This window comes from Plecotus auritus, assembly GCF_963455305.1.
Source record: "Plecotus auritus genome assembly, chromosome: 1".
NCBI classification, from domain to species: Eukaryota; Metazoa; Chordata; class Mammalia; order Chiroptera; family Vespertilionidae; genus Plecotus; species Plecotus auritus.
Window position 1 is genome coordinate 34,965,560 of NC_137770.1, and position 128,932 is coordinate 35,094,491.

Here is a 128,932-nt window from a genome sequence, read left to right on the forward strand (position 1 = left end):
GACTCTGAAACCCCAGTTTATAACACAAATAAATCCTTAACCACTTCCTAGAAAACTCCTTCTTTGTCAACTAAACTTGGTTTAGGGTTGTGGCAGTGGGTATAAAGAAGAATGGTTGAGCTCTGGTTAGTGGTTCAGTGGTTAGAGCATTGGCCTGTGCACTGAAGGGTTTTGGGTGTGATTCTCAGTCAAGGGCACGTACCTGGGTTGCAGCTTCAATCTCCAGCCCTGATCAGGGCTCGTGCAGGAGGAAACCAAACGATGTCTTTCCCTCTCTCTTCCACTCTCTCTAAAAATCAATGGGAAAATATCCTCAGGTGAGGATTAAAAAAAAGAAGAAGATGAAGAATGGGTGAGAGAATTCAGAGAAAGGAAACTCAAAAGACAACACCCACTCATCTAATCTAGGAGCCTAGAAGAAGGATGATAGCATTTATTAGTAATCTCAGTGATGATTTGAACATAAGCATCTTGAAAGCAGATGTCTTAATAACAATGCATTTCCAGTAATCTAGCACAATTGGTGCTTAATTTATAAATTAAATGATTCTCATAAAACTAGTTAATAAAATGGCTTCTAAACTCCTTCTAGCTCTATAATTCTATGTCCATTTCTAAATCCTGATCTTTAGTCTTTGAAGTCCTCAAATAACCACACACACACAAAGATAGGTTTTTTAAAAGGTTAAGGTGGTCGCCAAAACCGGTTTGGCTCAGTGGATAGAGCGTCGGCCTGCGGACTGAAAGGTCCCAGGTTCGATTCCAGTAGGGGGTGTGCAGGAGGCAGCTGATCGATGTTTCTCTCTCATCGATGTTTCTGGCTCTCTATCCCTCTCCCTTCCTCTCTGTGAAATATCAATAAAATATATTTTTTTTAAAAAAAAGGTTAAGGTGGTGAATTTCATGTTATGTATTTTTGACAATAAAAACTGGCCTCTAAAAGGATAGGTTGTTTAAAAATATACATTTGAAAATATTCCAAAGACATTTTATAAATCTGGCCTTTGGTCTCAGAAGGCTGGCAACTTATCTTAGATTTTCTTCCCTGTTATCTTTTTAAAGCAGTTTTGATGTTGTCTCTCCTTTGCTTAACAGCCTTGCATCACTCCCTACTGCCTACAAAATATAATCCCCAGCTTAGCATGCAAGGCCTTTACAATTTGATCCTATCTTCCCTTTCTAACTTCATTCCAACCACCTTCCTACACTGTACTCTATGAGCTGTTGTTTACTAAATACATCTTTACTCACTTCCATCCCCTCTTTATTCCTTTTTCTCTCTTCCTAAAATAGGCTCCTCTATCTATTGGTACCTTGCTCTTTAATGACAATCCATCTGAACAGCATCACCTCTTCACACCTTTCCTGCTGTCCTGGTGAACTTGTTTCTTCTTCTCAGAGCATGTTGTACCGTCTCTATTTTAGACTTTTCTCTGTTCTCTAGAGTGGGCCCAACTCTGTCTCCCCCTTATATTGTGAGCATCTTGAGGGCAGGGATAGTCACAGCTGAACAATTGCAGTGGGAGGAGAACTCTACCTGGGAAAGCAGAAAACATTTCCAATGACATAACCGCAGGGGAATTGTTTCTTGGAAGAGGTCCAAATTCTTTCATTATAGGCATTCACCTTACCCAAAATAACTTCCTGAAGTTCTGAGACTTTCTAATAAAAACTATTCTTTCTAGAAGTCAGATCTGTAACTTGTGAGACAGACACCAAATTAAAAAAAAAAAAATCTACACACTGCATTCAGCCATCAGTTTCTGTGCCAGCCCCGCAGCTATTAGAATTTATTAAAAGGAATTTCTACACGTGAGTCAAAAATTCCTGAGATCTCGGTACTTATATTACAACATTTGGTCAGTGACACAGTATTGTCTTGGGATCTACATCTAGTCTTGTCACCACTGGTCAACGGGCCCGTGGCTTGCAGGACATCTACCCCAGAGACAGCTCTGTAATTACTTGTGATGAGACTCCGGGCGCGTGGTGGTTACTTCGCCTTCATTCACCATTCACCATTTGACTCCGTGCCAGCAGGATATCCGGGTGCTCGGCCACCGGCACCGCCGAAGCGAGCCGCAGGATCGTGGCCACCCCTGCCGGCATTGGACGGAAGACCGCCGGCAGCACCAGCTTGCGAGGAAGCGGGGCTGAAGTCGGGGAGGGAGGACGCGCAGCCCTCCGCACGCCGAGCGCCGCGACGCCCGGTGGCGATTGAGGCGAACCCGAGGGCACGGCGGAACCCAGCCTCAGCACCTCGACGCCGCCGGCCGCGGTCCCTCCCGGAGAGGCGGGGGGGGGGGGGGGGAGGAGGGAGGCGGGGCCCGGCGCGCGCCGGCGCGTGGAGGCCGCGGGCGGTGGCGGAGCGCGCGCCGGCGAGGGAGGGGCGCGCGGTGGCTGCTGCGGCCTGTGGCGCCGTCACCCAGCAGAACCCAGCGGGTGGAGCGAGGCGCTGCTGCTTGCCACTGCTGCCACCGGCCCGGCGCGCGGGAACGACTCGGGGCTGCGCCGGGGGCCGGCCCGCCCTCCTGCCGTCGTCCTCCAGTTCGCGGACCGCGCGGGTCCCGTTACCATGTCGCTGAGGCAGCGCCTGGCTCGGCTGGCTGCCCGTCTGCAGGACCCGCAGAAAGTGGCCCGTTTCCAGCGGCTATGCGGGGTGGAAGCGCCGCTGAGCCGCTCCGCCGCGGCCGCCGCCGTTCCGATGGAGGGCGAGAAGGCGGAGGCGCCGCTCTCCGGAGACGCCCGGTGCCGAGAGCGACAGCCTGGGGCGTGCGGAGGCCCCCAGCCCCCCGGGAGCGACCGCAATCAGTGCTCGGCCAAGCCTAGCGGCGGCGGCGGCGCCCCCAACGGCGTGCGGAACGGGCTGGGCCCGGCCTCGCCGCGGCGAGCGGGCGCCCTGCGGCGAAACTCGCTGACGGGTGAGGAGGGCGAGCTGGCCCACGTGAGCAACTGGCCGCTCTACTACCTGTTCTGCTTCGGCACGGAGCTGGGCAACGAACTCTTTTACATCCTGTTCTTCCCCTTCTGGATCTGGAACCTGGACGCCCTGGTGGGCCGGAGGCTAGTGATCATCTGGGTGCTGGTCATGTACCTGGGCCAGTGCACCAAGGACATCATCCGCTGGCCGCGGCCCGCCTCGCCGCCCGTGGTCAAGTTGGAGGTCTTCTACAACTCCGAGTACAGCATGCCCTCCACCCATGCCATGTCCGGCACCGCCATCCCCATTTCCTTGGTCCTCCTCACCTATGGCCGCTGGCAGGTAAGGCTCCTTCTCCTCACCCCACTCAGCCTGGGGGCGTTAAAGAACAAGGAGTTCTCTTTGCTGTCCACGGTTATTTTAACTTGGCAGTTCGTTCCCCTACCAAACTTCTCTTTCTGCAGGGTTTCACAGTGCCCACAAACAGGCCCACTCCCAGGTTTAAAAAAGTAAGTGATCGGGGAAACCTGGAGACTTGGCCATCAAACCATATTTTAATAGTAATGCCTTTCTTAGAACCCAGAGGAAACGCTGTTTTTGAAGTAATACATTATCATTGGGCTTTGATTGAGTTTTTAAACGGGTTTAGTCCTTGTGATGCACAGAATATAGTTGTGATTAATTATAATGTCCTTATAAATGAATTGTCAGGTAACTAAGATTACGTTTCACCGTAGTCTACGGTGCCATCCCCCAAACTGATAGTTTCAGGCATAGGTAAAGTTTTAGCTTTACTCTGAGACAGTGTTTAAAACAGTGTAATTCCAAAACAAACATGGTCAGACCAGGCAATGAAGTAATGACTTTTAAACGAAAGAGCTACTACCCGTTAGGGAAGTTAATGGAGAACAGCCTGAGTTCTCTTTTTAAGGGGTGTGGTTGCAAATTTGCTGATGTAGCAAATTTTATCTTCTGGATCGCTAATCTGTAGTATCAGTTGTTGAGCTCCTGCATTAGGCTTGTTGCATTAGCTTTAAAAAATGTGTGGGTTTTATTCTTAAAACGAGAGTTCTTGATCTGATTAGTCACTAGTGGGTTTGTAAAAATGGCAAGCAGGGTAAGCCTGACAATTTGAGAAGAGTATTTACTGGTGAACTTTTTATATTTTGCCCACTTCTTTTGGCTGGTCCATAAGTTAAGCTTAAAAACTCTTTCTTAAAGATGCAAAAGTTATTCTTAGACTGCTGTCTTGTTTTATATGTGTTTTAAATTGTAAGACCAGTTCCTTAATTTAAGAATAAAGTTAATATTTATGGGGGATCTAAGGAGTCAGACTTTCTCCAGGTTTTTTCCGTTACAGCATAAAATCATCTTACATTGGGAAATACACATTCTGTGTAACACTCCTTTATGATAAGCTTACTTCTTCCAGATTGAGTTTCATTATAGATAAAATCTTGTTCCCACGGACACTTCTGCGCAGTGCATCTCTCTTACAGTACATGGAAAATACGCATTGTGCATACTAAGAATGACAGAACTACGAGGGAAGGGTACTAAGGACAGGCTTTTTTCCTGTTTTAACTAAAGGAGATTTACAGTAATATTCAGATTATAAAGTGGTGCTGCCTGTCTTGTGTACAGATAAGTATCTCAAGTTTTATTTAATCTAAGTATTTCACAAGTTAAGGTACTGTATTCAGTTATGTTCGGCATGATATTCACTGTTTAGCTAATGTTTTTCATATATTCATGAGACTTTAAGGAATCTATAATTATGTAACTCCTCCTCAATGAGTAGTTATGTTGCATGCTATTAATATTAACAGTCCAAGTAAGAGAAAATAGTTATTACTCATCATTCATTCAGAACATGCTAACAGGAAGTTTGAACAACCTAATATATTTAATTCAAAGTTTGAGGAATTTATATACAATTTTAGAATTTGAGCTATAGAGGATTTTAGAAATTTCCTAGTTGTAAACTGTCATTTTACACATGTGGAAATACCAATTACATTCAAATTCATCTTATATAATTAATTTAAATTTCTTATTTTACATTTTTTACTATAAATTTGAAATATACGTCTAAATTTGAATAATTGTTTATCTTTTGGTTAGTTGTTTTGAAAGAAAGGCTCTTTTTTATGAGAGTTTTATGTTTACAATTGTTTGTAATAATTCAGTACAAAAATAAAAAATGATATTTTTTTATTGATTTTTAGAAAGGAAGTGGGGGGGGGGGAGAGAGAGAGAGCGAGATTTGTTGTTCCACCGACTTACGCATTCATTGGTTGACTCCTGCATGTGCCCTGGCCAGGAATCGAACCTGCAAGCTTGGTGTATCAGGATGACACTCTGCCAACTGAGCTACCCAGCCAGGGTGACCTTTTTTTTTTTTAAGTTGGAAAAAATAAAAGTTTAATACATGTGCATGGGAGATTCACACAGACATGGTAAATCCATGAAAATTCTCAAAGACAGTGAGCCAACACTGGGTATATAAAACTATGTAAACAAAGGAATAAGGGGAAGGCGGGGGAAGGGGTATTTTAGAAGTGAGAATGAAAAAGGGCAGAACACACTGGGCAGGACCTTCCCTCAAGGCCCCTCATAAACAATGGGACACAGTGGGTATCCAGACCACAGGCAGGTGCCTGAAGCCCTCTTATTTACCATATTTAATTCAAATTAGGGCAAGGCAGCATCCTAAATACCTTCCTGGAGCGTGTTTTTCTCTATCTGTATCTCTTAGGCAGGAAAGGAGGGGGAGGGGATAGTCTAAGGTTCTGAGTTTTTTGTTTCTTAATAAGTGGCTTAAAGTCAATATCCAAAAAGCAGCTTCAGGTTGGCATAATTTTTGTCCCTTTAGTCTTGCCTTTGAAATCCTACATAATAAAAGGCTAATATGCAAATGACCGAATGGTGGAATGATCAGTCACTGTGATGCACGCTGACCACCAGGGGGCAGACACTCAATGCAGGAGCTGCCCCCTGGTGGTCAGTGTGCACCGCTCAGCCAGAAGCCAGGTTCAGGGCTGGCGAGCACAGCGGCAGTGGTGGGAGCCTCTCCCGCCTCTGTGGCAATGCTAAGGATATCTGACTGACGGCTTAGGCCCACTAAGCCATCATTCGGACATCCCCCCAGGGCTCCCGGACTGCTAGAGGGCGCAGGCCAGGCAGAGGGACACCCCCTAAGTGCACGAATTTCATGCACCAGGCCTCTAGTTTTAAATAATAAACTTTCCACATTCTAGAAGCAACTAGTAAGTTGGTAGCTTCCTCCATATTTCATTGATCCAGTCATGCAGTTTCGAGAATAATTCAGTTCAGTTAAATGTGTTGAGTTTTATTTCAGGAGGCTGTGATGCACATAGGTTCCCAAAGTGAGGCCTATATTGTGTATGCAAGCAGTCAGGTATTTAATAAGGAGTATGTCTATGAATACAGAAGAAAAAAAGGGTAATGATAAGAGCAAATTATAAACCAGTTCCTGAGTTTGTAAGGCTGTCAGTCAAGAAAATTCCTGGATGTAAGCCTCAAAGTTTCTTTTGCTGGAATGAAGGTAGGCAGTGACTGTCTGATCTTACTTGTCTGCCTTGTTTAATGTCTCTGACAATGTCATCAGGTGCTCTGGTGAATTCTGCATGGCTTACAGAGCATCAGTCACTGAGACTGTTTAAGTATGAGCTGTTGTGGCGATTTTTCTGAAGTCTTTATTATGTGCTTTAGCTGCCATTTGGAATTGCAAGACTCAGAAAAACTTCAGTTCTTAGTAATTCCATGTCAAAGGATGGTAGAAAAACGAAAAGTTTGGAGGGTTATAGCCAAATATTTAAGAAAATTAGAAAAATTCAGGAGCCAGTCCAGTATATAGGTGAAAATTAAACCTTAAATACAATTAACTGAACTAGAGTTTAATATCCATAACTGTGTATTATGCAGGGTGTGGCAAAAGTAGGAGTATGCGAAACAGAGTTTATCATGTATTATTACTTATTAATTATTGTATTATTTTCCATACGAACAACTTAAACCTACATTTGCCCAACCCTGTAGATTCTATGGAAACACAATTTCTCTCCCTAAAATCACCCTCATTTTTCTCAAAGATGGTCACTTACTGCCTAAGTCTAGTTTCAATAAATTTGGCTTGATTATTTGCAAAAATTCAACAAGAATAGTAATTGATCCTATAGACTCTCTTAAATCTGAGTCTCACAAGGAATCTCCAGATTGAACTTTCAATAGCCTCTCAGGGTGAAGAAGTCACGCCACATAGTTGCCATCCGACTTTCTCATAGATTTGGTTGAATTCCTCAAGTATCCCAAAATGCCTTGAAGTTCTTTCTTTGCCATCTCCCAGGAAAGCCACCTTCATGTTTCACCTGGAAAGACCACTATGAACCATGTAAATAAGCAGGGTACCAAACAGTTTTTCCAAGGGGCTTTTATCGGCTTCCAGAGTCAATCTTTTTTTTTTTTTTTAATTAATTAATCAGAGAGACAGGAAGGGAGAGAGAGAAACATTGATTTGTTGTTCCACGTATTTAGGCATTCATTGGATGATTCTTGTATGTGCCCTGATAGGGGGTTGAGCCTGCAACCTTGGTGTATTGGGACAACGCTCTAACCAGCTTAGCTACCTGTCCAGGACCAAAGTCAATCTTAATTCCTTAAAGCTTTCTGGTGACATCCAGAGTCGATGCAGGTGTCTCTTAAAAATGACATTCACTCAAGATCGTGTTTAATAAAACCAGTTTCCACCTGGTGGTGTGGCTTAGTGGTTGAGCGTTGACCCAAGAACCAAGAGATCAGGGCTTGATTTTTTTAAATAGAGAGCATTGTTCTTAAAACATAAAAATAAGCTATATATGCCTTGAGAAGATAATGTGTATGCACACATATATGCAATATCCACAAATATTTGTGTTCTAAACAAAATGACCTTTACTAAGATCTAATGCAGATTTGATCACCCTTTTCCTCTATATTCCTGACATAAATAAATGCAATCGACACAAGAAATTTGGAAAAGAAAAGTACATAAGAAGATATTCTATCAAAGTATAATATAGATAATAAAGGATGACATCTGTGAAATCATGAAAAGATAAAAGGAAGGAAGGCAAGAAGTAAGATGTACAAAAGTTGGTCACAAAAGACAAAGACCAGAAATTGCTTCAGGAGCCAAGGGAAGCTGATCACTGTGGTAATCCTGGCAAGAAACAGTTTATGGAAAATAAAATTGGTTTGCTACTTTTTTTTTTTTTTTTTACCTAGCATTTAAAATGCACATTTTCATGATTTTTAAAAATGCTTATTGTTAATTATTGATTTAAAATTAATTTTACTGATTTGAATGGAAAATTCAACATTTACATAAAAATACAAAGTGAAGCCGAAACCGGTTTGGCTCAGTGGATAGAGCGTCGGCCTGCGGACTGAAGGGTCCCGGGTTCGATTCCGGTCAAGGGCATGTACCTTGGTTGCGGGCACATCCCCAGTGGGGGGTGTGCAGGAGGCAGCTGATCGATGTTTCTCTCTCATCGATGTTTCTGGCTCTCTATCCCTCTCCCTTCCTCTCTGTAAAAAATCAATAAAATATATTTAAAAAAAAAAAAAAAAAATACAAAGTGAAGAGCCCAACTGGCATGGCTGAGTGGTTGAGCGCCAGCCTATGAACCAGGAGGTCACAGTTTGATTTCCTGTCAGGGCACGTGCCTGGGTTGCCGGCTCTATCCCCAGTGTGGGGCGCAGGAGGCAGTCAATCAATGATTCCCTCTCATCATTGATGTTTCTATCTCCCTCTCCCTTCCTCTCTGAAATCAATAAAAAAATTAAAAATACGAAGAGAAGAGTACATTTCTCTTTTCTGTTTCAAAGATGGCAGGATCTCTTTTCCAGAAGGATTTATTATTTTATATTTCTTGTTTAGCCTTCTAGAGATAGTCTTTACTTTTATGGACATATATTTATATAGTTTGTATTTTACACAGATGGTAACATACCATACTGTTCTGGACCTTGTTGTTTTTTCACGTGGAAATGTACTGTGGAGATTTTCCTTTTCTTTACTCAGCAATTAATAAATACTAGTATCGTGCTTGGGATTGTTGTCAATGCCTTAAGTCACTTAACTTTTCTAATTGCCATAAAACCTATGAGAATTATCACTTCTTTGTAGAAGAAACTGAGGCAGAAGGAAGTTAAGCAACTTGTGCAAGATGACTCAGCAAGTACATAACAGAGCCTGGATTCAAACCCAGGAAGTTTGGCTGCAAAATGACACTATGCTGCTGTTATACTGCCTGTCCATAGTAGTACCCTCTGTATTACAATCATGTGCCAAATAATGACATTTCCACCAAGGAAGGACCACATTTATAAAGTTGGTCCCATAAAATAATAATGGAGCTGAAAAATTCCCATTGCCTAGTGATATGGTAGCTGTTCTCATGTAGTAGTGCAAAGTATTACACAAGAACTTACTGTTATGTCACAATTGCCTTCTGTATTCAGTACAGTAACATGCTGTTTAGGATTGTAGTGGACCTAGGAGCTGTAGGGAAACAGAATATATCACCCCAAAATATGTCTTTTTGACAGAAAGCTCTTTTGGGCTGGTTAATTTTAAGAAATCGCCCAGCTGGCATGGCTCAGTGGTTGAATGTCGACCTATGAACCAGGAGGTCATGGTTCGATTCCCAGTCAGGACACATGCCTGGGTTGCTGGCTCGATCCCCAGAGTGAAGCGTGTAGGAGGCAGCCGATCAATGATTCTCTCTCATCATTGATGTTTCTGTCTCTTCATCTCCTTTCCTCTCTGAAATCAATAAAAATATTTTTAAAATAAATGGCACACATGGGAGAAGCTCGTAAAATCAAGTAGAATTTGCCCTGTGTGTGTGGAACAGGGTGCTGATCTATCTTCTCAATGCAGATGAAAAGACATAAATCTGCATAACAACCTTACCCTTGTTTACTGTTCTTTCTTGGTAACCTCTCTTCACTGAATCCTTCCACCTGAAACATCTTCTATCTTCTACTGAAGATGGTATTTTAAGGTGGTGGTCTCAGCCATTTGGTGAGATAAATCAGTTTTCCTGCGTCTCTCCCTTATACACTGAGTGGCCAGATTATTATGATCTCTGAATGCATAATAATCTGGCCACTCAGAGTGTGTGTGTGTGTGTGTGTGTGTGTGTGTGTGTGTGTGTGTATTAGAGGCCCAGTGCATGAATTCGTGCATGGGTAGGGTCCGGCCAGCCTGGCCAGGGGGAGGGTACATGGGCGGTTGGCCGGCCTGACTGCTGGTCGAACTGCTGGTAGTGGGGACAATTTGCATATTAGCCTTTTATTATATAGGATATACACTGAGTGGCCAGATTATTATGCATTCAGAGATCATAATAATCTGGCCACTCAGTGTATACAGGAGGTGTTACTAAACTTCTGTTTGTTTTTCTCCTGTTAATATGTCTTTTATTCCTGTGATGTCTCAGCCAAGAACCCAGGAGAATAGAGGGGAAATTATTCCTCCCTGGAAAGCTAGGTGTGTAGTAGGCTGTACCATCTACATTAGTGTAGGTGCATTCTGATGTTTGCACAACCAGAAATCACCTAAAGACACATTACAGCCTTAGCTGGCTTGGCTCAGTGGATAGAGTGTCAGCCTGTGAACTGAAGGGTCCCAGGTTTGATTCCAGTCAAGGGCACATGCTCAGGTTGTGGGCTTGATCCCCAGTAGGGGCCATGCAGGAGGCAGCCGATCAATGATTCCTTCTTATCATTGACTAGAGGCCTGGTGCACAAAATTCATGCACGGGTGCCATCCCTAGGCCTAGCTGGCGATCGAAGCTCAAGCATCTGGCACGGAAGGGCAGATCCCAGCTGACCTCTGGGCCCTGGGAGCACCTGGGCCCCCGCACACCCCTCTCCACCTGAGTCATGGTGCCCGAGTCCCCAGGTGGAGATGTGGTGAACGCAGCCGGATGCCGCTGGCCGGAGCGCAGTGTGGGCCTCTGGGCTGCCCAGCAGTGCCGCATGGAAGCCGGGCAGGCAGCGCACTCTCTGCCGGCTGGCCTCGCAGACCGGCTCCTGAGAGAACCCACGGGGAGCCCGACCAATACCTGAGGTCCATGCGGGTGCGGTGTGGGCTCCTCCCGGGCACCTGGCACCTGAGCGTTGGGGGCTTCCCTGCATCTCGGGGGAGGGTAGCAGGGGGAGTGAGAGCGAGCTCTGCAGACACCCCACATTCTCGCTGCACCTCTGTCCCTGTCACACCCACCCCCAGGTAGCTGGCGAGAGGTCGCAGCCCCCCGCCCGGGCACCGCAGGAGGTTGGTCACCGCCACCCACCCCGAGTTCCCCTTCCCAGCCTAGGGACCGGCCCCCAATAGGGCGATCAGGGCCTGTGGGTTGCCGTCTGCGGGGTGATCGGTTGTGGCGGGGCGGGGGAGAGGGGATGCCCAGCTCCCTCAGTGCCTGGGAGCTGGGCGACGGCCCCACCCCCTACCGCTGCTGCTGATCTGTGGGATGATCGGCAGGGCTCGATCAGGCCCCTACTTGCACCCCCCTTGGCCTGGCGCCGCCCACTCTCCTGCTTCACCATCCTGCCACGGTCCTGCTCTCGTCGGGGCTCATTGGGGCCAGCAGCTCCTCCACTGCCGCCCGCTGCCAGTGCAGCATTGCTGACACCTGCCATGTTCCGCGCCATCCCCTGGTGGTCAGTGCACATCATAGCAAGCGGTCGAACTCCCAGTCAAACAATTTGCGTATTAGACTTTCATTTTTATTTTTAATAAAAATAGAAAAAGATGCATTATGGCGCATTTCTCATTTCTCAACATATCCCCATCATTAAGTGGTGCACGACTGTATGTATAGAGCTAATTTTTTCACATTTGCATGATGTTCCACTATATTAATATAGCATAATTTATTTAATAAGTGGATTGTTCCGAGACTGCCTTTTTAGAGCCTCCTCTGTTTTTTTTCCTATTACATTGTTGGTAATTTACCTACTAATATTTTTTATCTATACTTCTGATATTTTTATTTGTCTTAGTGGTTGCTCTACCTTCAAATAATGTTATACCACTTCAAGTATAGTAGATCCTCAAATAACATTTCATTCAGTGTTGTTTTGGTACAGTGTTGATGGGCGAGAAAATCAATTTCTGGCCAGACCACTGTCATAATATGAAGTCATAATGAAAATCCACTGCATGGATTTTCTCTGGGTACTCTGGCTTTCTTTCCACTTCCCAGAAATGTCCATATTAGGCTAACTCAGTGATCAGCAAACTCATTAGTCAACAGAGCAGCAAACCGCGGCTCGTGAGCCACGCAGTTTGCCGACCACTGGACTAACTGGTGTGTCTAAATGGCCTCTGGTCTAAATGAGAGAGAGAGAGAGAGAGAGAGAGAGAGAGAAGAGGGGCCTTTGGTGATAGAAAGGCATCCTGTCCAGGGGTTCCCACCTTTACCCCTGAGCTGCCTGCAGAGGCTCTGACGAACTGCAACCTTGAACTGGAATAAGCAGGTTGGGAAGTAATTATCTTACTTTTAAAATTAATCTTAAATGTATGTATAGCTCACATTTATTTCAATGTTTAATACTAGAAGTGTTTTGAGTCTTTTATATATATAAATTATTGGTTTCAGAGAGATGAAGGGAAAGGGAGAGATAGAAACATCAATGATGAGAGAGAATCATCAGTCGACTGCCTCCTGCATGTCCCCTGCTGGGGTTTGAGCTTGCAACCCAGGCTTGTGCCCTGCCCTGGAATTGAACCATCACCTCTTGGTTCATGGGTCAACATGCAACCATTGAGCCACACTGGCTGGGCTTGAGTCTTTATTTAGAAGTTTGGTGATGTTTTTGTGACCAGAAATATGCTGTAGAAACCTAATTCTTGTTATCAATTAGCCCAGTGGTCGGCAAACTGCGGCTCGCGAGCCACCTGCGGCTCTTTGGCCCCTTGTGTGTGGCTCTTCCACAAAATACCACGGCCTGGGCGAGTCTATTTTGAAGAAGGGGTGTTAGAAGAAGTTTAAGTTTAAAAAATTTGGCTCTCAAAGAAATTTCAATCGTTGTACTGTTGATATTTGTCTCTGTTGACTAATGAGTTTGCCGACCACTGAATTAGCCTATGGTAAAGTTGCTTTTGTTATGTCTCATTTTACTTAAAGTTGCACTTTCCAAGAATTTATCTACAGTATTAACTGAGGACTTAATATATAACATATACTGCAACAGTATACTTCCATTTTTCCCTCTCCCTTCTTAGAATTAATCATCAGATGTTTTACATCTACATATGTTACAAAAATTGCATTAATTTTGTATAATGTTCAAGCATTATTTTTAGAAATATTTTTTCTCCTCTTTTCCCCGATACCCTCCCCTCCTGGAACTTTAATTTCATGTATGTTAGACTGTTTAACACTAGTAACTTACAGATCACTGATGCTCTGATTATGATGATGATGATGATGATGATGATGATGATGATGATAATTATGGCAGTGCTTTTACTCTCTGATTAATTTTTATAAATTCTATTCCTATGACTTCTAAGTTTACTCATCTTCTGCAATGTCTAATTTTCTGGTAAACATCATCAAGTAGGATGGGATATAATTTCAGATGCTTTTTTAACCTCCCATTTCTCCATTATGTTCCTGTTTTCCTTTATTTCCTTGAGTATGTTTGTAAGAGTTTTAATAGTTGTTTTAAGGCCCTTATCCATTAATCTCATCATCTGTGTCATCATTATGTGATTCTACTATTTCTCCTGGATATGGATTACATTCTCCTGCTTCTTTGCTGGTAATTTTTATAGAGTTTTAGATTTTGTTGTATTCCTTTAAATAGTGTTGGATTTTGTTCTGGTGTACAATTAAATGGCTTGTCAGTTTAATCTTTTTAGGCTTGCTAGAGTGGGTCCTGACTAACCATAGTCTAGAGCTACTTTAACCTCACTAATAAGGTGGTATTCTAAAGACCCAGTTTCCTCAGCACTCTGCCTGATGGGAAAGCAATTCCAGGGCTATGTGAGCTTTGAGAATTGTTTGGGCCACTGCTTTCTAGTGTCTTTTCCCAGCCTTGTGGATTTTTACCCCATCATGCACAGATTAGTACTCACCTAAAATTTTTCAGAGACCTTTCTATTGGGCTCACTCTCTGTGCAGATTCCTCTCTCCAGTACTCTGACCTGCAAAATATTGCTGCTTTGGGCTCGGTGAACTCCAGTCTCTCTCCTAATTCAGTGAGACTGCTGAACTTTGTTTTGGTTCCTCTTCCCATGCTACAGCCTGGAAACTGCTTATAGCAGCAGGCTCGGGCAATCATAGGGCTCATCTCATTTGTTTCCCTTTTCTCATTCATCACAGTCCTTTGCTGCTTGTTTCCCAGTATTTGAAAGCAGTTGTTTCATATAATTTGGCTAATTTTCTTATTTACAGTGGAACAGCTGTTCTTACAACAGTTAATCTTTTATGGTCAGAAACAGATCCTGTCACCTCTACTTACTGTTTTGTTTTGTTTTGTTTTTAAAATATATAACAGCTTAGCACAGTGGTCGGCAAACTGTGGCTTGCGAGCCACATGCGGCTCGTGAGCCGCGGATTGCCGTTCTGTTGACTAATGAGTTTGCCGGCCACTGGACTAGACTAAATGTTACCGTGTAGTTGGAAGCTGTGAGGATTAGACAATTGTGGCATATTGTGTGCAAAGAGGTAAAGGGTAGTATATGACAGTGGTCTGCAAACAGCGGCCGCGGTTTGCTGACCACTGGCTTAGCATGATACCCCTCCCAGGAGCCTACCCACTCATGCCCTTCTCTACCCCCTCTTCTTCCCTTTCAGGCCTTCATCTCCTAAACTCTAAGGGATCACACAAGACTTGCAACTAGGGGAGCAACGGGCAGCAACAGCTTGTCCAAGGCTAACCCCTTTGAACCTCTCCCGAAGGCCACTTTTCTTTGACTTCTTTTTTTTAAAAAATATATTTATTGATTTTTTACAGAGAGGAAGTGAGAGGGATAGAGAGTTAGAGACATCGATGAGAGAGAAACATCGATCAGCTGCCTCCTGCACGCCCCCTCCTGGGGATGTGCCCGCAACCAAGGTACATGCCCTTGACGTGAATCGAACCTGGGACCCTTCAGTCCGCAGGCCGACGCTCTATCCATGAGCCAAACCGGTTAGGGCTTCTTTGACTTCTTAGTGAGCCACAGCAGCCCTGCCTAGGCTCATCTCTTTCCTAGAACATTCCTAGAGACAAAGCAGCCCTGCCTAGGTTCTCTCCTGCTGCTGCTTCTCTCCTAAGCCCTTTCTTGTTTCACTGTCCCCAGTTTTAATAAATGTACTCTCAAAACATTTTTAAAGATTAATAGCTTATTGAAATACTAGAGGCCCGGTGCACGAAATTCGTGCACGGGGGGGGGTGCGGTATGTCCCTCAGCCCAGCCTGCACCCTCTACAAATCTGGGATCCCTCTCACAATCCAGGATTGCTGGCTCCCAACTGCTCGCCTGCCTGCCTGGCTGATTGCCTTAACGGCTTCTGCCTGCCAGCCTGATCACCCTCTAACCACACTCCCCTGCCAGCCTGATTGACGCCTAACTGTTTCCCTACTGGCCAGATTGCCCCTAACTGCCGTCCCCTGCTGGCTCAATAACCCCAAACTGCCCTCCCCTGCAGGCCTGGTCGCCCCTAACTGCCCTCCCCTGCAGGCCTGGTCACCCCTAACTGCCCTCCCCTGCAGGCCTGGTCCCTCCCAACTGCCCTCTCCTACAGGCCTGGTCGTGCCTAACTGCCCTCCATTGCAGGCCTGGTCCCTCCCAACTGCCCTCTCCTACAGGCCTGGTCGTGCCTAACTGCCCTTCATTGCAGGTCTGGTCCCTCCTAACTGCCCTCCCCTGCAAGCTTGGTCACCCCTAACTGCCCTCCATTGCAGGCCTGGTCCCTCCCAACTGCCCTCCCCTGCAGGCCTAGTCCCTCCCAACTGCCCTCCTCTGCTGGCCTAGTCCCTCCCAACTGCCCTCCTCTGCTGGCCTGGTCACCCCTAAATGCCCTCCCTCACAGGCCTGGGTCCCCCCCTGTTGTCCTCCCCTGCAGGCCAGGTTGCCCCCAACTGCCCTCCCCTGCAGGCCTAGTCCCTCCCAACTGCCCTCCCCTGCAGGCCTAGTCCCTCCCAACTGCCCTCCCCTGCAGGCCTGGTCACCCCTAACTGCCCTCCCCCACTGGCCTGATTTCCCCCATCTGCCCTCCTGTGCAGGCCTGGTCCCTCCCAACTGCCCTCCCCTGCTGGCCATCTTGTGGTGGCCATCTTGTGTCCACATGGGGCGGCCATCTTTGACCACATGGGGCAGCCATCTTTATGTGTTGGAGTGATGGTCAATCTGCATATTACTCTTTTATTAGATAGGATAATTCTTATACCATACAACTCACCCATTTAAAATATAGAACTCAATGGCTTTCAGTTTATTCATAGAATTGTGCAACCATCACCACAATCAACTTTAGGACATTTTCATCATCCCTAAAAGAAACTCCATACCTATAGTAGTCACTTCCCATTCCCCCCAGTCCGAGGCAATCACTAATTCACTTTATGTCTATATATTTGCCTACTTTAGACATTTTATGTAAATCGATGCATACAATATGAAGTCTGTTGTTACTGGCATAATGCTCTTTTTTCTTAGCATAATGTTCTAAGCCTTAGAATCTAAGGTGCATCCATATTATGGTGTGTATCAGTACTTCATTCCTTTTATTTACTGAGTACTATTCCATTGGATGGATATATCAAACTTTATTTCTCATCTGCTGATGGACATTGAGTTCACTTTTTTTTTAAATAAATATATTTTATTGACTTTTTACAGAGAGGAAGGGAGAGGGATAGAAATTTAAAAATATTGATGAGAGGGAAACATCTATCAGCTGCCTCCTGCACACCCCCCACTGGGGATGTGCCCTCAACCAAGGTGCATGCCCTTGACCAGAACCGAACCTGTGACCCTTCAGTCTGCAGGCCAACACTCTATCCACTGAGCCAAACTGGTCAGGGCTCACTTTTTTTTTATTTTGAATAATTTTGATATGGGTATTTTTGCTTGGATATATGTTTTTGTTTCTCTTGGGTTACTTATTGGTTTTTGAAGCCCTTTATGTTGTGGTAATATTTTTCTTTTAGTTGTGGTGTGATTAGGAAATGTCCTAAATTATTCTTTTCCGACTTTTTTTTTAATTCTAAATAGATACTTTTCCTTTTTATTTATTAGTCTTTTTTTAAAAAATTGATTTTAGAGAAAGAGGAAGGGAGAGGGAGTAAGAGAGAAACATCAGTGTGAGAGAGAAACATTGATCATTTGCCTCCCATTCAAACTTTGACCGAGGATTGAACCCACAATCTAGGTATGTGCCCTGACTGGGATTAGAACCCGAGACCTTCTGGTGCATGGGACAACACTTCAACCAACTGAGCCATACTGGCCAGGGCTACTTATTAGTCTTTTATTTCACGTTTTCTTAGTTTTGAGTAATGTTTAGAATGGCTTTCTATCATGGTTTCTTATGGTACTTTTATGGTGTGTGTGTGGTTTTTTTTTTATGCTTATGTCTTTGAACTTTCACTTGCTTTCAGGAAGGAATCCAACTTTCACTTTTATCATAAAATAAAACCTCGATATAATGGACTAATTTGTGTGAGGGTCTGTCCATTAAAACTGAAAGTCCATCTATCATTACTAAAAATAGCCTAGGGCTGTCACAACCGGAGGGACAACCAAAAGAGGGGGGGTGGGCGTGGGCAGAGACCTAACAACTTCGCCACTGCCTCCAGCAGGACCTGGGCCCTCCCCTCTATGGACCAGAGGCCCTTTTTCTGATACCATATTCCCAGGATCTCTCAGACCCATTTGTAGAAGTCAGGAAACACTGCATGTGGTCATCCCGCCCTGGGGACTCCCAGGGCTGACAGTAAGGGTGGTCTTCTGTGGGGTCCCCTCTGTTATGCGATCCAGGGTCACTACATCCTAATGTTGACTCTAGCAGGACTTGGGATGGTCCTCTGCGTATCTGAGTTCCGACTCCCTATACCAAAGCCCCCGAGACTCTTGAGACCCGGATGCAGAAATCGCCTGTTGTCGTCATCCCACCCTGGGGACTCCCAGGGCTTACACCAGGGGAGGGCCTTGGTGGGGTCCCCTCTGTTGTGGCGTCCAGAGTCCCTTTGGTGTTTCCTCGGGGTCCTCACCTTGACTCTGGCAGGACTTGGGCCGGTCCTCTGCGTATCTGAGGTCCCACTCCCTGTACTAAAGCCCCCGAGTCTCTGAGACCCGGATGCAGAAATTGCCTGTTGTTGTCATCCCGCCGTGGGTGGGATGATTCTGTTCTAGGGTCCAAGGTCCCTCCGTAATCCCTCATGTTCCTCACCTTGAGCCCTGGCAGGTCCTGGGATCCTCCTTCTGTTGACCCAAGGCCGGACTCCTCAGATCAAGGCCTCACTGCCCTGAGTCCTCTGCAGGAAGTCAGTGTACGTCACATCTGGTACCAAGCCCAGCAATTCCAAAGCCTGATGGCAGGGGCGGAGATGGATTCCGTAGGGTCCTTTGGCCCTGTCTCTGATCCATGCTTTGACAGGGCCTGGGCCTCCTGTCCTCGATGAACCTGAGTCTGCAATCCTCAGACCAAGGGTCTGACTACCCAAGTTCCCTGAGGAGGTGGGTGGGGGGAGGTGCAGTTTTCAACATACAAACAGGAAGCTCAACTTCGGGAATTTAAATTCCTGCCTCATTCACCTTACACTGTTAAACCCCAAATCTAGATACTATACCTACTATAATCACCCCCAAGATTTTAAAGCTAAGGTAACCAATTGAGCAACTCTATTCATTAAAGACAGCCTAAAGGCAATGATTTCAACCTTGAAAACAGAAAGCTGGGGAGAACCACATTGACAGTGGAAAAAGGGGGATGAGATGGAAAACTTATCTGGTAGTAGCCAAGAAGTGAATGGTTTTCAAGGTGCATAAGAACAACCTGTACTAGGGAAGCAGGATGATTCACATCTCCAGAGAGACAGTCACTTACCTTGAAAAGATTTTAGGTAAATCTTATGAAAACTAGCTAATGGTGAAGGATGAGAAAGAACAATGAACCACTTGAAATGGGTGGCCTGGGGAAACGTTTTGAGGAAGCATCATCTCCCTACCATGTGACCCATCAGAATTGAACATGGGGTCAATAGGTTTGAGAAGGCTTAGGAGTGCTAAAGAAATGCCCCCTTTCTCTTACCAAAGCATCTTGGCCTCCTCACCCTCCCCATGGAAGTGCCAGGATGGTGCTTTATGATGTCTAAGTTTCTCTCCCAGAGCTACCATTAGCTGGAGGAGAGGCTTCCTGATTAATTAAAGCCTACGGGGTGTGGCCCCTCATTGTCCTAGAGAAAAGCATATGTTCAGGAGACCTGGGGTAGGGCCCTGGGAAATTTTGACATGGTGAAGATGACCAGGAAACCACAAACTCCTAGCACAGTCATGTAATAACCAACCCCATTCACCAAAAGAAGGTAAAAGAGGAAGAAGCCCTGTTAACCCAGGTCCAGTGTCCAAAATGAAAGGACCACACCCAAACTTCTCCTCCTCTTCTTTAGTGGCATATGCCCCAGACCCCTGGTCTTGCCTGGCAGATTCCATCCTCAACCCATACTTTTTCTCATGAAGACTTTTTTCCCTTTCATCCCAGCCATTTCCCCACAAACCAATGTCCTTCTGCGCTCACTCTGTTGTCCTTCCAGGTACTAAAGACATCGTTGGGGGTGAAAAGATGTCTTTAAGGGAGTTCAAGGAAAGGAGCCTTTCCAAAAATTCTTACCCCTTCAAGAAAACCTACGAAAGCTATAAAGCCAACAATATGTGGCCATTATCACAGGCCAAATGAGGAACCGAATAAAAATGATCCAGAAAAAGACGAAAACAATGTAGAAAAATTCACCACCTCGAGTGATAACTTGGGCAGCCAGTAACTTCAGAGCAAGGCCAAAGACCTCAGAACTATCTATGAAGTCTCTGAAGTCTGGCCCCCAAGAAATGCTGACAGTGTGGAAGCCAAATTTTACACCTTCAGGGTACACCAATAGTGATGATTAAAATAAAATTGATAAGTGGTTCACTTCCAGTGTAAGCACAATTTGCAGACAACTTTTATTAAATTTATTGGGATAACATCCTATATAATAAAGAGGTGATATGCAAATTGACTGTTACTCCAACACACAAGCTGGCCACCCCCATGTGGTCAAAGATGGCTGTCCCCATGTGGACACAAGATGGCCGGCAGAGGAGGGCAGTTGTGGGCAATCAGGCCAGCAGGAGAGGGCAGTTGTGGGCAATCAGGCCTGCAGGGGAGGGCAGTTAGGGGTGACTGGGCTGGCAGAGGAGGGCAGTTGGGGGCAACCAGGCCTGCAGGGGAGGGTAGTTGTGGGGGGCCAGGCCTACAGGGAGGGCAGTTGGGGGGGACCAGGCCGGCAAGGGAGGGCAGTTAGGGGTAACCAGGCTGGCATGGGAGGGCAGTTAGGGGTGACCAGGCCGGCAGGGGAGGGCAGTTAGGGGCAATCTGGCTGGCAGGGGAGTAGTTAGGGGGAGATCAGGCTGGCAGGCAGAAGTGGTTAGGGGCAATGAGACAGGCAGGCAGGCAGGCGAGCAGTTGGGAGCCAGCAGTCCTGGATTGTGAGAGGGATATCCGACTGCTCGATCCCAGCAGGATCGGGCCTAAATGGGCAGTCGGATATCCCTCTAGGGGTCCCAGATTGGAGAGGATGCAGGCTGGGCTGAGGGACACCCTCCCCGCACCCCCGTGCACAAATTTCATGCACTGGGCCTCTAGTCTACATTATAAAAGACCAGGGGCTGTCACATCCTAAACAACCAGACGGATGACCAGTCACCATACGGGGTGGGGGAGCAGCGGGGGGTGCGGGGCGGGGTGAGGCGGGCATGGCTGAGGCCTAACGACCTTGCCGCTGCCTTAGCAGCTGCAGATCAGGCCTGGAGAGAGTGCTGGAGAGAGAGGCAGGGCCTAATCAGCAGCCACCATGGCTGCTGGCAAGGCCTGGAGAAAGAGAGAGGCAAGGGCTGATCAGCAGCTGCCACAGAGGCTGTGGATCATGCCCGGAGAGAGGCCCAGAGGCAGAGGCAGGCAGAGGGCTTAGGGCAGCCTTGGGCAAACTACGGCCCGCGGGTCGGATCCGGCTGTTCTATCCGGTTCTCTTGCTCTCCCCTCCGCTCCTTTACTTTGAATTTATATTAGTTCACACAAACACTCCATCCATGCTTTTGTTCCGGCCCTCCGGTCCAGTTTAAGAACCCATTGTGGCTCTCGAGTCAAAAAGTTTGCCCACCCCTGGCTTAGGGGCAATCAGGCAGGCAGGCAGAGGCAGTTAGGAGCCAGCAGTCCCAGATTGCGAGAAGGATGTCCAACTGCCGGTTTAGGCCTGAAACTGGCAGTCAGACATCCCCCAAGGGGTCCCCAATTGGAAAGGGTGCAGGCTGGGCTGAGGGGACACCCCCCCCCCCATGCATGAATTTTGTGCACCGGGCCTCTAGTTATGTAATAAAGTAGGTTTTCCAAATACATATGCTAAAAAATTGAAAAATGAGTTAATTTATCTCTCTTTACTTATGTAGACACATTTGTATAATTAAAATTAAGTATGTATGAAAAGTTTAGCCCTCGCCTGTTTGGCTCAGTGGATAGAGCGTCAGCCTGTGGACTGAAGGGTCCCAGGTTCCATTCCATGTATCTTGGTTGCAGGCTTGATCCCTGGCCATGATCGAGGCTCCTGTGAGAGGTAACCAATCAATATGTCTCATCAATGTTTCTCTCTCTGTGTCTTTCCCCCTCCCTTCCACTCTCTGTAAATCAATGGGAAAAATATTCTCAGGTAAGGATTAAAAAAAAAAAGATTCCAAACTGTTGGCAAAAGCAGTTGCTTTATAAAAATAATGTATTTTTATTGATTTTTCCCTCCCTTTATTAAGAGGGAGGGAGAAGGAGAGAGAGAGAGAAACATTAGTGAGAGAGAATCATTGATCTGCTGCCTCCTGCACACCCCCTTTTGGGGATTGAGCCCGCAACCCAGGCGTGTACTCTGACCAGGAATGGAACCATGACTTCCTGGTTCATGGGTTGACGCTCAACCACTGAGCCACACTGGTGGGCAAAAGCAGTTGCTAATGCCAACTGTTTGATTGAATCCAGCCTGGCCTGTGGATTTCTCATTCTTTAATGTTTAAAAAAAAATCTTCATTGTTGAAAGTATTACATATGTCTCCTTGTTTTCCCCCTTGACCCCTTCTAGCCCGCCCCTCACCCCTCATCCTTTAATTTTTAAAAAAGTATATTATTTAAAAATAATTTCATTGCTTTTTAGATAGAGAGGGAAAGGAAAGAGAGAGAAACTCAGATATGAGAGCGAAACATCATCAAACAGCTGCGTCCTGCACACCCCCCACCAGGGATCGAGCCTGCAACCCAGGCATGTGCCTGGGCTAAGAAGAATCGAACCAGAATTGAAATGGCAACCTCTAGGTGCATGGGACAATGCCAAATGAGTAACACCGACCAGGGCTCATTCTTTAATATTTTTAACCAATCTGGTGTCAGGTTGTCCAATGCAGTTAGTTCTCCTTGATTTGCAATTGCTTTATGGGTACTGTGAGTTACCTGTCAGCTCTTCACCAGCCACATGAATTTGCTCCGTCTTTAGTCATCTGCTTAGATTCCTGCCTGGTGATCAGCTTTTTGCAGTCTGGAATCGCCAGGTGTTTGCCCTTTTGCTGAATTTGGTATCTCCATAATGAATCTCAAAACAGCCTGGTGTCTTGCTCTGCAGAAAGCGCTGCTAGATGTGCTGTAGTTGTTTATAGCAATTATTTCTCTCTCCTCCATGAAAAGTTGCCTGCCTCACTTGTCACTCGTCTGTGATTGAAATTTCTTCCTTTCTTCCTTCCTGCCTTCCTTCCTTCCTCCCTGCCCCCTCTTTTCTTTCGTTCCTTTCTTCTTTCTTTTTTATAAGAGAAAGTTTATTTATAAAGTCACAGAGGTAGAAGAAATGAGCCGTAGAAGAAATGGGCTCAGAAAATAAGTTACAGAGGCAAAAGCAAGGTCCTTGGAGCTTAAGGGAAAGAGGGAGAGAGATGTGCCTTGAGAGATGAAAGAGGGAGGAGAGGTGCAGGTCTGCTCTAAAAGGAGAGAGAGAGCACCACCTGGGCATATTCCATAGAGAGAGAGAGCTGCCTGCAGTTTTAAAAACTATCAGTTGCTCTAGCAGCAACAGGTTTTAATTTGAGTTCTTCAATTCCTTTCTGTAATTCTGTGCGTCTTAATTTAGCTTTCTGTTTTAGCATCATCTACTGCTTCCTTGGTCAACGTTCTAACCTTCCACACTTCAGGGAGTCTGGTCAAGTATCTCTCCACTTTAGATTTCCTGGTTCCAGAGGTGGTTGGTGAAGTGCCCCACCTCTCACCCCCATCCTTCATGGCCACCCCATGGTCCACTTTTATTTTAGAAGCTCTGGCCAGATAGTTCAGTTGGTTGGGACATTCTTCTGATATGCCAATTCCTTATAATCCTATCTAATAAAGAGGGAATATGCTAATTAACCATCACTCCATCACAAAGATGGCTGCACCCACAGCTGAGGCCAAGTTCCATAAGGAGCCTTAACAAGCCATCAGCAGGGACCTGAGGCTATGCCCTCCCCTGCTCCTGTGGGGCTTGACAGGGGACCTCAGGCCATGTCCCCCACCCGGCCGGGCTTGACAGGGGACTTCGAGGTGCGCTTCCCATCCTGGTGCTGGGCTAGGGGACCTCAGGCTGCTCCCCCTGCCCCAGTGCCAGGCCAGGGGACCTCAGGCCTCGCCCCCCACCAGGTAGGGCTTGACAGGGGACTTCAGGCCACACCCCCCACCTGGTGGGGCTTGACAGGGGACCTCAAGGTGTGCTTCCCATCCTGGTGCTGGGCTAAGGGACCTCAGGCTGCTTCCCCGGTCCCAGGGTCAGGCTGGGGGACCTCAGGCCATGCCCCCCATCAGGTGGGGCTTAACAGGGGATTTCAGGCCACACCCCCCGCCCCAGCACCAGGCCAGGGGAACTGAGGCTGCGCCCCCATGCCTGGTGGGGTTTGACAGGGGACCTCAAGGTACACCCCCAGTGCTGGGTCGGGGGAACTCAGGCCGTGCCCCCTGCCCAGGGGGGACCTGAGGCTGCACCCCCCTGCCAATGGGGCTTGACAGGGGACCTGAGGCTGTTCCTCCCTCCCGGTGCTGGGCCAGGGGACCTGAGGCTGCACCCCCCCCCCGCCTGGCTGGGCTTGACGGGGGACCTCAGGCCATGCCCCCCACCCAGCGGGGCTTGACAGGGGATCTCAGGCCATGTCCCACACCTGGCAGGGCTTGACGGGGGACCTCAAGACATGCACCCCTCCACCCCGGTCTGGGCTGGGGGACCTCAGGCCATGCCCCCTGTCCTGGCGCCCGGCCAGGGGACCTGAGGCTACGTTCCCTGCCCGGCGTGGCTTGACAAGGGTGGGACTAGCCAGGTCTGGATCTATCCCAATGAGCGGGGGAGGCCAGCCGGGTCTGGGTCTCACGTGATTTTGAGGCGCATGTGGGTGAGCGGGGACTTGACTCTGGGTCCCGTGGTGTGCCCCAGACTCTGACAGGAGGAAGGTTTTCATATACATTTTACTAACTTTCTTTCACCTTTGACACTTCTATTATAGAGAAAGGGCAAATAGCAATATTAAATTATTTCCACTAATTAATCCCCTTTTAATGTGCACGAATTTCGTGTACCGGGCCACTAGTCTATATAAAAGCCTAAGCGACTGGTCACTATGATGCGCACTGACCACCAGGGGGCAGATGCTCAATGTAGGAGCTGTCTCCTGGTGGTCAGTGCACTCCCACAGCGGGAGCGCCGTTCAGTTGACCAAAGCCAGGCACTGGGCTCACAGCTGGCAAAAACAGCTGTGGCGGCGGCATGAGCCTCTCTCCTGCTTCTGTGCAGAGCTACCGAGCAGCGGCAACAGCAGGCACATTGGGTCTCGGATGAGCGGGGAGTGGCAGGGTGCCTGGCTGGGGGTCAGGCTCCTCCCCCGGCTGCCTGCCACTTCACGGGCTGCTACTGCCTGGCCTGCGGGGATTGGGCCGAAACTGGCAGTCAGACATCCCCTGAGGGGTCCCGGATTGAGAGAGGACACAGGCCAGTCTGAGGGACCCCACCGGTGCACAAATCCGTGCACCGGGCCTCTACTGTGCGTGTGTGTGTGTGTGTGTGTGTGTGTGTGTGTGTGTGTGTGTACATACATCCTATTGAAGTTAGTCAAGTTAATTGCAGGTCATTTTATTGACTTTTACTAACTTCAATGGTTCTGTTTCTCTGGAGAACTCTAATACATGTCAGAAATTTTCCAATCAGCAAAAATTTCTAGAAACATTCTTACGAATAAATTTTTTTATATTCCTACAAAACAGTTTTTACACTATTGGGTGTCCTTAGTGTAGATACTATCTCCATATAGAGATGAGGAAATTGTGATGCTACGAGATTATGAAACTGGCCCATGTTTCCACACCTGAAGAAATAGGCACCATTTGGGGAGTCTGCCTCACTGACAGCCCTCTATAAGCTCCCTCACCTATAGGGCAGCCAATACTTTCTGTATATAATCTTGTCCACCAGGATTTGAGAATAGATACTGAGTTTGGGCAGGGTTCCTCAATGAAGAAGTACATTCAGAAACCTTCATCTACCATGTGGACCGAAGATCAGAGAAACTAGTCTGCAGAAAAAGAATGAAGCAAATATATCAAAAGAAGAGATGGTCCTATGACTGTCCTATTTATAGTTCTAGTTTCTTCTTAAAGCTTAGCCTCATTTTGCCTTAGGGTTCTGTGAGATACTCTGTATCCTTATATCTTTTTTTTTTCCCCTCAAGATTTCTGTTATTTAGAGTCCCAATAAATGCATGTAAGTAAATGGCTAGAGCTAAGGTCTGTGGAGTTCCAAAAACCCATATTTTAAACTATGACATAATCAGTAAATATTGGCGTATTCATTGTTTTGTGGTATATATAGTTTTATGATAAACATTATAATGTATGAATCCTTGCCCACATTTCTGTGTAATATAGAACTAGTATACAATTCTAGGAGAGAGATTACTGGGTCATTCTATATACATTTAGAACATTTAGAGCTCTTTTATGTATAGACAAAAAGGCTTTCCAGAAAGATTGCATCTATTTGCATTAACATAACAATGTATGAGAACAAGGCAGATATATCATTAATGTGTTATTGTCAAATGTTATTTATATATACACTATCCATTCCTTAAATTCAAAATATAATTTTTTTCCTGGTGTCTGCCTTTGTCTATATTTAAATTACTCTAAAAATTTTAAATTCTATTAGATAGTTTTTGTAATTGCTTTAATTGCAAGTAATTTTATTGGCTTATTTTACTAACTTCCATGAATGTAAGTGGAAAATGCCATAACGTAAAAAATAATTCTGATTATGTGTGATAGTTAAGGAAAGCATATCAGTAAGAATACAACTGTTCAGTAGAATAACTGAAGGAAATGTTTAGATAAGTGTTCCTGTAGTAGGATGTGCAAAGAAAAGATTAGAAAGTATGTAATTAAAAGCTTTAGGAGGTCCCGTGGATTATTTTGGTTTTGGTAAATTTTTATTAATTTGAAAATAATGTGAGGACTTATACATTTTTCTTTCACCTTTTTTTTTATAAGACCTAAAGATTGAGTTTAAGTAAAAACCTTATTTGAGGAGATACATAAATTCAGCTGATAAAGGTCAACAGTCTCCAAGAAAAAGAAAATAGAAAATAGGAACTCCTGCCAAACTTAAATTATTACCTACTGTATTTGTGTGTGAAAAAATGTAGAAAATAACAAGCATAAAAAAATTGTAAAAGGCATCAGAATAGGCTACTAGAATACACTATTACATGTTATTTAGTGTGTCCTGGGTCTGTTTCTTCATTTGTAAAGTGAAGAGAGTGAAATTAATACCTTTAGCATCTCTTATACCTCTAATTAAGTGAAATTTGTACCTAGCTCCATTATAAGAAAAATATAATTAAAAATAACTGAGTGATGCCCTAGCCAGTTTTGCTCAGTGGATAGAATGTCAGCCTGGGGACTGAAGGGTCCAAGGTTTGATTCTAGCCAAGGCACATACCTCAGTTGCAGGCTCGATTCCTGATGCTGGTCTGGACACGTGTGTGTGGGAGGCAACCAATCTATGTGTCTCTCTCAGTCTCTCCCCCTCCTTTCCACTCTCTCTAAAAATCAATGGAAAAATAACCTCAAGTGAGAATTAAGAAAAAAAAAATTACTTCATCTATTAACATTTCAGTAAAAAACAAAGCCACATTCATTTCTTTTAACATCTGCCTGCAACTGAACTTCGGGTTTAAAAAAAAATGCAGCCTGTTTATTTATCAGAAATAAAGGGTTGAATTAGGTAGGAATAGAAGTAGAAAGTGAGAGTGGCCCGGCCCGCGTGGCTCAGTGGCTGAGCATTGACCTATGAACCAGGAGGTCACAGCTTGATTCCCGGTCAGGGCACATGCCTGGGTTGCAGACTCGATCCCCAGTAGGGGCATGCAGGGGGCAGCTGATCAATGATTCTCTCATCATTGAGGTTTCTGTCTCTCTCTCCCTCCCCCTTCCTCTCTGAAATCCTATCTAATAAAAGAGTAATATGCAAATTGACCATCACTCCAACACACAAGATGGCCGCCCCCATGTGGACACAAGATGGCCACCACAAGATGGCCAGCAGGGGAGGGTAGTTGTGGGCGATCAGGCCAACAGGGGAGGGCAGTTGTGGGGGACCCAGGCCAGCAGGGGAGGGCAGTTGTGGGGGACCCAGGCCTGCAGAGGAGGGCAGTTGGGGGGACCCAGGCCTGCAGAGGAGGGCAATTGGGGGGACCAGGCCTGCAGGGGCGGACAGTTGGGGTGGGACCAGGCCTGCAGGGGAGGGCAGTTGGGGGAGACCAGGCCTGTAGGAGAGGGCAGTTGGGGGGGACCAGGCCTGTAGGAGAGGGCAGTTGGGGGGACCAGGCCTGAAGGGGAGGGCAGTTGGGGGGGGACCAGGACTGCAGTGGAGCAGTTAGGCATCGATCAGGCTGTCAGGGGGGTGGTTAGGGGGTGATTAGGCAGGCAGCCAGAAGAGGTTAGGGACAATCAGGCAGGCAGGCTGGCGAGCAGTTGGGAGCCAGCAGTCCTGGATTGTGAGAGGGATGTCCGACTGCCTGTTTAGGTGGGATCAGGCCTAAACGGGCAGTCGGACATCCCTTGAGGGGTCCCAGATTGGAGAGGGTGCAGGCTGGGCTGAGGGACCCCCTTCCCGCACGAATTTCGTGCACCGAGCCTCTAGTCAATAATAAAAATATATTTTTAAAAAAAGAAAGTGAGAGTGGAAGACTGGATTTACTGTGTCTTTTGTTTCTATGCTTGGTTTTGCAGAGGCTATCAGGAATTTCTTCATCTTAATTAACTATCTGGGAAACTGTGGTCTTCCTGCAGCTCTAAAATGACATAAGCTATAACACATAGCCTTTCTCTTTCTTTCCTCACAAATCCCTTCCCTATAATAGAAATTGAGAAATGGATCCTATTTTGTTAAATAAGGCCATATTAACTAGTATGGTAACAATTAGTACTTTCCTTATTATGGTTTGTAATATAAGTATATTTATGATTATAATTAGTATTTATGTGATGAATTCTATTGTTAAACTGATACTTTGTGCTTTGTGTTCAAAAGAGAAACAGTAACTAAAATGACATCAGATATTAATAAGTCAAAACAATAGATTGAGTTGAAAATGTTTCAGTTCACATTTTTTCAAAATCCTCACCTGAGGAAGTGTGTGTTAATCCTCACCCAAGGATATTTTTCCCATTAAATTTTTTTTTTATAGAGTGGAAAAGGGTGGGAGAGAAGGAGAAAGAGAAAAAGACAGAAACATCTCCCGTGAGGTAGACACATCTATTGGTTGCCTCCCACATGCACCTGGACCTGGTTGTGGAATTGAACTCAAGAACCTTTGGTCCATGTGACACTAACCATTGAGCAAACTGCCAGGGCGATTTGTTTTTGTTTGTCTGGTTTTTTTTATTTTTTTATATATTTTACTTTTTTAATTGTTTAAAGTATTACATGCAGTAGTACATATATCTCCTTTTTTTCCATATTGACCTTCTCCCAGCCTCCTCTACCCCCTGTCGCATGCCCTCATCTCACCTCCCCAGTGTCTTATGTCCATTTGTTGTGCTTATATGCATGCATACAAGTCCTTTAGTTTATCTCTTTCCCCCCCTCCCCAACATTCCCCAGCATTCCTGCTGTAATTGGACAGTCTGTTCGGTGCTTTACTGCCTCTGTGTCTATCTTTTTATTCATCAGGCTATAATGTTCTTTATTTTCCATAAATGAGTAAGATCATGTGGTATTTTTTTCATTGCCTGGCTTATTTCACTTAACATAATGCTCTCCAGGTCCATCCATGCTGTTGCAAATGGTAAGAATTCCTTCTTTTTTATGGCAGCATAGTATTCCATTGTGTAGATGTACCATAGTTCTCTAATCCACTCTTCTGCTGACGGGCACCTAGGCTGTTTCCAAATCTTAGCTGTGGTGAATTGTGCTGCTATGAACATAGGGGGCCATATATCCTTTCTTATTGGTGTTTCTAGTTTCTTGGGATATATTCCTAGAAGTGGGATCACTGGGTCAAATGGGAGTTCCATTTTTAGTTTTTTGAGGAAACTCCATACTGTTCTCTACAGTAGCTGCACCAGTCTGCATTCCCACCAGCAGTGCTCGAGGGTTCCTTTTTCTCCACATCCTCGCCAGCACTTGTCGTTTATTGATTTGTTGATGATTGCCATTCTGACAGGTATGAGATGGTACCGCATTGTCGTTTTAATTTGCAACTCTCAGATAATTAGTGACTTTGAGCATGTTTTCATATGTCTCTTGGCCTTCCTTCTGTCTTCTTTCGAAAAGATTCTATTTAGGTCCGTTGCCCATTTTTTTTATTGGATCATTTATCTTCCTTTTATTAAGTTGTATAAGTTCACTGTAGATGTTGGAGATTAAACTTATATCAGTGATAACATTTGCAAATACGTTCTCCCATACAGTGGGCTTTCTTATTGTTTTGTTGATGGTTTCTTTTGCTGTACAAAAGCTTTTTATTTTGATGTAGTCCCATTTGTTTATTTTCTCTTTAGTTTCCATTGCCCTAGGAGCGGTTATCAGTGAAGAAATTGCTTTGGCATATGTCTGAGATTTCTCTGCCTGTAGATTCCTCTAGTATTTTTATGGTTTCCCATCTTATGTTTAAGTCCTTTATTTATTTTGAGTTTATTTTTGTGTATGGTGTAAGTTGATGGTCTAGTTTCATTTTTTTTGCATGTATCTGTCCAATTTTCCCAACACTATTTATTGAAGATACTGTATTGACTCCGTTGTATGTTCATGCCTCCTTTGTCAAATATTAATTGAGCATAATGGTTTGGGTTGATATCTGGGTTCTCTATTCTATTCCATTGATCTATATGTCTGTTCTTGTGCCAGTACCAGGCTGTTTTGAGAACAGTGGCTTTGTAATACAGCTTGAAATCTGGTATTGAGATCCCACCTACTTTGTTCCTCTTTTTCAGGATTGTTGTGGCTACTCGGGGTCTTTTTTTATTCCAGATGAATTTTTGGAGAGTTCTTTCTAGGTCTGTGAAATAAGCCGTTGGTATTTTAATGGGGAATGCATTGAATCTATAGGTTGCTTTGGGTAGTATGGACATTTTAATGATGTTGATTCTACCAATCCATGAACATGGTATGTTCTTCCATCTGTTTATGTCTTCCTCTATCTCTTTTTTCAGTGTCCTGTAGTTTTCCGTGTATAGGTCTTTTACCTCCTTAGTTAAGTTTATTCCTAGATATCTTAATTTTTTTGGTGCGATGGTAAATGGGATTGCTTTTTTAGTCACTCTTTCTGTAAGTTCACTATTGGTGTATAGAAATGCCATAAATTTCTTGGCATTAATTTTGTATCCTGCTACATTGCCAAATTCATTTATTAAGTCTAATAGTTTTTTGATGGAGTCTTTCGGGTTTTTTATGTACAATATCATATCATCTACAAATAAGGACAGCTTTACTTCTTCTTTTCCAATTTGGATGCCTTTTATTTCTTCTTCTTGTTTAATTGCAATGGCTAATACTTCCAGTGCTATGTTGAACAGGAGCGATGAGAGTGGGCATCCCTGTCTTGTTCCTGTTCTTAGTGGAAATGGTTTTAGTTTTTGCCCATTGAGTATGATGTTGGCTGTGGGTTTATCATATATGGCTTTTATTATTTTGAGGTATGTTCCTTCTATTCCCACCTTGTTGAGAGTTTTTATCAAGAAAGGATGTTGGATTTTGTCAAATGCTTTTTCTGCGTCAATTGATAAGACTATGTGATTTTTATCTCTCAGTTTGTTTATGTGATGTATCACGTTTATTGATTTGCGGATATTGTACCATCCTTGCATTCCTGGGATAAATCCTACTTGGTCATGATGTATGATCTTTCTGATGTACTGCTGTATCCGATTTGCTAGAATTTTGTTGAGGATTTTGGCATCTATGTTCATGAGGGATATTGGCCTGTAATTCTCTTTCATTGTGTTGTCTTTATCTGGTTTTGGTATTAGGGTGATGCTGGCTTCATAGAATGAGCTTAAAAGTGTTCCTTCCTCTTGAATTTTTTGGAATAGTCTGAGGAGGATAGGTTTTAGTTCTTCCTTGAATGTTTGGTAAAACTCCCCTGTGAAGCCATCTGGCCCCGGGCTTTTGTTTGCTGGAAGCTTTTTGATGACTGCTTCAATTTCTTCCATAGTTATTGTCCTATTGAGATTTTTAGATTCTTCCTGATTGAGTTTTGGAAGGTTGTATTTTTCTAGGAATATGTCTATTTCCTCTAGGTCAGGCGTCCTCAAACTACGGCCCGTGGGCCACATGCGGCCGCCGAGGACATTTATCCGGCCTGCCGGGTGCCGCTGCCTGTCCTGCTTAGCAGCCGACTCATCCCGGGCCCGCAGTGCACATAGGAATTTGTCCATAGATTTTTTTTTAAACTATAGTTCGGCCCTCCAGCGGTCTGAGGGACAGTGAACTGGCCCCCTGTTTAAAAAGTTTGAGGACTCCTGCTCTAGGTTTTTCAGTTTGTTGGAATAGAGTTGTTCATAGTATTTTTTAACAATCCTTTGTATTTCTGTGGGGTCTGTTGTTTCTCCTTTTTCATTTCTGATTTTGTTTATTTGGGTCCTCTCTTTTTGCTTCTTGGTGAGCCTGGCTAGAGGTTCATCAATCTTGTTTATCCTTTCAAAGAACCAGCTCTTGGTTTTGTTGATCTTTTGTATTGTTTTGTTGGTCTCTATGTCCTTTATCTCCACTCTGATCTTTATTATTTCCTTCCTTCTGCTTACACTGGGCTTTTCTTGTTGCTCTCTTTCTAACTCTTTGAGTTGTAGGGTTAGGTAATTTATTACCATTGTTTCTTGTGGGTTTTTTTGTAGTAGGCTTGTAGAGCTATGAACTTCCCTCTCAAGACTGCTTTCGCTGTGTCCCATAGATTTTGGATTGTTGTGTTTTCATTTTCTTTTTTTGCCATGACGTTTTTTATTATTTGATCTCCCTGGTAACCCAGTCATTGTTTAATAGCATGCTGTTTAGGCTCCATGTGTTTGATTTTTTTTTTGGATTGTTTTTATTGTAGTTAATTTCCAGTTTTATGCCACTGTGATGCTTGATATGATTTCTATCTTCTTGAATTTGAAGAGACTTTTCCTGTGACCCAATATATGGTCTGTCTTTGAAAATGACCCATTGCACTTGAGAAGAATGTATATTCTGTGGCTTTGGGGTGAAATGTTCTGAAGATGTCAATTAATTCCATCTGGTCTAGTGTGTCATTTAGGATTGATGTTTCTTTGCTGATTTTTTGTTTAGAGGATTTGTCCAATGGTGATAGTGGGGGTATTAAAGTCTCCTGCTATGATTGTATTGCTGTCAATCTCTCCCTTGATATCCTCCAGGAGTTTTTTTATGTATTTGGGTACTCCTGTATTGGGTGTGTATATGTTTACCAGAGTTTCTTGTTCTTGTTGGATTGCTCCCTTTAGTATTATGAAGTGGCCTTCCTTATCTCTTGTTATGTCCTTCACTTTGAGATCTAATTTGTCAGATATAAGTATTGCTACCCCAGCTTTGTTTTCATTTCCATTTGCCTGAAAACCTTTTTCCATCCCTTCACCCTCAGTCTGTGTGCATCTTTTTTTCTGAGGTGGGTTTCTTGTAGACAGCAGATATATGGTTCTTGTTTTCTTATCCAATCCGTTACCCTATGTCTTTTGATTGGGGCATTTAATCCATTTACATTTAAAGTTATTATTGATAGGTACTTGTTTGTTGCCATTTTTATTCTTTACCCCTGCGTTCCTTCTTCACTTCCTGTTTCTTTTTTTTACAGCAGACCCTTTAGCATTTCTTGCATTGCTGGTTTGGTGGTAATAAACTCCCTTAGTCCTTTTTTTGCCTGTGAAGTTCCCGATTTCACCTTCAATTTTGATTGATAGCCTTGCTGTGTATAGTATTCTTGGATTCAGACCCTTCCTTTGCATGACTTTGTATATTTCATTCCATTTCCTTCTGGCCTGATGTGTTTCTGTTGAGAAATCAGTCGCTAGTCTGATGGGGGATCCTTTGTAGGTAACTTTCTGTCTCTCTCTGGCCGCTTTTAAGATTCTTACTTTATCATTGGTGTTTGCCAATTTAATTATAATGTGCCTTGGTGTTGGTCTTTTGGGGTTCATTTTGCTTGGGACTCTGTGAGCTTCTTGGATTTGTGTGGGTTTTTTCTTCCCTATATCAGGGAAATTTTCTGTCATTATTTCTTCAAACAGGTTTTCTATTCCTTTCTCAGTTTCTTTTTCTTCTGGAACCCCTATTATGCGGATGTTGTTTTGTTTCATGTTGTCCCAAAGTTCCCTTTGGCTCTCCTCCTCTTTTTAATTTTTTTTTTCTAGAAGCTGCTCTACTTGGGTATTTTTTCCTACTTTGTCTTCTAGCTCACTGATGTGGTCCTCTGCTTCTTCTAGTCTACTCTTGATGCTTTCTATTGCGTTCTTTATAGCACCGATGTCCTTTTTCATTTCTTCTTGATTCTTCATTTCCTCATGGTTCTTACACACATTGTTGAATTTGTGTTCTATTCTTTTCATTCACCTTATGACAATTTCTCTGAATTCTTTCTCTGACAGGTTGCTTGCCTCCATTTCGTTTACTTCCTTTTCTGGTGATGCCTGCTTTTCTTTCATATGCAGACTGTTTCTTTGTCTCCCCATGATCTCTCTTCTCCAGGTGTCTGGTTATGTAGTTCTCTCTCTCCTGCATTGATTTAAAGGCACAAAATACAACACAACCATGTACAAGGCACAAGGCACTGAACAGAAATATATTCGCGATATTAATAACCCCAAATTAAGGTGACCACCAGAGAAAGGCTAATTAGAGGATAGGAGAGAAAAAAAAAAGGAGTGCAAAAATGAAATTGGGAAAAGGAAAAAGAAATTAAGAGAGAAAAGAAAGAGAATAAGAAAGAAGAGGGCAAAAAAACTATATATATGGGGAGAAAACTCCAATAGAACAGCCACTAATCCCAACAAATGCCAGCAACAAGTACCTGAAGATGAATGCAAACTACAAACAACAATATCAAGCGAGGCGAGGGAAAACAGAAGCAAAAAACAAACAAAAACAAAAAGAAAAAGCAAAACAATCTCACAAACAAGCATAAAAAATTGATATAATCAACAATTAAGCAAACAACAACAAAAGGACAGAGAGAAAAAATTTTTTTGGATAGTGAAGAAAGAGAAGAGAGAGGTGTGTATATGGACTTGGAGCAGGGGATTGGAAATTAGATATATAAGTAGGGTGACATTTTAACAGGGGTAAAAAGAAGGAATAGGGAAAATCTAAAGCAGGAATAGGGTAAGAGAAACAGGACAACAAAAGGGGAAAAGTGAGGTAGAGAGTGATGGCATAAAGGTAAAGTTGAGATAGAGTAAAATGATGCTAAAGAAAAGATGAAAATAGAATGTAGAACACTAATCCCAAAGTAAAATAAAATGACACTTTTTTTTAAAAAAAGGTAAAATAGTAGTAGTAATAATACTGATTGAAAATAAAATTGTAATAATTGAAAAGGTAAAATCAACTGAGGAAAAAAGAAAAAAATTAGTTTCTTAAGTAAAAGATGAAAAAAATAAAAATAAAAATGTGCAGTAGTGAAGGTCATTCACTTCCTCTACTCTTCTGTTTGGCACGCCTGTTTCCTAGTCAGGACAGTATTGGAGTTCCCTGCATTCCACTGCTCCTCAGTGTTGTAAGCCAGTCCTGATTTTTAAGCAGGCAGTGTGTCTTACTCTCTTGTATTCCTTTATTTGTGTTTACACAAGAGTCAATTAGTGATTCAACCCCTGAGTGGCAGTGTTTCTGGATTGACCTCCGGGTGTATAGGTCCTCTCTAGCCAGTGCTTACATCCTGCTTTCCCTGTGGCATTCAATACCGGTTTGTGGGAGTGGGTTGCCTCAGAGCTGGTTCTCTGATGGTTATTCCCTGCTCTGATCCCCAGGTTCCAGAAAAACAACTTTCCCCAGTAGTCTCTTAGGGTGTCCCCAATTGTGTGATCCTATGTATTGGGCTTAGTAATCAGAAGCAAGGATTTAAAGAGGAAAAAGAAAAAAAAAAGAGCCAGAGTAAGTGTGTGAACTCCGGGGCTGCACACAAGTCTGTGCAGTCTTTTTTTTCCCCCTTGGGTCTAAGCAGCTGGCACACTGTTAAAATTTTTAGGCTGTCCTTTTGCATCCAGATCAAAATGGGTTGCTTTTAGAGTTCCCTTCTGTTAGCAGCTCTGAGGACCCCCTTCCACATTCACAGATCACGCCAGCCCCAACGGCTGCGGATTTTTCTAGGCACAGACTTCCCCAGGTTCTCCAGCTCCCGCCGTGCACGCGTTTCTCTCTCCTGCCGGTACCACAAACCTCACCTTATCCCAGGAGAAATCTGACCTTTCTGTGAGGGAGTGTAGAGCTCCTCTGAATCCGCGTGCTTGCGCCATTTGGGGACCGGTGTTCTGGGGTTCGCAGCTGTTCAGTGGGTGCCGTAGTTGTAGATACCCCGGGCTTTTCAGGATGTTTTCGATAACATCCACTTTCCCCCTTCAAGATGGAGTGGTCTCCGCGTTTGAGCCGGTCGCTCCAGGAGGGAGCCCAGCAGGACTGGGCAGCCCCCGTCCAGCAGTCCCCCACAGTCTCCTGGAGTATACCTGTCCCTCAACTCACCAACAAACACTCCCCATGCGACCACACACTCTCCCTTTGTTTTCTCACTCACACACTATCTTGCAGTCTGCCTTCCTGTCGGCAGCCATCTTCCACCTCTTTCTATTGATTTTTTTAGAGAGAGAAAAGCATTTATGTGAGAGAGAAACATCTATCAGTTGGTTGTCTCTAGTTAAGGCCCAGACCGGGAGTCAAACCTGCAACCTTTTGGTATATGGACAATGCTCCAACCAACCAAGCCATTTTCATATTTTTATCATTAATATGTTAATTAAATGACTGTATGTGGGTCACTTTTTGTTTTACTTATTTGAACTCATATATTATTCTACATTAGCCTACTAGTGTGGAAAGTACCGTGAGGGAAAACATGACTTTAAGTTTTTTGGTTTGTTTTGTTTTTGCATAGAAAATATGGTATAATGTACTGTTGTATAAAGTGGTTTTTATATTTCTACTAGAGGCCCAGTGCACGAAATTCGTGCACGGGGGCGGGGGGGTCCCTCAGCTCAGCCTGCACCCTCTCCAATCTGGGATCCCTCTCAAAATCCAGGACTCCTGGTTCCCAATTGCTCGCCTGCCTGCCTTCCTGATTGCCCCTAACCACTTCTGCCTGCCAGCCTGATCACCCCCTAACCACTCCCCTGCCAGCCTGATTGATGCCTAACTACTCCCCTGCCAGCCTGTTTCCCCCTAACTGCCCTCTCCTGCAGGCCTGGTCCTCCCCAACTGCTCTCCCCTGCAGGCCTGGGTCCCTCCCAACTGCCTTTCCCTGCAGGCCTGGTCGCCCCCAACTTCCCTCCTCTGCCAGCTTGGTCACCCCTAACTGCCCTCCCCTGCACGCTTGATCGCCCCCAACTGCCCTCCCTTGCAGGCCTGGTCCCTCCCAACTGCCCTTCCTTGCTGGCCATCTTGTGGTGGCTATCTTGTGTCCACATGGGGGCAGGATCTTTGACCACATGGGGGCAGCCATCTTATGTGTTGGAGTGATGGTCAATCTGCATATTACTCTTTTATTAGATAGGATAGAGGCCTGGTGCATGGGTGGGGGCCAGCTGGTTTGCCTTGAAGGGTGTCCCAGATCAGGGTGGGGGTTCCCTTGGGGCATGGGGCAGCCTGGGTGAGGGGCCTGTGGTGGTTTGCAGGCCGGCCACACCCCCTGGCGTCCCAAGCGGAGGCCCTGGTATCTGGGGTTTATTTATCTTCTACAATTGAAACTTTGTAGCCTGGAGCGGAGCCAATCCTTCTGCTAGCTCCGTGGCGGCAGCCATTTCTGTTGGGATTTATGTATCTTCTATAATTGAAACTTTGTAGCCTTAAGCGAGGCCTTGGCTGGCCAGGGTGTGCGGAAAGCTTGGCTTCCTCCATCGCCGGGGGCAACCCTAGCCTCCTGCTCTTTCCAGCTCCGTGGCTGCCACCATTTCTTTTTGGGTTTGTGTATCTTCTATCATTGAAACTTTGTAGCCTTGAGTGGAGGCCTAGGCTGGCAAGGGCAGGTGGAAAGCTTGGCTTCCTCCATTGCCGGGGAAACCCAAACCTCCCTCCTGCTCTCTCTGGCTGTAGCCATCTTGGTTGGGTTTATTTGCATATTCGCTCCTGATTTGCTTGTGGGCGTGGCTTGTGGTCATGGCTTGTCGGTGTAGCAGAGTGATGGTTAATTTGCATATTACTCTTTTATTAGATAGGATATCTAAAAGTGTGTATTAGTTTTAAAAGCTTCAAGCTACAGAATCTGTACTTAATAAGATTATTCTAAAACAGGCATTGGAAATTCCTTGTTCTAAGTTTATTCAAAATGATTTTCAGATTACAGTTTATTATGGTGGATTGCAGAGATGCTACTAGAACTTAACGTTAACACAGCTCAGGTTTGAGGTCAGGAACTGAATACTATGGTATCATTGGTAATCCCAAGTTATGAATATGATACTCTAAGACTGATTTCCTTAGTGCTGCAGGCTTATGTTTATTTCATTGAAAAAATGTTTATTTTTTTAAATATGGTTTTATTGATTTCTGAGAGAGGAAGGGGAGAGGCAGAGAGAGATAGAAACATCAATGAGAGAGAATCATTGATCAGCTGCCTCTTGCACGCCCCCTACTGGGGATCGAGCCCTCAACCTGGGCATATGTCCTTAACCGGAATCTAACCTGGGACCCTTCAGTCTGCAGGCCGCTCTATCCACTGAGCCAAACCAGCTAGGGCAACAGTTGTTTTTTTAATTAACAAAAAAATTAAACAGGCCTTAGTGCCTGATACAAAGACAGAGGCCATGGTTATCTCTCACCTAGATTATACCAACAGCCTTCTAACTGGTGTCCCTGTTTCCCCCCTTGATCTCTTATTGTCTAATCTCAACATAGCAGCCATCATGACAATGCTCTGCTCAAAAGTCTGCAGTAGCTCCCCATTTAATTCACAATAACAGTCACATTTCTTACAGTGGCCTCTTGGCTTCTGTTTGCGCTGGCCCCATTACCTACTCTCTCACTTCTGCTTGCTTTCTCTGCTCCAGCCACACTAGCCTCCTTGCCAGTCCTATTTCCTCATTAAGTACTTTGTTGTATTTGATCCCCTTGCCTGGTATATGTTCTTCCCTTGGATATCTATCTGCTTAGCTAATTTTCTTTCCTCCAACTAGTCTTGCTTCAAGTCTCAGCTTCTCAGTAAATCCTGAATTTACTGTCTTTGCTTTTTTCCTTTTTTTATTGATTTCAGAGAGGAAGGGAGAAGGAGAGAGAGAGAGGGAAACATCAATGATGAGAGAGACTCATTGGCTGCCTTCTGCATACCCCACTGGGGATTGAGCCTGCAATCCGGGCATGTGCCCTCACAGGGAATTGAACCATGACCTCCTGGTTCATAAGTCTATGCTCAACCACTGAGCCACACATAGTAGTCTTTTATTTACTACTTTAACCTGCCCCACACATACTCCTAAATATTTGATCCTTTTTCTATTACCATTTTAATTATGATAGGCTTGATTTTGCTCTGAGATGACTTACCCCCCCAATCTTAGCTCTTCTCATTTTTGCTACATATTCATTATGGGTTAGTTTTGTTCTACTTAGAACCTCAAAAACACAGGCTGATGGAAGGTCTCCCATCTTGTGATGCATCTCCTCATTCCTAGTTGTGATGCATGTGGCTTCCAGGGTCACATCTGTAGGGAAGAGAGTTCATAGACTGATTGAAAGTGGCATAAGTCACATTTTCCCAGTTCACTGGCCAAAACCAGTCACTTGGTCCCCAATCTAGCTGCAGGTAAACCTGAAAATGTAGGAGGAACACAAGGAATATTTGCTGAATGTTTAATGTTTCTTCAATACCTGTTCTCTTATTTCTCCATAGTACTTACCACATTTGTAAAATTTATATTTTCACATATTACTCATCCTATCTAATAAAGAGGGAATATGCAAATTGACCATCACACTGTCACAAAGATGGTGGCGCCTATAGCCAGAAGATGGCAGTGCCTAGTCTCCTTAGCCCTGCTGGAGTCCCCCAGTCCTTTCAGCCCCGCTGTGTGTGTGTGGGGGGGGGGGGGAGGCGCAGGTGTGCGGTGTGGCTAGACCCGCCCTCAGCCCCCCAGCCGCCCAGGGCCAGCCCGAGGTGCAGGCAAGCCTTGGATGTTGGCTGCCCAGCCACCTAGGGCCAGCCTGAGGTGCAGGCAAGCCTCAGATTTCGGCTGCCCAGCTGCCCAGGGAGGGCTCGAGATGCAGGCAATCCTTGGATGTCAGCTGCCCAACTGCCCAAGGCTGCTCAAGGCTCAGGTAACCAGGGCCGGCCGAGGCTTGCGCTGCTGGCAGTGGCAGCAGCAGAGGTGTGATGGGGGCATCGCCTTCCCCTGATTGCTGGGTCGCCTCCTGCCTCTGAGGGCTATTGGACTGTGAGAGGGGGCAGGTCGGGCTGAGAGATCCTCCCCTCCAGTGCATGAATTTTCATGCACTGGGCCCCTAGTATATTTATATAGTACATATTTTATGTTTACTATGTAGTGCCTCTCTCCAGCAAGAATGTAAGCTTATTCTCCTAGACACTACCTACCATGCCTTGGACACGGCCTTTGCTCATGGTGTTCCTGATGTTTCTAATGCCCTCCACCTTTTTTGCCCTGTATTCACTCCTTTCTCTCTAAAGACTAAATCCTACTTATCTTTCAGGGCAACTTGAATCTTATTTAATCTGGGAGTCTTTGTTAACATCTTTAAACCAAGTTAAATGCCCATTCTGTAGAATCCCTCTGGGCTTTTAGTATATTCCTATTATAGCACTTATCTCATTATATGGTTACATTCTTTTTGCCCATTAAGCACATTCTTCATGCATATGGGAAAATGGATGGAAAAATAAATAGAGCTTGAAAAAGAAACTATGAGTATCTAAACAAGAGCAGTGTAAATAGGATGGAGAAGTGATGACAGAATCAAGAAATATTTAGAAGGTAAAGTCAGCAAGATTTGGTTATTGGTTGCAATGGAGGGATAAGGAAGAAGTAAAAGATAATTCATGTTTATCATTTAAATTATTATGTGTATTAAATGTTTCCAAATGAAATAGCGAATATGAAAGTAGGAACAAGTTTGGCTGGCAGGAGGATGATTTTGGCTTGAGGTATTGTGGGTTTAGCTCCATGGAAATCTCAAGGTAGAGTATGTGCAGGAGGTGGCTGTCTGGTTTTTAAACCCAGGGAAATGGATAGGTCTTCAGCATGCTAAGTAGAAGTTAAAAAGTAAAAGGTGAAGCTGCAAATAACTAGTAAGGGCTGAATTCTTACTAGTACTTATACCAATGTTTAAGAAACAAGAAGAAGATGTGCTCTTGTGTGGGAAACAAACAAAAGAAAATAGATGGTTAAAAGGGAACCAGGAGTATGATGCTGTATAAAGAAGTGGTTGGCCATGTCACATGCAAAGAACTATATACTAAATCTTTACCATTCTTCTTACAACCCTCCTTAACTCGCTTATTTTAAACACCACTTTTTATTGAACCACCTTGGCTTCAAATTCTTGAGAATTAGAAACTTACCCCTATCCCCCCTTTCTTTCTCCCCTCTAATGCCAGGAGAGTCAAAGCCAACTCATAAACTGGGCCATTGATACCAAGTCTTGTCTACATTTTGTTTATTCCTTTTTATAGCCTACTGCTCCCAGTAGCCCATCAAACTTTTTTTCAATAAAGTTACCACTTGAAATTTTAGTGGTGGGGCAGAAGTGGAAAACATATTACAAGGTGATGAATATTGAATACAAAACGGGGAAATGTCAATAGAAATTGTAGATAGCAGTTACTAATGGGAGTGAGAGGGAGATAATGCTTAGTCTTCGTCCCCAGAGAAGTGAAGACCCTTACATGGGCCAGATTCAGGAATTATTCCAGAGGTGCTTTTATTTGTAGCCATATTAAAAGTATGCCCCTACCTGTTTTTCTTCTTCTTAGCTTGCTGGTGATTGAATCTTTACTGTAAAAGCAAAAATGAGTCAGTTCCACAGTGAAGAGTAAGGAAACCTAAGATTTCATCACTTGTTCATTTCATGCAAAAATATTTCTTGAGTGTCTGCTGTGTGTCATGTTAAAGGTTAATGCTGGGAATACATTGGGGAATAAAAACACATAGTTCTTGTTTTCATAGAACTTACAGTATAGTGATTGTTTTTAATTTGCTTGTTTATATTTAGCCTAATTTATTTCATTTTACTTTTTTCCCCCTTTAGTATCCTCTTATATATGGACTGATTCTTATTCCCTGCTGGTGTTCCCTAGTTTGCCTAAGTAGAATTTACATGGGAATGCACTCCATTCTGGTAAGAAAAATGTTGTATTTATAGTGCTTTATTTTTTCTGAAATTGACAGGCAATTTAATAATTTTTAATCATTTGTAAACTTACGTGAAACTTCAATGAGAAAATGTTGTTATTGTAAATCTGGTTTTTGCAAAAATATCAGCATGATTTTGTGAAGTTTTAATGTAGTAATCATGTACTTCATAAAAACAATTCCCAGCAACCACAATAACCAGGTGTTATACTCAGGATAACATTTCTCCCTTCTTCCCGTCTCAGTTTTATTTATTTATTTTTCTCATTCTCTTTTATGCCTCTCCTGACTCTGAGTCAAAACCAACAGTGTGAATACAGAAACCAAGGAGAGCTCTACTTGTTAGTGACTAGAAACTTAAATGCACTTAAACTATTGTGGTGCAACTTGTATTTACATATTAAACTCTAGTGTCTTCTCTTTCCTAGCAGTACTTCAGGGCTCACAGCAGATATTTTATTGTGAGAATGCAATTCAGTTTCAAAAACAGCAACACAGAGACCATGTACTCTTTTTAGTCACATGTGCTCACTTCCTCCCTGAACCTATTGACATTCCCTTAGTCATCTCTCAACCAAATTACTGCAACAGCTTCTTAATTAGTTCTCTTTCAGGTCTGACAGGTTTCCATGCAGTGTTCAGTCTCTTGTAGTATACCTCCCAAGACAGAAATATGAGGCCATACTGAATGACTTTACATTTCCTCAAATGCAAAGGGTGTTTCTTACTTCCATACTTACAGGATTGCTATAACCTATGTATGAAATGCCCTTTATCTTTCTTAGACTAGCCTAGCTAATCTACCTATTGTTCAAGATTCACAAAAATGCTCTTATCTCCTAAAGGTCTCATTACTTTTCCCATCTTCCTTTCTTAAGACCCTTCTCTCAGAGCCTTTTGAATATAATTCTGGCATTGCACTTACCCTAAACTGCAAATGCTTTTCTCTTTATCTGTAACCCCCACCAGACAATAAGCAACAGGAAAAAATAAACTGTTTTCTCTCTCTATCCTTGCATCTAGTGTGGTGTCTCTTAGGACATTCTGTGAACCTGTTATATATTATATCATAATGAAAGATCAGAAGAAAAGGTGGAGATATATGAACTAATTCACAGAATCAAAAAATTTCTAGTGAATTATATTTAATTTTTCTTGTCCTTAACATTTACTTTTAGAATTTTCCTATTTGACTTTTTATAATTATATTAATACAGATTGTGAATTTATATACAATCCTATTTAATATCAATCAATTTTATAATGAGACTAAGTATCACAGTCTTATATCAACCATAATATTTGTCACAAGAAAATATTATTATCTATATCTGTGCCTTGTTAGAGTTATTTCCTTCTACTACCAAAATTTAGCAATATCACTCCTAAAAAACTTTGAAATGGTTATGTATCTTTGAGTGAAAAAATGAATCCTTGAGATTTCCTGAAGGAAAATGTATCCTATATAATCCTATATAATAAAAGGGTAATATGCAAATTGACAATAACGGCAGAACCACTGGTCGCTATGATGCACACTGACCACCAAGGGGCAGACGCTCAACGCAGGAGCTTCCCCCGGTGGTCAGTGCACTCCCACAGGGGGAGCTCCACTCAGCCACAAGCCGGGCTGACAGCTGAGTGCAGCGGCAGTGGGCTGGGGTCTTTCCCACCTCGTCGGCCGTGTTAAGGATGTCTGACTGCCGGCTTTAGTCCTGCTCCCCATGGGGGGCGGGCCTAAGCTGGCAGGTAGACACCCCCCAAAGGCTCTTGGGCTGCCAGAGGGATGTCTACCTGCCAGCTTAGGCTCAATCTCCCAGGGAGCAGGCCTAAGCCAGCAGGTGTACATCCCCCGAGGGTTTCCAGACTGCGAGAGGGCGTAGGCGGGGCTGAGGAACCCCTACCCAGCCCAGTGCATGAATTTTCGTGCACCGGGCCTCTATTTAGATAATATTATCTATACCTAGGTTCATTATTATCATACAATGAGTAATATGAATCTGATTATATTGAATGTGTAATCTCAAAGATGCTGCTCTTTTTTAAAAATATATATATTTTTATTGATTTCAGAAAGAAAGGGAGAGGGAGGTAGAGATAGAAACATCAATGATGAGAATCATTGATCAGCTGCCTCCTGCATGCCCCCTACTGGGGATCAAGCCCACAACCTGGGCATGTGCCCTGACTGGGAATTAAACTGTGACCTCCTAGTTCATGGGTCAATGCTTAACCACTGAGCAACACCCTAGTTCATTTTTTATATACCAGATAATGTCTATTCATGAACAGCTGAAATAAAAACAATACTGATGTATTATTTTTCAAATGATGACTACTATAATCTTAGTACTTTTAAGTATTTAAGAATTGTCTCATGTATATTACAAGTTTTTGCTTTTCCTTTAAAAGTAAAATCACAGATAACTTGTAAATATTGTGAATTATGATTGTTATAACCACAATTATTTCATTTGATAATTGGTAATTAACCCTTTTTCTTTTAGCATTTGGGCCTAATTTTCCCCACAGTTTTGTGTTTTTTTTTGGTTTTTTTTTGTGGTTTTTTTTTTGGTAGATATATATATATATATATATATATATATATATATATATATATATTTTTTTTTTTTTTTTAGCCAAATTTTTTTTTTTAATATATAGAGAGGAAAGGGGAGAGATAGAGAGCTAGAAACATCGATGAGAGAGAAACATCAATCAGCTGCCTCCTGCACACCTCCCACTGGGGATGTGCCCGCAACCAAGGTACATGCCCTTGACTGGAATCGAACCCGGGACCCTTCAGTCCGCAGGCTGACGCTCTATCCACTGAGCCAAACTGGTTTCGGCTGTTTTTTTGTATATTTTAATGTTTTGGTAATTAACTGCATTTTGAACTATTTTCTTTTTTTTTTTAATCCTCACCTGAGAATATTTTTCCATTGATTTTTTTAGAGAGAGTGGAAGAGAGAGGGAAAGATAGAGAAATATTGATGTGAGAGAAATACATCGATTGGTTACCTCCTGCACAAGGAGGTGTGTGCCCTTAACCAGAATCGAACCCAGGACCCTTTGGTCCACAGGCCGACACTCTATCCACTGAGCCAAACTGGCTATGGCTGGACTATTTTCTTAATCATAGTTTGTATCTTCACTGTTTATTGTGAAATTAGTATGGAATTATAGGCAGAGTGTGCCCTAGAGGTTGCTCATAGGTGCTTAGATACCATATTATCTAAGCTGATATCTTCATTAACATTAAGAGGAGAGTTCAGATGTGTTCTAAATAATTTATAATGAAAACTTCAGTATTTCCTATATGCTTTGTTATTGTTACAACACAAAGAACAACAGCTTCATTTATTTTTAATATCCACCTACTTCCCTAAATTGATTTTCTTTATCCCCATCTTTTCTTTATTTGTTACCAAACCTAGCTCTCAAATTTAATTTCTTAAAACACAAGCCATTTTCAAGTTACTAGACCGAGTACTTGTCAGTTACTTTTGTTATAGAGAAAGATCTGAAACAGTAAACACTAAGCGTTCTTATAGTGATGAGTTTTAATAGTAGTGGTTCCTGGATAATAACTATTTGGGTTTTTTTAATTTGGTTGGTTGATTCTGGTTTTTGGTTTTTGTTAATCCTCACTCGAGGTTATTTTTTCCATTGATTTTTTGAGAGTGGAAGGGAAGGAGGGGCGGAGAAGGAGAGAGACATCGAAGCGAGGGAGACACTTCCACATTAGCATATAACTTAACTTTCAGGGCATAAAAATTATAATTAATATCTAAATTATTCACTAAGTTTCTTTTTGGAAAATTTGCTACTTTGAGTTCTTTATGTTACATTTAACATTAACTTTCTTTATTGCGTACTTTGTGATGTAATACTTAAAAGCACTTAGTTATACATTTTAATGTTATACATTAAATATCCCAGTGATCGGCAAACTGCGGCTAGCGAGCCACATGCGGCTCTTTGGCCCCTTGAGTGCGGCTCTTCCACAAAATACCACGGCCTGGGCGAGTCTCTTTTGAAGAAGTGGCGTAAGAAGATGTTTAAGTTTAAAAAATTTGGCTCTTAAAAGAAATTTCAATCGTTGTACTGTTGATAATTGGCTCTGTTGACTAATGAGTTTGCCGACCACTGAAATATCCCAATAATAGCCACCGTGTTTATGTCCTGAACTCTATCATGCATTACTTCTGGTTTTGTTGCATGGAATTTCAGCATGCCCTTACTATCCAGGGTGATATCATGAACAATTAATAAATAAACAGAAAAGGAAGGAGCCCTAGCCAATTTGGCTCAGTGGATAGAGTGCTGGCCTGCAGACTGAAGGGTCCCAGGTTCGATTCCAGTCAAGGGCACATGCCCGGGTTGTGGGCTTGATCCCCAGTAGCAGGTGAGCAGGAGGCAGCCGATTAGTGGTTCTCTCTCAACATTGATGTTTCTATCTCTCTCTTCCTCTCGGAAATCAATAAAAATATATTTGAAAGGAAGAAAAGAAAGCAGATTTTCATAGTCTTGTAGCAATCTAAGTTTAATATTCATGGAGATACACAATCATCATTTACTTAAAACATCTAATTCTATATGAGAATTATAAAGCTCAGAACATTTCCACATTAGCATATAACTTAAAATTTTGAATCAGTCATGAAGTTTACATAAAAAATAAGCAACAGTTTCCGTCCTAGTAGTGAAAATCCTGTGGTGGTTCCCTGAGACCTGTGCCTTTAATTTCAAGTAGGGAAGGAAGGGTAAGATAGCAAAGGAACATAACCTCATAAAGTGAAATTGTTTGGCAATTGGGGGCCTGAAATGTAAGGAATAGAGTTTGACAGTCATATGATTTGAGATCTGCATATTCTAAAGTATGGTCAGAGGTAAGGTTATTTGCAGAATTTTTGAGTGATTGCAATAAAATTCAGTTAACCAGAATTCTTAATTCTTTTAGTGTGTATCAATGAGTTTTCATGGAAGACTTCATGTTTTAAAGAATGTTGAAATTTTAGTTTCTCTTACTCTCAATATTTAATCCCTAATACTGACATTATTCTTTTTTTTAAACAAACATATTGAGCACTTTCAATCTAGGAGATTAAATAACTAGCTATGTGGCCTTAGTCTATTTTTCTTTCTTTAAAAACTGGTTATTTATAGTAACCATAAATTTTCATCAAATTTGGACACTTTTGAAAGGGAAGAAAAGTACTTTTAATATTTATTTTTGGGGCAACAAAGCAATATGTGATTGTCCCAGGCAAGCTATATCAGGATGGTTGTGAGAATTAAATATAAAATATTACAATAAATGTTTTTAGTACACAAAGAATTATTATTCCCTGAAAATGTCTTTAGCCTAATTTCAAGAAATTATGTTTCATCTATTTCTCTTATAGAGTTATTGTCAGGCAAAAATGTGATGACTCTAAAGAGTTACTTTAACTGTGTTAATTTAGTTCACCAAGTATTTATTGCCTGCTTATTGTGTGCTAGACACTGGGTATCCATATATATAAAAAGCCAGGGGCTGTGATGACCAAACGACCTGTCGCCATGAGGTGGCATTGACTGGCGAGCAGGCTGAACTGCTGACCTCTCGGTCCCTCCCCCCAGCTCCCACGGGCACAGGCGGCTCCCACCCACCTCCAGCAAACTGCCCAATCGGGGTGGGGCCAGCCAACCTCCCATCCTGATCAAGAGTGGGCTGCACAGAGCCTGGACCCTTCCTGGCAGCCCTGAGTTCCTGGGGTTGAAGACTCGGATGGCCCTGCCCAGAGAGTAGAGGCACCTGACGGGCATTGACAGGGACCACAGGCCTCCAGGGAGCACCAGCAGAGTTGGCAAGGAGAGGAGAGGGCCTGTGGAGGAGGAGGAGGAGGTGAAGCCAGCGGCATCAGCCCAGAATCCAAACCTTCCCCCTGGAGGCAGCGGGCCCTCAACCCAGAACCCCAGCCAGAATTGCAAGAGCCCAAGGGAGGCTTCAGGAAGCTCTACAGAGAGCTGCACGTTGAGAACGAGAGACTTTGTGAGGCCCTGACTGAGACCACGCTGCTGGTTGGAGCAGCTCAAGGTGGAGCTGGAATGCGCCACACAGAGGCAGGAGTGCTTTGCAGAGAGGCTGGCCCTTCTGGAGCTGGAGAGATTTGAGCTCAGGGCCCTGGAGCACAAGGCTGCTGAGCTGAAAGTGGAGCTGAAGGGCCTGTCCAACCTCAAGGCTGATAACCAGCACCTCAAGGACAAGAACATGGCCCTGACCCATGTCATCAACTAACTGTCCAAGTGACCCCAGTGGATTGCCCCTGCACCCACATTTATACAGCTGTTTCTGCCACATGCACCCCTTCTCCTGTGTGAACACGAGTGACAGGGCTGCTGGGGAGTCTCTGAGAAGCCATAACCTCCAGGCTGGGAGGGGAGGACAGAGCCCCCAGGAGCCAAGGGGTCCATCTGAGGCCAGGATGGAGAGGGGAGGCTGAGCCAGGAAGGGGGACCAGGGCTGCAGGCAGGACCAGGAAGGAACCAAGGACCAGGAAGTGCCAGGACCAAAAGCCAGGACCAGAGTGGCCACCTGGAGGTCCCCTCTCACATGTGCTGCTACCAGTCACCCCTCCTGCCCCTGAGCAGGGATCCGAGAATGTGCCAAGCATCCCACCGGCCTGGGCTGGGTGGGCCAGTATATAGCATCTGTGTGCAATAGGGAGGGATGTCTTCTGTTTTTTGCTGCCCCCTCCCCGACGCAGTTGGGGACAATCAGGCCGGCAGGGAAGGGCAGTTGGGGGCAATCAGGCCTGCAGGGGAGGGCAGTTGGGAACAATCAGGCCAGCAGGGGAAGGCAGTTGTGGGAGATCAGGCCAGCAGGAGAGGACAGTTGGGGGCGATCAGGCCGGCAGGGGAGTGGTTAGGCATCAATCAGGCCTGCAGGGGAGTGGTTAGGGGACAATCAGGCTGGCAGGCAGAAGCAGTTAGGGGCAATCAGGCAGGCAGGCGAGTGGTTAGGAGCCAGCGGTCCCGGATTGTGAGAGGGATGTCCAAATTGGAGAGGGTATAGGCTGGGCTGAGGGACACACCCCCCCTTGGGCTCTTCCGAATTTTATGCACCGGGCCTCTAGTATATGTATATTAAGGGAAAGTTTTTGCCTTTGAGAGATCACAGTCTGAATACTAATGTGTAATATAAGTAGGTAATGCAGTAATTTTCAACTGAAAATTACACAATAGAACCCCTAGGAAGCTTTAAAAAAAATACTGATGCTTCACTCCCACTTCAACTCAGTTAAATCAGAATCCCTGAGGACTAGTGCAGGCACAAATATTTTTAAGTTCTCTGAGTGATTTTAATGGGCAGGCAAGAGTTGTGAGCCTTTGGTTTTCTGGGAGAAGTAAACAAGCAAAGAAATGGAGAATACCCGGCCAGTGTGGCTCAGTGTTTGATCGTCAACCTAGGAACCAGGAGGTCACAGTTCAATTCCCAGTCAGGGCACATGCCTGGGTTTCGGGCTTGATCCCCAGTGGGGGAAATTCAGAAGGCGGCCAATCAATGATTCTCTCTCATCATTGATGCTTCTATCTCTCTCTCCCTCTCCCTTCCTCTTGAAATCAATAAAATATTTTTTTAAAAAGAAAGAAATGGAGAACAATGTGGTAACTGCTGTAATAGGTATGTAGAAGAAACTTAGGAGGCAGAGAGGAGAAAGTTGTTCCTGTTATGGGGTAGGAGGAGAAAGTTTATGGAGGAGATACATGCCTGGGCAGAATTGCAAAGGATATGTAATAGTTTGTCTAAAATATACATGGTAAAGGTAATCCAAAAATGAGAGGAAATAGAGTCTATAAATTCTTTATAAGATCTGACATTGAAGCTTAATGATAGGTAGAAGCTAGATATGAAATGCTTTTTATGTCCTTCTAAGAACTTTGAATACACCAATGGTATTTATGCCTTAGTTGATACTTTTAAAAACATTTTGTTAATTGATTTTATCTTTCCTGGACTAACTATAAAAGGAGCCACTTATAGATAAATAAAAAATTTAAGTCTCACCTCATACTGTAGAATAGGAAAATATCAGTGAGAACTTGTTTTATATCGAAATATTTTTCTAATATATATAATGTAGTAATTGTTGAAAAGCAGTAAAGATATTCATTTATAAGTAATTTAGTAGATTTTGTTAAAATAGATAAAATAAATTCCTATAAAGTATTCATTCATTCATTCATTTGTCCACTCAACAAATATTTGAGTTTCTACAATATGCTAAGCTACTTGGTAGGTGGTGGTGAACAAAATTGAATCTATTTCCTAAAAACATGATAGTTGAATATTCAATTCTTAGTCTGTTTAGTAATTATCTGTATCTTCTGTAGCTGTTCTTATATTCCATAGTATTCTGATTGGAATTGAGTATCTTTTAGAACATTGGTTTCAAGTATTATACTGTTGACTGCCAATCCACCACTTCAAATTTTTTATTGAACTGCTACCATACAGTGAGCACAATGGCAGGAATTTTGGATATATTGATGTCTTCAATGTAAAAGGCAAACAAAACATTTTTTAAATATATTTTTTTATTGATTTCAGAGAGGGAGAGATAGAAACATCAATGATGAGAGAATCATTGATTGGCTGCCTCCTGCACGCCCCCTACTGGGGATCGAGCCCGCAACCCGAGCATGTGCCCTTGACTGGAATCGAACCCGGGACCCTCCAGTCTGCAGGCCAACGCTCTATCCACTGAGCCAAACCAGCTAGGACCAAACAAACTTTTTGAATAACATTCTTTTATGATCATGAAGACTATTTAAAGAAATCATGTAAATCAGCAAGAAGACAGTCCAAAAGAACAGTTGCCCAAAAGACACAAATATACATTGCATAGAAAAGGAATAGCCCAGCTGTTGTGGCTCCGTGTTTGAGTGTCAACCTATGAACCAGGAGGTCATGGTCCCATTTCTAGTCAGGATACATGCACAGGTTGCAGGCTCAATCCCCAAGTGTGTGGAGTGCAGGAGGCGGCCAATGATTCTCTCTCATTATTGATGTTCCTATCTCTCTCCTTCTCCCTTCTTCTTTCTCTGAAATCAATAAAAACATACTAGTATTAAAAAGAAAGAAAAAAGGAGCCCAGCAGTGTGGCTCAGTTGTTGAGTGCCGACTTATGAACCAGGAGGCCACAGGTCGATTTCTGATCTGAGCACATGCCTGGTTTGCATGCAGGAGGCAGCTGATCAATGATTCTCTCTCATCATTGAATAAGGGAAAGAAAAAAAAAGGACTAGCCCATAAACTTATGAAAAATAATAATAATCAGAAAAATGCAATGACTCCTAGGATATATACAACAAACACTTCGGAAAATTCTTTATTTTCTTGTAAAATTGAACATGCACTTACCTTAAGATTCTGCCATTCTATTCCTAGGCATATGTCCTGGAGAAACTCTTGCAGACCCACACCAGAGAACATCAAAAGAAAGATAGTAGTATTACTTATAATATTCCTGGTTGGCTTAAGAATACATACCAATTAAGAAAGCATTTAAGTTCAGCCATAACCAATTAACTAATCCAAAACCTGAAAACAATGTAAATGACCATTAGTGGGAAAATGGGTAAATTGTATAATCACACAGAAAAATACTACAGTTGTGAAAGTGAATGATCTACAGTTACATATAATGAATGAATCTTAATAATGTGTAGAGTAAAAAGCAAATCAAAGGACATACTATGATAACATTTTTGTAAAGCTCAGAAAGAAGCAAAACCAGATAACATTTTGTTTGAAGATATGTGGTAAAACAGTTTTTAAAAATGTTTATTCAGCCAAAACACTGATTTATAATGTTCTCCGGGGAAGATGCAGTGATGGAATTGGGAGATAGCATACCAGTATTTCAAAGAACTGGTAATATTGTATTTCTATTTTGGGGCAGTGATTTCATAGATATTAATTATATATAAGTTCATGTACGCTCTACATATCTTTTTCTATGTACCAAATATTACATAATAAAAATTATAGCCGAAACCGGTTTGGCTCAGTGGATAGAGCGTCGGCCTGCGGACTGAAAGGTCCCAGGTTCGATTCCGGTCAAGGGCATGTACCTTGGTTGCAGGCAAATCCCCAGTGGGGGTTGTGCAGGAGGCAGCTGATCGATGTTTCTCTCTCATCGATGTTTCTAACTCTCTGTCCCTCTCCCTTCCTCTCTGTAAAATATCAATAAAATATATTAAAAAAAATTATAAGAAAAACAATAAGCATCTACTCTGAAAACTAGTTGAAAAGAGTGGTTTCAGTGCAGTGATGAGTTTAGAAAAAAATAGGAAGTGAGGAAGTAGAGGCAGTGAACATAAACAACTCCTTTTTTTAAAATATATTTTTATTGATTTCAGAGAGGAAGGGAGAGGGAGAGATAGAAACATCAATGATGAGAGAGAATCATTGTTCGGCTGCCTCCTGCACACCCCCCTACTGGGGATTGAGCCCTCAACTGGGCATGTGCCCTTGACTGAAATCAAACCCGGGACCTTTTGGTCCACAGGCTGATGCTCTATCCACTGAGCCAAACCAGCTAGGGCAACATAAGCAACTCTTTTTTTTTTTAATATATTTTATTAATTTTTTACAGAGAGGAAGAGAGAGGAGAGGGATAGAGAGCTAGAAACATCGATGAGAGAGAAACATCGATCAGCTGCCTCCTGCACACCTCCTACTGGGGATGTGCCCGCAACCAAGGTACGTGCCCTTGACCGGAATCGAACCTGGGACCTTTCAGTCCGCAGGCCGACGCTCTATCCACTGAGCCAAACCCGTTTCGGCCATAAGCAACTCTTTTTAAAAATATATATATTTTATTGATTTTTTACAGAGAGGAAGGGAGAGGGATAGAGAGTTAGAAACATCGATGAGAGAGAAACATCAATCAGCTGCCTCCTGCACACCCCCCACTGGGGATGTGCCCGCAACCAAGGTACATGCCCTTGACCGGAATCAAACCTGGGACCCTTGAGTCCGCAGGCTGATGCTCTATCCACTGAGCCGAACCAGTCAGGCAACATAAGAAACTCTTAATAAAATTTTCAGTGATAGAGAGTAGATCCTAGAAATTCCTAGAAATTTAAGGAAGAAGTTCCAAAATAATTTTGTTCATGTCAAGAATGATTCAGAAACACAAGTTCTTTTAATAGTAGCTTCATTTCCTCTTTCACCTACTCAGATTGTTCATACCTAAAGCTAGGAGTCATCTTTCAGCCCTTTCTCGTTTGCTTCTCTCTCACATTCAGTCTATCACCAAGTTGAAGTTGTCAGCTCTAATGCTAAAATAGTTTACTAAGCCCAGCTGTGTACTTCTCCTCATGTAGATACGAACCATATCTAGAGTGAACCACTGCGGTAGCTTCCCACCAGTGTCTCCAGTGGTCTCCTGTCCATTCCATATTTTTCCTCTATGATTCATTCTCCGCACTGCAGTTCAGTTGTTGCACTCCTACTTGGGAATCTTTCAGTGGTTCCCTATCACTTTTGAAATAAAAATTAAAAATTAAACTTCTTACCGAGTCTGCAGTGCACTACATGATTTGGCCTCTGCTTATCTCTTTGACCTCATACCACATCTCTCTTGCCTTTGCTCACTATTTGAATCACACTGGATTTTATGTTTAAATGCATGAAAATGAAAATGGTATCTTTGAAAAATAGGTATATTCTCCTAGAAATCAAAACTACATAATTTAATCAAACAAATTGTTCAGAATTTGAGTATGAATTTCTGTGTAGTATATATGTGTTTACTTAAATTTATAAATACTTACATATATATACTTTTAAAAAATATATTATTGTTGATTTCAGAGAGGGAGAGGGAGCCAGACAGAGATAGAAAGAAACATCTGTGATGAGAGAGAATTATGCCTCCTGCATACCTTACACTGGGGATCAAGCCAGCAACCCAGGCATGTGCCCTGACTGGGAATCAAACCATGACCTGGTTTATAGGTCAGCGCTTAACCACTGAGCCACGCCGACCAGGCTATATATACTTTTACATTGTAAATTAATTTATGAAAGGGTAGAACTATGAAAACGTAATTCTTTCAATATGTCTTTTTTATTATCATTAAAATAGTTTTTAGTACCCACTATGTGCAGTTAGTAAAGTTTACTTTGACAAAGTGACATATTTTTTAAAATGTGTATATATCTTTTTAATGCCAAATTTAGTCTTATACTAAACAACTCTACTTTTCTCTTTTCCCAGGATATTATTGCTGGATTCCTATATACCATTTTAATCTTAGCTATCTTCTATCCATTTGTGGACCTGATCGACAACTTCAACCAAACTCACAAATATGCTCCATTAATCATCATTGGGCTTCATTTAGCCTTGGGGATCTTTTCTTTCACTCTTGACACCTGGAGTACATCCCGAGGAGACACAGCTGAGATTCTAGGAAGTGGTGCTGGAATTGCATGTGGCTCTCATGTTACCTATAACATGGGTCTAATGTTAGATCCTCCTCTGGATATGTTACCTTTAGTTAGGCCCCCCATTACTGTGATTCTCTTTGGAAAAGCCATGTTGCGTATCCTTGTAGGGATGGTATTTGTACTACTAGCCAGAATAATAATGAAGAAGCTCACCATTCCTTTAGCCTGTAAAATCTTCAATATACCATGTGATGATGTTCGAAAAGCAAGACAGCACATGGAAGTTGAACTCCCTTATCGGTACATTACCTATGGAATGGTTGGATTCTCTATCACATTTTTGGCTCCTTACATATTTTCCTTCATTGGTATCTCTTGATGGAGAAATATTGTTTACGATAAGAAAGAAGGGTATCAGTTACTGGTGTCTAAAAATATATTCTAGTTAAAAGCCAAATCAGAGTTAGGCTTTTGCAGGAATTTAACTTAAATAATTAAGTAAATTCATGAGTTCGTGCATTTTACATTTGCACATCCAGATATTGTTTAGGTGAGCTGAGCTATTTCAACACTGAAAAAATGTTTAGTATTCATTTAGACTGTTCATGTAATATTTGGAGAGTTTTTTGCTGTTATGGATTCAAGATATAACATATATTAAGGTACATAATATACAATTATGTATCTAATATATGATATATAAAATTACATAGCTACATTTTTAAACGGGGGGGGGGGTGTATTATAAATTCAATAATAATATGCAAACAGTTGTGCCTGTGTATTTGGACTTAATACAGGCATGTTCTTATTACAGATATATTTAATGTTTACTTACTATGGGAGCCATTTCCTAATTAATAAATAATTACTAGACCAGAATTCATATGCTACCACATACTGATTTATGCCTCATTTTATACTGCCATCATGTTACCCATGATGTTGAATATGGGAGGCATTTTATTGGACCAAATTTCAGAAAAATTTGTTTTTGGATTCCTTTCCCCCACCAGTTCTGTACTGTCTTGAATGTACTTTATTTGCAATTGTTCTGAACATCAGTTTAATAATTCAGGTACTGAATTTTATTGCTTGCTAATTGTGCCTTTCTGTTTGCCGTATAAGAAATGCCATGTATACTGTGATATAAAAATAAGATGCTAACTTAATCTTAACTTACATGTAATCAGGCAAATATTTTTAAAATATGTCAAGCTAACAGGGCTAGAAGTAAAACACACCCTCAATTCTTTAGCCTTTGTTTAGAAAGAAATGTGGAATGGGCTAAATCTTCTAATTTATTGGGAAACTAAATGGACAAATATTTCCATTTTTGTAAGTATTTTTCTGTGCACTGTAAGTTATAGGAATAAGATATATTTTTTGTACATTGTCTTGATTGTTTATACTACAGGTAGATGTTTCCAGTTAATGGAAAGGTAATTGAAATTCATAGACGGGACAATGCACAAGCTTCAGATATAAACAAACCATTTCCCTAAATTATTTGGAAAGGATTGGGTGTAGCAGTTACCTTTTAATACTGACTTATTAGTTACTTAAGGTAAATTATAAAATCAAAAAGTATCAGTATTTAGATCCTATTTTTTTTTCAAATTTTCAGAGGAAAATTTGGTATAGTATTAAACTATTCTTTATTCTGTCTGTGCCTTTATATTTTTGAAGTGTAATTATAATTAGGTTAACATTACATTTATTTGTAGTAAGTTTTTCATAAAGAAGAGAATTAACTTTCCATAAATGAGCATCAGGTATGGAATTACTTTAGTGCAATATCTGTCTGATTATCCAGAAGTATCCTTTAAGATGTTTCTATTTTGGGCTGCATAACTATTAAAGCTCATATTTTTATAATTCTGATTGAGAATTTAGAGACATGGTAATTTTTACCAATACTGAATCTGATCATTTTAAATAAAGCAACCAAATTTGGGACCTTTATTAATAGGAAACCAATGCACTTGGGAACATCTTGGTATGTTGGAAAATATGCAAAGAACTTTTCTTTCAAAATGTGTTTAATGAATCAAATTTTAGGGACTATTTCCTATAATTTGGGTCCATGCTATCTTATTAATTTTTATGTCTAGCTTTAAAGGTATTTGAAAATATTCCATTTCTTTGTGTTTTATTATTTTCTGTTCTTTGATAGTTCCATGCTAAATATATTTAAAAATAAAAGCCAAATTCAGGTTGCAGGGTGTTTTGTTCTGTTTGCCTTCCTTGCCTTTGTCTTGGGATTATCTGGTAGAAATTTATAACATATGTTTAGATTTTCAATTCTAGTAGGCTTTCCCTCTGAAGCATTTTATTCAAAATCAGCATACTGTTTTCAGTAATAGAAGACTTTGAAGTAATTCTTTAAGGTTGAAGTTGACTTTGGGCTCCATTTATGATCATTTTGACATTATACTTTTAATAAAAAGTTTCATAGTATTTCTTTGAAAAACTTACGTATAAAACATGTTTCAGTAAAATCTGTGGCTAACAGTATTATAGTTAGTTGACTGTTAATTCATTAATTCAGGAATTAATCATACTAGGTACAACTACTTTTTCAAGCAGAATAAACATGGATAGTCCATTTTTTTTTTTATCCACCCACCACAACTCATGGATATTTCATTTTGTCATTTAAAAATGCCATTATGTGTGAATTGCAAAAACTAGGTCTTCCAGAAACTTTTTGTAAGATCTAATATAAAGCAATGCCTAGTACAGACTTATAAAATTACTTACTAGTTTTCTTTACAAGTAATTTTTAATAACATGTCTTTCAAAGACAGCGTAAAAATGAATTCAATGATCTGAATATAATTTAAAGGTAAATTTTCTAAGACATTTGATAAAGATGAATATATAAATACTAAAATGTTTTTATTTTAAATATAATCACAATTTATATAGCAAAGGTATTTTTTTTATTGCCAAAGCAATTTCATTCTTTTTAACAAAGAATATTTAGATTTAAAAACAAAACTATTTATTCTGGACATCAATAGGTCCAATTTTTAAAATTCAGCTTTATGGTTGAATTTGTTTTTCTGAAAAGAGCTCTTGTCTGCTGAGGAGATACTTTGAGAAAGGGAAGAGATAACAGTTTGAGACACATAATGAAACAGCCATGGCCTGTGTGGCTCCATTGGTTGGTTGGGTTGGAGCCTCATCCCATACACCTTCCTCTGTACAACAAAAGGTGGCTGGTTTGATTCCCCTGCCTGCCTGATTGCCCCTAACCAATCGCCTGCCTGCCTGATCACCCCTAACCCCTCTGCCTGCCTGCCGGGTCACCCCTAACCCCTCTGCCTGCCTGCCGGGTCACCCCTAACTGCTCTGCCTGCCTGCCTGATCGCCCCTAACCGCCTCTGCCTCGGCCCCCGCAGCCGTGGCTTTGTCCGGAATGACATCCAGAAGATCGTTTGGCTGTCCGGTCTAATTAGCATATTATGCTTATATTATTATAGATCCCTCTTCAGATTTGAGGTTTACCAGAAGTCCTCAAAACCAAAATCCATTATAGCATATATTATCACCTGTCATTGTCTTATGTATTTTTAAATTTTTGTCTTCATTTCTATGGTGTAAGCTCCAGGAGGAAAAATAGCTTGTGCCTCTATTCTGGACCCCTGGAGACAGTAGGCATTTAACTAATACATGTAGAATGAATACTCGTGGTACCTAGACAGGCTTCAGCATGTGCAGTTTTCTGGGGGAAAATTCCACATCATTCATTAGAGGCTTAAAGATATTGATCTAAAAAAGTAAAGTCTAAAAATGCAATAGTCTACCTGTTACTTCTTGTTTTAAAAGTTATCTGGTAAGAATTTTGTCACTTTTTATGCAAATATTTAAAGGATAATAATTTAGATTCTTGAAATGTTTTTGCATGTAATTACAATTCCCTGTTGTATAGAATGTGCTTTTTATCCAAATTAGTTTCTTTAGAATTAAAATCTGAAAAGAAAGTATTCTGTATATATAGGGATATAACTTGTTTTTAATAATAAGCTATATAAATGTGTTCAGGAGAATATTACTTTGTACAGTTTATAACCTGTGATTTTTATATTTAAAATGTTATTAATAATTAAAATGTAGACAAGATATATTAAGGTTTTAAGGATCAATTTTTTTTACTTAACATTTAAAGGCTCCCTTGAGGTCTCCAGGCCCACGATTTTTTTTAAATTGAGACATATTGACATATAACTTTATATTCGTTTTAGATGTTCAACTTGATTTGATATTTGTATATATTGTGAAATGATCACCACAATAAGTCTAGTTAACATCTGCCCCATAATCTGAAACTGGCCCCCATATATGGAGGGCAGGGAGAGACCAAAGAAAGTCAGGCCACCCCAGATTTGAAGGCGGCCGGTATAAAAGCAAGGGAACTACGAGGGCTGAGTACATCTATGCACCTGTCTGCCAAATCTTAGAAATTTATATCGAGGCCCCTAACTGAAGTTGTTATGTATACCATCCACAGGGTTTCAGTGATACCTTATTCTCTCAAGGTTGTAGATATCTTGGGGCATCTGCTGGGAACAGGGAAGGCAAGAGGAATACACATTCCAGAAAAGGGAGGAGGTGGGGAGCCTCCAATGGCCCAGGTCCAGCTTTTTGGTCAACTAGCGGTCATGACTTCTTGATGACGTCCAACACCACCTTCCAAAACCTCACTAGAGCATTGTAAAGCAAACTGATGACATACCCAGAAACGTGCTAGCAGACCATGAGGAAATGTGTCTTAAGGATAAGACCAGTTTCAGGGAGCCGTTATGTGTTCTACACAGAGGACTGCCTCCCAGAGGACTTGGTGATTTCCAGGCATGCTCTAGGGATGGTGTTGGTGTTCTTCAACTTAATATTTATCCCACCATACTTGAGACAGTGAGACTTTATCTGTGGATGGAACTAAGAGCCTGTCACATATCTGACTAACCCCAACTGCTTAGAACATGAAGACTGTAGGGCGAGTGTAGGAAGAGTGTTTGCTAGTAAAATCACAGAGACACCATCAGTATATTCCATATGTGTGAGGTAATCTACAATACACCAATGACCACCTAAATTTTTCTCATTCAACATTATTGTTCCAGAAGGGTCTTTGCTTCCTTATTCGAGTTGTGTGTGTGTCTTATCTATTTAAAAGACATAATGACCATATTGTCTTAAATTTACCTTATAATTAATTACCAGCACTCAAACATATTACTAGCCATTGCAGATCTGCAAGTATAGCCATTCCATTCACCTGCAACTTGCATTTCTAAGACACCTCTGCTGACTTTTCATGGAACAGTTTCATAAGTCTTTGGGGACTTTAATGTGATCCATTGCCATAAGTTACATATTATTTTTGCCCTTGCAAGTCTATAAGAAAGCTGGTTCAGATGCTGGGCTTACAAGCTGTGGTTTCTCTGAAATCCTGACCCTGCTGCTTGTTATTTCTCTTGAAAATTTTTGAGTATGAATTCCATTCTGTGTGAAGATGCCGGTGCCAAACTGGCATTGACTTTCATATTCCCATTCTGTCTGTTTTCTCCAAGAAATTCAATGACAAAACAGGTATGTTGGATAAAAGAAATAGCCTCAAGTCAGTATGTTAAGGATGAAGAAGTCCGTAGACCAGGATTTTTGTTTTGACTTTGACTGCAATTTGCTGGATTTTATGTAAAATGAACAAACATATTTTTACTGATTTTAGAGGAAGGGAGAAGGAGAGATAGGTACATCAATGAGAGAGAATCACTGGTTGGCTGCCTCCTGCACACCCCACACTGGGGACAAGCCCACAACCGGGCATGTGCCCTGACCAGGAATTGAACCCTGACCTCCTAGTTCATAGTTAACGCTCAACCACGGAGCCACACTGGCCAGGCTCATTTGCTAGACTTCTGGCACTAGCTCCATCTTCTATGAGACAGCTTCCTCGCATATAAAATGGAGAGGTTTGACTTGATATTCTCTAAAATTTAATGAACTGTACTAGATCAAGTGTGCAAAAAAGGGAATATTTCTTTTGTTATTAGGATACTAAAATTTATCAAAAATAGAGAAAGAATTTTAATCCACTTGTACTGAGGGAGCTTATCTCTCCCTGTCTGTGAAAATTTAGTATGCACCCCTCTAAGAAAGTTACACTTATTTCCAAAGAGAAGCAATGAGTTCATTGCTTTAGAAAAGTCATAACAGGAGGTTACAAGGCTTTGTCATAACTTTTGTTTGAATTACAAGGTTTAAAGTCACCACTAGGTGATACCGAATCCAACCTACTAAAATCACCCTACACAGATAGTTCTTTGTTTAAAAAAAAAAAAAAAAAAAAAAAAAACCCAGAAGGATAGGGAAAATACCAAAGACTCCAGTAATGTTATAATTCATTCAACAAAAATTGCTAGCAATGGAAATGAATATATAAATGAAAAAAAAGAGAAGAAAATCTTTGGGAATTTCATTCGGAACTAAAGGACAAAAAAAAAAAATGCTGAATAAAAAACATTGATGTTTCCCTCTCTGAAATCAATAAAAGTATATTTTTAAAAAAGATGGACAATAACAAGTGTTAGTATATAGAGAAATTGCAACTGTCATAAGTTGTGGGTGGGAATGTAAAATGGTGCAATTATTTTGGAAAACACTTGGCAGTTCTTCAGAATATAAACCAAGTTATCCTACAACCCGCAATTTCAATCCTAGGTATTTAACCAATAAATTAAAAACATATGACCACACAAAAACTTGTACATAAGTCTTTATAGTAGCATCATTTATAATAGCCAAAAAAGTGCAAACAACCCAAATGCCCATCAATTGATGAATGAATAAATAAAATATGGGATGTCCAAAATGTTAGATGGAATATTATTCAATCATAAAAATAAATTAAGCACTGATATATGCTACAAATGGATGACCTTGAAAATATGCTAAGTTAAAGAAGTCAGATATAAAAGACTACATATTGTATGATTTCATTATATGGAATGATCAGATAAGGCAGATCTGTAGAGACAGAAAGTAGATGAATTATGCTGGGGTGGTGGGAGAGATTGGGGAAGAGCTGCTAATGGGTATGGGGTTTCTTGTAGATGGTGATAATACTCTAGAATTAGATAGTGGTGATGCTCACACAACTGTGTGAGCAAACCCCATAGAACTGTACATTTTTTTTAAAAACAAAAGCTAAAAATAAAAGGTTCTGTAAATACTCTGTGCCAATTTCCCTGTGGAATTATGCAAGAGTTTCTCTTGCGTACATATCCAAAGTGGAATTATTGGGTCATGCACATTTATAATTTTAGTAGATATCACCAAATTGCTCTCCAAAAGAAGTGTACCATTTACACTCCCAATAATAGTGCTTTTTGCTTCCTATCATAACCAACACATCCTATTTTTGGCAATCTTACGACTAAAATATGAATTAGGATCTCATTTTTATTTGTATCTCTACTCTTTAGTGCAACTGAACACTTCCCTCTCTTAGCCATTTGAGTTTCCTTTTGTGGCTTGCCTACTCATGTGTTTTGCCCATTTTGCTATTAAATTGTCTTTTAAAAATCAATTTCAGGAGTCCTTTATTCTTTTTGTTTGTTTGTTTCTTAGTTAATCCTCTCCCAAGGATATTTTTCCCACTGATTTTTAACTTTTAAAAAAATATATTTTATTCATTTTTCACAGAGAGGAAGGGAGAGGGATAGAGAGTTAGAAACATTGATGGGAGAGAAACATTGATCAGCTGCCTCCTGCACACCTCCCACTGGGAATGTGCCCACAACCAAGGTACGTGCCCTTGGCTGGAATCGAACCTGGGACCCCTCAGTTCACAGGCCGACACTCTATCCACTGAGCCAAACCAGTTAGGGCTCCACTGATTTTTAGAGAGAGTGGAAGGGAGGAGTAGAGACAGAGAGAAACATTGATGTGAGAGAGACACATCGAATGGTTGCCTTCCGCATGGACAGGACTGAGGATGAACCAGCAATCAAGTTACATACCATACCCTTGACCGGAATCGAACCCTCCATCCTTCAGTCTGCAGGTCAAATCTCTAACCACTAAGCAAACCGGTTGGGACAGGAGTTCTTTATTCTTTTTTTTTTTTTAATATATTTTATTGATATTTCACAGAGAGGAAGGGAGAGGGATAGAGAGCTAGAAACATCGATGAGAGAGAAACATCGATCAGCTGCCTCCTGCACACCTCCCACTGAGGATGTGCCCGCAACTAAGGTACATGCCCTTGACCGGAATCAAACCCGGGACCTTTCAGTCCGCAGGCCGACGCTCTATCCACTGAGCCAAACCGGTTTCGGCTCTTTATTCTTTATCAATATAAATTGCAAGTATCTTCTGCCATTCTGTAATTTGCCTTTTAACCTTGTCACATCTTTTGCAGTATGGACTTTTTTGTAATATAATAAACTTATCTTTTGCTTTCTAGCTTCTTCTTTTAAAGTTTTATATATGAAAGCCTTCCCTACCTTGTGTTCATAAAAATATGTCACCTTATTTTCTTCTAATATTTATAGAATTTGGGTTGTTTTTTCTCCCATCTGTATACAGTTACTCTATCTGAATTTTGTGAGTGTAATGTGGGACCTACTTTTTTTTATTTTTTATTCTTTATTGATTAAAGTATTACATGTCTCCTTTTTCCCCCATTGATGGGATCTACTTTTTATCTTAATACCATTTTTACTCAATTATCTTAATATCATTTATTGAAGAACCACTTACTTGTGATGTTACTTACATCACAGACTAAGTTCCTGTATTTGCATGGATCAATTTTTAGGCACTCTATTTTGTTTCATTGATATCTTTGTCTCCTCTACTTTTAACATTAGTACACTACACTTTTTACATTAATACATTACAATACTATACTCTTTACATTACTTCATTTAATTCTTGATATCTAATAAATTTTCTCCATTATTCTTCAAAATTGTCTTAGACATTTCAGTTTTATTTTCTCGTATGAATTTCAGAATCTAGTTATTAAGTTTCTTATACTACACTCTTGTTACATTAATTTCTAAAATAATTTGGGAAGAATCACAGCTTTAAAAGATTGCATTCTCTCATCTATGTGCATAGTATTTATTTAATCAGCTCTTCTTTATGCCCTCAATACAGTTACTTTTCCCAAAGACCGTAAGCCATTTTTTATCATATTTATTCTTAGTTTTTTAAATATATTTTATTAATTTTTTACAGAGAGGAAGGGAGAGGAATAGAGAGTTTGCAACATCGATGAGAGAGAAACATCGATCAGCTGCCTCCTGCACACCCCCTACTGGGGATGTGCCCGCAACTAAGGTACATGCCCTTGACCGGAATCAAACCTGGGACCCTTCAGTCCTCAGGCCAATGCTCTATCTACCGAGCCAAACCAGTCAGAGCATATTCTTAGTTTTTTTTATAGGTTTTTTTTTTTTTTTATATGTCAGTGCTACCTTTAATTTTTTTCCATTGGCTATTTATGGTGTAAAATAAAGCCACAAAATTTTATATATTGATTTAATTTTCACCACCTTTTCATAGTAATACTGCCATACTACTTCCATAGTAGTACTGATCATTGTTTTTTTCTATGTGAATGATATCAACTGCAAATAATGGCCATTTAACTCTTTTATTTATTTTTAATATATTTTTATTGATTTTAGAGAGGAAGGGAGAGGGAGAGATAAAAACATTAACAATGAGAGAGAATCATCATACCTCCTGCATGCCCCTCACTGGGGATCGAGCCTGCAATCTGGGCATATACCCTGACCGGGGATCAAACTGGTGACCTCCTCCTTCCTGTGTTGATGCTCAACTGCTGAGCCAGACCCAGCTGGGCTTGACTTTTTCTTTTAAAACTAAGTGCCTCTTATTTCTTTCTCTTGTCTTTGTGTTTTGACTAGAGCCTCTGGTAGAAGTTACAATAGTAACAGTGATAGTGGGCTCTAGGTGTAGTTATTTCTATTATTTTTGCCTAATAGGGTTGATTTCTACTTTGTTTCTCTTGGTACTGATTAGTGTTTTCAGAAGTTTTTATATTTCAGTAGTTTTTTCAAATAATTTATCATTTTTTTAAATGTGTTCTGTTTTCTATTTCATTAATTCTATTCTTTTTTAATATTTTTTAATATATTTTATTAATTTTTTACAGAGAGAGGAGAGGGATAGAGAGCTAGAAACATCGATGAGAGAGAAACATCGATCAGCTGCCTCCTGCACACCTCCTACTGGGGGTGTGCCCGCAACCAAGGTACGTGCCCTTGACCGGAATCGAACCCGGGACCTTTCAGTCCGCAGGCCGACGCTCTATCCACTGAGCCAAACCGGTTTCGGCAAATTTCTTCTATTCTTTTCTTAGGGTTTATATCTTTTAAAATTTAATTTCTAGCTAATTTGCTTTAAATCATTTTTGTTTCCTAATAAAATATGTTTAAGGTTACACCTTCTTCTCAAGGAAATTTTTGCTTCACTCCCAAGTTTCAGTATCAGTGCTTTTATTTGCATTAACTCTAAATATTTCATATTTTCTACTATAATTTTCTATTTATACAATGTATTATGTGGAAGTATTACTTTGTTTTCAAATTTATAGGGAGTTTTCAAGGTGTTTGTGCTGTTGACTTATACTTTTATTAAAGTATAAACAGAAAATTCGGCCTCTACATTACCTTTGGATTTCATTGTCATTTCTCTTGTAACTTAGTATGTGGTCAGTTTTAAAAAATATTACATGTGTTGTTGAAAAGAAAATCTTTGGAGAAAAAGGTCTCTATATAGTTATTTGATTATGCTTGTTATCTTGTTTTCAAATCAGTCTAGCTAAGTAGTCTATTTTGGTGATATTTGATCTATTCATTTCTTAGAGAAGTTTCTTAACTTCTACCATCATGATTATGAAAATATCTATTTTCTTTGTAACTTGGTCAGTTTTTCCTTCACATAATTCAAAAATATGGTGTCAGGTGCATGGACATATTATATGCATGAATGTCATATTATCTTGATGGATAATTCCTTTTATCAACATAACATATTCTTCTTTTTCTCTTAAATTTTCTGTGTGGTCTTATTTAAGACTAGAGGCCCAGTGCATGAAATTCATGCATGGGGGGAGGGGGTGTCCCTCAGCCTGGCCTGGGTCCTCTCACAATCCAGGACCCCTCGGGTAGGGTCCCTAGGCTTGGCCAGCAACCAGGGCCTATCGAGGCTTTCCTTCCCCCAGCCGCTGCCATTGCTTACCATCTGTGTGGTGCTGCCCCCCCCCCCCACCAACCCCCGCCACCGGTCGCCTCCCTCTGCAGGCGACAGGCATGGGGTATGATCGCTTGGCTGGCCTGGGCCTCCCTCTGCGGGGCAACCAATCGCATCTCACCCGCCTTGGCTGGCCTGGTGCCAGTGCGTGTCATAGCGTGGTCATCCAGAAGGTCGTCTGGACAGTCGTTCTGCTGTTTGGTCGTTTGGTTGACTTGCATATTACGCTTTTATTATTATAGATATCTCTCTTAAAGAACATACACTCAGATTTAGTGTTTTTAATAAAATCTGAAAGTTTTGGTATCTCCCTTCATCTGTGAATCTGATTTATTTACATTTATTCGAGTTACTGGTACATTGGGCTTTTTCTGCCATCTTGTTTTCTGTTTGTGATACTTTCTTCTGTCCTCTTCTTTTACTTTCTCTTCAACTCATTCTGATCTGACCTCCATCCTCACCACTTCATTGAATTCTCTTATCCAGGTAAGCAACAACCTCCATGTTATGAAATCCAGTGTCATCTTCTGTGTTATCTTCCTGAATCCTCAGCAGCATTCCTCACAGTCCACACCCTTTTCATCATGAAACACTTTCTTTTATCTTCTTTTATATCACATTTTCTTCCCAGTCTCCTTTGCTGGCTACTCTTCCTCTGCCAACTCCCTGATGTTGAAATGCCTAAAAGTTCATTCCTAAACTATTTTACCCTCTTTATCTAGATTCTTTCCCTAGATACTTTCAACCAGTTTCTGGACAACTCCACTTCAATCTTCTCCCTATCCAAGCTTCAGATTCAGATATTCCAATGTCTATTTGACCTTTCCACTTAGATTTCCACTTTGAATTTAATATGTACAAAGCAGGACTCTTTTTTTTTTTTAAATATATTTTATTGATTTTTTACAGAGAGGAAGGGAGAGGGATAGAGAGCTAGAAACATCGATGAGAGAGAAACATCGATCAGCTGCCTCCTGCACACCTCCCACTGAAGATGTGCCCGCAACCAAGGCACATGCCCTTGACCGGAATCGAACCCGGGACCCTTCAGTCCGCAGGCTGACGCTCTATCCACTGAGCCAAACCGGTTTCGGCCAAAGCAGGACTCTTGATTTTCTCCACTAAATGTGTTCCTAACCTAGTCCTACTCATCTCAGTAAGTGGTACTATCACCCCCTCAATTTTTCGATCTAAAAATCTAGTTGTCATTCTTCCACCTTTCTTACCTTTTACAAAGTAATCCATTTACCTTCAAAGAATAATTTGAACACCTCCACTTCATTCCACCCAGCCCTTAAAGCAGTAGCAGCAGCATCAATTCTTGCCTAGCCCACCAGCCTATAGCATACTGATCTTGCTTCCACACTGACTTCCTTATCCATCCAATGATTCATTCTCCACACACAGACATTTAAAAATGTAAATCAGATTATGCCACTCACTCTTTAAAAAACCCCTAGTATATTCCCATTCTAGTTGAAATTAAATCTAAACACCATCACAATGTCATCAAGGGCTTATGTAAACTGGCCTCTAGCTACTTCTTTGCCTTAAACTCCATTCCTGTCATAATGGCCTATTTCTCTAATTCAAGCATCAAAGCCTTTGCCAACTTCCTTGCCTGAAACACTTCTCTCTAGCTCTTCCTATGGATGGCTTACCCTCATTATTCAGATCTCAATGAAGCTTTCCCTGGTCATCTTATCTAATGGAACCCCTATTGCCTATATGTTTTTCTTCATCAAATTATCCGGTTGTGTTTTGTTCACAGCATTGAAATTTTCTGGTTTATTTGTTTGCTTATATATTCTTTCCCCACTAGCATGGAAGCTCCATGAGAACATGGACTTTATTTATCATGTTCTCTGCTTACTCCTAGCACCTAGAATTAGTAGGGACTCAATAAATATTTGTCCTATGAATGACTGAATGGATCTATCTTATCCTTTTATAGTGCTGCATGGTACAATACAGTTTACTTAACCATTACCCTATTAATGAACTTGCAGATTGCTGCTAACTTTTTGCTATAACAATGCTACCCTGAAGATTCTGTGTCTTTTTTTGTAATTGCTGTGATTACAAAGGGCAGGGAGTTAACAAGAGATAAATAAATAAGACTATATCCTGTTTTCTTCCCTGACGTCATTTTTATTTCCTTTCCCACAGATATTTAAAGAGCCCTTATATATAAACTAATTTTTAAACATAAAATAAGTTTGTTGTTTTTGATAGTTCAGATTGAAAGACGAAGTTGTTACTTTATCATCCAGAATGTATTCTCTGTCCCAGTCTAGTTAGATTTAAAATTCTCTTATATCTCAGAAATCACCATGGAATTATAAGAAGCTAGAACAAGATCCTTAAAATTACCTCTGCAAATAATTTTTCATTCAGTCTTTCATCTCATCATCTTATTCATCTTTGTTGGCTCCTTGCCTATACACATCCTCAGCAACCTATACTAGAATATTAAATAGTCCCATACTGAACATTTTGTAGCTATCATTTTAAATGGGTATTTATTGCTATTCATATTATTATACTTAAAATTGTTGGTATATTGAAATAAAGAAAATGTGTAACTTATTTTAAGAAAATTAGTAGCCATTTTTAAAAGAGCAGATCTGCTAATATTCTTTTTTATTGAATTTATTGGGGTGACATTGGTTAATAAAATTTTATAGGTTTCAGGTATACAATTCTATAATGCATCATGTGTATATTTTCCTGTGTGTTTACCACCCTAATTCAAGTCTCCTTCCATCATCATTTATCCCCCTTCTTCTACCTCACCCCACCACTCCCCACTCTTGCAATCACCATACTGTTGTCTGTGTCCATGAGTCAATAATTTCTTGTGTTCCTTACTCTTCCCCTTTATAACTGTTCCTCTAAGTTTTCTGCTAAAACTAGACAATGTTTTATTTCTTGTGAGTACTACATACTATACTTAAGTTAATTCAATTGCAGAATATGTTCCTCTGAATATTACAGATTTTTTAAATCCAAAATAGTAATATTGATAAGACTGTATAACTAATTCTCAAATATGAATTCCAACAAATTGTCAATGTTTTATCAGTTCAAACCCAAGAATATCTTACAAAGTAACAACTGGCTAATGAAATACAAATGAGGCATAAGGACTAATTCACATATTTTAGGCAGGTAGTCTTTGAGTTTATTATTACTAATTCCCCAAATAAAACATGTAAGCAGCAACCTCCATGTATTCAAACAAATACGTGAATACAATATAGAGCTTGAAGTACATGATGAGAACATTAGTCAAAATGTTTTTTAAAAGTAAAAAGAATGAATTCCCTCTTTGACGGAGTGTCCAGCAGTAGTAAGCTTCAGACCAGGCTTGATCCAGTGAAATCTAAAGCCATGGAAATAGTTATGATTGCTTCTGGAGAGTTTAGTCTTTACAACAAATGTTTCATCACCTATCAACTAAGAATGTTTTCCTGAAGGGCTACATTGTGAAGAATTATTCAAATTCTGTTGATAGAAGTGCTACAATCAAGTAATGACGTCTGTCCAAGGGCAAAGGGGAGAGGAGCTGGAAGATAAGAAGCCAATGGAAGGGACGCTAAAGTTTCCAAAAGAACAAAGAGTTCAACAGTGTGAAATGCTAGTGGGCAGATTCAGGAGGAGGGTAGAGAAAAGCCGTGGGTTTCATGCTAACCTTTAAAAGAGCAATTTCAATAATGTGTATAATAGGGGCAGAAGTCAGAGTACAATGAGTTTTGGCGGAAAAAGAAATTGAGGAATGAAGCAGTAAGTTCATTCCTGAGGTTTATAGATTTGTGATAATGGGAGATATTACATGTTAGAACTGATTTTATTATATACAGTTTTTAAAAATCTAGTTAAATCTAGTATTGGACTGCATCTGAATCAGGAAGAGTATAAAACCTAAAGTGAACAGTGTCCATCAAATGACGGTAGCACCTGATCTTAAGCAATGAATTTTAGTACCCTTAATCTGGCCATTTAGTACCATTTATCTCACATCTGTCAATCAAAATTAAAACATTAGGGGATCACATCGAGGGGATTACAAACTACCTGGAGCAGTGATTCTCTATATGAAGTTCCTTGACCAGTAGTATCAGCATCACCTGAGAAAGTGTTAGAAATGCAAAACCCCTGAACCCTGTCTCAGACTTAGTGAATCAAAAACTTGAGGGTGGGTCCCTGGCAATTTGTTGAACAAGCTCACCAAGTGATTTGGATGCATACTCGAGTTATTGTAGTATAATATCACTTTCTCATTAAATAAGCCACATAGTTATTAAATTACTAATCTACTTGGTCTGCATGACTTAGACTACCTAGATTCTGTACCGTCAAACCAGTTCAAGGGGTTAGAGCTAACTAAGTCTTTTAAGTGTACTGTGGTCTATTGGTCAGCTCTGTCTATTAAGAAAACTCTGACTGGAGGAAAGATGCATACTCATTTGGGAATCAGCAATCCCTGCCAGTGAGATAATCTCTCCCAAACTCCCCATGGCTTGAACTCAGAAGGCTCAGGCAACCAGAGCCAATTCCTAACACATCAAAACTGCATACAGTAATTTTTGACATATTTGTGACGATTTTTTTTGAATTTTTGGCTCACTACCCATTTGTAACATGTATCTTGCAACCCTCCCCCCATTTCCCTCCAACAAGTTTATTTATACATCTGTTACAATGCTGTTACATACATATTATACTGCATTTCAAAATAATCAGATCCCTTAAAAAGATCCCTTCATCTAGAAAGCATGCTTATCTTGTTGAGTTCTCCCTTTCAGCCTGCGATTATTTAAGGTCTTCATCTCAGTGTATTTAATAAACTGTTTCTTCCAGAGTAAGTCAAACAAATTGAAATTTGACTTGCACCTAAATTTATCCAAATTTTTAAATTAGCATTTTATTTTCTGCTATGCGGCATTCCTTAAAATCCTGAACTTGATGTACTTCACTTTGAAGACATTCCTATTGTGGGGGGTTCCCACAAATTAATACATAATTACAAAGGTATAAAACAGCTAGAAAGAAACACGTAACTCTTCTGCTACTAGAGCTTCAGACTAAAATAAAGAATGTCACCTGCTTAAGGACTGAGCAGAGGTGAGGAATGTTTTACTAGGTCTGAAATAAATCAATAATAAAAGATGAAGACTTACCAACTGTTAATAATTAACTACCGTTAAAACTTTAAAGGGCTAAAATGTATTACAACCAGATTGGAAATGAGTCTCTGTGGCCAGATGTAACACCAGCTCCCTCTGCTATGTTCAAAAGAGAGCATGACTAATGTTTTATTGGTAATTTCCAATATTGTGTACCTACCGGTGTGTCATTAGTAATACTGGTAGGACCTTAAACTACATATGCCACCTTTTTCAAGGTTTTCAATATTAATCTTTCAAATAAGTGTTCGATATAAATTCTGGTGACACAGGTTGACATTTCTTAAAAAGATTCTGTCCTATTTCTGCATATAGTATTTCTAGAATAGTAATCTCAATATTTTTATCTAATGAAGAACGCTCTCACTAGAATAAAAATTACATTTATATTTCAAAATTGAGTAATACATGTAACCACAGAAATGTGGAACAGTAGTAGTTTTTTTCCAGAGAAAGCACTTCTCTATTTCTATTCAACAATATGTTGGAGTTTTGCAAACTCAGGAAATAACATTAACAACTTCCTTTCACTGTCCTTAATAGAGAAGTCCTAAAACTAATCAGCAGTAAGTTGTAAATTTAAAAATAAAATGAAATCAACTTTATTGATGTATTTTATGTACAATAAACTGGAGATCAGTGAGTTAACTTGTAAATTTTAATATTATCTATACTTTAAAGTGTATTGATTTATAGCTACATGTAAGTTAATAGAAATTAACCAGAATACTTTGAGATGAACTATTTGATTAACTTTTTAAAATTAGATGAGTATTAAAAGAACACCTTTTTTAAATTTACAAATAGAATTTGCCATGACTTTTTAATTACACTTTATTTTTTTTTAATATATTTTATTGATATTTTACAGAGAGGAAGGGAGAGGGATAGAGAGTTAGAAACATCGATGAGAGAGAAACATCGATCAGCTGCCTCCTGCACACCTCCTACCGGGGATGTGCCCGCAACCAAGGTACGTGCCCTTGACCGGAATCGAACCCGGGACCTTCCAGTCCGCAGGCCGACACTCTATCCACTGAGCCAAACCGGTTTCGGCTTTAATTACACTTTAAACAAAACAAAAACAATGGAAAGTCTAATCTCCCCTTACAGTCAAAATCTGGAACAGCAAATTTTCATGTGGCAGTGCCATCTGTACAGAGACCCTGTTCCCCGAGCTTAGAGACTGCTTTTTCCTAAAAGGGGATTGTAGCAAAGACTTCTGATTGGGTACATATTTTAATGTAGCCATTTTATGTGGCCATTTCAGTGCATTCATGTTTTTAAAATTTTATCATAAATTAATAAAACTTGCTTATAGTTACATAAAAATTAAAATATAAATATGAAAATAGTCTCCTTTCTTCAGTTAAATAATTCTCAGAGGTAACCTGTTGATTAATTCTTGTGTAGACTTTTTTAAATGTATACATTAGCATATATATTTTTTTAACTTAAATAAAATGAGCTATATATATGGTTCTGTACATTTCATTTTTTATTTAAAAATATATATGAGCCCTGGCCAGAGTGGCTTGCTGGTTGGAGCATCAGCCCGAGCAACAAAGGGTCTCAGGTTCAATTCCCAGTCAAGGGCAAGTCCTGGGTTGCAGGTTCAATCCCAAGCCCTGTCAGGGCTCCTGAGGGAGGCAGCCAATCAATTGCCTCCACACTCTCTCACATAAATGTTTCTCTCTCCCTCTCTCCCTTCCACTCTCTCTAAAAATCAATGAAAAGAAATAACCATGGGAAGGAATTAACAACAAAAGTGAATGAAAGATCTATCTAATTTTAATGCCTGAATATTATTATATTCTTGTAGTATCATTTAACTATCGTGTTTCCCCGAAAATAAGACAGTGTCTTATATTAATTTTTGCCCCCAAAGACACGCTAGGTCTTATTTTCAGGGGATGTCTTATTTTTCCATGAAGAAGAATACGGTACACATTTATTGTTAAATGAAAATAAAGGAAATTTATTACCTGTATACGGTACGGTAGTACGGTAGTTGTCAACACAAACCAGACAAACTGTGAATCCTACAGTATCAAGAATTTACTCATTTATTCAATGACAATCATGTCATCATCTTCTGGAACATCATCATAACAATCCAATTCCTAAATTTCCTGGTGAATTTCTTGTGACTCCATTTCTTTCAGAATCAGTGGACCAAATCTCTCATGTTTAGCAATAGCACTGTCTTTAAATGAGTACTTCTTGTCAAGGTAGCCTGCTCGCAGTGCATTTGCAATGCAACTGTCAGTGATTTTCTCCCATGAATTCTTCACCCAAGTCACAACTTCTTGCAGTTTAGGTTTCACAAAGTTTCCACACTGATTTCTCTCCACTCTATTTTCAATGTAGTCATTAATTTCCATGCGCAAATTGTCTTTGAATGGCTTGTTTATTGCAATATCAAGAGTCTGGAGATAGGCCGTCATTCCTGCGGGAATCATTATCTGATCTATTTTTCTTTCGTGAAGAAATGTCTTCATGTCTTTAGCGCGGTGAGTGCTGGCTGCATCCCAGACTAGCAGACCTCTTTGGCTCCCTTGCATAACAAGCGGCAGCATTAAATCGACTCACTTCCTTATAACTGCTTGTGTGGCCCAGGCTTTTTCAGTTTCAAGAATAAAAACACCCAAAACACGTTCAATCTTTTCCTTCTTGCCCTTAGAAATAATTAAAGGTGGGATTTTAGTGCCATCCAGACGAATTGCCAAAATACAGGAAACACGTGCACTTTCGTAAGCAGTGGAGGGAATGTATGCTAAGGAGGCACCCCGCTGTTCAATTGTTGTTTGAGATGATTGGCCCATAAACACTGCAGTTTCATCCATAGCAATCATGTTGGAAAGATTGTATTTAGAGAAGTCAGCATCATCAATAAAGGACTTGAATGCAAGTGCTCGCTTAATAACTTGAGTATCTTCCAACCTAAACAATGTTGTAGATCTTCTTAAAGACAGTTCACTTCGCTGAAGGAAATTATCCAGCCAGTGTTGTGATGCTTTGAAGTCTTCGGGGGCTATGTCAAACTGTGGTGCCATTGCAAGGGCAAATTCTTGAATCTGAGCCCTATTCACAACCAAAGCCTTTGCTCTCCTGTCAACAACCCATTCACAGATCAGGTCTTCCAGCTCGGAAAATAATGGTTGCCGACCTGATCCACACTTGCGCTTTTTAGCATTTCCCTTGTCCACTTGTTCAATGAGGTTACCATACTCTGCTCGCCATTTTCGGACCAATCGGATACTCAACATCTTCTCTTTGAAGAAAGCAGTAAGATTTTGGCCCCAAGAGTCTTCCACGATTCCTTTCTTGTACTCCACGGAGTAGCTTTTTCTTTTTGTGCTCATTTCTAGGGGTAAAAAAAAAGGAATTGGGGTATCAAGGTGGGGGGGAGGGGGATCACTCAAAATGACACAGGGGGGATCAGAGGGGGGAATCAAAATGGCACAGGAGAATCAGAGGGGGGATTTCCATTTTAGTAACCCCTTTTGATTCTCCTGTGTCATTTTGATTGCCCCCTCTGATCCTTCTGTGTCATTTTAAGTGATCCCCCTCCCCCCACCCCTGTGCCACTGAACACCTTCACCAGACATCCCCCCTACCCCTTTATCAGACATTTACCCCCTGGGGCCTGCCTGGGGACTGTCACTGGGCTTGCTGGGGCCTGGATCTGGGCTGGAGCAGGGTCTGCCACTGACTGAGAACCTTCAGTCATCATGAAGGCGGCTGTGAGCATCAGGTAGTGTCACCAGAAACAGACCAGCACTCACCACCTTCGCCGCGTCCCGTCCACTCTAATCCTCCTGTTCTTCTACACGCATCTGCAAAAGTCTCCTCCTCTCTCCCGCCCCATGCTCACCGCTCACTCCGACCTCCGCTCCGCCTCCACACAGCAGTGACGTCAGGACTCCGCGTAACGTCACTGGTTGCTAGACGCCAGTCGGGGCGGCCCTAGCGACCAGTTTACGGTAAATTAATTTTCATTCTGAGACAGAGCCTGGGGCCTTATTTTCGGGGGATGCCTTATATTTCACTCAGAAGGAAACCTGTAAGTAGGTCTTATTTTCGGAGGATGTATTATTTTCGGGGAAACACGGTAGTATTCTATTTGTACAACTAAGATACACTGCTACGTTTTAAAAAATTACAATGATATAGTGACCATCCTTGTATATGTATTTGTATGCAATTATGTGAAGTGGAGTGGATGAGTCAAAGCTTTTGTGGTCTTGCCTTGGCCAGGTGGCTCATTTTTTTAGAGCGTCCTCCCATATACCAAAAAGGTTACGGGTTCAATCCCTGGTCAGGGCTCATAGGGGAGGTAGCCAATCAATGTTTCTCTCTCTCTCTCTAAAAAAAATCAAATAAGCCCTAGCTGATTTGGCTCAGTGGTTATAGCATTGGCCTACGGACTGAAGGGTCCTGGATTCGATTCCAGCCAAAGGCACATGCCCGGGTTACAGGCTAGATCCTCAGTGTGGGCATGCAGGAGGCAGCTGATCAATTATTCTCTCTCATCATTGATGTTTCTATCTCTCTCTCCCTCTCCCTTCCTCTCTGACATCAATAAAAAATCCTATATAAGAAAAGCCTAATAAGCTAAGTGTCTGGTCATCCAGTCGACCATTCAACCAATCAAAGCGTAATAAGCTAATGATATGCTAAGGCTGCTGAACTGCTTGCTATGATGTACACTGACCACCAGGGGACAGTCAACCGGTAGGTTAGCTTGCTGCTGAGGTCTGGCCCATCTGGACTGAGCGAGACGGGCTGGACATGCCCTGGAGTCCTGCATCCCTCCCTGGCCAAGTGTGCACCATGGGGTCCCTTGGCCTGGCCTGTACCCTCTTACAATCCAGGACCCATCAGGGTATGCCAGAGAGCCGGTTTTGGCCTGATACCACAGGCCAGGCCAAGGGACCCCACTGGTGCACAAATTCGTGCACTGGGCCTCTAGTATATATATATATTTTAAAAAAATCAAATAAGCCCAGTCGGTGTTGCTCAGTGACTGAGAGTTGACCCATGAACCAGGAGGTCAGGGTTCAGTTCCTGGTCAGGGCAGATGCCCTCCTCCGACCCCCGGGTTGTGGGCTCCATCCCCAGTGGTGGGCATGTAGGAGGCAGCCTATTAATGATTCTCTCTCATCACTGACGTTTCTATTTCTCTCTTCCTCTCCCTTCCTCTCTGAGATCAATAAAAATATATTTTTTAAAAATAGAGCAACTCTTCTTACCATTTATTTTTGTTGATTTTGGAAAACACATTTTTCATAAAATATATTTTTCTGTTAACATGTAATGGGCTTAATATTGTTACTTAAAATATTTTAAAATTTTGTTTTAACTTCAAGTAGGTAAGAATAGACAGACATAATGCACATAAACAAAAGCTCTTTGGGGTCCTCAATAATTTTTAAGAGTGAAGAGAGGTACTAAGACCCAAAAGTTTTAAAACCACGGTTCTAAAATGCTCTCTCCTTCATTCAACTTCTCTCTCCCAGCATTATCATGTTTCTTTATGTACATGGAGATATATATGTGTACCTGTATTATTCCTTCTAAAAGAGTGGGGACTCTCTGTATTTATCACAGTTTAATTCTAAATCTGCTCGTATTTTCAAATGTATCTTTGCTTGACTCTGCTGCTCTTTAGAAATAGCCACTGACTCATCTCTTATTTTCCTTTCATTGCTAAAACTTCTCAGATGCATGCTCTTCACTTAGCTCCATCCCAAGTGTGGTGACTCACCGGGTGTGTAGAGTGTGGGAAGGAAATAGGCCAGGAATTCAGTCTTGCATCCTGCTAACTTATTAACCTTCCTCAAGTATTGGTATTTTCATATTATTCTTGCTCAAGAACCTACAGAGCCCTTGCTTATCACCTCAGATATTAACATCTCTGCCTGTGTTCATTCTTACAATGTTATCCCACCTACCAGCCTTATCTCCCATTAACCCAACACAGGCCCTCTCTATAGAAAGGCTGATTGCCTCACATGCTCTTTCCCAATGATACACTTTTTGTACTGGCCACTCCTATGACCTGGCTGGATGTTATCCAGCCTTTAACCCCAGTTCAGGTCCCATAGTCTCCATTAAGGTTTCAGAGTCTCTTTCTTCCCTCCTCATCATAGCAAACATGTACTTGGTAGGTGTCAAGCTCTGGGCTAAACATTTGTGACAGAAAGTCAAAAGGTCAAATCAGCCCAGCTGGTGCCAGGAGGTCACAGTTCGATTCCTGATCAGAGCACATGCCCGGGTTGCAGGCTCAATTCCCAGTAGGGAGCGTGCAGGAGGCAGCCAATCAATGATTCTCTGTCCTCACTGACATTTCTATCCCTCTTCATTCCTCTCTGAAATCAATAAAAAAAATATTTTTTTAAAGAGATAGAATCAAACACACTCCCTGTCCAGCTCAGGAATGTATCCAATGGGGAGAATGACATGACCCTAATAATACTATGTTCCAAGCATTTTAAGTACATTATTTCACATAATCCTCAAACAAACCCTATTATACCAGTAGTCCTATTGTCCATATCAGAAATGAAGCAACTGGATGTTAAGCAGATACGTAGCCTGCTCTGTCACATATCTAGCAAGTGCCAGCATCCTCTTGACTCCATAGCTGGAGTTTTGTTTTTTTAAAATATATTTTTATTGAAGGCTCCGGCCAGAGTGAAGATGGAAGGCGGCAGTCAGAGCAAAGGACTGGGTCCCGGGTGCCAGAGGAAAACTGGTGCCGGCAGCCAGGGGAAGAAAGGCCTTTCAGAGAGGAAGGGAGAGATAGAAACATCAATGTGCCCTTGACTGGAATCAAACACAGGACCCTTCAGTCTGCAGGCCAATGCTCTTTCCACTGAGCCAAACTGTCTAGGGCAGAGCTGGAGTTCTTAATAACTATCTAATAATGAATGCTTTTTGACTGAAATTGATCAGAGCATAATGGGCAAAGTGGCGAGCAAGGAAACAAAAGCCTTTATTTCTGGGAGGAGGCAGATCTCGTAAGAGAGAGTTTCATGTTGTCCTTCTGTATATCCACACACACACAAAAAACCCCAAACGCACCACAAACAAGCATTATCAAGGGTATGACGTTAGGAATGAAAGACAAACTTGGGCAACATATTGCTCTCTTTTTTGGATTCCCAAAGAATAGGTCATTGTCCATATTTTCACTTACACATCAAATTCACTGGTGGGTTAATTTTTTATGCATCTGTTTCTACCATTTGAGCACCTACTGTGAGCTAGTGAGTATGGAAAGATGTCTTATACTCACTAGTTCACAGTAGGTGCTTAACACTTGTTCTTTCTTTTTAATTGATTTTTAGAGAGAGAGAGATTTGTTATTTCACTTATTTATGCATTCACTGGTTGATTATTGTATGTGCCCTGACCAGATGAACCTGTAACCTTCGCATATCCAAAGGATGCTCTAACCCAGTGGTTGGTAAACTCATTAGTCAACAGAGCGGCAAACTGCGGCTCGCGAGCTGCGGTTTGCCGACCACTGTTCTAACCAACTGAGCTACTGGGCCAGGGTCTCAATACTTGTTCCTAAATGAATGAGTGATCGGCATGCAGGATGTATGAGGTTGGGGAAAGAAGGCTGACAGACAGGAAGGCAGGGTGAGGCCTGATTTTAAAGAGCATGTTGGCTCAGTGGATAGAGCATCGGCCTGCAGACTCAAGGGTCCCGGGTTCGATTCCGATCAAGGGCATGTACCTTGGTTGTGGGCACATCCCCAGTAGGAGGTGTGCAGGAGGCAGCTGATCGATGTTTCTCTCTCATCGATGTTTCTAACTCTCTATCCCTCTCCCTTCCTCTCTGTAAAAAATCAATAAAATATATTTTTTTAAAAAAGAGCATGCTGCAGAGATTAAGGCTTATTATGTAGGCAACAGGGAAGCTAGAAGGGTTTTCTGTTAACAGTACTTACCCCCATTCCCCAAAGTTACCATTAAGCTCTGGCCAGTGTTGCTCGGTGGTTAGAGCATTGGTCCGAGCACCTAAGGGTAGTGAGTTTAATTCCCGGCACATACCTGGGTTACAGGTTCAATCCGCAGCCCCTGTCAGGGTATTATGTGGGAGGCAACCAATCTGTCTCACATAGATGTCTCTGTCTGTCTGTGTCTCTCTCTTCCCCTCTCTCCCTCCCTTTTACTCTCTCTAAAAAGCAATGAAAAAAATATCCTTGGGTGAGGAACACAAAAAATAAATAATTAAAAAGCCTACAATTAAGAACAGTTGTTCCCTGCCCTGCCCGTAGTGCTGTTCACCAGGCAAATGTCCTCAACTCTTCTGTTTACCTGAATTTACAGCCATATTTCTAAATGTTTTATAGGGTTATTTTTTTAGATATTGACTTTCACTATAGGGTATGAGGACTTCATTTTCCACGCCCCCCCCCCTGTGGGAACCCCTTTCACGTCCTGCGTGGTTCAGGGTTCCGGTTCAGGGTTCGGGTTCTGGAGAAGGCCGCACACAAATGAAAAGAGACTTGGAAAAGTATTAATTTGGGAAAATGGGGGGCCAGGCGGGAGCCCACCTCTAGTGGGAGGACTACCCCTTGCTCTGGCCTTGCAACCCCTTTTTTATTGAGACTATGGGATACGCCCATAACCTTTAGGCAAGAAATTCCAATAACAGAAATTTACATAGGAGAAACAGAGGTGGAGGCTGCTTCAGCTAACAATGTTTCAACTAAACAGTGAGTGATCAAAACAATTAAGGTTGTTGACAAGCCTTCCCAGTTTCCTGGCCACATCTTTCTATTAGTGGTAGAATGATTGGTTTCCGACACCCCCCCCCCTCATTATTGTGAATGCTTTTTGGGCCTAGGACACTGTAGTCTAAGATACTGACATTTCACAATAATGTACCTTCAGTATGTGTTCTCATTTATTGCTTAAGGGATGCAATGGAGACTCATGTCTTCTTCTAGGGACATTTTTTTGTTTTGTGTTTTTTTTTGTTGTTGTTAATCCTCACCCACGGATATTTTTCCATTGATTTTTAGGGAGAGTGGAAGAGAGAAAGGCAGAAACATCGATGTGAGAGAAACACATCTATTGGTTGCCTCCTGCATGAGCCCTGACCAGGGCCTGGGCCAGAGAGGAACCTGCAACTGAGGTATGTGCCCTTGACTGGAATCGAACCTGGGACTCTTTGGTTCACAGGCCAACATTCTATCCACTGAGCCAAACGGGCTAGGGCTAGGGACATTTAAAAAATAAATAAATAAATAAATAAATAAATAAATAAATAAATAAATAAATAAATAAAAATATATATATATATATATATATAAATATATATATAATATATATTTTTTGTTGATTTCAGAGAAGAAGAGAGATAGACACATCACTAATGAGAGAGAATCATTAATCAGCTGCCTCCTGCACACCCCACACAGGGATCGAGCCCGCAACCCGGGCATGTGCCCTGACCAGGAATTGAACTGTGACCTCCTGGTTCATAGGTCAACGCTCAACCACTGAGCCACGTTGACTGGGCTCTAGGGACATTTTTGTATTATTTCTTTGATAAATGCCTCTCCTCCATTTTCTCTCTCCTCATTCCAGACCTTGTATCAACTGAACCTTCTGAATTAATTCTTTTTATAAAATGTTTTTTTTCTACTTTACATTTCTTTGCTTTTTATTCTTTCTGTGATTTTTTTTGCATTTCCAAAGAGCTCTTTCTTAATATAGAATCTGTATATCAAGCTCTTCCTTGTTAACTGACATATATTACACATGTAATTAGTATATATGTTAATGAGAAAGCTTGTTATATAAATACTAGAGGCCCACTGCACGAAGATTCGTGCAATAGGCCTTCCTTCCCCTGGCTGCCGGCACCAGTTTTCCTCCAGCACCCAGGACCCAGGCCTTTGCTCTGGCCGCCGCCTTCCATCTTCGCTCCGGCCGGAGCCTTCAGTCTTCTCCACTCTGGCCGGAGCGCTGCTCCTGTAGCTCCCTCCGCCCCCTGACCTCCCCCTCATAGCAGGCGTACCGCCCCACCCGGGCGCTCTGTGCCTGTGTATGCAAATTAACCCACCATATTTGTTGGGTTAATTTGCATACTCACTCCTGATTTGGCTGGTGGGCGTCACGGAGGTATGGTCAATTTGCATATTTCTCTTTTATTAGTGTAGATGTTAAATATAATACACACAAATACCTGTTTTTTGTGCAAACTCTTCTCTTCGTGAGTATAATAAAAATTAGTTTTCCCTACTTCAACCCTATTTTCTCCAGGTCCTACTTGTTTTATGTTAGAAGTTTCCTCTAATGTCTGGGACTTGGCTGTCTGTCCATTTTCAAAGCTGAGAGTGTGTGGGATGGGAGTCTATGGCCAGATTTTTGGTCCCATGTCTAAAGCTATCTAGTGGCCTCTGGTGCCTATAAGTACTGAGCCTCTGAGGGGTCTTCAGAACTCATTAACTTGTTTTCATTAACATTTCTGATTTTTGTTCCTTAAATTGTTACTTCACCCTGCTAAATCAATTAACACTATTCCATTCAATTTTCATCTTCTTATAAATCTATTAAAATCTCGTTTTTTCTCTCTTATTTGCTTGGTTCTTCTGGGTTAACTTTTTCCATTCCTTTATAATTTTAGAAAATGGGAGGAAGCAGAGAGAAACTCTGTGTTACTCTACCTTTTAAAATCAAAAGTCCACCGAAGTTCTAAGTAGGAGAGTTAAGGAGTTCTTATCTTTTTAAAGATAAAGTATTAGTGGCTTTATAGAGAAGAGGCTGAAGAAGGGAGAAAATGGAGGCAAAGTTGGTTTAAAGCTATTGTGAAGTCCAAGTAAATCATGAGTGGCTGAGTTAGGGTGGTTGTAGTGGGGAAAGCAAGGGTACATGAAAATGTGTTTATCAACACGTGACTTAATGAAGAGGGTCAAATTATGTCAAGGCTTTCAGTGTGGTTGACTGTGATAGTGAAGCCACTCAGGAGCACAGAAGGTGGAGACAATTTTTTGTGGAGATTTAGAAGCATTTACATTCAGAAGGAGGCAAAGGGACTGGAAGAAGACTGGGATAAAAGAGAACCAGAGGACAGTGGTGTTTGGTTTTAAGATGGGGGGTGGGGGGGTGGGGAGTCAATGTTTTCCAATGCAGGTAGGTCCTATCAGACAAAAATAGAGAAAGCATTTGGCAATTAAAAGTTAACTTGTGACCTTTGAGAAAAAGGTTTCATGGAAGCCTAGAGACTAAAGCTAGCAGATTGAAGAGTGAAGGTAATGATGAAATAGAGGCAGAATGTAAGGTATTATAGAAAATGGAATAAATCAATGTGTAGTCAGGGTCACAGGAACGTTCTTTATAGAGTAGAAGAGACATATATTTGTAGGAAGAAGGAAAAGATAGCACTGAGGAAGAGATTGAAAATAAAGTGAGGATGCAATTGATGATTCAATACCTCAGAGGACATGTGATCAAGTTCATGGACAGAGACTGACCTCAGAAAGAAGGGCACTCCTGAGATTTCTAGGATCTCCTTCTCATAAACTCTACTCCCCTTAAAATATATACACAAACACTCACCCACAAGGTTTTTGTCTTGTATTAGGATATTTCTCTTTCTCCCTCTCTCTCCCATACACACACACACACACACACACACACACACAATTCAATTTATGGGAAACAATAACTCATTGTAACATATGTCCTAAAATATTAGTTATTCAGTCCACAACAACACAATGGATGCCTTATCAAAAGAGTCTAAAGTTGGCTTTGTCATTTCTACTTCTTGTCCTCTTGTCCCCACCAAAGTCTCTCCATCAGTGTGGAGTAAACAGATGATCTCTGGTCATCCAAGAGATAAGTGTTGTATAAAATATCTATATACATGTGTGCACACATACATACACAGGCACACACATACAAACACATACTTCTCAGAAAGAATATAAACTTATTATTCTATCATTCTCCACTCTCTTAGCCTGCTTTATTTTTCTTCACAGCACCAGACCCAATTTTCAGTCTATGTATTTTAGCATGGCTGCATCAATTGCTTAATATTGAAATACCCTACTTCTATGCTGGTAAGTAACTGCTGTCCCAGATCCTGAGTCCATTCCCTGCTCTATTACCCCAGCATCTCTAAGACCTTCCCATGATTCAACAACTAAAGGCATACCACCAGTCACAACAAAGCTAAGACTGGCCTATTTTCTTTTTTAAATTTATTAATGAGAAAGAGATTTATTGTTCCACTTATTCATGCATTCATTGGTTGATTCTCGTACGTCCCCTGGAGGGAATCAAACTGTGACATCCTGGATTATGGGATGATGCTCAATCAACTGAGCCACACCAGCCAGGCCTAGTGTCAAATATTTTTAATATTCCACCCTGTATAGTACTTATCATTAGCTAAAATTACTTTACATACTTAAAAACAACTTTTTAATTATATATTTTTTAAGCATCACTCTTTTTTTAAATGTGTACATATTTTGATTTCAGAGATGAAAGGAGAGGGAGAGATAGAAACACCAATGATGAAAGTCATTGATTGGCTGTCTCCTGCATGCCCCACACTGGGGATCAAGCCCACAACCCCGGCCCTAACCAGGAATCAAACTGTGAACTCCTGGTTCATAGGTTGATGCTCAACCACTGAGCCATGCAAGCACGGCTCCTTATATTCTTTTTAATATAAATTACCAATATTGTCTGACTGCTAAGTAGAAAGTAAGCTGCATGAGGGCAGGGACTTTGTTTTAACATTGTATCTCTGTTATCCTTTTCCCCACTGAGTGCTCCGGGTGAATTCCTTACCATAGCTGGAGAAAAAGAATTTTCTGAGACTGGAAAGGGAGGATGAGTGATTTCTATTTGCGTGGAATTATATCTCTGCATCTCTAAAGTCCCATTTCCCTTAATCCAGTCCCGGAAGATGTACAGCTGGGGATTCAGTAGAGCTAGAAGCAAAGCCAATGTCCGGAATTTCTGTTCCATGGTGGAGCTGGGTCTGGTGCAGCATCAGGCTGGTTGCAGTCCATTAGTCCATTGTGTGTGGGCAAGTGCAGGAGCCTGAGAACTCCACAAGCCAGGAGTGAAGAGCACATGAGCACAAACCGGGAAGAGAGCGAACTTTTTTTACAACAGGGGTGGGAAACCTTTTTTCTGCCAAGGGCCGTTTGGATATTTATAACATCGTTCATGGGCCATACAAAGTTATCAACTTAAAAATTAAGTTTGCCTAGCCAGTGTGGCTCAGTGGTTGATCTGTGATTCTCTCTTATCATTCATGTTTCTCTCTCTCTCTCCCTCTCCCTTCCTCTCTGAAATCAATAAAAAAAATATGTATTTTAAAAAGTTAGCCTGCTATATTCAATTAACTCAACTTACTCCTAATGCCTTGGCAGGTCCAGACCAAATAATTTCGTGAGCCTTATATGGCCTTTGGGGGCTGTGGGCCAGAAGTTCCCCATCCCTAGTTTAGGGGATTAAGTATCTCAAATGTTCCCATGCTTGCAGTGGTCACGGCTCCTGTGGCCAATTACCTATCCCCAGGAAGGACTGACAGTCAAATATTTTGCCTATTTCACCCAGACTTTACTGGGCATGTGTCTAAACTGCAGCTTTCTGGCAAAGCTGCACAAATGGCATGCCTATAGTATTGGGCCTTCCCTTTGCTCCTTTCCAGTTACCCATAACTACGTTAAATTACAACGGTATCATCTCCAGGACCTAAAATATACCAGACACACAATGGATGATCAGAAATATTTGTTAAATAGGAGATACATGTAATACAATCAACAATAAAAAATATATTTAAAAGTGGAAAAATATTTGCTGAATGAATGAACCAATTTTTAAGGAAAAATATTTTCTAAATCAGCCGTGGGCAAACTACGGCCCGGGGGCCGGATCTGGCCCTTTCGGCTGTTCTATCCGGCCCACGGAGCCGAAAGAGCAGAGGGTTCTCTTGCTCTCCCCTCCGCTCCTTTACTTTGAATTTATATTAGTTCACACAAACACTCCATCCATGCTTTTGTTCCGGCCCTCCGGTCCAGTTTAAGAACCCATTGTGGCCCTTGAGTCAAAAAGTTTGCCCACCCCTGTTCTAAATAAAACACATTTTTAATGTAAATATATGTAGTATTTTGTTACTATTTTCAGAGTGGTTTCTGTATCTCATTTTTTTATCCTCCAGTTTCCTATTCATGCCTCCTTGTGCATAAGAAATAACCAAAACAGTAACCATTTCATGTTACAGAATCATCTACCTCTAAGCTACCATCTGTCTATTCAAAGGCCCAGTAAAACTGAAATCTTTGCTTCTCCTTCCCGTGGTCAGCAAACTGTGGCTCATGAGTCACATGCGGCTCTTTGGCCCCTTGAGTGTGGCTCTTCCACAAAATACCACGGCCTGGGCGAGTCTATTTTGAAGAAGTGGCGTTAGAAGAAGTTTAAGTTTAAAAAATTTGGCTCTCAAAAGAAATTTCAATCGTTGTACTGTTGATATTTGGCTCTGTTGACTAATGAGTTTGCCAACCACTGTCTTAGCCCATCATATAGGCAGTCAAAGCCACTATTTGGAGAAAAGAGATTTGTTTTTCTCCTACCCAGAGCGTTCTCATAGAGGTGGGGGCAAAGGGTAAAATTTATCCTATTTATACTTGGTATTTATGATCTTGCTTTTTGAAAGGAACAGTTTTCTTTTTTTAAGTGTTCATGATGTTCTAAGTAGTTGTCAGGTAAATTTTTTCAAATGTTATTTTTTAAATATGGAAGCTTTATGAGAGAAATTACATCCCACAAGTTTAAGTAAGAAATAATTATCAAAAGTAGCAAATTTTATAGTTCAAACCAAAAACTATCATGTATTGATTTTCAATATTGGAATTTAAGGGTGAAAAATGCTAATTAATTAAATTAATGTATTCATGACTGAGACTTAAATCTACTTAATGTTCATTTTATCTTCCAATTTTTCCCTTATTAGTCTAAGAGCAATCACCTGATTACACAATTTATTCAAGATGTCAACTCTCACTGAGACTATTTTATCTCCTTCATTACCATAATGTACTTTTTAAAGTGAAAGAAAACATGGCTCTGTTGCAATGTGATATTATTGCTCAGATAATAAGATGCTGGCAATCAAGAGCAAATCCATCTTTTTTTTTTTTTTTTTCCAGAGAGGAAGGGAGAGGGAGAAAGAGGTAGAAACATCAATGATGAGAAAAAATTCTCCTGCATGTCCCACACTGGGGATCGAGCCCACAACCCAGGCTGTGCCCTGACTGGGAATTGAACCGTGACTTCCTGATTCACAGGCCGATGCTCAACCACTGAGCCATGCTGGCCAGGCAAGTAGATCTGTCTTTATTGTGTATTCTGCCAAGAAAATTTATAGGGTGGGGCAAAAGTAGGTTTATAGTTGTTCATATGTAAAACAATACAAAAATTAATAAATACTAATACAAGAAAAACTCTGTTTCGTGTATTCACAACTGCAAACCTACTTTACCCCACCTTGTATTTACTACAATGCTTAGAAAATTAAATTTAACCTCCTATAACTATTTTTGTAGGATAGGAGAGAGTCAAGCAATATGTAAATCTAAAAAAAAAAACAGATAATGGGTAGGGATACCATTGGTATTTTTGTCTGGTGGCTAACAGTTCTAGAATTCCTACAAAAGAAAACAGAAGGCTTTCATATTTCTTTTACAGCTCAGATAAATGATTTTGTATTATACTGTCACATCAGTTGGAGATTACACGAAAAAAAGAAAATCCCTAAGGATATTAGATTAGTCAAATAATCTGTGTTTCACATAAGTTCACATAGATTCTCTTTTAATATTGGCCTCTACTCTACTTTCTCTAACTTTGATATACTTGACTTAAACTTCCTTGATTCCATTTCCTGGCTGTTGTAAATTCCTGGTGCTATCATTTCATTATTTCCCCCTTTTTTTTCAAGGATCATTTCAACAATTAAAAGGCTCAGCAAACATCTTTTTTGTCACATGTTAGAAATAAGGTGAGCCCCTGAATTCAGGGGTCCTGTAGAACACAAAACATACTTGGGAGCCAGGCAGCAAGGCAAATACCTTTACTTCTACGTAAAAGGGTGCACACACATGGTCTGGAAGCACATGCACACCAAGCAGGCTTTATAACCGCTGACACATGTGACCTGTCCCTCACTCTTGATTGGAGCTCAGGCGCACAGTATTTTGCAATTGGCTAATTCAAAGAGAGGGGTTGGCCTTTGCTGTTTCAAGATGGCAGCCCCCAGGGGAGCTGTAAGCCATGCGGCCAACATGGTGGCTGCCAAGTTACGCAATCCAAAATGGAGCTGTCTAAACTGCTTTTTGACAGAAAAGATGACTTGTTTCTTCTCACACACCCTTCCTATAATCTCTCAGAGCAAGGGGCATTAGTTGATCAAAGGTTAGAACTTGAACTAATAATTCCTGAATGCCTACAATGTGGCAAGCCCTGTGCTAGGTATTTTATTTACAGTTAATTTTCAAAAAATCCCTGAAAGTAGATATTGTCACCTGATAAGCAATGTGAGGATTATAGAGATTAAATAATTTGCTCAAAACCACACTCCTGATTTTGAGTAACAGTCCTTATTAAAATGTCTGCCTATTGTGATTATTTTTTTGTAGAAAAAGTCCTATCATTTAGAGATACACAGAATAGTATTTACAAATGAAATGACATCTGTAATTTGCTTATAAATAATCAAATAAGAGATAGTGGGTACAAGTATAGATATAAGTTTAGCAATCAGTTGAAGTTGGGTGATAGGGTCATACACATAAGAGTCCATGATACAGTTTTTTCTACATTTGTGTCTGAGGGAACTTTTCCATACTGAACAGTTTTTTTAAGTACAATCTGAGAGGTAGAATCAGGATGAAATTGGTGGAGTATTGAGGAGAAAAAAAAAGACGGTGGAAATGTATAGTGGCATTTGCCTTAGCAATTCAATAACATACAGCTTGTCCATTTAGAGCCATTTTTGTAGCATATGCCCTCAATCAACTTCACATGTGTGTGCAAACAGACACTTTCATATCTTATTTAAGAAAGGAGTGAATTTATTTTCACAGAAATTATCAAGATCCCACGCTGCTCCTTTTGGTCCTAACCATACTTCTCTGTTTAAATAAAAGACCCAGAGACTAGTTTACCAAATACTCAGGCCTTTTTCTCTTCTCTTAATTCCATTTAAAGTAGCTATGTTACTGTTTGCTCATTCTTTTTAAATTCAAAGTGGCAGGAAGAGTACAGCTTAAACTAGTCAAATTGCCAGCCACATTTGATCAGCTCTGTGAAGAGGTTTTCTGGAGATAATTGGTGTGGTTTTGTTTTTGTTTTTTTAACATCACTACCAGTTTCAGTACTAGTTCTGCCTATTCCCCAACTTTCATGTGCTAAACCAGTGGTCGGCAAACTCATTAGTCAACAGAGCGGCAAACCCCAGCTCACAAGCCGCGTGTGGCTCACGAGCTGCAGTTTGCCGACCACTGTGCTAAACTAAAAGGGGTAATAGTAAAGTCCACTTTAAAACGGAAGGAGTTAAAATATCACCACTACATTGAAAACACACACACACCACAATTTGGCATAGTGACTGGTATAAACCAGCAGGCACCTGTCACAGGATGTCCTCACCACCCCACACTTTTGGCTTCAAGGGCAGTCCTGTTGACATTTTCAAAAGCTCCAAAGCTGATAATGTGCCAGAAAGTACTCCTTACATAGAAGTATGCATGTCTAAGTGTGGGCCTTAGGTATTGGGAAACACTCATGGGGGCTCTGGGATTCAATAGTTGGGCAAAGGAGTATGGTGCTTAGGAATGGAGCCAGAAGCTTCAAATTCAGGCTGTTAGGCCAAGGTCTCAAGGACTAGCCAGCCAAATGAAGCAGGGAGTTAAGAGGCAGGCTGGAAAATGGGATTGATTTGTACATCTTGTATAACTTATTCTAACACACTCCCACACATACAAGACTGTGTCAAATATTGTTCCCTGGAATGACTTCTAAGCCTGAAACCCCACTCTCAAATGATCTGAAGTTCTTCATCTATGTGTTATTGTGAAAGTATTTTGTAGATGTGATTAACGTTCATAATCCATAGACTTTAAATAAAGGAAATTGTCCTACATAATCTGGATGGCCTGACTCAATTAATTGAAAAGCCTTGAGAGTAGAACTGAGGTTTCCCAGAAGAAATTCTGCCTGTGGACTGAAACTTCACTCATGCTTGGGAGTTAATAAATAGCCTGCTGTAGGGAGCGGCTCTAGGGTCAAGGCTCGGACCGACTGTGGCAGGGCCACAAACAAGGCCCAGCTTGGAGGTCAGAGCTCTCCTAGCATAATTAAGCTTAACCTTATAGCCCTCCCTAGCAGCAAGTGCTGCAAAAACAAGGTGAAACTCACAAGAACATTGTAAACATGTTGACCACTACCCTTGTTTTGCTTTGTGTGCTCTGACTATAAAATAAGGACTCGAACCTGCCCATGCTGGACACGGGGCACAACTGCCTTTTCTGACAACCTGCTATATTCAGGCTTGATCCCTAGGCAGCCCCACAACTGTATAAGTCAATTCCTTGCAAAAATTCCTTAATGTATATTGCCTCAGTTTATCTTGTATACAAAAAAAGGGGCCACATACTAATCTTGACAAGCTCAGGGGAGGCCTTACAAACTCAAGACCTACAGTAACCACCTAGGATGGTCTGAAATTAAAACTCTAACTAAAAGCGAGCCATGGTGGGTAGTAAAGTCCTAGGCCGGTATCTTCCCTGACAGAGGTAAATCTTTACCTTAACTGAGTCAACTGTCTTTTTCATCTACAATAACATATCTTTGGAATGTCAGGGTAATTTCCTTTTTTTTCCTCAGACCCCTCACTGTACCAGGCCATAGACCACAAAACCCCTCATTGCTATTGTTATACTGTTAACTCTCCTGTAACCACAAATGTAAAAGAAGTCTGTGTCTATTTGTTTTACTTTTTATCCAATCCCTGAGATTTCCCTGCTTTGCTTTCTCCTGCCTCCCTACCATCAGTGGATTTCATGTAACTCCCTTATATCTTACCCTTTGATTCTGATGTATAAAATAACTGGTAAAATTGCCATTTTCTGGAGCTTTTCTCAATCTGTTGAGATTTTGCTTCCTGGCAATTGTCATCAGTTTGGCTCAAATAAACTTATAAAAATTCTCTACAGGTTTAAATGTTTCTTATATTGACACTCTGGTTGAGCCCTGATACAGTGATTGAGCATGAGTATTTCAAGTAGTATTATGTACAATTTGGACTTTATATTTTAATAACAAATATTTGTATTTTAATAATAGCAAATGCAAATAGATTTTTATATATAGGAGTGAGTCGGGGGGGGGGGGGGGGAGAGGGGAAGAGCAGTATACACATGCCTTAGCTTTTTGAGTAGGCCCGACCTTGGGCTCCTAAGTCCATCCTTGTAGTGTCCAGTTCCAGTAAGAATCCTACGCCATGTTAACTAGAATTCCTCTCCCTCAATATCTGATTGGGTTCCTTACCCTACATTATCCTCCAGGCATATCTCTTATCCTAGCCTGCTTTCAGTAAGAATCCTTTGAGTAGATCTAACAATAATTCTCCTTACTCTCTGATGTTTCCTCTTAGTAATTTTCCATCCACAGACCCACCACCCCCACAACCAACTACTTGACTAGAAATTCCCACGTTTCTTGTTGTATTCAATGTTGAGCCCATTTTTTTCTCCCATATTACAAAACCCCACCATAGTAGTCCCTGTTGAATAAAATGTTTTACTGACTTTAACAAGTATATATATATATGTGTGTGTATATATATATACATATATATATATATATATATATATACATGCATACACCAAAAGGTTTATGCTGCTATATCACGTATACAGTTTTTAAAACACAGACATGAAAAATGTTGAGATTAAAAAATACAAAGAGGGGTTGTAATTCTCTTCCTGTATCTCTAGAGTCATCTTACATTTATCTCACAGTATGTACAATTGCTAAATTTAGGGTACTTTTTAAAAAAATATATTTTTATTTATTTCATAGAGGAAGGGAGAGGGAGAGAGAGAAATATCAATGATGAGTGAGAATCATTGGTTGGCTGCCTCCTGCACGCCCTCTACTGGGGATTGAGCCTGCAACCCAGGCATGTGCCCTTAACTGGAATCGAATCTAGGACCCTTCAGTCTGCAGGCCGACGCTCTATCCACTGAGCCAAACCGGCTAAGGTAAGGGTACTTTTCAAATATTCTCAAATATACACTAATCAAAATCAAAGACCGTTTGTCGTCACAGTAAAAATTTTACAAACCAGACATGTTACTATTCACCCCAGTACGGTAATTACGAACAACTAGCAGAACACCAAGCTGAGTAGTCAAGTGTCTGAAACAATATTTCTTTCACAAACATATACATGAAGTCCTTTCAGTTTAACTGTCTTTTGGCTTTGATGGTGCTGGTGAATGAAAGGATAGAAAAACATATCGCAACACATCAGGACGTCAGCAGAGGTGTTAATAAGGACTCAGTAGCAACAACCACATTTCAAGATGTAGGACTTGCGCGTTCGGGACTACAAATCAGTTCCCTGCGGGGGAGGTGGAGCGACCTTCAAGTTGGTAACTTTCTCAGCCAATGACACAACCACGCCAAAGAGGGAGTAAAAGACTGGTTCCTTTGAGCCATTCTTAGAAGTTCTGAATGTACTCTTGCTAAGTATGTCTCACCTGTAGGAGAAACTTCTGAGACGTTAAAACAGTTCCCCACCCAACATTGGCCCGGTGGGAGTTCCAGCATCTAACCCAGGAAGGAACTCGTGTGGCCTAGTGTCAACGGAAGAACCCAGTCCCCAGCGGAAGAGGCGGAACCCGCTTGAATCTTGCCCTTTATTGGCCACGCAGCCAGGAGGCTAACCCTTTATCACAACCAATGAGTGGTTGAAACTTCTGGTAACTTAACCTAACATAGCGGCGGTGGTGTGCGGCGGTCTACGTAAACTGGCTCCACACAGACGCAGACGTCCTGCTTTCGGCCAATCCGAAGAGAGGCCGGCTCCCGGCAATTCCTCGCGCCTCCCCGCCTCTTTCGCTTCCCTGCGCTATGGCCCGCCTCTCTGTTGCTGACCTATCCTCTTCGTTTTCCGTGGCGTGTTTACCCAGTCAGAGAGGTAGAGGGTGGAGTTCCGGTTGTCCGCTCCGCGCCGTGACTGAGCTTGTGTTTCTCTGCCGCACCACTTGTGATCTGGTAGTTGAGGTATATTTCGCAGGGCCGGGCTGGGCGAGTGGCCGGGCTGGGCAGCTCTCTCAGCGGATGGTGGCTGAACGGCTGAAGTCTAGCGCTGAGGGTAGTGGGGAGGAGCTGGGAGGAAGGACCACGCGTTGGGGCTTCAGGTGCCGCGGTCCGAGCTTCGGTCCAACCCGCGCAGACCCGACCGTAGGGCCTCTGCCGCTGCCAGCACTTTCTTTGGGTCATTCATTAAAAGTATTGCGCCTTGCCCCGGTTTGGCTCAGTGATGGGAGCATCGGCCTAGGAATGAAAGGGCTCCGGTTCGATTCTGGCTAAGGGCCCGAACCTTGGTTGCAGGCTCGCGGGGCACGTGTGGGAGGCAACCAATCGATGTGATCGATGTTCCTTTCTCCCTTCCCCCCCTCCCCCCTCCCCCTCTCTCTCTGAAAAATCAATGGAAAAAATACCCTCCGGTAAGGATTAACAACAACAGAAAAAATGTAGCATCTTTCGCCAAGTGTTCAAGGAAGGAAAACGGGCGGTGGTGAACCTGTTTTTCCCCTGCTCCTCCCTTGTCCCCTCGGATTCTTTCCTACTCACCTCCTTTGGCTTGTTAATTTTAGTGGTCGGAAAGCAAGTGTTTACTTGGGAAAAGGCGTAGAACGAACTCCATGGTCATGCACTATGTTGAGCACTTTGCCTGTATTTATCTCGTTAATCCACATAGCACTTCTGAAGAGATGCTTTTACTGTTCTCATTTTCTCACGAAAATACACTCATGCTAAATGACTAGTCCGCGTATTCTCTACACTAGTCAGCTTGTCTTGGACAACTTAAATTGAGTGTGGCTTTTTATTTTCCATGAACATAAAATTAAAATGTGTCCTAACTTGAAGTTATTTCAGAATACAGCATACCTACAAGTAGATTGATTGATTGCTAATCGAGGTTAAGTGATCTAGTAGAAAGACATCGGAGTAGGAGCCACTTAGTAACCTTTGGGGGAGTCACCCTTTCAGCCTCAGCTGCTTCAAGTGTAGAATTGAAATCAATACCAGCCTTGTCTACTTCCTAGAGTTATTAGGATCAAATGAAAAATAAATTTGAATATACATTACTAATGTTAACTACATATGATTGTTTCTGCTTTTCAAATTCCTGTAGAGTAAGATATCTCTTTTATGTGTTTCTAGTGTTAGTATGTATACTAAGATAAGTGATTCCTTACCTCTATTCTTTTTTCTTTTTGGTTAATCCTCAGGAGGATATATTTTTCCCCCCATTGATTTTTAGGAGTGAAAGAGAGGAGGGGGGAGAGAGAAACATTGATGTGAGAGACATTGATTGCCTCCTGCGTGCACTCCCATGGGCTGGGGATTGAACCTGCAACCCAAGTTCATACCCTTGACCTGGAATTGCACCTGCGACCCTTCAGACCCTTCAGTGGATACCCTGGCACTCTAACCACTTAACCTACGGGCCAGGGCCTTATCTCCATTCTTTTTGTGGACAATTATCCTGATTATTACTACTTTTTATTGCTCATTGTTGTTTTTAATTTCACCATTCCTTGAAATGTAGCAGAGCTAGTAGATAAGAGCAGATTCTTAAACTAAACTGCCTGAATTGAGTACTGGCTCCAGTTACTAGCTCTATGATCTTTAGCTGTTTACACATAACCATTCTGTGCTTCAGTTTTTCATTTGTGAATGGGATAATTATAAATAGGATGTTAGGAGAATTAAATGAGAAAATATTTGTGACGTGTGAAAACAGTTCCTGACAAACACTATGAAATAAATTCTTGTTGATTTTATTCATCAAATTTTAATGTGAAATAATAGAAGAGAAAAAGCTCTAGGTGATTACATATTGTATCTTATAGCTGATCTTATTTTAAATCTTTAAGCCTGTAAAAACTTTACACAGGCAACCAAAATTTGTGCTGGACTTTATATCATTGATATTGCCATAATCTTTTTAAAAAATCCACATGTGTATGTTTTAAATATTTTAACTATTTTGCTTGATTGGTTGATTGGGGATGATTCATTTCAGTTAGTGCAAATAAGAATTATAATATGTACCCCCTGCCCTGGTACGTTGGTTACCAGCTTAGTTGGTTAGATTTTGTCCTGATACGCCAAAGTTGCAGGTTCAATCCCTGGACAGGGCACATACAAGAATCAACCAATGAATACATAAATAAGTGGAACAACAAAATCAATGTTTCTCTCTTCCTCTTCCTCTCTAAAGTCAATCAACCAATAAAAATTGCCCTGGCCAGTGTGGCTCAGTTGGTTGGGTGTTGTCCCATGCACCAAAAAGTTGCCAGTTCTATTCCCAGTTGGGGCACATGCCCAAGTTGCCTGCTCCATGCCAGGTAGGGGGTGTGCAGGAGGCAGTACATCCAAGTTTTACTCTCACATAGATGTTTTTCTCCCTCTACCTCTTTCTCTAAAAGTCAGTTGGAATATTTAAAAATTAAGTAAGAACTTAAAAGAATTACAACACCATTTTACATTTGGTTATTTTAAAATGCTTCGTAAACTATGTCCATTTGAGAGTCTGTAAGAAAACATTTAAGAGAGTGGTTCTTGAATCATATTTGTGTTCTAGTTTCTGCTTTGCATTTGTGAGTCAAGTGACCTTTGACAAATCACCTGCCTTTTTTAAGCTTCCATTTCCTAATTATAAAATGGGGAAAGTAAAGGTACCTATTTTATAGGGCTGTCCAGAACGTTAAATGGAATATAATGCATATAAAACATTTAGAATAGTGCCTGGCATATAGCAAGAATTCAGTGTATCTTAATTACTGTTATGTCATTGGTGCACACACAAAAAAACAATAAAAGTGAAAATGTGTGTAAACCAAGATTCAAGTTGGATCTGTGATTTACCAAAGGTCACGGGCAAAAAAAAATTAAGTGCTCCTCACTTCTAGTGCTGATCTTTTCCTTTAAAAGCACTGTCACCTTTTCTAAAGTGACACCTGTTCAGCTTATGCATATTGATTAGGTTCATCCCAGATACAGGTTCCTTCATTTCCCATTGTGTTTCCTAGTTTTGGCTATTTTTGTTAAACTGCCTTTTTTATTTTTGGTTCTGATTCTGCCCTTCCCTTTTTAAAAGAAATATATTTTTATTGATTTTAGAGAGAGAAACATCAATAATGAGAGAGAATCATTGATCGGTTGCCTCCTGCATACCCCACACTGGGGATCAAGCCCACAACCTGCGCATGTGCCTTGACTGGGAATCGAACTGTGACCTTTGGGTTCATAGTTCGATGCTCAACCACTGAGCCACACTGGCCAGGCTGCCCTTCCCTTTCTTCATGAATCCTTCCTTTAGACCCCTGTCACTCAGACCTAAAGTTGTTAGCATGCATTACAGGCATCTCTTTCCAAGAAAAGAATAGATAGTGAAGCTAAATTTTTATAGTTGTTAGTTTGGTTTTTTTTTCAAAGTTGTGATCTTATTAGCCTATCATTAATTTGCATTTATTAATTTGAGTATATTAAAAAATTTCTGGATTATTTTTATGAAGCTATTTTATTTTCTCCATACTTTTCCTCCTTTTCTCTGAGATTGTAAAAATAAAGTGAAGGGTTTTTTTAGGAACTAAGAAAGGAGGTTGAGAATCACACAAATCCCCTGAGCCATTCTAAAAATACAAAGAATACAATTTATGAATCATTGGGTTATTTTTTTAAATCTTAAATGATTAAAATGTGTATGTATCTTTTTTTTTTAGCATCAAAAACATGGTTTAAATCATATAAGGCACATAGTATTAACTGCATTATTTGCAGGAAATTTTAGATAACTTGATCCTATAAAGTATTTTCTGAAGGAAGACCATTTTGAACATATTGTTTAATTGTGGAATTTGGATATATAGAACTAGGTATTAAATTACATTCAAACCAGCAAGTGTTTATTGAAGCTCCAGAAAAGGGACTTTTGCTTCTAAGGCTTGGGGGGGGTGTGTGTGTGCGTTCTGCCTTTGACATTATTGTATGTATCTGTGTAGTTCCTTATCTTTGTCTTTTTGTCTTCCTCTATTGAGTTTGTTTTGTATGTTTACACTCCTCACAGGAAGTAGGATTTCATAAGGTAGGCCAGTAATAGATTGGTTGTAGAGAATTGGAGAACATGGCTTCTGTCCTTAAGAAGTGTATACTCTACAGTGGGAATAAACAAATATAAGTATGTAAAACATAACTAGATAAAAATACTTCAGTACATTTAGTATATTATTGCTGTATGAATAACAGACAATATTTTGACATTCAAGGGAAGTAGAAACTAGGTTGGGTTAAGAAAAATTTTATAGTGCTAGTAGCATTTGAGCTAGATCTTGAAGCATTGGTAGGATCTAGAAAACCCAAGAAAATGATGTAGAATTCTTGGAGAGAATAGCAACACTTTTTGTACTTCTTTTTGGGGAAATATATTGAATAGTCTGGCCCTGGCTGGTGTGACTCGATTGCGTGGCCTCCCCTGCAAAAGGTAGCCACTTGGATTCCTAGTCAGGGCAAATGCCCGAATGTAAGCCCGATCCCCTGGTAGGGGATATGCAAGAGGCAGCTGATGGGTATTGCACTCTCACATAGATATTTCTTTCCCTCTCCCTTCCTCTCTCTAAAAATCAATACAAAATTGTTTTTAAAATTATAAAAAATACATTGAAAAGTCTGGGTTTGCAATAAAATGTGTAATTCACATTTCAAATATCTGCAGCATGTGCAGAAACAACAAAAGAATTTATATACTTTATAAAAGTTAAACATTTTGTTTAAGAACTATTCATACTTTAGAACTATTTGTGAAATCATATATTTGCTTTTGTTTTCCATTTAATGTTATGCGAATGTTAGCATTGTTTACAACATGAAGGTAGTTTCTAAGAACAAAACTCTTTTATATGATATTTTTCCTTTGGGAAGTAAGACTTTCTCATATACTTCCCATCATTGTCCAGGAATCAGATTTTAGATTAAGTATTTCCTGTTTTGCTCTGTGTCAGACATGTAGGAGGCTACTATAGTTGCAGATGAGAGGTAGTGAGAAACCGGAGAATAATGGCAGAGCAAACAGTGAGGAGAGAGATGTAAAGGGTGATTTTCAAGGTGGGATTTATTAGCTTAACTGAATCTTGTTTTTTGCCTCCCTTTAATAATAGATGATTCTGAGATTTTGAGTCTAGATGACTGGGAATATTGTGTAGTTAAAAGAGATGAAGAATATAGATATTTGAGTTATGTTTTGGGCATATTTAATTTGAAGATTTGGCAGTATGTTCAAAGGTAGGGATCTAGGGAAACAGAAATATGGTATTGTAATTTTGGAGAAACATCAGAGTTGGTAAAATCTATGAGTTCACATAGAGGTAATATATGAGTTCACATAGAGAAAGGAAAAGAACAGCTAAGCAAAATGTAATTTAATTTATGGTGACTAGCAGAAGCTTTAATAATTACTAAGTTAAAGCATCTTTCTGTTTAGAGACTTTGTAGTCTTGGATGATTCTTTTGTGTTCTCTAATTTTTGGACCTGTTGCTAGATGGCAGTAGTAATCAATGCCAAGGGCTAGGCAGCTTAAGTCTAAGCTAAGCATTTTCATATGTTTAGTAAAGTTACAATCGACAGTATGTTATTTCTAGTTCTTTTTATCCTTTACATCAGCTCTATAAAATGTGAAAATTTTTTCTCTTAATATCTTTTGCAGGATGGTTAAAAAATTATGACTTTTCTTGGTTATTTCTCTGATGTCAGGATCTTTCTCTGTGTTCAGAAGAAAGGAAATGAGTATAGAACTTAACTAGATTCTGATCTTCCCACAATATGGCACAAAGTGGTTAAAAGAGCTGGTGTGTCCTACTGTATCTTTACATGAGTATAAAGTTACAAAAATTTATGTTTAAGGGTTTTCTCACTGTTTTGATTTCTATTTCAGCAGACCCCTTTTGGATATTCACCTAATTTGGAGTATTAAGTAGTAAATTTACTTCAAAATGTAAGAGAAAGTGTCCCACTATCAAATTGAAAAATACAAAATATTGCCTTATTATATAAGATATGTTGACATTTTTGTAAGCTGTCCAATGTCAGGAGGCCTCATTTTGTCCTTAACCTTATTTCAGTGTCTGGTTAACAATGGAAATGGAATTATTTATATGTTAAAGCATCTTTCTGTTTGGTGACAATATAATCCTATATAATAAAAGGCTAGTATGCAAATCTACTGAACGGTGGAACGACCAGTTGCTATGATGAGCACTGACCACCAGGGGGCAGACCCTCAATGCAGGAGCTGCCCCCTGGTGGTTAGTTCGCTCCCACAGGGGGAGCGCTGCTCAGCCAGAAGCTGGGCTCACAGCTGGTGAGCGCAGTGGCAGTGGCGGGAGCACTAAGGATGTCTGACTGCCGGCAGTCAGACATCCTCCGAGGGCTCCCAGACTGCGAGAGGGTGCAGGCCATGCAAAGGGAACCCCCCCCCCCTCCAGAGTGCATGAATTTCGTGCACCAGGCCTTTAGTGTTTATATATTTCTCTGTTATGGTTAACAGTATGGGATATATAGGTGTATTAAAAATATACATTAGATTTTATACCTAATAGTTTATTCTACAAGTTTATTATTTGACTGGAGGCCTGGTGCACAGATTCATGCACTGGTGGGGTCCCTTGGCCTGGCCTGCGGGGATCAGGCTGAAACTGGCTCTCCAACATCCCCTAAGGGGACCCGGATTGCGAGAGGGCAAAGGCCAGGCAGAGGGGACCCCACGAGTGCATGATCAGGGTCGGGAGGGACCGCGGGAGGGATCCAGGGTGCGTCCAGCTTGCCTCACCCAGTCCCGATCAGCCGGGCCCCAGTAGCAAACTAACCTACCGGTTGGAGTGTCTGCACCCTGGTGGTCATTGCGTGTCATGGTGACTGGTCAAATAGTCGGACATTTAGCATATTGGGCTTTTATTGTATAGGATGCTAATGTATTTCCTTGAAATTCTCTGTGCTGGCACTTGTCTTTTTTTGTGTGTGTGTGTCAGGCATCGTTCTGAGCATTTAACATGTAGTAAGTAATTTATTCATTATAACAACTCTGTGAGGTTGGAACTGTTATCCCCTGCTTTAAGAATGGGAAGCTGCCCTGGCCAGTTTGGCTTAGTGGATAGAGCATCAGCCTGTGGACTGAAGGGTCCTGGGTTCAGTTCCGGTCAGGGGCACATGCCTGGGTTGCGGGCTCGATCCCCAGTGTGGGGTGTGCAGGAGGCAGCCAATCAATGCTTCTCTTTCATCATTGATGTTTCTATCTCTCCCTCTCCCTTCCTCTCTGAAATCAATAAAAACAAAAAGAATGGGAAGCTGATGGGTTGGTAGAATTAGAATCAACATCATTAAAATGTCCATACTACCCAAGGCAATCTACAGATTCAATGCAATCCCTATTAAAATACCAACAGCCTATTTCAGATCTAGAACAAATACTCCAAAAATTTATATGGAATCAAAAAAGGCCCCAAATAGCTGCAGCAATCTTGAGAAAGAAAAATAAAGTTGGAGGAATTACAATACCAGATTTCAAGTTATACTACAAAGCCACCGTAATCAGAACAGCCTGGTACTGGCATAAGAATAGGCATATAGATCAATGGAACAGAACAGAGATCCCAGAAATTAATCTAAGCCATTATGCTCAATTAATATTTGACAAAGAGGCAAGAGCATACAATGGAGTCAAGACAGTCTCTTAATCCTGTTATTTGCAGATTTTTAACATTTCTACAAATTTTGTGATATTATACTATGTTAGTACAGTTTTTGTAATACATTTAAAATACTTTTTCTTGAAATATTAATATTTATTGCATGTAATATATTTAAAATCATTTTTCTTAAAATATTAAAGTTTATTGCATGTAACATTAAAAAAATGACTCTTTTCAATAAATGGTGCTGGGAAACTTGGACAGATACATGCAAAAAAATGAAACTAGACCACCAACTTACACCATACACAAGAATAAACTCAACATGGATAAAAGACTTAAATGTAAGTCGGGAAACCATAAGAATCTTAGAAGAAATCATAGACAGCAAAACCTCAGACATCTCTCATAGCATTATGTTTATGGATACATCCCTAAGGCAGTGGTCGGCAAACTCATTAGTCAACAGAGCCAAATATCAACAGTACAACGATTGAAATTTCTTTTGAGAGCCAAATTTTTTAAACTTAAACTTCTTCTAACGCCACTTCTTCAAAGTAGACTCTCCCAGGCCGTGATATTTTGTGGAAGAGCCACACTCAAGGGGCCAAAGAGCTGCAGTTTGCCAACCACTGTCCTAGGGCAAAGGAAACTAAGGAGAAAGTAAAACAAATGGGACTACATCAAAATAAGCTTTTGCACAACAAAAGAAGCCATTAACAAAATATAAAGGAGCCCACTGTATGAGAGAATATATTTGGCAATGATACATCTGATAAAGGGTTAATATCCGAAACATATAAGGAACTCATACAACTTAACAGAAGGAAGACAAACAATCCAATTACAAATAGGTAAAGGACATAAATAGACACTTCCCAAAGTGGACATACAGGTGGCCAAGAGACATACGAAAAAATGCCCAAAGTTACTGATCATCAGAGAGATGCAAGTTAAAACAACAGTGAGGTATCACCTCACCTGTCAGAATGGCTACCATCAACAAATCAACAAATGACAAGTGCTGGCGAGGATGTGGAGAAAAGGGAACCCTAATACACTGCTGGTGAGAATGCAGACTGATACAGCCATTATGGAAAACAGCATGGACTTTCCTCAAAAAATTAAATATGAAACTGCCATTTGAGTCAACTGCCAGTGACCCCACTTCTAGGAATATATCCTAAGAAACCCGAAACACCAATCAGAAAGAATGTATGCACCTCTATGTTCATAGCGGCACACTTTACAATAGCTAAGATCTGGAAACAGCCCAAGTGCCCATCAGTAGATGAGTGGATAAAAAAGCTGTGGTACATATTTACCATGGAATGCTATGCAGCAGTAAAAAAGAAGAATCTCTTACCTTGGAGACAGCATGGAGGGACCTGGAGAGTATCATGCTAAGTGAAATAAGTCAGAGAAAGATAAGTATCACATGATCTCATATGTGGAATCTAAATAAAAATAAACATGAATGGAGTGGATCCAGAGATGTGGCAGCATGGAACAGAGTGCCAAATCTTGGAGGGAAGGCTGGGGAATGTGGGTGGGTGGGTGGGAGGTAATCAACCAAGGACCTTGGATGCATATATGTATAGCCCATGGACACAGATGAGGCCATCCATATATGGGATGGTGAGGATGTGGGGTGGGGGTGGAGGAGTGGGCTGGAGGAGGTCAATGGGGGGAAAAAGAGGGACATAGGTAATACTTTCAACAATAAAGAATTATTAAAAAATGAGAAGCTGAGTCCGGCCAATGTGACTCAGTGATTGAGCTTCGACCCATGCACCAAGAGTTCTCTGGTTCTATTCTGGTCAGAGTACATGCCTGGGTTGCAGGCTCTATCCCTAGCAGGGGCATGCAGGAGGCAGCTGATCAGTGTTTCTCATCTCAACAATGTTTCTATCTCTCTCTAAAAATCAGTAAAAACATTCTCTAGCCAGTTTGGCTTAGTGGACTGAAGGATCCTGGGTTCAGTTCCAGTCAAGGGCACATATGTACCTTGGTTGCAGGCTCTATCCCCGCCCCGGTCAGGGCGCGTGAGAGAGGCAACCAGTCGATGTGTCTCTCTCACATTGATGTTTCTCTGTCTCTGTCTCTTCCCTCTCCACTCTCTAAAAACAAAATCAATGGAAAAATATCCTCAGGTGAGGATTAACAGAACAAAAAGCAAATACAAATCAGTAATAGGTGTTTCTTAACCGTGAAATACCTATTTTTCTAATCCTTAATTTCCTTATCTAAAAAACAGTCCTAAAATAAAATCCTAGGTTGTGGGTTCTGTCCCCAATTGATTGGTGTTTCTCACATCGATATTTCTCTTTCTTCCTTCCTCTCTCTCTCAAATCAATAAAGCATATTCTCAGGTGAGAAAAAACACACACATTTTGTGGTTCATATAGGTTACTATATACTTCTTTAACTTGTCAAAGTCTACCTTCAAATAAGATGATGTCATTTATATTGTAAGAACCTTGCAACATTTTCTATTTCCTCCCTCCCATCCTCTATTTCTGTCATATATTTTACTTTTAATAACCCCTCAATATGTGATTACTATTTTTGCCTTAGTCAATTATTTTTTTAAGGATTTTTTATTTTTGTCCACAAAAATGTATTACTAAAAATAAAGCAGGTGAAGTTTTTCTCGGGGGAAAAAAAAACACTGTCACCATGGGAACCTCCACTAAAAATTGTGTTAATTTAATACCCTCTTCACTTCTGAACTGCTGCCTCCTTTCGTATATTCTAAGTTTTAGTTTAAGTTAAAAATGGTCGTGATTCCCAGCCGGTGTTGCTCTCAGTGGTTGAGTGGCAATTCATGAATTAAGATGTGGCCAATTTGATTCCAGGTCAGGGTACATGCCCAGGTTTTGGGCTCGATCCCCAGCAGGGGGCGTGTAGGAGGCAGCCAATCTGTCAACATCGATGTTTCTATCTCTCCCTCTCCCTTTCTCTCTTTCTAAAATCAATAAAAATATCTTTTTAAAAATCAGCATGATGAAAATGAAGTTATTATCTGATCCCTTGTTCAAGATTGCGTTGGGCTACACTGTAACGCAGACTTCAAGTGCTGTAGGCGATTGTCTGCCAAGGGTTCACAAGGGTGGTGGCTTTCACACACAAAATTCAAGTTTCATCCATGTTGTAGTATGTAATAGTAATTTATTTCCCTTTTTTTCTTTTTCTTTTGTTGACACTATTACAGATATTGCCCCACCCCTGCCTTTGACTTTATTCCTTTTTTATGGCAAATTATATTCCCTTATCTGCATATCTACCATATATTGTTTATCCATTTATTAGTTAAAGTACTTTTGAGTTGTTTTAACTTTTTTGCTGTTATGAGTAATGCTGTTCTGAACATTAGTGTACAGATTTTTGCATGAGTATGTTTAACTTTATGAGAAACTGCCAAACTGTTTCTCTCAGGGGCTGCTACATTTTATATTACCACCAGCATTGTATAAGATTCCAATTTCTTTACATTCTTGCTAACATTTGTTGTTTTGTTTTAGCTTAATTTTTGTTTTGGCTTAGCCCAGTGGTCAGCAAACTGCGGCCCGTGAGCCACATGCGGCTCGCGCACATGCGGTTCGAGAGCCGCGGTTTGCCGCTCTGTTGACTAATGAGTTTGCCGACCACTGGGATAGAGGTTTAATCACAAGGAACAACAACAGCCTGTAATTATTGGAATCGAGAGTCTAGGTCAGTGGTCGGCAAACTCATTAGTCAACAGAGCGGCAAACCGTGGCTCGAGAGCCACAGTTTGTTGACCACTGGCTTAGCCAATTCATAGTTATTTTAAAGTCCATCATCTCAGTTATCTCTGGATCTGTTGTGTTCATTGACTCATTTTGACAGTTAGTTGTGTTTTTCTTGCTTGTGTGTGTGTCTCTTTTTTAAAACTGAATTCTGGACATCAAGTGTAGAATAATAGTAGAGACTGAGGTAAATAATATTTATCCCTGGAAATGGCCACCTCTCTGCCTCTGTCAGACTGTTGATGTTGGATATGGAACAGTCTAATCACTAAGGGAGCTGATTTTGGTTTAGTTGTTGCTATAGTTACCTTCTGTACACTATAGACTTGAAATTCCTCAGCAGTGGGCTGTCAATATCTTGTGCTTATATTGGGCCTGGATGTTGAAGGATTTTCATTGTTTCTCCTCCACTGTCAACTTTTAGCAGGCCCTCCTTATCTGTGCCAAAGAGGCGTTTTCATTCTGCTCTTCTTCCTCTTCCAGTAGTAAACTGTTGATGCTTTTTACACAGTGTGAGAATCATGTTAAGGCAGAGGCTCATTCTCCTCCATGATGGTTTGGGTTTTTTTTTGGAAATGTAGATATCTGTGCATAATCACCACCCACAGTTCTCTTTCCGAGTCCATATCCCCCTCCCCCCAAAAAAAGATAACCAGTATTCTGACTTCTGTCATTATAGATTTATTTTGCCTGTTCTTTAACTTTAGTATAAATGAAATCATGTAGTACTCTTGTGTTTCAGGCTTCTGTCACTAAACAGTTCTAAGATTCATCAATATTGTTGCATGTACCAGTAGTATATTTTATTGCTGTGTAGAAGTCCAGTGTATTATTAACACAACACGGTTTATCAAAGAATAAACAATTGGATAATTGTCTATCTAATTAATCATCTTGCATTTATCTTAAAAGCTTTTAAGTATCCTAAAAGTAACATGCCAACGGTATATTTGCCTTGTTCCTCAGGCCAGAAACTTAAGGACCATCTTTGACACCTTTTCTTATACCCCACTTGCAGTCTAATCAGAAAATTCAGTTTATTTCTCTTTCAGAGTTGTGGCCTGAATCCATCAACTTCTTCCCACTCTCATATCTCTTGCCTAGAACTTTGCACAAACCTCTTCTCACTACTTTCCCTCTTGTACTAAGGTCTGTTCTCCAGGCAGCAGCCAGAGGAGTATCTTTATTAAAGAGTTCTCACCTGCTCCCAACCTGCAGTCGTTTTCTTTCTCTCTTAAGAATGAAATTTAAAGTTCTTATCATGGCTCACAAAGCTCTTACCTGCCTCCAGCTACTTTATTTCCTACACCACTTTCTTTCTCTGACTTAACTTGCTGTTTCTCTCTGCCAGGAGGCTCTTGGCCCTCAAGAGTCCATTACCTTGCTCCCTCTTTTCATTCTGGTCTCAGCTCAAATGTCACCTCATGGGAGAGGTTTCCTTTAATGATCAAATCTAAAAATCCTTTCTAGTTTTATTTTTCTTGCCTTACCTTATATTATTTTTATAACACGAATCATTGACTATTATCTGTCCTCCCACCACTGCCCTCCTTGAGGGCAGGGATTTTGCTTTTGTTCCTTCCTCAATCTAGTGTGTTTTAGGCCTGTTACATCAGCCCTTTGAGACTTGTTGTTGAATTATTGAATAAGGTACATCTTTAGGAATTTAGATTAGATTTAATGTTGACATTACTTACAATTTCTAACTATAACACAGTATTCAAGGGATTGTTTCTTTTATAATGCTACATCATTCTGTTATAGGCCATGGTTCTTTTTGTTTTTTAATCCTCACCTGAGGATATTTTTCCATTAATTTTCAGAGAGAAGGAAAGACAGAGAAATATTGATGTGAGAGAAACACATCGATTGGTTGCCTTCTGTGTGTGCCCCGACCAAGGCCCTGGGTAAGGAGGAGCCTACAACTGAGGTAGAAGGGAAGTTAATATTTGTTGCTTATTTTCTTCATGCCAAGAATTGTGCTGTCTACATACTTGACCAGAATCGAACCCGTGACCCTTCGGTTCTCAGGCTGATGCTCTGTCCACTGAGCCAATATGGCTAGGGCAGGCCATGGTTCTTTTTGTCCCGCACCCCTTTTCTTTTTGCAGTTATTAAAATAGAGCATTTGCTTAATTTTTAAAAGGGTCTACTAAGAATTAGAAAAAGAATTAGTAGTAAACATTACCAATTCAAGAATTGGATTATTCTACATTGTTACTGATTTTGAAATTAAGCATCTGGTGACTGGGGAAGTGTGGTTTCTCTGTGTTTGCTTAACCAGCTGGTTGTTATGGAAAGGCAAAGGCAGATCATTGTTCTTGTTGAAAGAAGCTGGGTATTCATAGACTTAATTTAAAGGGTGAGTTTTTTGTTTTTTGTCCAGTCAGCATGGCTCAGTGGTTGAGCGTCAACCTATGAACCTGGAGATCACAGCTCGATTCCTGGTCAGGGCACTTGCCCGGGTTTCAGGTTCGAACCCCAGTAGGGGGCATGCAGGAAGCAGCCAATCAATGATTCTCTCTCATTGATGTTTTTATCTCTCCCATTTCCTTTCTTTTTGAAATTAATAAAAATGCATATTTTAAGCCCTAGCTGGTTTGGCTCAGTGGATAGAGCGTCGGCCTGCGGACTGAAAGGTCACAGGTTCGATTCCAGTAAAGGGCATGTACCTTGGTTGCATGCACATCCCCAGTGGGAGGTGTGCAGGAGGAGCTCATCGATGTTTCTTTCTCATCGATATTTCTAACTCTCTATCCCTCTCCCTCTCTGTAAAAAATCAATAAAATATATTTTAAAAAATACATTTTAAAATAAAAAATAAAGGGTGAGTTTTTCATGGAAGATAATCTCATACCATATAAAAAGGTGTGTGTTATTCCCTCCAAACCCCCACCCCCATTTTCCTTGGTAACAGATTCCTGCACTTTGAAAACTGCTTTTTGTAAGAATTTTAGTGTATTTAATGCATGAGATGCCATATGTTGCTGCAACCAGTTCTTGAACATTCATGTGAATAAGAAGAGCATATTCAGACTCACTAAACAGGATTAATTTACAAACACATTAAGACGCAGTCATTAATGAATATGATATTTAAAATTACATTGAAGTTGTAGCAGATGTCAGGTTAGCATACCTTCCACTAAATATTCAGCACTTTTCCCCAAATTAAAAATAAGTGGTGTGTTGTTGTTTTTTTGGCAAATTGTTTAAAAGCCAATTCTGGTTAGTTTAAAACACAAACAAATTTCTCTGAATTTTTGATATAGAAGTTTTCTGAGATATGTTTTGCTGAAGTTAAGCTAGTACATGCTTTTAATTCCAAGGTGGTGCTTCTTTTAGGACATACTGGTAATGCATATGAGTTCCTATTTCATTCTTCCTTGAAATACTGATAACCAGATTCCTAAGTTTTACCCATGCAGTTTTGCTTCTGATAAGCTGACTTTAGATATGCTTGATAAATAAGTTTCTTTAATATTCAGTATGGAGCTTTTCTGGCTACCATTAGATTTTTCAAATTTGCCACTAACTTTGCCACTAGACATTAGTAGCTACTGCTTTCAGGTGCTCTGCTAAATACCCTACTCCCCTTTTTTAAAAAAGGTATGAAATATGCTTTTTATACCTGTAACTTAGTCTACTCCTAATTTTTTAAATATATTTTTATTGATTCAGAAAGGAAGGGAATAGAGAGAGAGATAGAAATATCAGTGATGAAAGAGAATCATCGATCAGCTGCCTCTTGCATACCTCGTACTGGGGATCTACCCGCAACCCAGGTATGTGCCCTGACTGGGAATCGAACCGTGACCTCCTGGTTCATAGGTCGATGCTCAACCACTAAGTCACACCGGCCAGGCAAGAATTGTAGTTTTAAGAACAGGAATATGAAATTAAATTAAATAAGGCAAATTAAGTGAAAACTCGTTAGAAGGGAAGTTAATATTTGTTGCTTGCTTTTTTTATGCCAATAATTGTGCCCTCTACATAATTCTGTTCTATATTCCTGTATCATACTCTGATTACCTCTGTCCTTGTGTCTGTCACCCTATATTATAATTGTTTACTGGTCTAACTCCCATTTTCTTGACAGCAAATAAGTTTTTCACCCACATCACCAGCATTTAGCACATTGCACATAGTATTTTGTCATAATAAGCACTCAGTATCGTGTTAATTTTTATTCCCACTTTAAAGATGAGAAAACAGGCTTAGGGAGGTTAGGCAATTTGTACAATGATGACTTTGCTAGTTTGTGGTAGTACAAGGGATTGAAATTGGGGTGTTTCCTAAACCTATTGCCTTTTTTATTTTTTAAAGATTTTTTAATTGACTTTTTTAGAGGGAGAGGGGAGAGTCAGAGAGAAACATTTCTGTGAGAGCAAGACACCAATTAACTGCTTCCTGCACGCCCCCTACTGGGGATCAAGCCTGCAACCGGAAACCCAGGCATATGCCCTGACCTGGAATTGAACAGGCAACCTTTTAGTACATGAGATGAAGGCCAACCAACTAATCTACACAGGTCAGGGCCCTATTGCGTTTTTTATTGTACTAAATTGGCAGTTTTTTTGTTAAGCTGAAAATACTTAAGTGCATTGCTTCCAATTTGACAGTCTCTGAAAGCATTCGTTTGTTGCCTCCTGTGAGAGGAAAGGGACTTGAGGACAGAAATGTTCCAAGACATTGGTTTTGAATCCTTTTGAACTTTGAACCATGTGACTGTTTTCGATTTTTAAAACTATAAATGCATTTTTAAAATATCCAGAAACTTACTAGATGGAGTTTCAGATTAAGTTTTAAAATATATCATTTCAGTGGTTTGTTGTTGTTGATATCTTTAGACTCAGGAAATTCTACAATTATTACTGAGCATAGATTTTTATAGTCTTCTGAGAATTCCTTTGTGTATCGTTTTTCTTTTATTTTGGAACAAAAACAACTAAAAAAGTGGGGAGGAGAGGATATAAGTTCTAAAGGAAACAAAAGATTAAAGTCTCTCTTTAATGTGAATAAAATTTGGCTTTTTAAAGTATGCTCTCTAAATTTTTCTTTGTAGGAGCCTCTTATATTAAGTCAGTACTTGATTATATACCCAAGGACTTTATTTGATTATCGCTAATTAGTTAGGGTGATTCTGGTTGCATTAACGAAAACTGTGCTGCAAAATGACTTAAATAGTCAGAAAATGTGGAATCTCATAACCATGGGATAAAGGTTCTTTCCATCAGTTGGACTGGGTCCACTTTAGAATTAGTGTTCTACATCTGAACAAATAGTAGTTGGGAAGGGAATACATACATGGATTAGCAAAAACGTAAGGTTTCTAAAACAAATTACTGGTTACAAGAGATGGAATTACTGTGATTGGTTTTTGGCTAATCAGGATCTGCCCTAGGAACTGGGGTCAAAGTCCTAAAATTATGCCACAAAGAGTGGGGAGAGGGGAATGAATTGGAGGGGTTTCATCACACTGTCCACTAGAGTTTCTTAATTGCCCTTCAAAAAAAAATGTGATATAGCCTTAGCTGGTTTGACTCAGTGGATAGACTCAGGCAGGGGTGGCAAACTTTTTGACTCGAGGGCTACAATGGGTTCTTAAACTGGACCGGAGGGCTGGAACAAAAGCATGGATGGAGTGTTTGTGTGAACTAATATAAATTCAAAGTAAAGGAGCGGAGGGGAGAGCAAGAGAACCGGATAGAAAAGCCGGATCCAGCCCGCGGGCCGTAGTTTGCCCAAGGCTGGGAGCGTCCGCCTATGGACTGAAGGGTCCCAAGTTCGATTCTGGTCAAGGGTACATGCCCAGGTTTCATGCTTGATCCCCAGTAGGAGGTGTGCAGGAGGCAACCGATCATTGATGTTTCCATCTCTCTCTCTCTCTCTCTCTCTCTCTCCCTCCCTCCCTCCCTCCCCCCATCCTCTCTGAAATCAATAAAAAATATATTTTTAAAAATGGGATGTTTAACTGACTTCCTGTTTTTCGGAATAAAATTGTTCGTACAGGGTGATGGAAGCATGGGGGTTTCTTTTACTATTCTCTGCTCCATACAAATTCTGTAATAAAAAGTTTAAAAGAAAGAAAAGTGGGGCACAAGAAAATAGAGTGATGGTTGCTTTTATGGCAACATTTTTCTAGGTTGGTGTTTGTTTTTCCAATCATCCTGCTCTCTTCTCTGCTTATATGTAGAATCAACATATAATTCCTCCTCTCAAAGCCTAATATGCATATACCTTAATTAAAGTTGACACTGATACTGTATAGTACTTACATAGAAGAGCAATAGCATGGTATTGGAATGGACACAGCTTCACAGGTTTTGAAGTTACAGCTTGGGTTTCAAACCAGATTCCCCTGTGTCCTCCCATTAGTAGTTATGAGATCACTGGCAAGTTACCCAGTTTCTCTGAACTGCAATTTCTTCTCTAAAATGGGGATAATAATAACTATCTCATAGGGTTAAATGGTTAGGATAAAAAAATTAAGTGTTAAGTTTATAGCATATAGCCTAGCATTTGTTGAACTCCAATTATGGTTATTTTCTTCTCTGTGAGGCTCAATTCTCCTAGCCCAATTTTATAGATGTGGTAGCATTATTATAGTTGAATTATAAGAGCAGATTGGGAAGTTAATAGAGCCCATCCCTGAATGTCTTTTCCCATTAACCATCTCCCTACATTTGGGACATTTGTTGGACCTCTGCCTTTCACAGTCATCATAGCTAGTTTCTTATGGTCAATGGGCAATATTAAGTTTTAGCTGTGAGGAATTAGGTTTTTGGACCAAGTCTAATAAATTGTCTCAATAGTTGAAAATATAATTGTATATGATGCTTATGCTGTCAATTCTTTCAAGTATGGTGAACATTCATGCCTGAGAAATAGAAATATACCGATTTCTAAGAATACTGCTCATTTCTGATTTTATAAAATAACTAGAGGCCCGATGCACGAAATTCGTGCAAGGGTAGGCCTTCCTTCCCCTGGCTGCCACCTTCGCAGCCCCGGCCCCTGCCTGCACCTGCCTTGGCCTGGCACTGCCCATGTCCGCTGCCACACAATCCCAGTTCCCCGGTTTTGTGGAGCCCCCCAATCGATTGCCCTGCAGAGGGTGGCCTGGGCCTCCCTCTGCAGGGCCATCATGGGGCAATGGCAGGGCCCCCCAACCATTCGCATCGCACCTGCCTTGGCTGGCCTGGTGCCAGTGTGTGTCATAGTGTGGTTGTCCAGATGATCGTTCTGCTGTTCGGCTGTTTGGTCGATTTGACTATTATACTTTTATTATATAGATATGTAGAAGTCTTTTAGTATTGTGCCTTTTGTAATCAGTAGTTTCTAAATAGGTGTAAAGTGTATGTTATTTTCTTTTAATACATTTTTGTCCCTTGTTTACGTGGGGGAAAAGCTACTTCCTTATTCATTATGGAGTTGTTTAAGCTAGGCTGTCCTTCAGATTTCATATTCAAACTTAGCCGGTTCAGCAATAAGAGCAATACCTAGTTGCAGCTAGATGTGTTTAGGATGTACTTTATATGCAGAAAGAATATTTTACTGGGTTTATTTTAATAGGAAGTAAAATAACATTTTGGTTGATAAAATATAACAAATATTTTTAAGGCCAAAGCCACAAGAGGAATTCATAATTAGGTTTAGGAACTTGATATTAGGTAATCAACTTTTATTTTTTATTATTTTTTTTTACATTTTCTTCCTTTTTTAAAAAATTTAATAAATCTTTATTGTTCAGATTATTACAGTTGTTCCTCCTTTTTCCCCCATAGCTCTCCTCCACCCGGTTCCCACCCCACCCTCTGCCCTTACCGCCCCCCCCCCCCCCCGACACTGTCTTCATCCATAGTTGTACGATTTTTGTCCAGCCTCTTCCCGCACCCCCTACCCCTCTTTCCCCCCCGAGAATTGTCAGTCCACTCCCTTTCTATGCCCCTATTCTATTATATTCACCAGTTTATTCTGTTCATCAGATTTTTTATTCACTTGATTTTTAGATTCACTTGTTGATAGATATGTATTGGTTGTTCATAATTTTTATCTTTACCTTTTTCTTCTTCTTCCTCTTCTTAAAGAATACCTTTCAGCATTTCATATAATACTGGTTTTGTGGTGATGAACTCCTTTAGCTTTTTCTTATCTGTGAAGCTCTTTATCTGCCCTTCAATTTTGAATGATAGCTTTGCTGGGTAGAGTAATCTTGGTTATAGGTTCTTGCTATTCATCACTTTGAATATTTCTTGCCACTCGCGTCTGGCCTGCATAGTTTCTCTTGAGAAATCAGCTGACAATCATATGGGTGCTCCCTTGTAGGTAACTAACTGTTTTTCTCTTGCTGCTTTTAATATTCTCTCTTTGTCTTTTGCTCTTGGCATTTTAATTATGATGCGTCTTGGTGTGGCCCTCTTTGGATCCCTTTTGTTTGGGGTTCTCTGTGCTTCCTGGAGTTGTAAGACTATTTCTTTCACCAGGTGGGGGAAGTTTTCTGTCATTATTTCTTCAAATAGGTTTTCAGTATCTTGCTCTCTCTCTTCTTCTGGCACCCCCATAATTCGGATGTTGGTACACTTGAAGTTGTCCCAGAAGCTCCTTACACTATCTTCATATTTTTGTCTTCTTTTTTCTTTTTGCTTTTCTGGTTGAGTGTTTTTTGCTTCTTTGTATTTCAAATCTTTGACTTGGTTCTTGTGATCCTGTTGTTAGATCTCTGTATAATATTTTTTATTTCAGTCAGTGTATGCTTAATTTCAGGTTGGTCCTTTTTCATATCCTTGAGGGTCTCGCTAAATTTATCGGCCTTTTCTAGAAAATTCTTGAAAAACCGTATAACCGTGGTTTTGAACTCTATATCCAATAGTTTGCTTTCCTCCATTTTTTTCATTTGTGACCTGTTTCTTTGTCTCTGCATTTTGGTTGCTTCCCTGAGTTGATAGAGTGGCTTTGTGTGCTAGGTGTCCTATAGGGCACAGTGGCTCAGCCTCCCCAGTTACCTGAGGTGGACACTCTTGGTGCACCCCTTTGTGGGCTGTGTGCACAGTCTTGTTGTAGTTAAGCCTTGATTGTTGTTGGTATCACTGGGAGGAATTGACCTCCAGTCCAATTGGCTGTGAGGATCAGCTGTGTCTACGCTGGAAGAACTGCTGTGCTGGAGACACCCTTATGAGACAAGACTTGCAAGAGCCTCTGTGCTCAGCTTGGATGGGGCGGAGTCTCAGGGCAGAGCAGACAGCATTGGTTTCCTGTCAGCCCTGCCCTAATAGGCCCCTGTGTCTCAGTGTCCCCTGGTAATTGCTGCAAGCACCTCTGAGAGAAAGCTGCCCTCGAGTTTCGCCCGCTGCCAGACAGTCCAGTTTCACCCCGTATGAGTCTGGGTCCCCAGAGTCTTGCCCGGAACTGGAGTTCAGCGCAGTTGGGAGCTTTTGTCTCCCTCCTGCTTGAGAAAGCTAGCCGCGCACTCATTTGCCAGTCCTCTCCACATGCGCGTCTCAGTACCTCTGCCTTCCGTAGCTCCTGTGAGTCTCAGTGTGCTTTTCTCTTTCCTTCTAGTTATAGAATTTCCACTCAGCCAGCCTTCCTGTGGTTCTGGAAGATGTCCGTTTTGTCTTTTAGTTGTAGTTTTGAAATTGTTGAGTGAGTCAGCAGTTTAGGTGTTTACCTATGCCGCCATCTTGGTTTCCTCGTCAGGTAATCAACTTTTAATTATATAAGGACAGTTATTCAGATAAAAGTTTAGTTAGCAATTTCCATCTAGTGTATTGCAAGATGGCGGTTCACCAGGAATTTAATACTGTATTCTCACACTCTTGAAGGTAATCCTAAGGTGTTTGTTTTGGGGTGTCTTTCTAACATCTTACACCTGTATTATATTCAGACATGGGAATTGTGTATCCCAGTAAGAACCACAGCAGCAGTAGTGGCTCAGTGCCAGGGCACTGCTTGTGGTTCTGCTATGTCCTGATCTGCACTAGGTGGGTCAAGATGAGATAATTTTTCTGCCTCCATTCTTAGAACAATTGGGTTCATATTAAAATTGGTTATGATTGCTTGCTACATTCTCTTAACTCAAGGACAAGGAATTTCTTTTAATGAAGAAAAATTCCTTTTAGCCGAGCAAACTATCATAGCTTTATACTTTACTAAACTTCCTTTATCTGGACCTCTTCTCATTGTCTCATCTCAGTGTTGGGACAGTAAGAACTGCTGTGTTTCACCCACATATGATTAAGGAGGTAGTGGCAGTAATTCCCCTTTCTTTTTATTCATTCCTTTCTCTTTTCTCTTTTAGATTATCTTAATTTCTCTTCTTTTCTCCTCTCTACTCTGCTTTAGTACTCTTTTCTGTCCATATCTTCTTGCATCTTTTTAAATGTGTGTGTGTGTGTGTGTGTGTGTTGATAGAAGAAAGGCACTCTCCATGTCCTCATCTCTCACTAATCTTTTAAGATCTAGAATGCTAAGGTTTTTTTTATACATGTAATAAAGAAAAGATAAAAATTATAGTTACTCTTATTTGCTCTCTGCTTATGTGTTTGTTAGGTTGAACCATATGAAGTTGTCAATATTTTTTTGATACACAGACACAGATTTAACCTAATACTTCTCTAAGCAACCTTTAGCCCTAAGTAGGATTTGGAAATTTACCAAAATAGAAAAAATTGAGAAGTTAACTTGTTTGTTTGTTTGTTTGTTTTGTTAAGGGAAGGCTTGGAGGGGGGGTGGGCATAAATAATGAGTTTATTTTTTGGTGTAGGGGGACACGTTCAAGGAGAAATGAATGGCTAGTAGAGATTTGTAAATAGGATTTGTAAATAGAGAGATGAGATCATTGGCATATAGGTGGCACTTGAAAACATGAATATGAATGAGGTTATCCCGTGAGAGTGTAGTGAGAAGAAAAGACAGCCTATGGCTTCTCTTGCACACTGGGAAGTGGATCATGCAAATAAAACTCAGATGAGAGCTATACATAGAAGTAAAAGTATATTCATCATTTTTTAATGACTCACTAGTATGTAAAGTTAAGTATATAGCCTTGGAAGTTTTAGTTAAAATATTACTCACTTGCATACTAATGTGTTTAAACATAAGCTAGAATTTTCATGTTTCCCTATAAGAGATTAAAATGTACCTGTGGAAGAATATAAGCTCTATAGCTTGAGTATTTGGGAACATACCCTCCTTACCTCTGATATCTTGTTTGTTTATTTTTTTTTTCCTCTCTTTTTGTACTGTACTTCATTTAAACAGTGTATCACGTGGACAACCATTGTGATTGTTACCATTGCTACAGTCCTGAAGTGCTAGTTTGCTGTGCCATTCTGTCTGAGGTCCTGCCTCATCAATCACCGAATCCTTTGAATTAAAGCCTTGCAGGACTATTTCAATGTGAAACACTTTCCAGGCAACAAAATGAAGGGAAGGAGTCTAGTACTACTGTCCTGCTTGGGTATAACAGTTCATAGGCAGAGTCCTATAAATTACTATTAGCGTAAAGGCCACATTAAACTGTCTTAATGTTTAAAATTCCCATCAGTCTGATTTTCCATATGCAGAGATCAAATGGAAGCAGTAGCAAAGAATTGTGGGTTTAAAAAATAATCTCATATTAACATTTACCCACTTATTGACCTCCTTTGCGATATATCTCTCTGTGCCTTTCTCCCTGCAAATTATCTCTCTGTGCCTTTCTCCCATAGTAACATCTCCCTCTGATTCTACCTTCTGCTCCATGGACTTAAAGGTGATTGATTACATTGGGCCCACCAAGATAATCCAGAATAATCTCCCCCTTTTATTTATTTTTTTAAAGGGAGAATATTTTTTTAAATTGAGTTTTAGAGAGAGGGGGAAAGGGAGAGAGACAGGGAGAAACATTGATTGGCTGCCTCCTGCACGCCCTCTCCTGGGGATCAAGGACGCAACTGAGGCATGTGCCCTGACCAGAATCTAACTGCAACCTTTTGGTGCACAGGACAGAGCCCTACCAACTGGGCCACCCTGGCCAGAGCTAATCTCTCCCTTTTAAAGTTGACCAATTAGTAACCTTAATTCCATCTGCAACCTCAATTCCCCCTTTTTTTAAAAAAAAAAATATTTTTTATTGATTTTGTTGTTATTAATCCTCATCCGAGGATATTTTTCCATTGTTTCCTAGTGAGAGTGGAAGGGAGCAGGAGGGACAGAGAGAAATATCAATATGGAGAGACACATTGATTGATTGCCTGCCACATGCACCCCAATCGAGGCTGCAACTGAGGTATATCTCCTTGACTGGAATCAAACCCAGGACCCTTTTAGTCTGAGGGCCGATGCTCTATCCACTAAGCCAAATCAGCTAGAGCTGTTTTTATTGATTTTTAGAGAGAGAGGAAGGAAAAGGATAGAGAGAAAAAAACATCAATGAGAGAATCATCAGTTGGCTGCTTTCTGCACGACCCCTAATGGGGGTTGAGCCCACAACCTGGGCCATGTGCCCAGGAATTGAACCCATGACCTCTTGTTTCATGGGTCGACTGAGCCACACTGGCTAGGTTCAATTCCCTTTTGCCATGTAACCTAACATAGTTACAGGTTCCAGGAATTAAGGTATGGATCTCTTTGGAGGGACCATTTTTCTGCCTACACACATATGTTTAGGTTCTAAAGTTGTATAAGGCAGCTGGGACCAGGTGTAGATGAATCCAAAGTGGAGATCCTGACTAATGCTGAGGATTATGAATAGGACCAATAGTTGGGTTTGAGCTAAAAACCAATTACTCAGCAATGTATGTACATGTTTGTAAACTCTCTTACTGGCATAAAGTATATGTAGCAGATTTGGTGTTCAAGAGATAATTAGAAGGAGGTAACTTATTTTTAGTTACATCATGGTAGGGAAATTATTACAATATTAAAATAGATTTTATTTGTTTATGTCAGCCTTCAGAAGGAAATGTTCTTGATTTAATTAACAATTTTAGAGAAGCTGTGGATTTAATTTTAATTTTTATATTTTTATTACAGATATTTACTACCCTTAGATGCCACTCCTGATATGGAGAAGATTGAAGAGCAATTTGCTAATCTGAACATTGTTAAACGTTCCTCAGGAACTGAAGAGCCTACTTATCTGCTTGGTATAGACACATCCAAGACTGTACCAGCAGAAAAAGGAAGCTTGGTTGCTGTTTTATGTTCTAATGGGTTAATCAGAATATATGATAAAGAAAGGTTAAACATAGTACGAGAATTTAGTGGACATCCTGGACATCTTAATGGCGTCAAATTTGCAAATTCTTGTGACATTGTATATTCGTCATGTACCGATGGCACAGTAAAATGTTGGGATGCTCGATTAGCCAGTGAAAAGCCTGTCCAGCTTTTCAAGGGTTATCCTTCCAATATTTTTATCAGTTTTGATATCAGCTGTAATGATCATGTCATTTGTGCCAGTACAGAAAAAGTTGATGATGATGCATTGTTGGTATTTTGGGATGCAAGAATTAATTCTCAAGATTTGTCTACTACTAAAGACCCACTTGGTGCATATTCAGAAACACATAGTGATGATATCACTCAAGTATGTTTCCATCCCAGCAATCCCAACATGGTAGTCTCAGGTTCTACAGATGGCCTGGTAAATGTATTTGATATTAGTGCCGATAATGAAGAAGATGCACTGGTTACAACTTGTAACTCAGTTTCATCAGTTAGCTATATTGGTTGGTCTGGGAAAGATTATAAACAGATATACTGCATGACACATGATGAAGGGTTTTGTTGGTGGGATCTTAATCATCTGGATACTGATGAACCAATTACACGTTTGAACGTCCAGGATGTCAGAGAAGTAATTAATATGAAAGGAGGTATTTTGGACTATTTGATTGGTGGCCTATATCATGAAAAGATGGACAAATTATTTCTTGTTGGAGGAACAAACACAGGAATTATTCACTTAATGAGCTGTACTACATCAGGACTGATCCATGTGACCAGCCTTCAGGGAGGGCATGCTGCTACAGTCCGTTCGTTCTTTTGGAATATGCAGGATGACTCTTTGCTGACTGGAGGAGAAGATGCACAGTTGTTACTTTGGAAACCAGGAGCAATAGAGAAGAAATTTACTAAGAAAGACAACATGAAAATAGCATCCTCTGTGTACCAGCGAGTCCGAACTCACAGTAACGATTCTTACAAGAGAAGGAAAAAGCAGTGATATTACATTGAGAGTTTACTTGTTAGACTTTATAGTTGCAAATAATTATTTTTGTGTACTACTTATGGAAGACATGTTTAAAGTTCATATATAAAAACAAGCCAGTTAGCAAACAGTCCTGGAAAAACGTTGAGAATGGTTTAATTCAATCTTCACATATTCTAAAATTATTTTTTAAAGGTACCAGTTGACTATATAATCAGTGAATTGAAAGTAAAATTACTTTCCTCATTTCTAAAACCCATCTGTTGAGTTAGTAAATGTTGGTTTTTAAAAAATAGCTTTGATAAGGATTTTTAGAAGTAGATGACTGGTGTGACTTAAAAAAACAGGTGATTTGGGCTTTGTTTTTTTAAGCTCAATTTTTTACATTTTAAATCATCTTTATTATTTACAAGACAAATGAGACTTTCCTTCATTTGAGTAGCTCCTACTTGCCTAATACACAAAGGTTACCTTGGAGTATTTAAATATAAATATTCTAATGAGTCTAAATAGAAATAAAATGATTTTATATCTATTTAATGAAAATGCTTAGTAAATATTTGCATCTGTACTTAAATATTGTAGGTTAAACAGTGACAGGTACTTCACTGATGAAAAGGAAATTATTTTGTAAAATTCACTCAAAGTGAATTGACAAAAATAAAAGTATGATAGAATGGCTTTTTATTTCAAAATACCCTAATATTTTGTGATAAAATTTTCTTCCATAGTGTTTCCTTCATAATTTTAAACCTGAATTTTTGTTTGCTGCTGATGAAAGAATCTTAATTATAAAGTTAATTTCTATAAAGGTTTGCTATCTCTTCTTATGCTTAATTAAAAATAAAAATAACTTTTAGATTAAATTATTTGCAACAGTATTTTTAAAATATTTTATCTTTTGCATTAGAAATATTGTCATGAAAAATACAAATGTTGCCTGGCTCAGTGGTTGAGCGTCGACCTATGAACCAGGAGGTCATGGTTCAATTCCTGGTCAGGGCATGTGCCTGGTTGCAGGTTCCATCCCCAGTGTGGGGCATTCAGGAGGCAGCCAGCCAATCAATGAGTCTCTCTCATCATTGATGTTTCCATCTATCTCTCCCTCTCCCTTCCTCTCTGAAATCAATAAAAATATATTAAAAACAAATGTTACTTTAAAACCCTTTATATTTCTCTTTAAATGTTAATAATTACTTATTTCTGAGACAGTAATACTGGGGGAATTTTTTGGTTTTCTGTGGAATAATGCAGTTTGTATTTAGGCTATGATCTAGCTTGAGACTGAACAATAATATAGGTAAGTCCTTATTAAACATATTCAAAATTCATCATTCTTTTTTTTTTTTTTTGAGAAAAGCAGTTATTTCTGCTGTTGTCCAAGCCATAATCCTGAGGGTAGTTCTGGAGTTTTCCCTTTTCTCCTAACCAGTCCTGTGCCATCCTACCTCCTAAAATCTGTCAGCTGTCTTTTAAAAATATCTATCTATCTATCTATATATATATATATATATGCTTTTATTGACTTAGGAAAAGACAGGGAGAGAAAAAAACATTGGCTGCCTCCTGTACCCCATCTCCCCTCCACACTGGGAATCGAGCATGCAATCTGGGTGTGCCCTGATTAGGAATTGAACTGGTGACCACTTGATGCATGGAACGACCCTCAACTAGCCAGTGCAGTTAGCTGTCCTTTTGCCTTTACATTTAGGTAAGACTTTCATTTCTCACATAGATTACTGACCTTGTCTCTAGTCTCTTTCAACTCATTCTTCCCACTACTTCTAAGCCAAACATTGAAAACAGATTTGATAATGCCTCATACTGCTAAAATACTTGATTTTTAAAAATATTTTTTAATTGATTTCAGAGAGGAAGGGAAAGGGAGAGAGAGAGAGAAACATCAGTGATGAGAAAGAATCACTGATCGGCTGCCTCTTGCATGTTCCCTACTAGGGATTGAGCCCACAACCTGGGCATGTGCCCTGACAGAATCAAACTTTGACCTCCTGGTTCATAGGTCAACACTCAACTGCTGAGCCGTGCCAGCTGGGCAAAATACTTGATCTTTTGATGGAGCTCAATGTAGCAGTGAGAAACTGTTTTCAAGATACTTACTAGTAGAATCTGTATAAAACCCTAATAATGCAAATTGACCGAACAGCAGAACAACTGGTCGCTATGATGCACACTGACCACCAGGGGGAAGATGCTCAATGCAGGAGCTACCCCCAGCTCACAGGCCCTGACTGGCAGTGGTGGCAGGGGCGGGGCTGGTGAGTGGGGAGTGCCAAGCCCGCCAAGGTAGGTGCGAGTAGGGGCCCCCGATTGCCCTGCAGAGGGAGGCAACAGGTGGCAGTAGCGGGGAGCAGGGCTGGTGAGCTGGTGGCACCAGGCCAGCCAAGGCAGATGTGAGCAGGGGCCCCCAATTGTCCCGCTGGTCATCCCACAGATTGGCTCTGATAGCCAGCTAGGCTTAGGGACCCTACCTGGGCATGAATTTCATGCACCAGGCCTCTAGTATGAGGTAATGCTGACCATATTATAAGTGGGAAAAGCTGGTTAAAAAGACTTGGAGAAATTGCATTTATACAACAATAGGAGTATCAGAACAGTAAAGCTTTTACGAATACTTAAAATTCAAAAGTAATTAATAGGAGGTGCAAGTGAAGAAATATCTCTGAAGGTAGAGCTGAAAGAGACAAAGTGAAAGAAAAGATAAAAACCACAGAAAATAAATATAGGTGTCTAATACTAGACTAGCAGTTTTACAAAATTAAAAATGTTTTTAGCCCTTGCTGGTGTATCTCAGTGATTAGCATGTTGGTCTGCCCACGGAATGGTTGCAGGTTCAATTTCCAGCCAAGGGCATGTACCTGGATTACTTGTGTAGGAGGCAACCAGTTGATGCCAATTCAATGGAAAAATATCCTTGGGTGAGAATTAACCAAAACAAAACAAGTCAAAACAATAAGCTTTAGCCGAAACCGGTTTGGCTCAGTGGATAGAGCGTCGGCCTGCGGACTGAGGGGTCCTGGGTTCGATTCCGGTCAAGGGCATGTACATTGGTTGTGGGCACATCCCCAGTGGGGGGTGTGCAGGAGGCAGCTGATCGATGTTTCTCTCTCATCGATGTTTCTAGCTCTCTATCCCTCTCCCTTCCTCTCTGTGAAATATCAATAAAATATGTTAAAAAAAAAACAACAAAAAAACAATAAGCTTTAAAAGGGGAAGAGATTATTAAAATGAAGTAATACAAAGGCTATTTCAGAGCTTTGCTCTTCAGAGTGTCAAGTGTAATGAATGAAAACCCACACCAATGCATAGCACTATGAAGTTTCAGAACTAAACTGTAAAAATAAAAGAGAAGCCGAAACCGGTTTGGCTCAGTGGATAGAGCGTCGGCCTGCGGACTGAAGGGTCCCGGGTTCGATTCCGGTCAAGGGCATGTACCTTGGCTGCGGGCACATCCCCAGTGGGGGGTATGCAGGAGGCGGCTGATCGATGTTTCTCTCTCATCGATGTTTCTAGCTTTCTATCCCTCTCCCTTCCTCTCTGTAAAAATATCAATAAAATATATTAAAAAAATAAATAAATAAAAAATAAAAGAGAAAATCTTGAAAGTTTCCAAAGAGTGGGGAAAAACAATCACTTAGGAACAAGAATAATGTTAGACACCTTATTAGCAAATCAGGATGACAATGATGGATCAAGGCCTTTAAAATTCTGAGGACAAAAAAACAAGATGGCGGCATAGGTAAACACCTGAATTTGCTGCCTCACACAACAACTTCAAAACTACAACTAAAAGACAAAACGGACATCATCCGGAACCACAGGAAGGCTGTCTAAGTGGAAATTCTACAACTAGAAGGAAAGAGAAAAGCACACTGAGACTCAGAGGAGCTGTGGAAGTAAAGGCAGAGAGAGGTACAGAGGCATGCGTGCGGAGAGGGCGGGCAACTGAAGATGTGGCTGTCTTTTCAAGCGGGAGGGAGACAAAAGCTCCCAACTGCACTGAACTCCAGTTCCAGGCTAGACTCTGGGGACCCAGACTCATTCGGGGAGAAACTGGACTGTCTGGCAGCAGGCGGAACTCGAGGACAGCTTTCTCTCATAGGTGCTTGCAGCGATTACCAAGGGACATTGAGACCTGGGCAGGGCTTATGGGAAGCGATTGCTGTTTGCTCCTCCCTGAGACTCTGCCCCATCCAGACTGTGTTCAGAGGCTTTTGCATATGAATAGCCGGGTCCTTTGAAATCTAAACTTACCTAACAAACTGCAGCTGAGTCATTGAGACCCAGAACATCCGAAAGAAGGCCCAAGGCCCCACAGCAGCTTGCATTGCTTCACAGCTGGGCCTCATCTGTGCACCTCCAAAACCCAAGCAAAGAAGAGGAATCTGCAGATCTCTCTGTAGCTCCTACTGGGTGTCCTCAAGCAGAGGCTAAATTAGCACCTACTTGGAGATCCAAGAGCCAGTGTACCCAGGGGTCAGAGTAGGACCATCCAGATTACAATTCCTCAGATCCATGAGGGACACACTCAGGGGGCAGACTCGGTGAGCACCAAAGCCCCACTGAAGCAAGTCTTGCCTCATAAGGGTGTCTCCAGCACAGAAGTTCTCCCATTGCACAGCTGATGCTCACAGCCAATTGGCCTGGAGGTCAATTCCTCCCAGTGATACCAACAACAATCAAGGCTTAACTACAACAAGACTGTGCACACAGCCCACAAAGGGGTGCACCAAGAGTGTCCACCTCAGGTAACTAGGGAGGCTGAGCCACTGTGCCCTATGGGACACCTAGCACACAAAGCCACTCTATCAACTCAGGGAAGCAGCCAAAATGCGGAGACAAAGAAACAGGTCACAAATGAAAGAAATGGAGGAAAGCAAACTATTGGATATAGAGTTCAAAACCACGGTTATATGGTTTTTCAAGAATTTTCTAGAAAAGGCCGATAAATTTAGCGAGACCCTCGAGGATATGAAAAAGGACCAACCTGAAATTAAGCATACACTGACTGAAATAAAAAATAATATACAGCCGAAACCGGTTTGGCTCAGTGGATACAACGTCGGCCTGTGGACTGAAGGGTCCCGGGTTCGATTCCGTTCAAGGGCATGTACCTTGGTTGCGGGCACATCCCCAGTGGGAGGTGTGCAGGAGGCAGCTGATTGATGTTTCTTTCTCATCGATGTTTCTAGCTCTCTATCCCTGTCCCTTCCTCTCTGTAAAATATCAATAAAATATATTAAAAAAACAAACAAACAAAAACCATGCTCTTTAAAAAAAAAATTATACACACACACATCCAACAGCAGACTAGAGGATCGCAAGAATCAAGTCAAAGATTTGCAATACAAAGAAGTAAAAAACACCCAACCGGAAAAGAAAAAAGAATCCAAAAATATGAAGATAGTGTAAGGAGCCTCTGGGACAACTTCAAGCGTACCAACATCCGAATTATGGGGGTGCCAGAAGAAGAAAGAGAGCAAGATACTGAAAACCTATTTGAAGAAATAATGACAGAAAACTTCCCCCACCTGGTGAAAGAAATAGACTTACAAGTCCAGGAAGCGCAGAGAACCCCAAACAAAAGGAATCCAAAGAGGACCACACCAAGACGCATCATAATTAAAATGCCAAGAGCAAAAGACAAAGAGAGAATATTAAAAGCAGCAAGACAAAAACAGTTAATTACCTACAAGGGAGCACCCATACAATTGTCAGGTGATTTCTCAACAGAAACTATGCAGGCCAGATGGGAGTGGCAAGAAATATTCAAAGTGATGAATAGCAAGAACCTACAACCAAGATTACTCTACCCAGCAAAGCTATCATTCAGAAGTGAAGGTCAGATAAAGAGCTTCACAGATAAGAAAAAGCTAAAGGAGTTCATCACTGCCAAACCAGTATTATATGAAATGCTAAAAGGTATTCTTTAAGAAGAGGAAGAAGAAGAAAAAGGTAAAGATAAAATGAACAACCAATACATATCTATCAACAAGCGAATCTAAAAATCAAGTGAATAAAATATCTGATGAACAGAATAAACTGGTGAATATAATAGAATCAGGGACATAGAAAGGGAGTGGACTGACAATTCTCCGGGGGAAAGGGGTGTGGGAAGAGACTGGACAAAAATCGTACACCTATGGATGAGGACAGTGGGAGGGGTAAGGGCAGAGGGTGGGGTGGGAACCAGATGGAGGGGAGCTATGGGGGGGGGGGGAAGTGGAACAATTGTAATAATCTGAACAACAAAAATGTATTTACAAAAATAAAGTTCTGAGGAGAAATTCCTGCTACCTGAACTTATTACCCCCTGCAAACTCATGAAGGAAGTCAATTATAATAAAGTAGAGGCCCGATGCACGAAAAACGTACAAGAGTAGGTCTTCCTTCCCCTGGCTGCCAGCACTGGCTTCTCTCTGGCACCCGGGACCCGGGCTTCTCTTGCAGCCCCGGCTTCGTTCAGAAGGATGTCCAGTCTAATTAGCACATTACGCTTTTATTATTATAAATTTTGAAACATCCCTTACGCTAACTGAAACATTTCTTACGCTAAGTGAACATTTCCTACTTACTCTCAAATTCAGGAACTGAATTTATTTGGACTAAATTTTTATCACAGAGTATTCATTACTCATCAAACTCATTGGCTCAACTGGGGATTGGGATTTTGGGAGGTATTCGCTTTTCCAATCTATAATTCTGTGACTGGTCAAAGTGTCCTCAAGTGTGAAGTTAAAAACATTGCAGACATACAAAATTTCAAACTTTTATGCACCTTTTTAAAAATATATTCTTATTGATTTCAGAGAGGGAGAGAGAGAAAAACATCAATGATGTGAGAGAATAATTAATCAGTTGCCTCCTTCATGCCCCACACTGGGGATCAAGCCTGCAATCCTCCGGCATGTGCAGGGCATTATTGGGCATTATGATGTTATGGAATTGGAGATAACCTGGATATCCATGCATGAAAGGTAGGTAAGATAAAAATGTGGTGAATGTATACAATTCAGTATTCTGCAGTAGTTACTTACAAGCCACAGAGGTCCATTTTAACCATATGGCTTGATCATGAAAATACAGTGCCCAATGAAAACAGTGAGAAACAGAATGCATGTGTGGGGAAAGCCATTTATATAAATTTAAAATACACAAAAATTCATTTTGCCAGAATATGCAATTATACATATTAATTACTGTAGAGTTGTTGCCTGGGAAGAAGGGAGTGGAAGTGAGTTTAGAAATAAAAGAGGAAGAGGATGAGAGAGGGAGGAGAGAAAGAGAAGACATGACAAAAATTTTAAAAAGTCATTTTGATAGGATAGTATAACTTGGAGAGTTTGAGAACTAATAATAGAAACATGCAAAGGAAAGGGGGTGAGGAATAATTTTAACTCCAAAGGGTAAAGAATTGTATAAGAAATGTAAGCACAGCCCTAACCAGTTTGGCTCAGTGGACAGAGCGTCAGCCTGTGGACTGAAAGGTCACAGGTTTGATTCTAGTCAAGGGCATGTACCTTGGTTGCAGGCACATCCCCAACAGGAGGTGTGCAGGAGGCAGCTGATCGATGTTTCTGACTCTCTATCCCTCTCCCTTCCTCTCTGTAAAAAATGAATAAAATATATTTTTTTAAAAAGAAATGTAAGCACAGTGTGTATTTTATCAAAAGTTGTAAAACTATATTGCAAGCAGGGAAAGGAAAGGTTTTGCAAATGCTTATTTTTGTCTTCCATAGTAGAAAGCATTCTTTCTATGGATAAATCAAGAACAGCAATATAGGCATGTTATTTAAAAGCATCTAAGTAAATCACCTGGCAAAAAGCTAAAAGTTAAAAGTGGTCCTCCTCCCCCAAACCCCCCCCCACCACCACCACCACCAGAAGATAGAAAGGCAGAAGAGGAGGAGGATGGGGGACTCCTGTTTTTATTATTCTTTGACCTTTTGGTAGAATACAAACCTTGTGGTAGAATATCAGGATACTTGGGCTCCAAATAATAGCTCAATTCAAATTAACCAAATGAGGAACATATTACCTCAAAGAAGTTAGGAAACATTTCTAGGGTTTGATTGTTAACAAGAATGCAAATTCTTGCCAGTTTTCTGCTCTGCCAATCTTTATCTTGTCAGCTTCAAGTTCACAAGATGACTGCAATCAACCAGTGATCATATTCACACTCACCAAAGTCCAATGGAAAAGGGACTGTTTCTTTGCCTGTGACTCTGCCTAAAATAGTCATGAGCAAGAAAAATGTGATCACTACCAACTGGCCCAATCATGATTCACTGCCTGTGGGGCTAAAGATAATATACGCTCCCCTGGAGCACATGGGTTCAGAGAAGGGTACAAATTAGGTTGGGTTGATGAATATTTTTTTCTACAAGTACTACTTGATTTCAGTTATGTGTATATGTTACTTCAAAATATATTTCATTTTGCACGGCTGGTGTTGCTCAGTGGTTGAGCATTGGCCTATGAACCAGGAGGTCACAATCAGGGCACATGCCCGGGTCCCAGGTTGCTGGCTTGATCCCTAATGGGGAGCATGCAGGAGGCAGCCAATCAATGATTCTCATCATTGATGTTTCTCTCTCTCTCTCTCTCTCTCTCTCTTCCTCTCTGAAGTCAATAAAAATATATTTTAAAAATATAAATATGGAAAAAATTAAAAATGAAAAGATGTATTTTTCATTTTAACATTGAATCAAATAAATATTTGTGAGGTAATGATTAACTTGCATTATTTTACTTTAATCAGTGTGCTGTAGATGCAAACTATTCTACCTTTATTGGAATACTAGAGGCCTGGTTCACGAAATTCATGAACTGGGGGTCCCCTCAGCCAGCCTGAACCCTCTCGAATCTAGGACCCCTTGGGGGATGTCCGACTGCTGAGGATCGGGCCTAAACCAGCAGTCGGACATCCCTCTCACAATCCTGGCCCACTGGCTCCTAATTGCTCACCTATCTGCCTGCCTGGTCACCCCTAACTGCCCCCCACTGCTGGCCAGGTTGCCCCCAACTGCCTTCTCTGCCAGCTGGTTGCCCCTAACTGCCCTCCCCTGCCGGCCTGGTCACCCCCAACTATCCCCTCACCAGCCTAGTCACCCCTCACTGCCCCCCTGCCAGCCTAATTGCCCCCAACTGCCCCCTCTGCTGGCCTGGTCACCCCCAACTGCACCCCTCCACACCAGCCTGGTCTCCCTTAACTGTCCCCCCCTGCCAGCCTGGTTGCCCCTTACTGCCCCCCCTGCTGGCCTGGTCGCCCCCAACTGTCCCCCTCTGCCAGCCTGGTCGCCCTCAACTGTCCCCCTCTGCCAGCCTGGTCGCCCCCAACTGCCCCCCTCTGCCAGCCTGGTTGCCCCTAACTGCCCCCCATGCTGGCCTGTTCACCCCATGTAGCCTGCTGTTTAGTCATTTGGTCGTCCCTCACTAACTCCTCTGCAGGCCTGGTCATAGATAGCCATCTTGTGAGGGTGTGAGGTTTAATTTGCATATTACATCTTTATTATATAGGTTTGTTTAGAGGAAAGGTAGACATTGATAAAAATTAAAAGGAGAAACTGAAAAATGTGTCCGATGATTTCTGTTGTCCTTTTGGCTAATTTTATGTAATCTTCTGCCACTGCAATCAATAATGTCATATTGAATCAATTTACTATTAAATTACTGACCCATTAGTAAATCCATCTCTCAGATCTGCAACCAATTCTCACTTATCTAGCTTTCAGATTACTTATACATTATGTCTTCTGCACTTTAGTGCTACCTGGGTTTTATGCATTTTACTTCCCATTAGCTTTTTTGATCATGTAGTCAGAATTAAAATCATACCATTTTATAGCCCATTACCCTTCAATTCTTTCACTCTACGCCTAACTCATCAGCCTAAAGAAATTACTTGAAATCCCTGAATGCACCATGAAAAGAATGCAACCACTCTGCATCAGTTTCATTATCTGAAAAATGGAGATAAGAGTATGTGACAGAAACTGCAAATTATCTCCCATTCTCCTTTTTCATAGTTACAGAACCCCCAAATTTTAGGTGGGGAAGTGATGCCCAGAATGAAGACTATATTTCCTAGAGTATTTTACAATTGTTTATTGTTATAAGATTGTGTTGGGGCAGTGGTTGGCAAACTCATTAGTCAACAGAGCCAAATATCAACAGGGCACCGACTGAAATTTCTTTTGAGAGCCAAATTTTTTAAACTTAAACTTCTTCTAACACCACTTCTTCAAAATAGACTCACCCAGGCCGTGGTATTTTGTGAAAGAACCACACTCAAGGGGCCAAAGAGCCGCATGTGGCTCGCGAGCCGCAGTTTGCCGACCACTGTGTTGGGGTAATGAGATGTATGTGGAAACTTGTAAGAACCTACATAAGATGACAGTTATTGAGTTCCCTATGTCTCCTTTCCTGTTGTATGGAATGTGAATGTGATGGCTGGAGCTGTAGCCAACATCCTGAACCATGAGGATGAAGACCACAACTAGCTTCTAGAGTAGTCTGCTAAAAGGAGTCTGGGACCCTGAAGTTTTGTGGAGAAAGAAAAAAAGTACTCTGTTTAAGCCACTGTTATTGTGGGTCTCTTGCAAGCAGTGGTACCAACTGATAACACTGCATACACTTTTAAATATTGTTGACAACATTAGATGGGCTAATGCATGTAAAAGCTCTCAGAACAGTATCTGAGAGT

General features: G+C 40.9%; 2 protein-coding genes across 3 annotated transcripts; both read left to right on the forward strand.

Annotated features, from left to right (window-relative positions):
* The first annotated feature begins 2,345 nt into the window (after positions 1-2,345).
* Positions 2,346-56,935, forward strand: SGPP1 (sphingosine-1-phosphate phosphatase 1). Of its 2 annotated transcripts, XM_080651389.1 has the most exons (3): positions 2,346-3,262; positions 42,164-42,253; positions 54,543-56,935. In XM_080651389.1, the coding sequence occupies exons 1-3, from the start codon at positions 2,576-2,578 to the stop codon at positions 55,092-55,094; spliced, it is 1,329 nt and encodes a 442-aa protein (XP_080507515.1). In that variant the 5' UTR covers positions 2,346-2,575; the 3' UTR covers positions 55,095-56,935. The 2 variants fall into 2 exon arrangements, with proteins under 2 accessions (XP_080507515.1, XP_080507516.1); XM_080651390.1 differs by lacking the exon at positions 42,164-42,253 and having other exon boundaries at positions 2,366-3,262.
* A 35,509-nt stretch (positions 56,936-92,444) lies between these two features.
* WDR89 (WD repeat domain 89) lies at positions 92,445-119,538 on the forward strand. Its single transcript, XM_080686354.1, has 2 exons — positions 92,445-92,550; positions 117,030-119,538. The coding sequence occupies exon 2, from the start codon at positions 117,061-117,063 to the stop codon at positions 118,222-118,224; it is 1,164 nt and encodes a 387-aa protein (XP_080542480.1). The 5' UTR covers positions 92,445-92,550; positions 117,030-117,060; the 3' UTR covers positions 118,225-119,538.
* Positions 119,539-128,932: the final 9,394 nt, after the last annotated feature.

Bases quoted from the DNA above. Each gene is read 5' to 3' on its own strand.
- WDR89 (XM_080686354.1), top strand. From the start codon at position 117,061: ATGGAGAAGATTGAAGAGCAATTTGCTAATCTGAACATTGTTAAACGT.
- SGPP1 (XM_080651389.1), top strand. From the start codon at position 2,576: ATGTCGCTGAGGCAGCGCCTGGCTCGGCTGGCTGCCCGTCTGCAGGAC. The intron at 3,263-42,163 runs GTAAGGCTCCTT...TTCCCCCTTTAG, and splicing joins TCACCTATGGCCGCTGGCAG to TATCCTCTTATATATGGACT. The intron at 42,254-54,542 runs GTAAGAAAAATG...CTCTTTTCCCAG, and splicing joins TGGGAATGCACTCCATTCTG to GATATTATTGCTGGATTCCT.